General features: G+C 33.1%; 3 protein-coding genes across 4 annotated transcripts; 2 read left to right on the plus strand and 1 right to left on the minus strand.

Moving 5' to 3' along the window:
• Positions 1-31,321: 31,321 nt before the first annotated feature.
• On the minus strand, positions 31,322-35,005 carry LOC134256376 (kelch-like protein 3). Its single transcript, XM_062739020.1, has 7 exons — positions 34,981-35,005; positions 34,759-34,833; positions 34,551-34,667; positions 33,580-33,678; positions 32,430-33,240; positions 31,774-31,876; positions 31,322-31,363 (listed from the first exon to the last, which is right to left on the minus strand). Exons 1-7 carry the CDS (start codon positions 35,003-35,005, stop codon positions 31,322-31,324), a joined length of 1,272 nt encoding a protein of 423 aa, XP_062595004.1.
• A 7,590-nt stretch (positions 35,006-42,595) lies between these two features.
• LOC134256374 (uncharacterized) lies at positions 42,596-78,164 on the plus strand. 2 transcript variants are annotated; one of them, XM_062739019.1, is made up of 4 exons: positions 42,816-43,032; positions 54,407-54,499; positions 72,482-72,578; positions 76,183-78,164. In XM_062739019.1, the coding sequence occupies exons 1-4, from the start codon at positions 42,954-42,956 to the stop codon at positions 76,529-76,531; spliced, it is 618 nt and encodes a 205-aa protein (XP_062595003.1). In that variant the 5' UTR covers positions 42,816-42,953; the 3' UTR covers positions 76,532-78,164. The 2 variants fall into 2 exon arrangements, 1 of the variants encoding a protein (XP_062595003.1); XR_009989713.1 differs by lacking the exons at positions 54,407-54,499; positions 72,482-72,578; positions 76,183-78,164 and adding an exon at positions 44,794-45,049 and having other exon boundaries at positions 42,596-43,032.
• A 32,223-nt stretch (positions 78,165-110,387) lies between these two features.
• LOC134256377 (uncharacterized) lies at positions 110,388-113,528 on the plus strand. The gene is made up of 5 exons (XM_062739021.1): positions 110,388-110,447; positions 110,794-110,899; positions 111,346-111,558; positions 112,195-112,340; positions 112,599-113,528. Exons 1-5 carry the CDS (start codon positions 110,388-110,390, stop codon positions 113,526-113,528), a joined length of 1,455 nt encoding a protein of 484 aa, XP_062595005.1.
• The last annotated feature ends 10,056 nt before the right edge of the window (positions 113,529-123,584 follow it).

Here is a 123,584-nt window from a genome sequence, read left to right on the forward strand (position 1 = left end):
ATGAAGATGTTTTTCAAGCTCTTTTTCCCCTTAAGTTTTCTCTTTGAATCCATATAGAAATTATTACATATGCATTAAAGGTAAAAGAATTATTTGATGTTACATGTAACTGTGAAGTTAATTTTACTAGTTTTTATTTGTTTGAATAAGTGTTCATCATTGTCTTTGATGTGTTGTGTTCACGATTTAACATACACATATCGCTTACATATGTAACACAGTGAACTTAACAAGTTCAGATACTGTAAATCACTTTTTATTCGCGAGAACTGTATTTTCGCGTAATTACGCGAGACAGTATGCTCGCGAAAATTTTATTCTCGAGTATTATAGTATTCCATCAGATTATATACTGCAATAACCACAATTCGTGAAAATTTTGTCTCGCTAATCAAGAGTTAATGACTATCTCGCAAAAATAAGGTGTCGCGAAAATTAAGTGATCTACAGTTGAGCACCATGATAATATTAAGCGTAATCAGAATATTTTAGCATGAATTGAATTAAGTTGTATTAATTCTGAAAAAAAAAATGTACATAATCAAACTGTATGAATCATGAATTTATGTTTAATTTGAAGGAATGATTTCGCCTAGAATAAGGGTTATGTTAGTCTAGTATGAAAAATACTTTAAGAATTATTAATTATTCGTCTGAAATTTTTGTCGCTATAACTAGCACTGTGTCGTTCATATCAGGTGGCACTTTTTAAACAACTGAAATATAAAATCTGCATCAGGACCTCATTTTTCTGACTATTTTTTTTTATCTTTAATAAATAGGAAAAACTGTGGTAATTTACTCTAAATGATACAAGTTCAAAAATATCAAATACACCGTGTTTCTTCAAATTCTATGGTGGTTGTAATACCATTATTACGATGTATATCCTTGCTTAACTCTTTACAAGCTACTAAACTGTGAAGCAACATACCGTTAATGTCACGTCATAGAAATTCCCCGCAATCAATTTATAGCGCAGTACTTATTTTCTAAAATTTAGCATAAATAATTATTATAATAAGATTATAACATTCTTTATTTTATAAGATTTTTGCAAGTATGAAATAGAGGGGAATTGGCATTGAATTGAAAATTTAAGAGTTTACTTTTGAAAGTGCGTTAAAAATACCTGATGGCGGGGAAATGGTATATGCGTGATTTTGCGTTAGAAATAGGGAAAGGTATATGCGTTAAAAAACCTGATTACGGGAGGGGTGGGTGACTGACATATTTCATGCCCATTGTTAGGAATCTGTTTATTTTTTTTAATATTAATTTTGTCTACGGTTTATTTCGTCTTCCTGATCAAAACACGATATGTTATCGGTCGAATGGGATTGTTTACTCCTTCTAGGCAGGGCCCAGCACTAGAATCTCCTGATGTCCATGTTTGTTTTTCTCTTCGCTGATTATTCCCCCCGCTTGAAAAGGGTATGTCCGTCCGTCTGTCTGTTATGTTTGGGGTACCCATCTCTTATCCGCAACTCCTCTTCTACCACTGAATGAAAGAATGGAGGCGTACAAGATGAGGACAATACCTGCTCTGAGAAAAGACATTTTCTCAATTCTAAAAGTTATATTTTTCAAAATTATATTGTTTATATCATCTTTTACACATTTAATTCTGTACTTTATTGTTTTAATATTTTATTAATAATTTATTTTTCACTCATGTTTTTAAGATATGTGAAAACAAAAAAGAAAAAGCTTCACGTATGATTCGAACTCTCTCCATAGCGAAAAGTTTGGTCCAAGACCGACCGCTTTAACCACTACGCTCCAAAATATATGTATTATCGACGTCTGTCACTGTTATTTAAATGAACAGGTTTGTTGAAGCTTGCATTTTATTTCAGAAATTTTCGATTTTCATATAGAATGGGTTCAGATTCCATTTTTTGGATGGATGAAATAGATTTCACATTTACGTTTCCATCATTTACGCGTTAACGAAGAATGGAGACTTGACTCATTCATGTTCAAAATTCATTTTTTTATAACTCTAGTTAACCCATTTTCCACTAAATATGCTAAACTGTCAACTATGAAATAAAGATTATCAAATAATAAGTCGTTCAGTAAAATAAAATGATAAAATCTTTTGAAGATGACATTACTGAGAACATTATTTTAGAAAAAATATAACTTTTCTGTGAATTTTGACAATGAGACAATCAGAGAAGGGGATTTTCCACGCGTTATACGCCCTCTTTCTTTGACGAGACTTTCACAAAATCTTTATTACATACATGTAATGCCATTGTGCACCTCATATTTTACTTTTTGATCCGACACATACGTACGAGTATTTTGGGTTTCCAATAGCAAAACATGGACGCTGTTATTATCTTCATATGGGAGGCGGGGGGATATCGTTTAGTTAGCTCGTTTCTCACAGTGCCTCTAGTTTGTATTGTTTTAAGACTTTTTCAGATCGAATGATGTCCCTTACCGTCATATTTTTGTCACAGGGGCAATCGTTGGAGAGAAAACGCTGGAATCGGTTTTATGATCTTTATTATGGATAAAAAAAGAAACCTAGAAACATGAAAACACACTTACAATACACACACATTAACAAGAGACAAATACAGCACATAAAAATGTTACAAATTACACTGCATGTAAATTCACATCGCTGCCAATGAGATATTTTACGTATTCTTATGTTCCCCAAACGAAGTTGGGGAACATATTGTTTTTACTCTGTTTCTTCTTCTTCTTCTTATTAGGGTCTTCCGTCTTCAGCGGAAGACCCTTCTATTATTCTTCGGTTTCTTTTTCACTTTTATTATTATTAGGGTCTGAAGACCCTTCTATTATTCTTATGTTTCTTTTTCACTTTTATTATTATTATTATTTTTTTTTTCTGCACAAATTTTGTGCAGAAGATTTCTCAGAGATGGTTGGATGGATTTGCTTCAAATTTTCAGGGATGTTGCAGGATAATCTGAAGTTTATACCGGCTGAAGGATTTTGTGAAAATCACTTCCGGTCTAGAGTTATCGCCCTTTTATCAAAATTCAGAGGACCTCCTTGTCCGTTCATTTTCTCGAAAACGGCTTGAGCTAGAGCGCTGAAATTTTCAGTGATGATAGAGGACATGTCCCCATGTTACTGGGAGTTTGGATAGTTTCCGGAAGTACCTAGTATGGAAGCTCGGTAGGGGTCAAAATTTAGGACACGAATCACGAGTGATTTTTGGAGACATTTTGCATCATATCTTTTATAGTATAAATATTTTGTAAGAACATACTGAACATCATTTGTGCAGAACAACGAGATCTTTTGAATGATATCAAGAAAAAAACGCTGACTCATCACATTAGGGGCAGGAAGGGGCCAAAAGTCTTTAATCGATAACTCTTTATCAGTTTATATTTTGTAATATAATACTGATGCAAAAATGTTTATCCAAACAATCTACAGCTATATATCATAATTTTTATGACGTATGGTACACAATTAGGGTCCACAAGGGGCCAGAATGCCAAATCTTTGACGCTTTATATCTCGAGAGTGAGAAATATTTTGATAAGTAATATTGAACAAAAGATGTTCAAAATCATGTTCTAAACATTATGCAACCTTTCATTTTTCGCTAAACGTCCCCATTAGGGAGTTGAAGGGTTGGCCCCTAAATATTTCTTTTGCGAATCACTCGAAAAAGAAACAGAATCTCTAAATAGTTTTTGAACAAAAAGTGCGCAAAATCCTAAGAGCTTTAAGATGAAATCCAGAAAAAGGGGCTGGACACTCAAATTAGGGGCTAAAAGGGGCTAAAAGTCTTTTTTCGATAACTCTTTAACAGTCAATATTTTGTTATACATTACTGAAGCAAAAATGTTTATCTCAACAATCTACAACTGTATATTATTATTTTTATGTCGTATATTTTATAATTAGGGGCTACAAGGGGCCAGAATGCTAAATCGTTGATGTTTTATATCTCGAAAGTGAGAAATATTTTGACATGTAATATTGAACAAAAGATGTTCAAAATCATGTTCTGAACAATATGCAACCTTTCATTTTTCGCTAAACGTCCCCATTAGGGAGTTGAAGGGTTGGCCCCTAAATATTTCTTTTGCAAATAACTCGAAAACAAAAAAGAATCTCTGAAAAGTTGTTGAACATAAAGTGCTCAAAATCCTAAGAGCTTCAAAATGAAATCCAGGAAAAGGGGCTGGGCACTCTAATTAGGGGCCAAAAGGGGCCAATAGTCTTTTTTCGATAACTCTTTAACAGTCAATAATTTGTAATACATTACTGAAGCAAAAATGTTTATTTAAACAATCTACAACTGTATATTATGATTTTAAAGTCGTACATTACATAATTAGGGGCCACAAGGGGCCAGAAGGCAAAATCTTTGACGCTTTGTATCTCAAAAGTGATAAATAATTTGATAAGTAATATTGAACAAAAGATGTTCAAAATGATGTTCTGAACAATATGCAACCTTTCATTTTTCGCTAAACGTCCCCATTAGGGAGTTGAAGGGCTGGTCCCTAAATATTTCATTTGCGAATAACTTGAAAATGAAAAAGAATCTCTGAATAGTTGTTGAACAAAAAGTGTTCATAATCCTGAGAGCTTTAAAATGTTATGAAGAAAAAAGGGCTGATCCCTAATATTAGGAGCCGTGAGGGGACAAAAGTCGATTTTAGAAGTCTTTATTGTTCAATGTCTTTTTACAGAATTTGGAAAATCATTACGTAAGAATGAAAATCTCAATCAAATTCTGATCTCATCTCATCAAGAATCGAACGGAAGACCCACTCGTTGCTCGCAACGAGATCGTATCTAGTTATTATTCTTTTTTCTCCTTTCAAAATTTGTGCAGAAGATTTCTCGGAGATGGCTCGATCGATTTGATTCAAATTTTCGGTATTGATGTGGTTCTATCTGAAGTTTGTACCGGCGCTTCGATTTTGAAAAATTTACTTCCGGTCGGAAATTATCGCCCTTTCATCAAAATTTAGATGACCTTCATGTCTGTGATGGAACTCAAAAACGGCTCAAGCTAGAAAGCTGAAATTTTCAGGGATGATAGAGGACATGTTGCCATATTGCACCTGGGTCAGGATATTTTCCGGAAGTGCCTAGTATGGAAGCTCGGTAGGGGTCAAAATTTAGGACACGAATCATGACCGATTTTTTGAGACATTTCGCATCATATCTTTTAAAGTATAATTATTTTGTTAAGACATACTGAACATCATTTGTGCAGAACATCAAGATCTTTCATATTATACCAAGAAAAAAGTGCTGACTCATCACAATAAGGGCAAAAAGGGGCCAAAAGTCTTTAATCGATAACTCTAAAACAATCAATATTTTGGTATATATTATTGAACCAAAAATGTTAATCTCAACAATCTACGACAATATATAATGATTTTTATGCCGTATGATACATAATTAGGGGCCACAAGGGGCCAGAAAGATAAATCTTTGACGCTTTATATCTCGAAAGGGAGAAATATTTTGATAAGCAATATTGAACAAAAGCTGTTCAAAATAATGTTCTGAACATTATGCAACCTTTCATTTTTTGCTAAACGTCCCCATTAAGGAGTTGAAGGGTTGGCCCCTAAATATTTCTTTTGCTAATAGCTCAAAAACGAAAAAGAATTTCTGAACAGTTGTTGAACAAAAAATGTTCAAAATCTTAAGAGCTTTAAGATGAGATCCCGAAAAAGGGGCTGGGCACTCGAATTAGGGGCTAAGAGGGGCCAAAAGTCTTCAATCGATAACTCTTTATCAGTTAATATTTTGTAATACATTACTGAAGCAAAAATGTTAATCTCAACCATCTACAACTATATATTATGTTTTGAATGTTGTATGGTACATAATTAGGGGCCACAAGGGGCCAGAATGATAAATCTTTGACGCTTTATATCTCGAAAGGGAGAAATATTTTGATAAGCAATATTGAACAAAAGATGTTCAAAATAATGTTTTAAACAATATGCAACCTTTCATCTTTTGCTAAACGTCCCCATTAAGGAGTTGAAGGGTTGGCCCCTAAATATTTCTTTTGCTAATAGTTTCAAAACGAAAAAGAATTTCTGAACAGTTGTTGAACAAAAAGTTATCAAAATCCTTAGAGCTTTAAGATGATATGAATAAAAAGGGCCGATTCCTAAAATTAGGGGTCATTAGGGGCCACAAGCCGATTTTTTAAGTCTTTAATGTTTAATGTCTTTTTACAGATTGTGGAAAATCATTATTTTAGAATGAAAATCTCAATCAAAATCTTATCTCATCTCATCAAGAATTGGACGGAAGACCCACTCGTTGCTCGCAACGAGATCGTATCTAGTTAAGGTCTTCCGTCTTCAGCGGAAGACCGTCTTGTTATTCTTAGGTTTCTTTTCCACTATTTTTATTATTGTTTTTTTTTCTTACCGATTTTGTGCGCGCGATTTCTCGCAAACGGCTCGATCGATTTTCATGAAACTTTCAGGTCTGATAGAACATCAAAAAATCTAGATATATATTTTTTCATTTTGATGACGTCACTTCCGGTTCGGAGTTTTCTGCGATTTAGTAATTTTTAGAGGGTCACTTTGTCCGGCAGTTTTGTCGAAAAGCACTTAACACAGAAGCTTGAAATTTTCAGTGATGCTAGAGCAACTTTTGGAAAAGTGCACTAAGTTTATCACAACTACCGGAAGTACGAAGCGCCGACGCTAGCTATGGCCCGAAAATAGTCCTATCAAGAATTTCAAAATTTTAAGCACCTTTTCAACGATAACTTTTTACCTAGAAATATTTTGTTAAAGCATGTAGAACAAAAATGGTGTAGAATTTTAAGATCTTTCAAATTACATCTCGAAAAAAGGGCTGGCCCCTAAAATCAGGGGCCTGGAGGGGCCGGAAGTTTTTCCTTTATATCTCAAAAAGTATTGAGAATTTGTGATACGTCAAAGAAGCAAAGTTGTTCAAAATGTCAAGCTTAATCTATTAAAGTCGTCAAAATACATCCAGCGTCGTCACTTCCGGCCAAACCGGAAGTAGTGGGAAAACGCGCATTTTTGCCGTTCTTGACAAGTTTTTTGGTAACACATGTCTCTGGGAGCATTAAAATTAATTTTTCGTCCGTCGTCATCACTTCCGGTCAAACCGGAAGTAACAGAAAATGGCTTATTTTTGCAATAATTTACATGGATTTAGAGGAATCAAACCATTTTTGGACGTTATTTCTCATTTTTGTTAAAAATCCGGTCAAACATGACGGAAGACCTACTCGTTGCTTTGCAACGAGCTTTGCTCTAGTTATTATTATTTTTCTTCTTCCTGGGAAAATCTTTTCCGCGAGTGATCTTGTAAACTACACATCCGACTAAGGTGAAACCTTTTTAAGGTCAGTAGGCATGTTATGTAGATTTGCGGAATGAAGGTCATTTAGCGCGCACGTGCTTGCAAGAGCCTGCACGTGCAACACGTGAAATGACCAATATAATGAATATTGCCATAACTTTTTAAATTTTAGATGAAATGTTTTGAAACTCATAATATAAGGATATAATAGTAGCAAAGACCAGATGACATGGTCAAAATAGCAAGATCTCACGCGCATGCACGTGCGCTTCGCTCTGATTGGCTGAAACTAAACTCTCAATATCTTTCTTGTTTTTCGACAAAATCCTTTGAAATTTTGAACATGGTTATATATTATAAAGATCTACAGCATGGTATATAAGAATTTTCATGAAAAGCATGCGCATGCACATGTGCTGCAATCTCATTGGCTGATAATTTAAATGGCTATAAGTTTCTTAGTTTTCAAGGAAAAGGGATACAATTTAGAATATGAATAGGTATAATGAATTCCTACATAATGGTACTATAAAAATTGAATGCACGAACGTTCATTCATGCACGTGCGCGCGCGAAATACGCAAAATGACCAATTTATTTGAAAAACGTGAAAATGTAAATTGTAAAGATTTTTTTTAATTTATTCTCACGATATATAGATATGTTAATTGTTTAGACAACATGCTATGATCATCTTGCATGTACATGCACGTGCGTGTACGTACAATGCGTTAAATTACATATATTTGATACCATTGTAGCTTTTAAAATTCTTTGATGAAATCCTTGGATACAGATCATATTTTTTTTAAAATGGCTTACAGGGTTTAGCACAAAAAGAGATTTGGGGAGCGTTTGGGAACATCTGTAACGGTACCCGTTACAATTAGCACTAGTTGAAATTGATTTGAGTTTTCACATCATTAGAATCAAATCTTACCAGGTATCCAGTATCCTAAAATAATGAATACTTATTTATCAAGACATCGCATAACTCGATGACTTAAACATTGCATAAATGGTTGGACCTCATACACCGTGAAGGTAGAAGCTAATGAATATTTTATTTAGCGGGTTAAGCGCTTATGTAGTGCACGAAGTTAGCATACATGCATATTAATTTTCAGATAGTGGTGTGTCATTGGTCCACTGGTCGTACTCGTATACCTGGTCGGTTGGTAAGGTAAAAATAGAAACATTAGGTGACAAAACAAAACATTCACATATGGTCCTCATTCATACAAACAGCGCTATGTTTGATGACGCGCTAATAAAATATGAATTATTAACAAAGTATCCAATTAAATATCAACTGTGACATCTTATTAATCATCTTTTCATTTTCACTGCATAAGCTCATAATAATAATGACTAATTTGCCAAAATGAGGAGAGGAAAAAAAAAATCAAGGTATATGACGTTATATTAATAATTTAACTTAAAATAAATTATTGTGATTTGGGTTTCCTTCTCTACAGTAAAATTAAACTATGTCTTGATACAAACAATCTTCATAAATTGGCGTAGAATTTATATCCTTCAAAACATAACGATTCTTTGCAATAATTGAACCAATCAATATCATTTGGTCCTTTCACTCCATCAGCTAGCTAATTACGAGGAAAAATAGAATGTATCATTTTTCTTAAAGAGAATATATCAATTATACGTTTACTATTCATGAAGGGAGCAGTATTTCAAAAATACACCTTATCTTTTAAATATCAAAGGAAAGGAAGCTAATCATGTATCATACCCTGACTGAGAATTTTTGAATACATATTTCATATACACAAGGAATTATGAGTTTGGGAAGAAAGAATCGCCACGGAAATTTTAGAATCAATAACCAAATGTGAATGTTTAAGTTTCTAAAACAGAATGTGCCATTCTTCACAAACGGTTAGATTTGCAGGGGTGTAAATCTTAAGCCACATCAGTTAAGAACATACATTGTATATAAAATATTTACCTTGTTTATGCTATTTGTAAAAAAAGTGCCTTTTTGTGGATATTTAATATAATTTTAGTCCCAAACTTCTTTCATCCAATGATAAATAAGACAAATTGAAGACGAAAAACTATAAACGAAATGCCTGTAGTCACTTATTTTAAAAGTGTCAACATTTAGAGAATCCTGATCTTTCAATTTAAGTACCAGTCCGCGTAAAAATCAGAAAAAAGTGATATTAGGTGATTCACTAGGGTTCTCAGAATACCTGTGAACGGATATCCTATTTACTCAAGGATGCTTTGTGATGATCGGTGATAAAATTCTGCGTAGACATCGGGTAAACACCAACAAAGACCAATAAATGCTGTAAACAGTCGGGAAAATATAGAAAAGGAAGCCTTTCTTAAGTATTTAAGTGGATATAAAATTTTTGGACGGAAAAAACAGTTTACAGGATGACATGAGTGAAGGAAGACCATCACTCCGAGATTGCAGTGTTGTAAAAATGAATTTTGTAACATTATTTTACGGTATTTACTTAGATAAAGTCGTTTATACGCGGACAAAGGTTTGATGATTTGCAGGATCTTAGACAGGAAGTGTTAAATATTTTTTTACATTAAAATCTGATCAGTTTGTAGATTTTTGATAACTACGTAAAGCGATATGTGATATGTATTGACTTAAACGGTGACTGTGGTGAGAAAAGTTACATGTACTTAGCTTTTGATATCGGGTAACATCAAGGGTTTTCGTTTTAGTGCTCCGGGTATGAATGTGTGTCTATTTTCGTATCTGATAAAAATATATCTATTTGTGCTTTGCTTTTGTTTAAAATTTTCATGTATAAATTATGTCGACAAAATAGATTAAGAATGATTGGCAGTTTTTGTCATGGCTTTATTGATTAATAATCAAATTAATCATCAATACAATCAATAGTCAAAATCAATCATCAATACAATCAATAGTCAAATCAATCATCAATACAATGAATACAATGATGTACACAAGGTATCTCTACAATGATGTACATAAAGTATCAATTCAATGATGTACACAAAGTGTATATTGAATAATTAATACACAGTGGGTACAATGATATTCAATGATAAACAATGATATTCAATCAATGATGTACACAAAGTGTATACATGTATTTACACAGTGGGTACAATGATATTCAATGATATGCATTGATATGCAATGTTATGCAATGATATTCAATGATATACAATGATATTCAATGATAAATGAATTGTAATGAGCAGGTAGCAATGTATTACAAAGACAATGGTCTACGTCGACTTTATCAATAGTATATGACGTAGAATCAATAGCAATGGCACAATGACGGAAGCTCAATTATTGGCCACTGGCCCTGGAAGATAACAGGATCAGCAGCGAACTTCTAGCAAAATTCGATTCAGCATTAAAAAACAGCCTGTAAGAAGACCATATACTTTGCATTTCAATGAGACGTAAAAAAGCCATGACGCTAACGGGTTCTTTTGGTAGCCAAGGGAACGGAAGTCATGGGTCCTATCGTTCATATCCAAGGACTGCGGAAATGGATTCTTTTGCTTCAGGACAAGGGAATGGACGTAATGGATTCTTCTGCTGGTAGCCAAAGGAATGGATGTAATGGATCCTTCTGTTGGTGGCCAAAGGAATGGATGTAATAGATTCTTCTGCTGGTAGCCAAGAGAATGGATGTTAACTGAAAAAGGAAATCAAAGACAGCAGCAACATTTTGTTGACACAAGAGAACGATTCATCAAAATCTTGTAAATTGGGAGAGGTGGGTGGGATGCTGAGCTTCAATGGATGACGGAAGATGGAAAGGAAGAGCAAACGCACATGCGTAATGGATGTGGCTAAATAAAGTCAGTGCATTTGAGTGAGAGTTATCTCCCCTGAACTTTTTATCTCTATTTGTCTCCATAACGGGACTTAACTCATATTGAGTTAAGTCGGATTATGTCGACAAAATAGATTAAGAATGATTGGCAGTTTTTGTCATGGCTTTATTGATTAATAATCAAATTAATCATCAATACAATCAATAGTCAAAATCAATCATCAATACAATCAATAGTCAAATCAATCATCAATACAATGAATACAATGATGTACACAAGGTATCTCTACAATGATATACATAAAGTATCAATTCAATGATGTACACAAAGTGTATATTGAATAATTAATACACAGTGGGTACAATGATATTCAATGATAAACAATGATATTCAATCAATGATGTACACAAAGTGTATACATGTATTTACACAGTGGGTACAATGATATTCAATGATATGCATTGATATGCAATGTTATGCAATGCCGTGTTTGCTCTGCTCTTATTTTGTATATTTGTTTAATGGACGTTGAGATTGAATACTGTTCGTTATTTCCATATCCTTCATTCAATGATATACAATGATATTCAATGATAAATGAATTGTAATGAGCAGGTAGCAATGTATTACAAAGACAATGGTCTACGTCGACTTTATCAATAGTATATGACGTAGAATCAATAGCAATGGCACAATGACGGAAGCTCAATTATTGGCCACTGGCCCTGGAAGATAACAGAATCAGCAGCGAACTTCTAGCAAAATTCGGCCATATGTCTTCACATGGGAGCTAATAAAGCGCTGCATGTGAAGACATCCGCCACATGCGGCAAATTTTGCCCATGCCATGACAAAACTGCTATTATTACAATTATGTAAAATTAATTACTGCTTGATATATATGCAGTATACTGTAGAACTAGGGAAATGTTTTATGAAGATCAATAATATATGTAATGATCAATAACTTTTCAATAGGTCAATAGTTGCGAAGATCAATAATATATGTATGATCAATAACTGTTCAATAGTTCAATAGTTGCAAAGATCAATAATATATGTAATGATCAATAACGAAATGGAAATGGTAGGTAGCACTGCAAATTTTGACAAATTATTTTGATTATGTCACACTGAATGGTATAGAGAATAATGGTAGAATGTGCTATATAGGAAAGGTGAACACCCTCTGGATACAATTTTGATGAGCCCTGTTGAATATTGGGGTAGTGACTATACCCCCACCCCTTGTGGCAATGAACCAATATAATGAGCTATTTATCCTAATGTAAGCCTTGTGTGACAACATGGGCCTGAAATAATTTCTTGGCAGTATTTGTGACCCAAAAATTTTAACCTTGGTATTAAACATAATGAAAACAAGACAGACAATTTCATGAACTTTTGTAGATGGCAAAGGGACATGGAACCAATACTATTACCCACAATGAATCATTATGACATGTGGGTTGTTGTATTATGACACCAGAGTTCGAATATTTGAATGGTGGGACCTTTTTCCAGGTCATTCCTTGTTGACCAAACCATCTGATAAGGATGTGTATTGTTCTAAGTCCAATTCGCATTATCTAAATTGATGAATGTATGATTTTTTGCTTAATACTATGAAAGATGATCCAATAACCCATACCATGACAGAAGTGCCTGCATACTTAGGATAAATTAAAAAAGAGTAAAAAGGTGTTGTCAAGTGTCTGACTGACTAAAATTGAATGTAAGTCTGATTTGCATGGACTTACCCTTAAATGTTTTAGTGTCAAAGCCAAGAAATGAAATAAATTTCTGTAGCATTAAAGTAATGGAATGACGAGGAGGCTTCACGCCAAATTAAGCAAAAAACTGAACGTGGAATGATGGGTCTAATTGACAAGTAGCTGTGAAGTATTTTAAATAATGAAGATGTTTCTTGAATGAAGATGTTCTTGGTTTGACAAAATGTGGAAGATATATATACATGTATAACTATGCTTTTGCATTTTAATTAATTAATTAACTTAATTATATTTATTTGTCTATCTATTTATTTATTTATATTTATTTATTTACCTATTTATCTTTTTTTTTTTTTAATATCTATTTATTAAATCTATTAATTAATTAACTTATTTTTTTTTTATTTATATTTAATTGTCTATTTATTTATGATTATATTATTAACATAATTTTTAAAATTATGGGCTAAAGCTGAATTGTGAAATCTTCGGCTACATGCCACACTTCCTGATAAAACTTTACTGTTTAACGAAAATTGAATGACAAAAGCCACAGCATTGAACAATGCTGCATTTGAAGGTGGGCTTATTGAAATTGACAATAATCAGCCAAACAAATTTTAACTCTTTACAAATGTGCTCTGGGATGAATATGTTTTGGCATAATTATGTTTGTTACTTCATATGAAAATTACTTCCGCCATTTCACGTGTATCTTGTATATCATTTTTTGTATATATTGTACATATATTGTTGAACTTCATGTACCATTTATACGGTTTGAGTGAATAACTTGAACTTGAACTTCAACTTGGCTTGTGGATTTTTTAACTAGAACAAGAAATATTAAATTAGTGGTTGGGCCTTCAATTTTAACCTGAATTAATTGAAATTTCTATTTCCTGACAAGTTTGTTAGTGTTTAGGTACATGTAGTTTCTAACACACTAAGGAATCCTTGAAACTTATTTATTTATTTATTTTATGTTAAATACAATGTGTGGCCTACAATTTTAAACTAATTTAATTGGAATTTTTTATTCCCTGAATTTATTTTTGTTTCTGTCCTGGTTAAATGTATTATAATATATTATTATTTTTGTTTATCTGCAGTTGTTATTTACTATTTAGAAAAATATTAAAATGTATTGTGACACCTGAACAATGACAAAATAGAGAAGTTTTGTAAACAATGCAATACGATCCCTTTATCCCATTATGGCGCCTGCGTCAGTCCCGTGCATCTAAATCCTCCCTATTTGTTTCCATTTGTATGTGTATCAAATTATTGGTAATCTAAATCAAGGGATTGAAAACTGGATTACTTGAAATTTCTATTTCCTGACAAGTTTATTAGTGTTTAGGTATATGTAGTTTCTAACACACTAAGGAATCCTTGAAACTAATTTGTTTATATATTTTATGTTATTATAATACGATGTGTGGCCTACAATTTTAAACTGATTTAATTGGATTTTTTTTTCTTTTTTTTTGACAAATTTGTTGAAATGTTTAGGTAGTTTCTAAGACTCTAAGGAATCCTTGGAATTTATTTATTTATTTTATTTTAAATAAGTGGTTGGGCTTTCAATCTTAATCTGCATTAATTGGAATTCCTATTTCCTGACAAGTTTATTGAAATGTTGTAGTTTCCCACACTATTTATTTCTTATTTTTTTATTATTATTAATTCATTTATTTTATTTTATTTTTTTTTTAAATTTATTATTTTATCTATTTTTTTATTTTTGTTACCTACTGACTGACAATCCAATGGAGTTTAGATGAAAAATTTTCCTAAAGTAAGATATCGTCATTGAACACCCAAGGAGCATGCACTTAGTCTTACAAACGTTGGACACTGAATATTTTGCTAAAGGAAATCATTCCATTTTCCTCGTAACTTTTAAGTATTGAAAAATTAATATTTCATGCATTATATTATGCAAATTCATCATCATAAAATACCTTACATTTCACTATAAAGATTTCAATTCATAGTTTCCAAATGAAATTCTATTTACAACACAAATAGACATCACAATATACACAAACTTCACTAAACACAAATCTTACCAAATCTATGGTATATGAACCTGATCTGTAGATGGTTCCCTTCTCAATCAGTCATAGCTTACCCTCAACTCTCACACTCCCTCTCAGATCTGAGACTCTTTCTTCAAAGATATTTCTCAACCAGTGTAAAACATGGAGGCACAAACAATGGTGGTGATGATCGAGGTGATTTCAATGCAAAAATAAATAAATAAACATTGAATATATAGCATATATCAAGACAAGCACAAGTGTTACAACAAGACTGTCAAGAGATCAGCTGATTGATGCCCAAAATAATTCAATCAAGTAAATATTAACAGTTATTGAGTTAAATTAACAAAGTGATAAATGCCACTATGGTTGAATTCGCAGAAAATGTCTTTCTTTTAAAGGTTCATTCACAGACAAGATCCTCGCTGCACTTAAACATTAAAACAATTTTACCGACATATGTTTACACGGAAGCCATGATGGATGGAATGTTTTGCAGTCCGAACCCGATGATATTTGACCCCGATCTATGTCGTGGCGGATCCAAGAGGCACGTGGTCACTACATGGTGGCTATTGGTAATGTCCAATGTATGTGGGCACCATTTGTAAACGTAGGTTTTAATAACAACGAAAAATTGGTTTCGATTTCACCAATCGATAAATAAACTGAGGTCATGCTCGCAAACAAGAGTTCGTCTACTGCGGTGGTTGCAGTCGTTGGGGGATGTTGATACTTTAGATATGCTATGATAATATTCTCACATCGGGTAATATGGATGGGCCCTCAGTCCAGGATCTATTTGCCCTGATTATGTTCATATTTCCGACGTTGGATAGTCAAAGGAACACCAGATGAAGATGAATATTGTTGAGACAAAACTCGATGCTGAGCTTCAATGGATGACGGAAGATGGAAAGGAAGAGCAAACGCACATGCGTAATGGATGTGGCTAAATAAAGTCAGTGCATTTGAGTGAGAGTTATCTCCCCTGAACTTTTTATCTCTATTTGTCTCCATAACGGGACTTAACTCATATTGAGTTAAGTCGGAATAAAACATCAATTTAATGAAAATAATAGTTTCATATGTTTTGTTGATGCTTTCAGTAATTATCAATGTTCTCCACGAACTTTACGGACAACCCTCGTATATCTTAAGGTATTAAGCGGTTCATATTAAGGAAATCATTTCCTGTATATTTCCATAAATCTTTGATCGTACAATAAGGCCTTATCCTACCCTTACCCCCTCTCTTTGGTCGTTTTTAAACAGTTTTATTTGAATCTACACAACCAAATGATATCAATAAAGAAATTCAAAAATATGAATAAAAACCATTTTAGACAACATGTCTCAATAATTTGATCATTGGCGTCATGTAATATAAAAACCATAAGAATAAGGGCAACAATCGTAAGCTGGGACTATAGATAATTTAAAGTTCTTATCATTCAGTTTTTTAGTTATATTCGCTTAAAAATTGGGCAAATTCGGACTGTAATAATTACTAAGTTTATGACCCAGGGTTTTCCATCATTTCAAGTTTAACTGTCGCGCAGAAATTGCCCGAAGTTCTAATATTCGTGGTCATTTTGCGATTAAATTCGTTAAGGAACCCCGAAATGAATTGAATAAAATAGCACATAGGAATCAATATTTTGTTCAAATACAAATAACATTTATCATTTGGCAAAATAGTTTATAAATTTGATAATATTAATAACATTGTGTAAAACAAATATTAAAACATGTCCTCAATTTACATATATACATGTAATGTGAAAAAGACCCCTCCCCCTCCCAAACACTCAAACACTCATACTAAATAAATAGAAAGGCGCATAAGGTATCACTCAAAACAGGTTTTGAGTATTTTTTTAGTATTTACCCCTTATTTTAAAAAAAGTTAACAAAAGGTAAATATGTACATTCAGTGTTCATTAAAGAACATAGGAAATTCTGGTAGGTCACATAAGACACATACGATGTTTTGACTTACAGTGCAGGTGCAATGTTAGGGACATGGTTAACTGTAGAACTATTTATGTATGAATAAATTGATATTGAAAATTTTCTTTGTAATTATCGTGAAGTGTGAAAAAGCTCCAAGTGTCCATCGAGCTTTAGAAGATTATATCTTGTAATATCAATTACAGTGTAAAGGTTGCAAGTATTTTTAAACATGTGTGTTAAAGCTCCTGAATTATTTCCAGTAATTAAATGCTAATAAATAAAAAAAATTCAAAAATATGAACAAAAACATTCCAGGCGACATATCTCAATAATTTGATCATTGATCTCATGTAACATAAAAACGAAAAGAATAAGGGCAACAATAGTAAGCTGGGACTGTAAATAATTTAGAGTTCTTATCATTCATTTTTTTAGTAATATTCGCTTAAAAAAGGGGCAAATTCGGACTGTAATAATTACTAAGTTTACGACGGTTAGCCCAAAACTCTAATCGTTTATTTATATGAAGTGAGGCTGCTGCGCTCCTATAATTTTTCATTATATTTTGTTGCTTGTAATATTTTGTTAGTAAAGAAAAAAAATAGTCATAATGTAAAAAGCGGAGGTATTTTCCGAGAAAAACTCAGGGGCCACTATCATGAAAAGTAAGTAATTTACTTAGTAATTTGAAATTGAAGTTTAACACAAGAACCATAGTAGTACAATGTGAAACAGGTGGTTTTTGTTCTTATCAGTGGATTTTTTTATATCTGAGTAAAGGTATATATACCTTTAACTTAAATCAATTTATTGAATATATTTTAATAAAGGTAATTTAGTCTCTTTTTTATATAAGAATTTTTTTTATCTCCTTGCTAAAACTTCGAAACTGCAATTATTACAACTGATAGAATCAAAGACTGTAACTCAATCAAATTAAATTGTCCATTTAAAGAACATACATGAAACAATTAAATCTTTTGCCCATGTCTAACCAAAGTCTTAGCTCCTGATAAGGTTCCCGACTCGGTTTGTTTTGTTTAATGATATTAGAACGAAAATGAAGAAAATCTTTACATTTAAAAAAATATGATGGAAACAATTAAACTTAAAAAAAAAAGATAACTCTATAAGGAAAAATCAGAATTGCCTATTGTAAAGAACTATTTTAAAGAAGAAACCAGTTCAGAATAATTAAGGAAAACTATGTTTGATATACTACTTACATATAGTTGTATTTAGAAATTCGTCTCTTTCATGCATATGATTTGTTCCTATTTGCCCTTATCTTATCATTTGCCTCTAATAAAGCCGGCAAGAATATAAAATAAGTAAAACCAAATGTCTGAATATGCAGTACGTGGGTTAAAAGAAAGATTTTTTTTTTCGGAACATATTTTGATATCTGAGCATAACTACCGAAGACTTTGCTCAACAATCAACAATCAGAGAAGTTATAAATTGATTAAACACTGACTACTATGTATTTTGTCGATAACAGATCAATAAATTCGGAAAAGAGATCACACAATTTTAGAAAATTTGGACGATTGCACTTAAAAAAACTTGTTATCAGCCTTCAAATTTCATGCAAGGAAGTATCATTCACGTTGTAAAATAGGACATAAAACCCTGATAATTTATAGTTAAAGGAGATAAATGTCAAACTTACAATCTGAATAGAATCAGGATGACAAAAATTTAAGAGAAGTATAAAAAAGCAAATATTAAGAAATATTATTGATTAACATATCCACATTAACTTGCCAGTTTTGTTAATATTCCGCACACTGAATATCTTGAAATTTTGTGTACACAGGACTATGTATATTTATCACAATTATATAATTTATTTGTTAAAAAGCATTCTGATTGTAGACACAAGTACTCTGAAGTTACTATTAAAAAGAAGCTCGAGTTTCTGATTTACAATATCTAAACATGTGGCTTTTGTAGACCAGGTCTTCCAACATTCTATGTTGGAATTCCTGTGGATATACCAATTGCACCCAGTATTAAGCAGTCCTATTTTTGTATTCAAATGCAGCAGAGTGTGATCAAAATCTTCAATCCAACATTAAGATTATTGATGACGTATTGTCAATTAAAAATAAATATTTCTATTGTTATGTCCAGTCGATATATCCCAGTGAGCTTGCCCTAAAAGAAATAACAGAGTCTGACACATCTGTTTCATATTTGGATCTTTTGCCAGAAAAAAGACGTTAACGTTTATCTTACAAGAAAGCTTTTTGATAAACGTGATGGCTTTAACTTTTCAATTATGCAACAGTATGCCTTCATCGCCTGCATACAGAGTTAATATTTCTCAGTTGATAGGATACTGAAGACCATGTTCTACGTATGAACTAGATATCATTGAGATGATAACCATTTCAGAGGACCCTGCTTTCAGCAACGAACATAAGCACAAAAATCATGAGTGTTCTAGTTCCCTGCTCCAAAAACAGACCATGGGGAGAGAAAATATGCTCAGAACAAGGTTTTTGCATATAATGCTGCTTTGACCTTCACCTTAGACCCAGAAACCTGGTTCAAGATCACTGCGCGGCCTTTACAGAGACGCACTCTTTGAGTAAAGTACGAGTCAGATTTGGCCAAGGAAAGAGAAAATATACACATCCATAAATTAGTGAAACTCTGTGAATAAAGTATGTCACACTGGACCAAGAGGTGAGAAGATATGCCCTAGACAAGGATTTTTCATTTAATTCTGATATGACCTCAGACTTAGACCTACATTGTAGTAACATTGTTCAAGGTCACTGCAAACCATTTACCCAAGACTTTTTGTAGGTAATGTGGTAAAGTATGAGCCAGATCGGGCCAAGGAGAGAGAAGATATGTTTCGGACGGACGGACAGACGGATCATTATAAGGCGCCCACGGTGGGGCGTCTTTACAATTTCTTACGATTAATATAGAAACAACTAGAACTCGTATTACTTGCAACAATTTTAATAATGACAGTCATTCATTTATACTTATCTACAATGAACGTATTAAACTAATTAACAGAAAACATTGAATTTGGATTAAAAAAAATAAACACCGAAGGAAAAATAAATTAAAACACCAAAGATAAAAAACACATAAAACACCAAAGAAAAAAAAACATTCAAAAATTGAGACAAAAACATGAAAGAGAACATAGTATCCAGTACATTGAAAGACCTTTAGAATCTCATTGACTGAAGTTACCAAATTGGGGAGTTCTCAGGGATTTTTCTACCCTTTTTCCTGGGTGACCTGCAAACAAAAAAGGAGACCAACATATAAAGGGTTGAAAAGACAACTTGAATTAGGCCAAAAATGTAATCAATTCATTTGATGGTTTTATGACAACATATCGGTTAACACCATCTGTTTTAAATTATGTTTCATGTCACTTGAATTCATAAATATGTACACATTGACTTGATGAAATGCTGATAAATGTATAATAAATTTGTAAGCTGTAAAAAAACACAAAATCAAAATAAAATAGTTACTAAAAATAATGATAAGAGCAAATGATAGACAAAATACTATTAAAAGCACTTGAATTCAATTTATGCCCACAAGTTGTTATCCTATCAACACTCCTGCCCCCTTAACTATTTTAACATGCCTACCAAATTAGGTAGGCCATGGCACTATAATTTTGTTAATTCAAGTTTAATTTAAGGGGGCCGACTATAGTTTTATTGTGTGAAAACTACAATAGTGAAACTCTTCATTTTTATACCATATATAACTTACATTAACTTCAGTGTACATGCAAAGTCTGGGGGAAATCTACCGCCCAGGTATTTTTTAGGGACCGTCTCAAAGTACAGGTACATTTTCTATAGGATTATATAGGAAAATGCAAATTTTTAGCACTTAAAAGCAAATACAAATACTACAATAGACTTTTTGTTCAAACTATAATATTTGATGAGTACATGTACACTATATTATACAACATATGTAAGAAAAACAAAATTCTACCGTCTTGTTACCAGAGGGGGATCTCAAAATGCAAAAAATTAGCAAATTTTACTATTTTTATAGAGTTACAAAATGTGACGTACACAATGGATTCACATGAAAACATAATAAAAATAATGGAGATATTTTCAAATTTCTGTTTTAAATTTCAAGAGCGTATGTTTATTACTTTTTCTTTAACAATATTTTTATTACCCCTTTCTTTAAGAGCTACAGATTATCATAACGTCAAAAACACACTGCAACGACGTCAATCTACCTATCAATTGAAAAATCGGTTAAAAAATCAGTTATATCAAATTGTAATTACATTTTTATATCTATATTTTTTCCTCAATTTTGTTTAATTTCAATAATTAAGCGAAAAAAGTTGCATTAAAACAGTAAATACGTTTCATTTTACTATGATGCGCGAAATGTTGCGCAATGGAAACTATAGTCGGCCCCCTTAAGAAAAGAATAACACAAATATAGTAATATTAAATAAAAAAAGCACTCTAAACTACAACTGTTGATTCCTTAATAAAAAGGGGGTGTTCATTATTTTATTATTAACACCATTCAAAAAGCATTATTATATGGCCAAATCTTTAATATGTGATAGATGCAGAAATTAAAAGAGTGAATTAATGTGAGAACACGGTAATATAATTACATGTAATCGACATGTTATTTTGGTTTAAATTATATTTTATTTATATCAAGGAAATGAATTAATTGAGCTGCTGGTTATGATGTTCAAAGGTCAAAGTATAAGATGAAAGGCATGTTTAAGTACATGTATTAGAAAGAAATCTACAACAATATGTCAACTTGTGAATCGTTCAAGAAGATTATGTATAAATCATATAATATATACAATAAGTTAGCCCTCCCTGTTTTTTTTTTATTGACCCCCCTCCTCCGAAAAGAAAACAGAGGGCTATATAATTGCAGCTTTTGCAGCTTATACATGCAACTGAGTTGAAATAAATTTTCATACAAAATTTGTCATTAATTTGACATTTCCTGATGTAGATATCATCAAAAATGAGATAAACATGCAAAATTATGTAAAAATAATTGAAAACCTTTGAATGAAAAAAATATATAGAAATTTTAAATAAATTAATACACCTAGTTCAACATGATATTGTGAAAGAACATATACATACCTCATCCAAATATCTCGAGAAAAAGCAAATTGAAGGATAAAAAATGAACAATATGAACAATAAATTATGATTATATCAAATTTAAAAAAGAGCTATGGGTGAACCTGTGTTTTGAATTAGGCAGTATACATGTATAAAGAGACATAAAGATGCTTCCATGTAAAATAAGACCAAACATACTTTTCTGTCCTTGAGAAGAGCATTTTTCCTATGTAAAACTTGCGGTCCCATCCTACCCCCCGGGGATCATGATTTGAAAAGAAAACTTGAATACACCCCCCCCCCCACACACACACACACACAAACACACCTGCAGAAGCTTTCATATTAATATGACTTATCATGGCTTTACTGTTCTTGTGATAATTTTTGAAAAATGTTCCTATGTATTTATGTTAAAACTTTGATCGACCATTGTGGCCCCAACCTACCCCTGGGAGTCATAAGTTAAACAAATTTAAATCTTCCCTATCTTGTCGCCCGCATGCATATGGCGCAATGGTAAGAGCGTCTGCTCTAGAGTCCGAAGTAAGGAGTAGATCCTCACTTCGCGGGTCCGAATACCACTGTGGGACGTGGAGACCGGTCCTTCAGGTGAGACCATATAAACCGAGGTCCCACCTGGAAGTAGGTGCTGGCGTGAAAAAGATCCCTCACTGCTCAATGGCAATAAGTGCCGAGTATAGGACAAAATTTGCAGCTCTCCACCTGCAAGTAATGACGTCTCCATAGGAGTTAAAAATTCTCGAGATGGACGTTAAACAATAAAAACATGAAAACTACACTAACTTAGGATACTTTCATATAAATATTACCAATCCCAACTTCGCGGTTCTTGTGAAGAAAAAAATTCAAAGAATTTCCATACACATTCTTACGTAAAACTTTGACCGTCCACTGTGGCACCACCCTATCCAAAGAGGTCATGATTTGAACAAAGTTGGATCTTCAGTACATATATAAGGATACTTCCATCTGAGTTTCATCTTTCCTGGCCCAGAGTTTCATGAGAATTTATTTAAAAAAATGCCATTAAATTTTTAATACATAAAATTAATTATCTTTCCTTTGAAGACGGGGTGGACCTTTATCTGAAGAAAATTTAATCTCCTTCATGGAAGGGTACTTTGTTGCAAGTTTAGTTAAAATTGGCCCAGTGATTCCTGAGAAGAAGATGCAAATGTGAAAAGTTTATGAGAGCGACGACAACGCCAACAACGACGACGCCAATCTCAACGACAGACAAATTTGATCAGAAAAGCTCAACTGAGCCTTTGGCTCATGAAAGCTAAAAACAAATGCAACTAGTTCTAATTGTAACGGGGACCGTTACAGATGTTCCCCAAACGCTCCCCAACTACCTTTTCGTGCCATATTCCCTGTAAGCTTCATAAAATAAGGCAAACTCTATGCATTTTAGACTTTAACAACGTTTTCTCAGAAGTATACCAAATATCTTTAAATTTTAGCTTTGCATGCATGCGCATGTGAATGCATGTGTATAATGACCATATCAACTTGTCTACACTATCTATATATTTTAATATACTAAATATTACAGTATTTTATTCAAAAGTTAAAAAAACACGCTAATTCAAGTGTATTTTTAAATTTACTCATTTCACGTGCACGCACGTGCATGCATGTGCATGATGACCATACCTTCTTGTAAGGATGCGTTATGTCTATCTATGTTCTAAATCCCATTCTGTTTGGTTGATAACCAAAGGAGTTATAGCCATTTAAAGTTTCAGCCAATCAGATTGCAGCACATGTGCATGCGCATGCTTTTATGATAATTCTTTTATATAAGCTGTAGATCTTCATAGTGTATGACTATGTTGAAAATTTCAAAGGATTTTGTCAAAAAACAAGAAAGATATTGAGACTTTAGTTTCAGCCAATCAGAGCAAAGCGCACGTGCATGCGCGCGAGATCTTGCTATTTTGACCATGTCAGCATGTCTATACAACTAATATATCTTCTTATTATAAGTTTCAAATCATTTCATCAAAAAATAGTAAAGTTACGGCTATATATATTGGTCATTTCACGTGTTGCACGTGCACGCTCTTGCAAGCACGTGCGCGCAAAATGAGCTTGATTCCCTCAAATCTACATAACATGTCTACTGACCCTAAAAAGGTTTTACCTACATCGGATGAACAGTTTACAAGATCACTCCCGGACAAAAAAGTACCCAGGAAGAAGAAGAAAAATAATAATAACTAGAGCAAAGCTCGTTGCAAAGCAACGAGAGGTCTTCCGTCCGGTTTTGACCGGAAGTGCCGGAAGTGACATCAAAACAGAAAGCAATGAGCTAAGTCGTCTCCAGTGACTTTATAATTTCAATTTTGCATCTAAAACCTTCAAAGTAAGCTATTTTTGGCTACTTCCGGTTTGACCGGAAGTGACGCCGACGGACGGAAAATTAATTTTTATGCTCCCAGAGACATATGTTATCCAAAAACTTGTCAAGAACGGCAAAAATACGCGTTTTCTGACTACTTCCGGTTTGGCCGGAAGTGACGACGCCGGACGTATTTTGACGACTCCAATAGATTGAGCTGGACATTTTGAACAAATTTGCTTCTTTGACGTATTACAAATTCTCAATATTTTTTGAGATATAAAGAAAAAACTTTTGGCCCCTCTAGGCCCCTCATTTTAGGGGCCAGCCCCTTTTACAAGATATCATTCGAAAGAACTTAGAATTTTACACTTCTTTTGTTCTATATGTTTTAACAAAATATTTCCAGGTAAAAAGATATCGTAGAAAAGGTGTTCAAAATTTTGAAATTCGCGATACGACAATTTTCGGGCCATAGCGAGCGCCGACGTGCGGTACTTCCGAAAAAAATTAAATACTTTATACATATCTATAGACTTTGGTCTATCATACCTCAAAGTTTCATGATTCTATCTTGAGCCATTATTGAGAAAGTCTGGAGACAACCTGACCCTTCAAAAATCATAAAATCGACAATATCTCCAAACCGGAAGTGATGTCATCAAAAAATGCATAAGGTTCAAGTTATGTTACATAAGTTCTGAAAGTTTCATGGAAATCCATCTAGCCGTTTTTGAGAAATCGCGTGCACAAAATCGGTAAGAAAAAAAAGAATAATAATAATAATAAAAGTGAAAAAGAAACCTAAGAATAACAAGAAGGTCTTCCGCTGAAGACGGAAGACCTTAACTAGAGCAAAGCTCGTTGCAAAGCAACGAGTAGGTCTTCCGTCCTGTTTGACCGGAAGTGCCGGAAGTGACATTAACAAAAGAAAGCAATGAGCTAAGTAGTCTCCAGTGACTTTATAATTTCAATTTTCGTCAAAACCTTAAAAAATAAGCTATTTTGGATTCTTCCGGTTTGACCGGAAATGATGTCGACAGACGGAAAATTACGTTTTAATGCTTCCAGTGACATGTGTTACCAAAAAACTTGTCAAGAACGGCAAAAATAGGCGTTTTTAGACTACTTCCGGTTTGACCGGAAGTGACGACAGCGGACGTATTTTGACGACTCCAATAGATTAAACTTGACATTTTGAACAACTTTGATTCTTTGATGTATTACAAATTCTCAATACTTTTTGAGATATAAAGAAAAAACTTTCGGCCCCTTTAGGCCCTTAATTTTAGGGGCCAGCCCCTTTTGCAATATATCATTTGAAAGATCCTGAAATTCTACACTTCTTTTGTTCTAAATATTTTTACAAAATATTTCCAGGTAAAAAGATATCGTAGAAAATGTGTTTAAAATTTTGAAATTCGCGATAGGAGTATTTTCGGACCATATCGAGCGCCGGCGCTTCGTACTTCCGTTAGTTATGATATACCTTATACCCTTTTCCAAAGGCTGCTCTAGCATCACTGAAAATTTCATGCGTCTGTGTTAAGCGCTTTTTGAGAAAACTGCCGGACAAAATGACCCTCTAAAAATCACTTAATCGCAGAAAACTCCGAACCGGAAGTGACGTCATCAAAACGAAAAAAAATGAATCGAGTTAAAGTAATGCTTCACTAGTCCTGAAAGTTTCATAGAAATCCATTGAGCCGTTTTCGAGAAATCGCGTGCACAAAATCGGTACGAAAAAAACAATAATAACTAGTGCTAATTGTAACGGGAACCGTTACAGATGTTCCCCAAACGCTCCCCAACTCCCTTCTCGTGCCATATTCCCTGTAAGTTTCGTTAAAGAAGGCAAAATCTATGCATTTAAGACGTAAACAACGTTTTCCCAGAAGTATACCAAGTATTTCAAATTTAAGCAATGCAGGCGTGCGCATGTGATTGCATGAGCGTAATGACGATATCATCTTGTCTACACTATTTTACTCATATGCACGTGCACGCACGTGCATGATGACCATACCTTCTTGTAGGAGTCCATTATGTCTGTCTATGTTCTTAATCCCATCCTGTTTGGTTGAAAAACAAGGGAGTTATAGCCATTAAAGTTTAAGCCAATCAGATTGCAGCGCACGTGCATGCGCATGTTTCCATGACAATTATTATATATCATATTGTAGGACATCTTAAAGTATGCCTATGTTTTAAATTTCAAAGCATTTTGTAAAAAAACAGAAAAGATATTGAGATTTTTGTTTCAGCCAATCAGAGCAAAGCGCACGTGCACGCACGTGCATAGATGTAAATGGTGACCACACCATCTTGTAGGTGGCTTTTCGTTCTAAGAATGTCCTAAATCCCACGCTGTTTGGTTGAAAACCAAGGGAGTTATAGTCATTTAAAGTTTCAGCCAATCAGATTGCAGCGCACGTGCATGCGCGTGATTTCATGAAAACTTTTATATATCAAATTGTAGTACATCCTAATACATGTCTATTTCGTAAGTTTCAAAGCATTTCATCATAAAACAAAAAAGATATTAAGATTTCTGTTTCAGCCAATCAGAGCAAAGCGCAGGTGCATGCGCGTGAGTTCATGCAAATTTGTCCATGTCATCTTATGTACACATCTTATATATCTTTATATAATGAGTTTCAAAACATTTTATCAAAAGATATAAAAGTTACAACCATATTAAATAAATCAGTCAGTTTACTCATTGCACGCGCCCGCACATGCATGCGAATGCGAGCAAAATGACCTTCGTTCGGCACATCTACACAACATGCCTACTAACCCTAAAAAGGTTTTAACTTAGTTTGGTGAACAGTTTCTGAGAACACTTCCGGACAAAAAAGTACCGGAGAAGAAATAAGAAGAAAAAAGAATAATAATAATAATAATAATAATAATAAGAAACAGAGTAAAAACAATATGTTCCCCAACTTCGTTTGGGGAACATAATAACTAGTGCTAATTGTAACGGGAACCGTTACAGATGTTCCCCAAACGCTCCCCAACTCCCTTTTGGTGCCATATTCCCTGTAAGCTTCATTAAATAAGACAAACTCGGTGCATTTTTGACTTTAACAACGTTTTCCCAAAAGGATACCAATTATATTCAAATTTTTGCATTGCACCCCAGCGCATGTGAATGCATGTGAGTTATGACCATATCATCTTGTCTACACTATCTATATATTTTAATATACTATATATTAAAGCATTCCGTCCAAAAGTAATAAAAATCACTCATTCAAGTGTATTTTTAATTATACTCGTTCTAAATGCACGCACGTGCGTGCACGTGCATGATGACCATACCTTCTTGTAGGAGTCCCTAACATCGATCTATGTTCTAAATCCCATCCGGTTCGGTTGAAAAACAAGGGAATTATAGCCAATTCAAGTTTCAGCCAATCAGATTGCAGCACACGTGCATGTGCGTGATTTCATGATTTTTTTCTATACCATATTGTAGGGTATCCTAATGCATGACTATATTTTGAATTTCAAAAAATTTCGTCAAAAAACAAAGGATATATAGCCATTTAAAGTTTCAGCCAATCAGATTGCAGCACGCGCACATGCGCATGCTTTCATGAAAATTCTTTTATATCATGCTGTAGACCTTCATAATGTAGGACTATGTTCAAAATTTCAAAGGATTATGACAAGAAACAAGAAAGATATTGAGACTTTAGTTTCAGCCAATCAGAGCGAAGCGCACGTGCATGCGCGTGATATCTTGCTATTTTGACCATGCTATCTTGTCTATACTTCTAATGTATCCTTACATTATGAGTTTCAAAAAATTTCATCAAAAAATAGAAAAGTTACGGCTATATCCATTATATTGGTCATTTCACGTGTTGCACGTGCACGCTCTTCCAAGCATGTGCGCGCAAAATGACCTTGATTCCGCAAATCTACATAACATGTCTACTGACCCTAAAAAGGTTTTACCTACATCGGACGAACAGTTTACAAGATCACTCCCGGACAAAAAAGTACCCAGGAAGAAGAAGAAGAAGAAGAAGAAGAAGAAAAATAAAAATCTATGCATTTAAGACGTAAACAACGTTTTCCCAAAAGTATACCAAGTATTTCAAATTCAAGCAATGCAGGCGTGTGCATGTGATTGCATGAGCGTTATGACGATATCATCTTGTCTACACTATTTTACTCATATGCACGTGCACGCACGTGCATGACGACCATACCTTCTTGTAGGAGTCCATTATGTCTGTCTATGTTCTTAATCCCATCCTGTTTGGTTGAAAAACAAGGGAGTTATAGCCATTTAAAGTTTAAGCCAATCAGATTGCAGCGCACGTGCATGCGCGTATTTTCATGACAATTATTATATATCAAATTGTAGGACATCTTAAAGTATGCTTATGTTTTTAATTTCGAAGCATTTTGTAAAAAAACAGAAAAGATATTGAGATTTTTGTTTCAGCCAATCAGAGCAAAGCGCACGTGCACGCACGTGCATGCATGTGAATGGTGACTATACCGTCTTGTAGGAGTCCTTTACGTTTATCTATGTTATAAATCCCATGCTGTTTGGTTGAAAACCAAGGGAGTTATACTCATTTAAAGTTTCAGCCAATCAGATTGCAGCGCACGTGCATGCGCGTAATTTCATGAAAATTTTTATATATCATATTGTAGTACATCCTAATGCCGTCTATGTTATGAATTTCAAAGCATTTCATCATAAAACAAAAAAGATATTGAGATTTCTGTTTCAGCCAATCAGAGCAAAGCGCACGTGCATGCGCGTGAGTTCATGCAAATTTGACCATGTCATCTTATCTACACATCTTATATATCTTTATATAATGAGTTTCAAAACATTTTATCAAAAAATATAAAAGTTACAACCATATTAAATATATCAGTCATTTTACTCATTGCACGCGCCCGCACGTGCATGCGAATGCGCGCAAAATGACCTTCGTTCGGCACATCTACACAACATGCCTACTAACCCTAAAAAGGTTTTAACTTAGTTTGGTGAACAGTTTCTGAGAACACTTCCGGACAAAAAAAGTACCGGAGAAGAAATAAGAAGAAAAAAGAATAATAACTAGAGCAAAGCTTGTTGCAAAGCAACGAGTAGGTCTTCCATCCTGTTTGACCGGAAGTAGCATTAATTTTTAACAAAAATGAGAAATAACGCCTAAAAATGGTTTGAATCCTTTAACACTATGTTAATTAATGCAAAAATAAGCAATTTTTGCTACTTCCGGTTTGACCGGAAGTGACGACAACGGACGAAAAAATTATTTTTTTGCTTCTAGAGACATTTGTTACCAAAAAACTTGTCAAGAACGGCAAAAATACGCTTTTTTCGACTACTTCCGGTTTGGCCGGAAGTGACGACGCCGGACGTTTTCTGACGACTTCAATAGATTAAGCTTGTCATTTTGAACAACTTTGTTTCTTTGACGTATTACAAATTCTCAATACGTTTTGAGATATAAAGAAAAAACTGTTGGCCCCTCTAGGCCCTTAAATTTAGGGGCCAGCCCTTTTTTCGAGATATCATTTGAAAGATCTTTAAATTCTGCACTTCTTTTGTTCTATACGTTTTCACAAAATATTTTCAGGTAAAAAGATATCGAAGAAAAGGTGTGAGAAATTTTGAAATTTGTGATAGGTCTATTTTCGGGCCATAGCGAGCGCCGACGAGCGTCACTTCCGGTAAATTTGATATACCTGATGCACCTCTCCAGACATAGCTCTACCTAGCCTCAATTTTTGATGTTTCTATCTAGAGCCGTTTTTCGGTAAATTTGTGGAAAAATTGACCCTTAAAAATCAGAAACTCGACGATATCTCTAGACCGGAAGTGACGTCATCGAAACGGAAAAAAACGCATAAGGTTCAAGTGATGTTCCATACGTCCTGAAAGTTTCATAAGATTTTGTTGAGCCGTTTTGGAGAAATCGCGTGCACAAAATCGGTAAGAAAAAAAAAATAATAAAAGTGAAAAAGAAACCGAAGAAAAACAATAAGGTCTTCCGCTGAAGACGGAAGACCTTAATAATAAGAAACAGAGTAAAAACAATATGTTCCCCAACTTCGTTTGGGGAGCATAAAAATTTATAGCCTTCATAGGGTTTAGCATGTCTACAAGCACATACCTGTTGTTTCCACTCTCTGAAACCTTCCTCTGTTCTGTTGCTTCACCTACAAGTTAACATATCAGAATAGCTGTAACTAATAATTTCTAGTCCAGAAAATGTTCCTCTAAAAATGACCCTTGGACTCCCTTTGGACTGAGAGCCATATTAGAATTAATTTTTCACATTTTTAAAATTGACCTTTCTCCAAAGGAAAACTTCATACTAGCAAGTTTATATGAAAGTCACCCTGTATTTGTAGAAAGGTTTAAAATGTAAATTTTAGGGATTGGGACGTTTCTACCCTTGATGAGTATCAATTATGATTTTTTTATGCTAATTTCAAAGTAAGATCAAATGTCTAAATTTGCAAATAAATATATACTTAAAACTTACATTTAGAAGTTCTATATTGTTCAATCTTAGGATGTTGTTTAGGCAGCATGCATACAGAGTCTACGCTCTTTATGTAGGCATGGCTGTTAAAGTCTTCCGCCATTTCCTGGGACACACGAGTTATTCTTACTTCAACATCCTCGTTTTCATTGGTGCTGGATTTGGACTTTTATGATAGAATGAAGGGAAAAAATATTGATATGCAAAAACGTAAACTTAACATAGAGATATTAATATACTGATGGGAAGTACATCATAGCGAAGTGATTTAAAAGAAGGAAATACTTCTAAATCTAACATGATACTTAATCTTGTTAATGAAAATGTACTATATTTGGCGGTGTATTCTACATGTATTTAGGTAATTTGGCAGAAAACAGAATATGCTATTTCCAGTTCATCACTACTTGTGTCTTGAGGTTACATCTAGCACATTCAGACAGCACTTATTCAAATAAAGTAACTTAATGAAAAATTAATTTCTGCCAAATATTGTACACGCCAAATATAATACATTTACCACATATGCCTAGATTATGACATGAAAATTTATTTATTGACTTTTTTTTCATCAAGAATTTCTACATGTATAATTGCCAAAAATATAAAATATCTATAAATATAAAAATAAATAAATAAATAAATATGAGCATTTTTTTTTCTAAATGTTTAATTCATATTACTATGCAAACATAAAACACATATATAACATTCATTTTTATAAATGATTAGGCTAAAAGCCACATTCCTTGAAAATAATCTTTAAAAGCTATAAAAATATATGTTCAAGTTATAGAATTAAAAAAAGGATATTTAAAGAAATTGAAGATATTTTTTAAAAAAAAGATGACCTACCTCTGCGTACTTACTGACACTTTGTTGAGTATTGAACCAGTCTCTCTTGTTGACAGGGAGGTCTAACGGGTCCTCCTCATTGAGCTCCATGGAGGTCTTCGCCCTTATTAAGTAAAACAATAACATTTGTGGCAACTTGTACATTCTTAGTGTTGAAATTGTGTTAATAGTTAAAGAATTGTCTCTTAAAATTGGAATAGCAGGGGACATTAAAAAGTATAAGGTGGGCCATGGGCTTCTCCCCTACATGTACATGTTACTTGAAAGGGGGTGTTACCAAATTGAAAGGAGGTTTCCTTGAAACTGGAAAGGCAACGAAAAGCCCTTGTCCCTTGTTGTAAGGGACAGCTCTGTTATGTAGTGATTTTCAATGAATAAACATATATCTTAAATAATTATACTGTATGTGTTTTTATAATTACTGGAAAATTTACTATTAATATTATACTATACGTCGAAATAATTTCTTAACGAGATTCCGGTTAAAAAAAAACTAACGGTAAGAAGTTCAATGAAATTAACAAGATTAAGGAACTCTTATAAAATCACGTGGAATTAACTTCTAGTACATTGTGTAAGTCATATGTGTTATGAAACCTTTTTATTACTGATTCAAAATTGACATGATGAAAATTAATTAAAAAAAATATATATACCAATTGGCCATAGCTATCATGTTGACGCAGGTCGGGTTCTGTTTCAGCATGGGAAATTTTCGAAAACAAAGGAACAGCTCTTGACTGGTCATTAGGGTAAACCTCACACAGGTCATTACTTTTTCGATGTGATGGATTCTTTGTTGGAAATCATGGTGATGGATCCATGATACTGCTGCCGCAAAAATTTCAAACTCCGACCTGACTATGATATTATCAGCAGACAATATCGTACAAAGAGTTTCAAGGTCAAGGTTGAAAAATGCCGGATCCTCCTTAACTTCCAGGAAGTTATATGTAATTTTCCTGATTATCAGGTCGCATATACCGTGTTCCTGTAGTTTTGCCATTGTTGGCAAGAGCTGAAGCAAATCCTGACAATTCAGCTTTTCGATTTTCCTTAGACATAAACGTCGTATCTGGTCAACTTTAAAGACCGCAGCTAATTTTATAACATCGCTTAAACACACGGAGTTGATATCCATCTTTCCAGAATATAAGAAATCTAAAAAGGAAACCAAGGCTTCTTCTGACACTCCCTTGACTTTTATCACTTTGGGGGCCACCGGTTCATTTGAGAAGGCTTCTCGCTCAAACACCTCGGCAAACAAAGGGCTCTGTGAGGCTAAGACTAATTTGTGAGCAGGAAATAAATCATCGCCCAATTTAAAACAGATATCACAGACCTCATGTCGTTGGTATTTCTGTGATATGTACTCCCCCAGGATGGTAAAGTGAGAGACTTCGTTTTGGATCTGCTCTATAGCAGGGTCACTGTTCTCTCTCTTAGTGTTCTCATTGAGATCCTTATCTGGAATGGCAAATTTATAAGATGATGGACAAAACATGTCTAATTCGTTCTCTGCTGACTCTAAAAATTTGGCAAAATATTCTGGATTAGGCAACATTAAAAAAATTAACATTTCTTTGTGTCTTAATTTTTTTTAGTTACTAGTACCTAAAATTAACTCTATTAACTTTAAAAGAAATAATTCATAAACAGGCATAAAACATTAAAAGAAATATGATTATATAATGTCTTAACAGCGATAACAAGGTTTATATCATTGCTTAACATTGATAACAAGTATTATATAATATCTTTAAAATGATATCAAGGATTATATGATAGAACAGGAACTACCCTCACCACTTTTGCGCTTGAAAGACGGGCTGTTGGTTTTTGATGCTGTAAATGTGAATATGTATAATAGTTTAACAGTGATTACGAGGATAATATGATAACTTACTGGTGATAACAAAGATTATATAACTTAAACGTGATAACAAGTATTATATCATAACTTAACAGTGATTACAATGATTATGTAATTACTTTACAATTTCCAATGATTAAATAATATTATATAAGTTATATAATTATACATATAGTTATTTTACATGTGTAACTTGTAAGAGATAACAAAGATTATTGATAGTAAGGATTACAAGGATTTTATGATGACTTATAAATGGTAACAAGGATTATAAAATAACTTACCAGTGATTACAAGGATTTTATAATGATTTATCAATGGTAACAAGGATAATAAAATAACTTACCAGTGATTACAAGGATTTTATAATGATTTATCAATGGTAACAAGGATAATAAAATAACTTACCAGTGATTACAAGGATTTTATAATGATTTATCAATGATAACAAGGATAATAAAATAACTTACCAGTGATTACAAGGATTTTATAATAATTTATCAATGGTAACAAGGATAATAAAATAACTTTCCAGTGATTACAAGGATTTTATAATGATTTATCAATGATAACAAGGATAATAAAATAACTTACCAGTGATTACAAGGATTTTATAATGATTTATCAATGATAACAAGGATAATAAAATAACTTACCAGTGATTACAAGGATTTTATAATGATTTATCAATGATAACAAGGATAATAAAATAACTTTCCAGTGATTACAAGGATTTTATAATGATTTATCAATGATAACAAGGATAATAAAATAACTTACCAGTGATTACAAGGATTTTATAATGATTTATCAATGATAACAAGGATAATAAAATAACTTACCAGTGATTACAAGGATTTTATAATGATTTATCAATGGTAACAAGGATAATAAAATAACTTACCACTGTCATCTATCGAGCAGTTACTGCTCTTACTAGTCACGCTGATTGGTGACGACCTGTTGGATCCCGTAAATATGAAAATATCTGTGTAGTTAACATTTATATTTGTAAGTGATTCTGATAACAAAGATTATATATTAACTTGTCAGTGATAACAATGATTTTATAATAACTTACCAGTGATTACAAGGATAATATAAAAACTTACCACTGGAGTAATTTATGGAACAGTCACTTCCCTTAGTAGTCACGTTTCTTGGTGACGGCCTAGAGGTGTTCGATGCTATAAATGTGAAAAAGTCCGTGTAGTTAAAATTTATATTATACATGAATGAGGAGATACTGAGTATATCAGTCAATTCACTATTCGAAATAGATTTATAAAAGCAACAACCTAAAATCTCAAATGAAAACTTTTTTTCATCCTTACTTGAATGACGTACAAATGTTTGCATGATAATAAGTATAAATCAATTACAATGTAACCTTATTATTCTCAAGAAGATATCATTGAAATTGTTTTAGTTAAGTATAAATTTATCCAATTCTAAACCAAGTTGAATTAATTTATTCAAGAGTATTAATTGAAGAACGCTGTATGGCTAAAAAAATATTAGTACAAATATAATATTATTTTATTCTTATATATTCCTATTTAAAAAAATTGATATTCTTCATTAAATGCTGCATAATTTCTAGATGACTTTAAAGACAAAAAATGAAATTGAATTAATGGATAAGTAAAAAATTCTCTTAATATCAGAATATAAAAGGGCTCTCAAAGGTTTCAATTAATGCAAGAGGGATATTAACAAAATTTAAAATTTAAGGTAATTTCTTCCTCCTGTGATGTTATTTTTTTTCGCAAAAAATAGTATTAATCTCAAATTATATCCAATAGATTAACATCTGTGGGAAGAAATCATTTTGATGGGTGTAATACAGACTCATTGTTAAAAAAAGGGGAAAAACTTACCAGTGATAACAATGACTATATATTAACTTAACAGTGATTTCAAAGATTATATAAAAACTTACCAGTAATTACCAGGATTAAATTATAACTTACCAGTGTTTACAAGGAGTATATAATAACTTTACAGTGACAACATGGATTACATGTATATAACTTTACAGTTATTACACATATAATATAATAATTAATTAGTATTTACAAGGGTTATATAACTAGTGATAAATAGGATTATATAATAACTTAACACTGATAACAATGATTAAATAATAACTTACTAGGGGCTAAAAAGATTATATAATATCTTAACAGTAATAACAAGGTTTATATAATAATTTAACAGTCATTACAAGGAGTATAATACTCATCAGTGACAACATGGAATATATGATAACTTTAAAGTTATTACACAGATTATATAATAACTAATTAGTGATTACTAGGATTATATAATAACAGTGATAAAAAAGATTATATTATAACTTTACAATTAAACAAAGATTATCTAATAAGTGAACAGTGAAAACAAGGATTAAATAATAACTTAACAGTGATGACTAGGCTTGAATAATAACTAAACAGTGATAACAAGGATTATATAATATGGATAACAGGGAAAATATATAATAATTTACCAGTAATAGCATGGATAATATAATAACTAACTAGTGATTATAAGGTTTATTTAATAACTTACAGTAATGTACAAGTGATTACAAAGAACATATAATAACAGTTATTTAAAGCCTTATAAAACAATAAGTTTGAGAATCAATGCTCACTAGTAATAACTCAGTTTTGATCTGAATATACACTTTCGTGTTAATATACACAAGTTCAGATGCACAGACAAAAAGGAAGTTTACGTCATATAAGAATAAAAATAAATCCCACTATATGACATGCCTGAGCAGAGAATGTGATAAAATTTTAAGCATCTGCTATGAATAGTTCCTGTGAAAACTGTGACAAAAATAAATTATGTATGGTAGGGACAGACACACGGATAACATTGACATAGGATTTAAACAATTTATAAATCTCATGCCTTAGAAAAGAATATGCTTAAATTTCAACCATCTGCAATGAGTAGTTCCTGAGAAACTTGAAACCAAAAATTTGTTATTGTAGAGTTAGGCTGATAGATCTTCTACCCGTCGTCTCCCCTTCTCGACGGGAGTAAAACAGTTCATAAGTTTTTTGCCAGATAAATAACACTGAAAAAGATAAGAATCGTTCCATAACTAAAAACTATATTCTGTATTTTTTTGTTTACATTTTTTGTTAAAGTGCGTTAATTGTCTCCATGGTAAAATATATTGATGTAAACTTTTAACGCACTTTGAAAAAAAATTTCAAAGTGCGTTGAGTATGTCCAAAATTTAACGCACTTTGAAAAAGTGCGTTGATTTTGTCCGAATTTTAACGCACTTTGAATTTTTTTTTCAAAGTGCGTAATTTTTTCAAGGTGCGTTGCCGCAGTGGACTCTATTAGCTATATTCCTTGATTGGCTGCTAAAAATTTGTCCATTGTTAATGACTATTGAAGTATTTCATGCACGCACATACTTATATTCCTGTTATCATCAAATGTAAATATAAATTTAAGTATCGATGAGTTTCATTTAGCCAGAAAGTTTATTTTTTTCAATTTGTTAATATGTTTATCATTAATCTTGTAGTCATGGTAATGTGGGCTACATCAGGCACGTAACATCATTTTTTAAGTGGGGGGGGGGGGTGCAGCCAGAGAAATTTTTTTTATTTTTTTACTAATTTGTAAAATTTGACAAGGAAAAAAAGAAACTAATTGCCCTAACTCGAAAATCGTAGTAGTGGCCACTAGTACTACTAGTACTACATTTAGTTCATATCACTATACTGTGGTAAGGAATGGGGGTTGGGGGGCAACCTACCTTTCAATGGACATTTTCAATAGTTAAGGTATTGCTGGTAAAAAAGTGGGGGGGGGGGCAGCAACCCCCCCCCCGTTGCTACGTGCCTGTACATGTATGTCTCAGTTTCAATTGAAAAAATACATTCACTTCCGCGCGAGCGTATTACTCGTAACAGAAAACATTCTTTACATACAAGCGAGTTGCCAGGCGTACATTTGTAGGGGAAAAAAGGAGAGAAGGAGAGGCAGGCGAAAGTTTTATGCTCTAAAATCATTTTGCAATAAATAAATACTTTTAAAAATAAAAGAAATGATTAGAAACAATTTAATAAACGATGAATAATAACTGAAAATCAACAGAATCAGTTTTAGGGGAAAATATGATAATAGACATCTGTATTTCTGAGATCATTAGATTATCCTTGAATCTGGATTACGTATTGCTGATTTTTTTTAAATGTATTACATTTTTATATACATGTACTACTCTAACCAATTAATTTATCATAAGTATTTTGTCTTAAGTGGGCTCTTCATATTACATAAACGCTGATACAATTAATTGGGCATATCCTTTCTCATTTTATCGTTTTCCTCCACTGCCAACAACACCCAGGCACATTCAATCCAGCACACCGCTGTTAAGTGAGAGAAGAGAAAACTCAAGCTCGTCTGACCTTGTCAGAGACGATAAGGATCCACAACGGTGTTTGTCCATATTTTGTACCAAACAAAACAGACCTTGAAAACATGGGTGCATAACAAACTTAAAATTGTTAGAAAAATAGAGATCAGGAGGGTCGAATATGCTCATCGAAATTCAATAGCTGTCAGGGGGCATCGCCCCCTGGATCCTCACCAGGCTAAACCACGGACCCATTGGGCATATTAAGCCCCCCCCCCCCTGTCTACTCTTGCGTCCAAATCAAAAGTGACCTGGAGTACATGTATATGCCACTGACATAGATTAGTATTTATGTTTTCAAAAATCCTTTCAGTGTAAGCACTTAATTTAATAAGTTTTTCTTTATTTCAATAGGTTATTGTTTTTTTTTGTCAAGTGTGTAAAAAAATATCATGAATGAGAGAGAGAGAGACCCTTGTTACATAATCTTTAAAGAAAATCTTGTATTTATTTTAATTCTTCGTTTTGTCTACATCGCAAAAGTAACAATTAATCAGTCTATGATGCTATTTAGCAATTTCCACAAATTTGGTTCATAATCAACCCATTTAAAACTATTGAGCAATCAATTCGTTCTCTGTACATGTTGTATGCACGAAATCCTCGTGCACCACATGTCAATCAAAATTGCATGACGCTAGGTGACCCTGAAATAACACCCAGCGCATCTTCTATCACTACACTGATTACAAATTTACTTCAGACACAAATAAATAAGCATGTTTTCCTTTATTATCATTTTTCTATAAAATAAAATGTAAAAATAACCTTATATACATTAACAGACTTTTAATGAGTTTTTATCTAGCTAATAACATGTAGTATCGCCTTCTCAAAAAAGGGGGGTTAACAAACATAATGTAGCTTGAAAGATAATTGAAATTGTTTTTTTTTATTTTCATTTAATTTTGCAAAGAAACCTTTTTCAGACACAAATAAGCATGTATCCTCTAGTCCTCTAGATTATTTTTTTCAGACTTCTATAGAACCTTTTACCAGCTAATTCGTATTGCTTTCTATAGAAATGTGATGGGGGTAACAAACCTTAATATCTATATTTTTTTGGCAAACTGTTTTTTTTTCTTGTGACTTTTCATAAGATGTATCTCGGAATGAGGTAATATTTTTACTGAAGTTTGGACATTCTATTTGCTAGAAATTCGTTAGGCAATTTTTTTATGGAGAGATTTTTTAAAGAGGGATGTTTTTTGCTGGGCACACAAGCACGATTATATTAAATTTTAGGGCATCTTATAAGTTTACACGTAAACATCTGTATCGTTAAATTACGCAAATTTAATAACATCAAATATTTCAAAAGGAAATTGATCTAATTTGCTAAAATAAAGAAAATGAAAATATTTATGATCAGATCCGTAAAGGGGAACTGTGATACACCGTGTTACGCGGTGCACAGAATCACTGACTTCAATGACACCGACATGGTCCGAGGTCCACGGTGCCCCATTTGTGGTCTGTACTGTACTTTTGATCCAAATCACAACCAGTTAATTTATAGCAAATAAGGAATCGTCTCACATTCTGTCTAGTTGTTTTGAAGTTGTGGTTTGTTTCGAGGATTTTCTTTATTTTTGCAGTTGAAAGCCCGGATGCATGATACTTGATAATGCTGTTTCGTATAGCCAGGAGTAGCCTCCATCCTCATTTCTCTGACGCTATTGCGAGAAATAAACCAAAACGATTTATTTGGTCATTGGACGGTTCGAAAATCATGGGGGGCGTGGTCTTTTCTGTCGTCGAGTGGGTCGTCTGAAAGGGGGACCACCATAATGATCAGTCGCCACTAGGTAAACCTCATTAAATCTTAATAATCTTTTTTTTTTTTTTATATTTCCATGAAAATTTCTAATGGTGATAAGAAATCCTTTTTTTTAAGAAATAACATGCTCTTATTTCTTTAAAACATTGATTGAATCCTAATCTTTATTAAAAGATGAAAGACCAACCATCAATCAGGTAGACAGTTAATAATAAAGAGACGATTTAAAAAAAATCTTTATCATGGTGTTCATTTTTAGATAATGTTTGACATCAAGTGCGAAGATTTGTAAATATGTTTATTTAACTTAGTTCTCCTGCCAAACAACTGAGCTTCTCTTTCGTAAAAAGCAGGCAAAAACAAATAACATCAAGTAGAAGTGAAATATATAATTTATTAAAGTAAATGACGGAAAAGTAAAACACATGTACAGTTAAGAAAATTGGGGTGGGAAAAAGGACTCAAATATAGAGTATTACACATCCCAGGCAACATATATCACAAAATCGGAATCCAAGCATCATAATGACATTGTGACATGATGTACATAGACAAAAGGGGGTCAACTGGACTAGAATAAGAATTTAAATCCTGTAATCTATCACAAGGTATAATATACATGTATTTCAAATTGATACCCTGATAAACATCATAGGATTTGAAGACATATACATATAGGTGGGAAAACAAAATAACAAACAGCCACAACCCAATCAGAGATTGGATCCACCCATCAAAAGGCGTCCTGGCAGGAGACGCAAAATTTCTTGATAGGATGATTCATACAAAAGTATTTAAACATCTCAATATTTTTCGTATACTCAGTTTAAAAGACAATACACTAGTCATTGTAAACAGGAACAAGAAACATACAATGAGACTGAGTGAAAACAATATTTTCTTACAAAAACCAGATGACATTACAAAGGACAAAACCTGAAATAGTTTTAAAAAGTATACAAAACAGTGTCTGTAGTCAAATACTAACCAGACAGCAAAATGGGAATTTATAATCATGAACATTGACCTTCTTAACTGCAGACAACTTCTGACCAGTTAAAAAAGATGTCAAACATATGCCATGCTGCACAAAAATGTGACTCTTGACTGCAGACAATTTCTGATCAGTCAACAAAGGTGTCAATATACACCATGCTGTATAAAAGTGCCTCTAAACTGCAGCCAACTTCTTATTAGGCCTAGTCAACAAAGTTGTTAAACATATACCATGCTGCACAAAAATCTGCCTCTTCACTGCAGACAACATCTGACCTGTCAACAAAGGTGTCAAAAATACATCATGATGCATCAAAGGGAGTTTTATAAGGAACCGAGATTCTATCCTGACTTTCAAACAAACCGTCCACTCTTAAGGGATTTGAATCAAGTTATGTTTTAGGAACTAAGTGGAAAGCATAGGTGTATACTCCTGTATTTGATCAGTGGACAACCATTTTATTCTTGGGTGAAGGGGTGGGGTGGCATTTCTTGGTAAATAAACAGTCCTCAAAAATGTTGAAATTAATATTTACTCGACTGGATAAGAAATATACCGGTAAATAATCTGTCTCAGACTAGTGCCACCCCCCCCCCCCCTGCTTGTCAGACATTTTTCAATAAGAGGAAAATAAATAATATGTACTTCATCTTATTGGATATAGACATTAATCTTTCCTTGACATGAAAATAAAAATAAATTGACTTGGAACATTTTGCCAACCATCCCCCTCCCTTCAGATCGAATGGTGTTCCTCCTTTCCTGTTTTGAATCAATTAGAGGGGATCTTTTGTCTTCTTTTTAGTTTCTAATATTGAGAAAGAAATAAACACAATGTACATGCTGGAAATATGAACACGATGGACATTGGCAATCACAACAGAAAATATAGCAAGTTAAGATTTTCAAATCTTTATAGCCTTTTCAACGGCAATATAATAAGTGTAGGTATATGGCAAAGTTCAAGTATTATTTATCTAGAAAATTTATTTTATAAACAGCTTTTCAAATTCAAAGATGGACAGTAGAAGGAATACTTGGCAGGAGCAAATTATTTCCATCACTTCATGTTCATGTGGATGAAATCAATTCTGAAATACATGTATGAGAAAATCAGGAAAAACATGTATACACACCATTCTTGAGAGTAAATTTGTTTTTTTTTTTTAAACTTGATATTCGGAGCAATGCATGAAAACATGGATCATAGAATGCATACATGTTTTTCAATTCTACTGTTATATTTTTATTATCAAAACAATGCAATAATCTTGCCTGGAATATTGTATGGTTGAGGAGTGTGTATTTAGAGGCAAACACCTATGTGCGGATATTACTGTCTCGTGACAGTATCTGGTTTAAATTTACATGTATTTTACGATATTAATGAACAATTGTTTGCGTGGAAACAATTTAGAACCCTGCGTAGCAAATGTACCTCGTTTATGAAAAAACATGGAAAAACTCCAAAAATTACTAGTTTTTTCTATAGCACAAGATATATAAATGTTTTTGCAAGTGATAGAAGACAATATGGATTTATATTTTTCTTAAAATTGACAGACATTTAAAAATTTCAATCGTTAAAGCTAAAGGATGCGACTACAATGCTTAATGATAAATACAAAATGTGTATCATCAACCGTCGATTATGTTGATATTTGCTTGTTTCTTTAAGCGTAGGTGTTTCTCTGCATTTGTGACGACGCTTAATGATATGATTCTATCATTAAGCAGCGATTTGGCACTATCAGTTGAGGTTGTCAAATATTAAATAAATGCAATTACATATGGCATTAATTGTTGCAATTGTAACGCTTTATGATATTTGTATCATTTTACGACATTTTATCATTAGAGTTTTGTTACAAAGCTTTCGGTGTTTTCCTTATTAATTTCTTCCTGTGACAAAGAGAACCCTCATCCTATCACGAAATATACGGATGTTGATAATCGTAAGCGTTAGTGCAAAGCACTTTTATGCATTGCACTCTACCAAAGAGAAGATAGTGATTTTTTATAAGATGAGATAAAATATCTCATTTGAGTTCCTCAATTTGTAGAAGGAAAAATGTTTTTTCCTAGCCGCTGCATCAAAATATTTTTTATTCTGGGGAATTTATATGAATTATCACATGCTACAGTAGAAGGTATGTTTTTATACATTATTTAAATATCTTCTTTTTTTAAAGTTCGCTTTTTATCATAATAGCAATGTTACATCCTTTTAAATGTAAAAAATGTAACATCAATTTTAAATTAAAATGATTTGGGCTATATATAGGTCCTAGTACACGACGATATTGTAAAAATGACATCGAATCTACCGAATGTATTATTAATATAGCATATTATCAGCCTGGGTGAACAGAAAAGTGCAAAAATCCAGGAAACAAGATAAAAGATGTTGCTATTAATTTAACTGAATGAGATAACAAATTCAGGAAGGACAGTTCTATGTTATCTATTGATAAATCCAATTGAAATTAATTCAGGATGACATGACTGATATTTGATTTATATCTTTAGGATATTTGATCTCCTGACCCTTGATTTCGACTCTCTTTTGCAAAGTTTTACCAAATTTTGATTTAACCTTGAACACATAAAGATTTGGTCTATGGCTTTCAAATTTCATACATGTATTTTCTTGACAAGACCTTTATTTCAGTACGAACGGTTCTTTTTTATCTCTTGACATTGAACTTTAACTTGATTCCAAGAATTATTTCACCTTTGCCATGTGTTAAGTAAGGGAGCAGCAACATTTCACGAACGCATCTTGTTTTTTTTATTATTTAATTAATAAAAAAATATCATTTTAAGATTGTCATTGGGATATGACATGAAGTCGGTCACGTGATCAAATTCTATAATACCCGAAGAGCGTTATAGTAGATTTGATCACGTACCGCCTTCATGTCATATCCCATTGACACTCTAAAAAAGATTTTTCTTATATTTATATTTTTTATTTCTATTCACATTACAAAGACAAAATGCTCTATAATTTAGACTTTGTTATTGAATGCAACATAACGTATAAATACGACGTCATATGACGTCATATGACGTCACAGTCAAGCCTTTCCAAATGTCTCGCGCAGTTTGCTTTTCATATGCAAGAAAGTGAGATCATCTGACCGACTGCATGTCATCGAAAATTGAATTTCATTTTTTTAGTATCATCATATAAGGAAAGACATTGGCAAATGTAAATATTTCATTTTGAGTTTTACTTTATAAGGAACATTTGTATGAAGAACGTGCAACATCCCAGCAGAGACTGATTCTGTGTTGTTTTACGTCTTATTCGATAATTTTTTTAACTTATACATGCACACAGACGACGCCATATAACGGTGGAGGGCTTCAAAATCTGACCATTACTCGGCACTCATAGCCATTGAGCAGAGCGGAATCTTTATCGTACCACTTCCTACCTTGACACGGGACCTCCGTTTCAAATGCCTCATCCGAAGGACCCGTAACTTTCACTTCAAGAGCCGAGTGCATGGCAAAGGAACAGTTGCTACCCATGTTTTCTCATCTGAGATCTTAGATCTCTTTCTCTCTCATTCTCTCTCTGAGAGAGAGAGAGAATAATGCATACCCTGTTCTATTTCACATCCTTAATTAGACCAAGACATCTCGCAATATCAGCCAGAGGGCCAAGGTCAGATATTGGTCGAGGACAACATTCAGAATTAATTCAATGACGTTTTGACAGCCAAAGATCATTAGACAGTCAATCATCTGAAAACACTTACAGACATACATACGCTTTACCGCATAGCCCTGATACATTGTATATGTATCTTGTTGTCCCAGGGCATTGCTTTTGGTGTTTCGATGGGGTGTTCAAGTTGCGATAGGATTCCCCATATGAATGCTTTACATGTTTGTTGCAGTCTCAATCAGCAGAACATGGCCAGAAGCCGCCAGTCAATGCCTTCTCATTGGATCAAACAACACGGGCGAAGTACAGGAAGATAATATTGCGATTCCCAATACATTGCCAGACGATTTGTCCTGGATTGGAGCGACAGTGAAACAGACTGCTTGGTTCGAGTTTTGGGGTATTGTTTATTTGTGTATCAAGATGAATCAATTTTATTTGCTTGATATGAATTAAGTCTGCACTTATCATTGAATAAATGTACATGAGTAAAAAGATTGCCATTTCATTTTCTACTTAAAATGTTTAATAATTGAATTCGAAGTCATTTTCTGTCTAATTATATGTACTCAACAAAAAAAGAAACGCATATTCAGAATAATATAAAAATCTAAGTTTTCAGTTTAAACCTTATTTTATCTAAGTGATTTTAGAGTGTGTAGTGATAAAAATCAAACATGTCCTATGTTGCAAATTGAAATGTCGAATTGATGTCATTTTCATCGCCCCTAAATTCAAGGGGCATGACAATATGTACTGTGCGACGTCTCAACGCTAGTTGGTTTTCAATGTACGGATGTCGTGGAGGAATACCATCTCCTCTGTCTCTTGCGAACAATTCATGCACTTTTATGCTGATTTTTTTAATCCAGCAATTGTAACATCAGTTTTTACAGCAAGTTCTGAATCGCACGAGGTGCTGAAAGGGGGGGGGGGGGGGTTAGGACGTCCTGCCTGGGTGTGGTTACCTGCGGACGGCCAATTCATGGTCTTCCGACGTTAGTTTAACGGTTACAAAGCCCATTGATGTATTCCAAATGCAGTTGCAAATTTTTGTTGCGTAGCTCCGTTTAGTATCATCGTTAGCCTGGTTGTGTTCATCTTTGTTTTGGCGTGGCATTGCAGTATCAACACTGCAATCAAATCTTAAATATGGGTTTAATAGGAGTGTTAATAGTTTCTCTAAATCCAAAATATCAACGAAAATATACATCCGATTTAGAAGAAATCAGGAAAAACACTACTTTCATAAACACGTTTAATCAAGGGAGATAATTCAACACTTGGGTTTTAAAACCCCATGTTGTCCTTTAAATAGGTCACAGGTATCCAATGATATAAAAGATAGTTGTTCCAAGTACATTTTTAAAATTTCTTTGACGAGTAAAACAATATGCGTTTCTTTTTTTTTTGAGTATATATAAATTCTGTAAGTAAACACATTCCTACGTGATTCAAAACACATGACAATTTGTGTATTTTACAACCCAATTTAAAATAAAGGTACTTCTATTTCACAGGTAGCTATTCGTTGGATACGGCGGGTATAAATGGAATATATTTAAATAATTCTGATAATAGTATCTACGATTGTTACTTTATATGCAAAGAATCTGAAAACACAACAGCTTTTGCAATAATGGTGAGCAGTCTATTGTTATTTAGTCTGATGATTCAGTTATTTTTCTATTCAGTTTATTAACAATGTTTACATATTCACCATAATTTCTGATTTTCAGGAAGAAATGTGTTATTGTTTTCCGGGGTTATTGAAGTTTGACAAGAACACAAGTTTTCCACAGGTCTTTTTAGTAAATAATAGAAATCCATTAAAAATAAAGGGTAAGCATAATCTAACAATTAAATAAACTCTACAATTGTAAACAGATGATCAACGTTTCAAGTTTGACGATTTCTGCTTTGACACTGTGGAACAACGCCCGACTTGTCCTGTACGTCCTATATAGAATTCAGCGTAATCAACATAATCAAATTTTTTTGCTAAGAAATTATCGTTTGCGATTAAGTTTGGGTTTAAAGAGGTTGATAAAATAGTCTTCTTTTGCCAAACGTAAATTTTCGTTGTCATTTGGAAGTTTATAAAAAGGGAAAATCTTAAATATTCCTTTGCCACATTTTGTGAAATGTTCACAACACGGTGTATTACGCACACTAGGGTCTTTAATTTGTTGCTTGTGCACACGAACCCTGGCATTTATTTTTCTCGTTTGTCCAATATATATATATATATATATATATATATATATATATATATATATATATATATATATATATATATATATATATATATATATATATATATATATATATATGTACGAAGAAATGGATCTGAAATTGAAGAATAACGCCATTGGAGTAATTCTAGAATTCTAGAAATGCTTCGAAAACTATGGAAATCTGATTGTCAAAAGGAAGAGGACAAATCATTTAACAGATGGAGATTCACGGAAACCTGGCTATTAGACTACGCAAAAACATATGGCAAGGAGTCTACTAAACAGCCGAAAGGAAAACAGTTGATAAGAAAACCAGTACCAAAAAACTCCGGTAAGAATGATACAACAAGAGCTACCTATGCATCTGTTGTGAGCAATGATACCATGCGGACTGGATCGAATCCCAACGTCACAAGAAATCAAAAAGCAAATCAAGCATTGCCCCCAGAACAAAGTCTACGTCGCCATTACACTCGATGGACAACGTTCAATAACGCGAATCGAAATTCACCCCACTCCTATCCGAAAAACCATAAATTTAAGAGGAAATACCAACAAGGAATTAACCACCTACAAAATAATAACCACCATCACCAACGGATTATTAGACGGTACAAACCCTCAAACATTTATAGAAATGAAAAAAACAACTTTCATCGGATGTGGTGTGCGGCACTATTTTTTAGGAGGCGGTAAACCCAACCAAGGACAGAGGCACATACCACAATTATATCAACAAACAACGCAAATTTAGTTGATGTTGAGGAAACAAATAAAACCAAGGAATCAATAGAAGTTGATCCTAAAGTGTTTAATCTTTCAGATAGGATATTAACTAAAGAAGAGATAAAATTATTATCTAGAGGCTTGAAATATACACCCACCCCACGTATGAATAACCAAGAACTTAAAACGGACGTAAAGGAATATACAGGGCGACTACGACTAAAGGAATACTTTTACGAAGATAACGATTAATCAACAGAAGATAGTGAAAATGAGGAACCAGAGGACCTGGTTAGAAATAAATCCCACTTTATTCCAAAACGAGGTAGAAATCGAACTCTAGATACGGTATGTGAAACCCTAGATAATATAAACCTACCTAATATTAAGAAGAATATTAGATCTAATCTCACAAAAGAAGAGCAAAAAGCTTTAAATGACTTACATAATGACGAAAGTATCGTTCTCAAAGAAGCCGACAAAGGAGGCGGAGTAGTCATCATGAATAAAACATATTACGAACGTAAGATTTTGAATATGCTACAGGACCCTAATTATTATGGGAGTATTAATGCAAATCACGAGACAAAAACTTTATCAAAGATAAAACAACTTGTCAGTGGTCGATCCTCGGGAGATTTAACTGCTAAGGAGAAAGACTATCTCACAGACTTTGAAACAAAAGAGAGTCAATTTTACGGATTACCAAAAGTACACAAGTCATCAGAAATCAAAAACGCCACACAGGCTCAGAGAGGAGAATATATTTGCTGTCTAAATTGGCCAATCGTAGGGGGGCCTAATTGTTCAACTCAAAGACTGAGTCACTTGTTAGACATTTTATTAAAGCCTTATTGTGAAAAGGTTCCCAGTTTTATAAGAGATGATATAGATTTTACCAACCACTAGAACATATTCAACCTAATACGAAACTCGTGTCATTCGACGTCGCGAATTTATACACAAATATACCCGTGGACTTGGGTATAAAAGCGGTTAAATACTGGATTGATAGATACCCAAACTTACTACAGGATCGTTTTGAGCAAGAATTCATCTTAGAAGGATTAAGAATTATACTTCAAAACAATACATTTGCCTTCGGAATAGACCATTTTATTCAAACCAAAGGAACAGCGATGGGAACAAAAGTGGCTCCCACGTATGCCACCTTAACTTTGGGATACCTCGAGCAAAAACTCCATCAACGACTTGTCACTCTATGGGGAGAAGAGGACGCTAAAGCTATAACATTAAAGTGTAAACGATTTTAAGATGACTGTTTCAATCTTTGGAATGACAACATTGAGAGATTATCAATTTTCCACCAATTATTAAATGACTTAGATTCCAACATTAAATTTACCATGGAAAGTAGCGATATGGAATTACCTTTCCTTGACGTTCTTGTCATTAAAGAAGATACCAAACTTTCAACGGATAGCTTCTACAAATCAACTGACACCCACCAGTATTTACATTTTGGATCCTGTCACCCTCATCACACAAAAACAGCAATTCCATACTATCTGGCTTGACGTTTATGTGCTATCGTTAGTGACGAAAACACCAGAGATATCCGACTGAAAGAACTCAAGTTATACCTTTTAAAACAGGGATATCCTCAGAACCTGATAGATAACGGGATATTGAAAGACAAAGGATATGAACGGTCAGAATTACTGTCTACAAAAACCCAGGAAAATAAAACGGATATACAATGTAATTCCATTTGTGCATACCCACAATTCAAGGAATCATAATTTGACCTCCGTAGTACACCAGCTTAACAACGTCCTGAAAACGGACCGGTCAACACAACAAATATATATAGATGTAAAATTTATTAACAGCAGAAGACATCCCAAAAATCTTAGAAGAATTCTGTGTTCATCCCATTTTAAGAATAGTTACAAAGTGACTAAGTGTGAAGACGCGCGTTGCGGGACGTGTACACATATAATGGAAGGATCAACTTATGACTTTAATGGAAGACAATTCACAGTCAATGCAAACATGTCTTGTGCCACTAAAAATGTAATATATGTAATAACGTGTGCTGGATGCCAAGAATTTTATATCGGGGAAACGGGGCGTGCCCGGATGCGTGTCCACCGACAACATATTAATTCTCCGGAATATCGGCAAATCCCTCCGAGTGAACATTTGGATACTTGTGGAAATAAACAATTCACTATATTTCCTTTTTACAAACTTTCAAGTGAAAGTGATATTCGGAGACGTGAGAAAGAAAAACATTTTATACATGTGTTCAAACCTTGACTGAACAATTGAGCATAATTATTGTAAAAATTGTACTTATTATTTTCATTCTACGGTTTTCCCGCAAAGTTTGAATATGACGTAACAATAAACGTTTGTATGTAATGTTCCGCTTATTATGACGTTATGACGTTATGTTGCTATGTTACGTATTATAAAGCTTCTGAAGATTTGAAATGAAATCGCTTAAGCTAAACTAAAGGTTTTCGTGTTTCTTTTTTAAAAAGATTTACCTGTAAACTACCGAGCACTGTGGATTTTTTTCTGTTTCAATATATATATATATATATATATATATATATATATATATATATATATATATATATATATATATATATATATATATATATATATATTATATAAATCCACACACGTATTGTTATAATAAAAAATCACAACACCGAAATAAACTCAACCGGTTTCATTTCCAATCTTCAGGAGTTTGACAATACAATGCTTAGTTACACAAAATCAACATTCATATTGTGACGTCATAAAGCGCCAATACTTAGTCGCGCTTTAGCAAAGTTCATTATGACGTCATGATAATATGTAAGTAAGTTATTACGGGAAATTAGATTTTTTATACAAATAGCACAGTTATATTATGCGGGTAAAAGTATATTTCTTAAATGAAATATAATTATGCTGCATTTAAAACAGGTTTATGTCTGTTTATAAAATGTTTTTCTTTAGTTTCACGTTCTTTTTCTGTAGTATCCCTTCGGAATTTATAGAAAGGAAAAACAGTAAAATTGGGGGTTTTATTTTTGGCACAGTTTCTGATGTGTTCGCTTACGGCGGTACACTGGTATCTTGGTTCCCTAATTTGTTGTCGGTGTACGGTCATTCTGTGTCTCAGGGTGTCTCCTGTCTGGCCGATATAATTTTCACCACAACCGGCGCAGGTTATTACATAAATAAGATTCGAGCTGGTGCATGACATTGATGTTTTAATGGTAAATTCGCTTCCAGTTTTAAATTGAAATTTGGATCCCTCTGTCAGGTATGGGCAAGTACTGCATCTGGGCTTGTTGCATCTATTGATGATTGCTGGTTCATTGTTGTTAGTAGAAAAGGATGCTTTTGTAAGGATGGATTTGAGAGACGGACTTTGTCGTTTACTCTTAATGATCTGTGAAGTTTCTAATATTTTCTTCATGTCTGGATCTTCCTCTAAAATGGGCAGATTGTTCCTAATAATGCTGAAAATTTCCGGATTTCTTGGGTTATGTGTTGACACGTATGGTATGACATTTTTTGCCTGTTTATTTTTCACTGTAAGTAGATCTTTTCTTTCTTGAGATTTGGCTTTGTTTATACCGTTTTCAATCAACTGTTTAGGAAAGTGCCTTTGAAGGAGTAGTTCTTGTAGTTCTGTGAGACGAGATTCCAAGATTTCTGAATCGGAAATTATTGTACAAAGACGTCTGGCTAAATTGTATGGGATATTATTCCTGGTGTGTCTAGGGTGACAAGAGTCAAATATTAGGTATTGTTTGGTATCTGTTATTTTGTAGAAAACATCCGTTATTAAACGGTTTTCTTTTTTAATAACCATTACATCGAGAAAGAATAACTTATTTCTATTCGATTCCATGGTGAATTTCAAAGTCGGGCTCAGGGTATTGAGAATATTAAAAAATTCCATTAGTTGATCCTCACTTTTGTCCCATATGACGAAACAGTCATCTAAGTAGCGTATCCACGACTTCCTTATAAAATTTTCAAAGTCCTCCCCGAATTTTTCTTTCACGGTTACAGTTTTTCTTCTAAGAATCCTAGGACAAGTGTAGCATAAGTTGGCGCAACTTTGGTTCCCATTGCCGTGCCTAATTTTTGTCTGTAGACTATGTCATTAAAATGCATGACAAAAGTGAGGATCAACTAATGGAATTTTTTAATATTCTCAATACCCTGAGCCCGACTTTGAAATTCACCATGGAATCGGATAGAAATAAGTTATCCTTTCTCGATGTAATGGTTATTAAAAAAGAAAACCGTTTAATAACGGATGTTTTCTACAAAATAACAGATACCAAACAATACCTAATATTTGACTCTTGTCACCCTAGACACACCAGGAATAATATCCCATACAATTTAGCCAGACGTCTTTGTACAATAATTTCCGATTCAGAAATCTTGGAATCTCGTCTCTCTTGGAATCTCGTCTCACAGAACTACAAGAACTACTCCTTCAAAGGCACTATCCTAAACAGTTGATTGAAAACGGTATAAACAAAGCCAAATCTCAAGAAAGAAAAGATCTACTTACAGTGAAAAATAAACAGGCAAAAAATGTCATACCATACGTGTCAACACATAACCCAAGAAATCCGGAAATTTTCAGCATTATTAGGAACAATCTGCCCATTTTAGAGGAAGATCCAGACATGAAGAAAATATTAGAAACTTCACAGATCATTAAGAGTAAACGACAAAGTCCGTCTCTCAAATCCATCCTTACAAAAGCATCCTTTTCTACTAACAACAATGAACCAGCAATCATCAATAGATGCAACAAGCCCAGATGCAGTACTTGCCCATACCTGACAGAGGGATCCAAATTTCAATTTAAAACTGGAAGCGAATTTACCATTAAAACATCAATGTCATGCACCAGCTCGAATCTTATTTATGTAATAACCTGCGCCGGTTGTGGTGAAAATTATATCGGCCAGACAGGAGACACCCTGAGATACAGAATGACCGTACACCGACAACAAATTAGGGAACCAAGATACCAGTGTACCGCCGTAAGCGAACACATCAGAAAATTTGCCAAAAATAAAACCCCCAATTTTACTGTTTTTCCTTTCTATAAATTCCGAAGGGATACTACAGAAAAAGAACGTGAAACTAAAGAAAAACATTTTATAAACAGACATAAACCTGTTTTAAATGCAGCATAATTATATTTCATTTAAGAAATATACTTTTACCCGCATAATATAACTGTGCTATTTGTATAAAAAATCTAATTTCCCGTAATAACTTACTTACGTATTATCATGACGTCATAATGAACTTTGCTAAAGCGCGACTAAGTATTGGCGCTTTATGACGTCACAATATGAATGTTGATTTTGTGTAACTAAGCATTATATTGTCAAACTCCTGAAGATTGGAAATGAAACCGGTTGAGTTTATTTCGGTGTTGTGATTTTTTATATATATATATATATATATATATATATATATATATATATATATATATATATATATATATATATAAATGAAATGTGTAATTGAGTTCTTAACGCTTACTTTCTTTAAGAATGATAAAATAGCAAACAGTTTTTCTCAATCACTAATTAGATCCATATCATTTATAATTAAGTACTACATGTACTCCCTTGGGCATAAATAAAAAAAAAATCAAAATACAACGTTAGTTACAGCGTAGGTTTACCCAAACTTCTGTAATGCTACTTATAAAAGAGATGCACAAGCATCGAGTCAAGAGTCAAGAAGTTTGAACACTATAAATTAATATGACCTATACTCTCTTCTCCACTATAACAGGAATGACAAGACTCTCAGTGTTTCTTACTTTTATACCAGTAGGACAGTCTATTAGACTGATTGATTGCATATTGTGTAACGTCGCTCTTAAGAATTTTTCACTAATATGAAGACGTCACCGTATGCCGGTGAAAGGCTTCAAATTTTGACCTTTACTAGGCACTCAGGACCATTGAGCATTAAGGAATCTTTATCGTTCCATCGCCTGACGCTTACACGGGGCCTCGGTTTTTAAGGTCTTATCCGAAGGACCCGCAACTATCACTTCAAAGTGCCGAGCGCATGGTGAAGGAACAGTTGCTACCCATTTTAACGACTAGGTCAGTCGAGGCCGAGATACGAACTCGCGACCTCCCGATCTCGGAGCGAGCGCTCTACCGACTGAGCTACCGTGAACGGTGACAGTCTATTAGAAATGGGTGTCATCTTATTCCATTATATTTACATTCCATGTTTTTTTCCTTATGAAAATCATTAGAAATCCACGACATTCAAATTTCTATAACACACGCGAAACCTTGTCACCGCGCCTTAGAATACACAGTAGGAACTACTAGTATATGCATTTTCTATAATCTGGGAACACCAAAATGTACAATGTTTGGACTCAATTTAATTAAAAACTATAATCCTGTTAAATTAACTTAAAATACTACAAATGTGCGTTTAAAATTATTTTGTCACTTTTTTTCTTTGCAATGTTTGTTTGCATTATATAACTTTGCAACGTCATCTGACGTCACAAACGGCTCTTACGTCTACTAACAGCGTCAGCCTTGAAAGGCGTTAAATTCACATTAAAGATTAACGAAATAAGCAATCATGAAGAAGGAAAATTAGAGAATGTAAATATAAGCATTGAATTCATATTTTTGGCTGTCTTCGGTCCTATAACACACCTTGCCGTGCCGACAAATTGAATACCGCACTAATTCACAAGCATATTTTTTCATGGCAAACTGTACAACATGAATGGAAAACTCTCAAAAAATTGTAAATCATTAAAAATTCGAAATTAAATATATTAACAATGTTTTTAAAAAAAGTTGTGAAAATATTGCTTTTTTCTAGGAAGTATAAGAGGTGACTGTTTGGCCTTCACTAAAACAAAGACAGAAGAATATCATGAAGTATTGGATTGTGAAACAAGTCTCCCTCCTCTTTGTAAGTAGTGCATGCTTTATGAAATTTCCAAAAAAAACAAGACAGATAAATTGATGATACGTCGATATCAACAGTATCGTTTAAAATAAAACTTTCGAAAATTCTATTGTGGATACAATGAAATTGTTTCAAATACAATCTATTATTCAGTCGGAAGTTCACTGTTCTTTTTTTATACAAATAGTTAAGCCATTATTTACACACTGGCCTCTCTGGTATCTTTAATCTCAGTGATGAATATAGTGGCATTGCTTCAAACTAATCTTCCTCCACTTTGAAAGCAATTACTAATATCCACAATCGTAATACTGTAAACCAACTTTTATTCGCGTGCGAGAAATTTTCGCGAATTTCACGACAGCATTGTCATCGCGAATATTTCTCGTCGCGAACCAGTCCTTAAAGTGTATGTGTCTATTAACTACAGATCCAAAAAGGCTTCATCGCGAAAATAAATCGTCGCGAACCAGTTTATCCCTTTTAAATCGCGAAATAAAGTCGTCGCGAATAAAAGTTGGTTTACAGTATATTAATTAAAGAGAAGAAGTATCAACCTCTACGAAGTAGGGGGGAGCTTATGTGAATACCTTGGTGTCCGTGTCCCAATTTAAAGTTTTTGGGGCAGTTTTCTCTTTAAGTACTTATATGTTCTACCTAGATCAGATATGCCTGCAAAATTCTTCTAGTGTGTTTCATTATACCTTGCAAGGTTACAGATGCTGCAATTTCAGCTAAGGAATGTCCAGATTTATGTTTCAGAGTCTAGGTTAACATATTTGGTGCAGTTTATAGCGTAGGTCTTATTTCAAAGAAATTAAGAGCCCTGAGGTGATCAAACGTAAATGGGTGATACATCTAAGGATGTATACTTCCAGCTGTGCTTCAGATGCTGGATCTGACCTTCAATTTCTGGATAAGTAAACAGGTTCAAGATTTTGTGTTGGTCTCTTTTATAGTAACTATTAGCACTATAACTAACAATAAGAACTTTAACCAAGATGCTTCTGACCTACATTTCCGAATGAGGGAACAGTATAAGCTTTTGATGCTGTGTCATTTAAAAGTAAATATATACTCTATCATGACCATATTTCCGTGGTTGATACATCTAAGGATGCACACTATCAGGCTATCAGGCATGCTTAAGATGCAGGACCCTACCTATATGTCCAGTATGAATTATAAAATTAAAGTTTTTGAGAAGCAGATCCATTCTAAAGTATATTCAAAGCCCTTTTTTGCATGGATAAGACACCTAAGGATGCACATTTTCAGGATTACATCTAAATTTCCAAGATAATTCGGCATGTACACTTGTAAACTTCTAGATTGTAAGTTTAATGTGGGACTTTGCCTTACATATCGTTGAGGCGAGCTCTGTAATATTTAAATAACTATTGGGAGATATGGATACGGGTTGGTAACGGGATCAAATACTCTAAAGCCCGAAGTTCGGGATTTATTGTAAAGAAACATCAATATCTGCCTTTAGTTTTAGACAAAATTTAAGTTTAAAATCAAAAAGCCTATCATATGTTATTTTGTAGAGCACAATGTCATGGTATGCTACATATAATTTTTTGGCACACAGGCCACCGTCTTTAGCACATGCGCAGAGACAAATATGCCAATGAAGTTAAAAACTGCCTAAAACGCCGATTTTACGGCAGTTATTTCGAAATTAGTATGTGGCCACACTCAAGTACCATTTCCAAAATGTGCATGCATGAAAATATTACATATATGCACCTTCATGAAAAATATTTTAGAGGTACTCGCGTGTGGTCAATATGAATTTTACATTTTATGAATGTTAAGCTTTCGTAAATATTTTATGAATGTTAAGCTTTCTTAATTATGAAGCAAGATCCCCCATTTCAATAGTAATTATAAGTTCATCATATGCGTAAATACCCTAAATTAGTTATAAGTACATCAGATTTATTCTTCATAATTACCTGGTAACTATATAGTCCCCAATTTGTCAATAATTTTGTGATAGAATATCTTAAGGTAGGTCGCGGGTTTACTGCATAAAAATTCTTACGAGAAAACACATCCTGAAAATTTGATATAATGTTCCTTAGAATTCAAAGCGTATTATCTGCAATTTTTATTAAATTTGCCTACGTAGTTCTAATGCTATATTACTATAAACGCGGTATTGTTGTTAGTATCTTTTTTACGCTTTACTATTGAAACGTATGGAAAAATGACGTTTTAAAGCCAACTTCGTGAAAATAGTTTTTTTTTTAAAAGGTTGGATTACTTTTTAAAGACGTAGACGAATTAGTCAGGAATTTCAAAATGTCAAGATGAGGTAAAATCAAAACTATTAATATAAAAAAATCAATATGTCTTCTCGCTAGATTTTTTGCTAAATATTTTTCAAAGTTTTCTTTTATACTGCTAAAATGTTGCGTTTATGGCGTTATTTTTGTCTACAACGTCATTTGTTGAACATAGTCACGTTTACAGTACGAGTATAAATATTTTGACCTTTGGAATATGCAAGATTTAAAAAGTGACATAGATACAAAATTTAATTTTATTCATCATTTAATTTATTGCGAAGACATATATAAGGATGACCAGCAACTTATTTTGACTAGAATTGTGAAATCCATATTCTGATTACAAAGTCAGAATGAACGGTATAAACTTTCCTCGTGCATGAGAATTAACATAAACAGCGACAACAACGCGAGTGATAAAATATTAGTACCTCTATTTTTAGGAAATTCATGGTCAATAGGATTTCAGGCATAACACAAAAATTTGTTCACTTTATTCGAAAACGGTAAAAAAAAAAAAAACTCCCCGATACTGAGGAAATAAGCGTCTGTGTGGTTGATGGAGGGGGGGGGGGGGGGGTACCAGCAATGTTCTTTCTATATTAGTCGCAAGCTACAGTATGTGGCCCTAAATCTCATTTTTAAATTTCGGATTCTCTGAATCAAAATTTCCATACGCAAAATGTAAAACGCTTGCATTTAGCTTTTACACTTAGAGCTTTTGTTATAAAAATAAAGAAAAAATAATACTTGTAAATTGTTTACAGTGTCTTATAGGTCTTGCAGTTCAGGTGTTTGTATAATATTGATTTTTAAATGAATTTTACAATTTATTAGCCAGCAAAACAAGGCTCGTACACGAGATTTAAGTACGTAACAACGAAACAATGATAATAAATGATGATAATAATAATAAAACCAGAAGTCTCTGTCGAGACTGTAGCTCTACTGGTTTGTACTTATAACAAAGGATGAGAAAAGAAGCCATTGCCATCAGACCAAAACTGTGAATGACTAGCGTTTTAAAGAAATTTCAAAGAAAATTCTATTTTTAGTAACCATGGTAATACCGTTCACCGAAATCAAAAACCGATGCACTGTTTTATGTATCTTAGTGTAGTCTACTTGTGTGCCAAGTAATATTGAAATCAAATCAAAACTGTAGGAGGAGTAGCGTTTTAAAGGAATTTCAAAGAAAATTCTATTTATAGTAACCATGGCAATACCGTTCATCGAAATCAAAAACCGATGCACTATTTTATGTATCTTAGTGTAGTCTACTTGTGTGCCAAGTAATACTGAAATCAGACCAAAACTGTAGAAGGAGTAGCATTTTAAAGGAATTTCATAGAAAATTCTATTTTTAGTAATCATGGCAACACCGTTCATCGAAATCAAAAAGCGATGCATTATTTTATGTATCTTAGTGTAGTCTACTTGTGTGCCAAGTAATATTGAAATCAAATCAAAACTGTAGGAGGAGTAGCGTTTTAAAGGAATTTCACAGAAAATTCTATTTTTAGTAACCATGGCAACATCGTTCATCGAAATCAAAAACCGATGCACTATTTTATGTATCTTAATGTAGTCTACTTGTGTGCCAAGTAATATTGAAATCAGACCAAAACAGTAGGAGGAGTAGTGTTTTAAAGGAATTTCAAAGAAAATTCTATTTTTGATAACCATGGCAACATCGTTCATCGAAATCAAAAACCGATGCGCTATTTTATGTATCTTAATGTAGTCTACTTGTGTGTTATGTAATATTGAAATCAGACCAAAACTGTAGAAGGAGTAGCATTTTTAAGGAATTTCACAGAAAATTCTATTTTTAGTAACCACGGCAACACCGTTCATCGAAATCAAAAACCGATGCACTATTTTATGTATCTTAGTGTAGTCTACTTGTGTGCCAAGTAATATTGAAATCAAATCAAAACTGTAGGAGGAGTAGCGTTTTAAAGGAATTTCAAAGAATATTCTATTTTTAGTAACCTGGCAAAACACCGTTCATCGAAATCAAAATAGTCTACTTGTGTGCCAAGTTATATTGAAATCAGACCAAAACTGTAGGAGGAGTAGCGTTTTGAAAAATTGTTTACAGACAGACAGACAGACAGACAGACAGACGGACGGACGACGGACACCTTACTATCGCATAAGCTCTTCTGGTCTCTGACCAGTAGAGCTAAAAAAAACAGGAAAATACATATAATTAAAAATCCGTTTTTAGTGATGAGGATTGATTCTATCCTGAAAAGTATACGCAAATTTTGGCCCCGGCTTTGATTGGCAGTCACGATGCAATACGCATGTACCCCTGAGTTTCAAATAACCCCTCAAGTTTTCCGCCAAGCAATTTTTATTCATGATAACTTTCTTTCTGCATTCCATAACTTTTACTCTGATTTATTCTGATTGACATTTAGAAGTTTAGTTACACTTACAATATGAATTATTCCTTTCATTTGGTATTGTATTCAATTTGTCCTAATTCAGACATTACATATAATCACATCACAATTCAGACTAAACTTTAATTATAATAAAACATGTACGAGGTATTCGTACAATAGCATGCACTTTGTATTTATATACTTGATTCGTACAGACTTGAAGTCATTTGCAGAGAATTAAACGGGAAACAACGTAACGTTGCCTTTGTGACGTAAATGACGTCATAATCAAATGTGCACAAAACAACAGCACGAATCGTCGAAATTGTGTACCAAATTTGATGACAAAAGCAAACCCGCGACCTACCTTAAATTGTCATTTAATATGTCTTCTTTCATATAAAATTTAAAATTACGCTCTTTTCTTTCATGCTTACGTACATGATGCAATGATGACGTCATAATTAGATCGTGAGGTCTACTGCATCTGAGCTGAAATAATTTGAAGAAGTTTGTCAAAATAATTTTATAATTAGAAAAAACTGTTGAAAATTGGTTTGTGACGTGTTTCCAATTTGTTGCCAGCACTAGATGCTGATTGAATGATTGTATGTTGTTTAACGTCCCTCTCGAGATTTTTTCACTCATATGGAGACGCCACCACTTGCCGGTGGAGGGCTACAAATTTTGACCTATGCTCGGCACTCAGGGCCTTTGAGCAGTGGGGGATCTTTTTCGTGCCAACACCTACTGCGACACGGGGCCTCGGTTTCCGAAGGACCGGTCTCCACGTCCCGCAGTGGGATTCGAACCTGCGACTTAAGGATTGACTCCTTACATCGCGACTCTAGAGCAGACGCTCTAACCACTGCGCCACGCGGGCGACTACTAGATGTTGAACGTAACAGCTTGTTTCAAATGAACATTAAAAAAAAATGCCTAATCCGAACTGATATCTAAAATTCATACATCTCTATGTGTTTTCTAGGATACATAAAAAGTTAAAAGTTTTATTATAGTTTACACACTGATATTTCAATTGAAGAAATATATGGCATTTATGAATATTATGCATTTAAGATTACAGTAAATGTTAGTTAGCTAACATTAATTTAGAATTCTTAGCTCTAAAACGCTTGCACTCTCTCTCTCTCTCTCCCTTTCATGCCATCTCTCTCTCCGTAGCTTTTCCCTTCTTTATTAACCTTTTACGATGTCTCAGAACCTTTTCTTTAGACTTCCTAATTTACAGGATCACCTTACATATTTGACGATGTCCTATGTCCTTTATGAAGTGTAAGAAACATTTCATGAACTTAAATTATTATACAATTTTGAAAAGAGCTTATTCATAGAGGCAGTTTTTACGTTTTTTTAAGTTTGTGCAGAAGGGGGAGTGGGAGGGCATACCTTTAAAAAATAATACGACGCAGATTTTTTTCTCGAACGAAAAAAAGAAAGAAAAATCTATTGGTAATCTAATAACTTTGAAATTGAATAACTTAGGATAATTTATCCGCACACGTACATGTATACATTACAGAAGAAGTATCTCTCGTAACTACTATAGAAACTGGTCAAATGTGTCCGAAATTCTGTAACTTCTGAATGCATTTTGAGGTAAATACCTAGGTTACCCGATTAAAATAAAACGGTGTCAAATGTGTCCGAAATTCTGTAACATCTGAATGCATTTTCAGGGGAATACCGAGCTGGTTATCCAGTGGCGTAGCCAGGCCACTAATGATGTGGACGCAAGAGTAGGCAGGGTGTTTGGGGGCCTAATATACCCTATGGATCCGTGGTTAAAGCCTGGTGAGGATCCACAGGCCGATCCCTCGACGGCTATTGAATTTAAATGAGCATATTCGACCCTTCTGATCGCAATTTTCTTAAACTTTTAAGTTTGCTATGCACCCATGTTTTCGAGGTCTGTTTTTTTGTAGGAAATATGGACAAACACTCTAAAATGAGAAAGGATATGCCCAATACATTGTATCGTTGTTTATGTAATATGAAGAGCCCACTTAAAACAATTTTAGAATTTTGAAGAGACAAAATACTTATGTTAAATTATTCAGTTGGAGTGGTACATGTATATGAGAATGTGATGCACTTAGAGAAAAAAAACAGCAATACGTAAACCAGATTCAAGGAAAATCTAATGATTTCAGAAATAAAGATGCTGACTACATGTACATGTACAGTATCATATTATCCTCTAAAACTGATTCTGTCAGTTTCAGTTATTATTAATCATTTATTAAATTGTTCTAAACATCTCTTTTATTTTTAAAAGTATTTAATTATTGCAAAATGATTTAAGAGCATAAAAATTTCGCCTGCCTCTCCCTATCTCCTTTTTTCCCTAAAATGATGTGGACGTTTTTGCGTACAAACGTACTCCTGGCTACGCGCCTGATTATCCGATTTAAATAAATAGGTGTCAGACTTACGATTTGCACACATTTAATGAATAAAAATAAACATGGATTTTGAACCCTAATTTACTTTTAGTAGTAATTGGTTTACCTTGCGGCTTTCTCAATCACATCTAGTGATATTGTGTAATATGTGTTTTTCTATGTGTGCCTGAATACTCTCAATAAAATAAAACTAAAAATTCGCCGAAATTAGCAAGTTTTAAAAAATGTCATATTTACTGTATATAAAAAGAGTAAAGGAGCGTCACTCGCCATCTTGAAAATCAGGGGGTGCCTGTAGAAAAAGGAAAACAGTTATGAAAAGCTACAAGTCTACACTATCTTTATTGAAATTATCCTTGATTTTTTAGTTAAGGCGTATTTCGATGGTTCGTTGCTTTAGCTCTTTGATGAATTCTAGTCAAATCTGCACCTGGTAAATTCGGCAACTGGTGAATTTGGCAACTGGTGAATTCGGCACGAAGTAAAATGAATTCGGAACCTGGTATATTCGGTACCTAGTGAACTCAGCACCTGGTATATTCGGCATCTGTAATATATGTTTCGTTAAAATTCATCATTTCGTAAGTTCTATAGCCAATACCATTACTTTGTCAGCAAATACAATTTTTCATTGAGGCAAATGCTGACTGACATTTTTCATACTAATTGTTAGTACATTATTTATACTGAATTGACGACACATTTTTCCATTTTTCCCCGATCATGACAAGGAGCACACGGCTGTTGTGACCGGTCGGCAGGGTATGTTCACTTCTCCATGGTACCTGATCCCACCTCTGATGATTTGGAGGTCTGTGTTAGCTCTGCTCCTATTTTGTAATGATTTATGGACTCTTGATCTTCAATACTGGTTGTTATTTCCATGTTTTTTAATGTATTTATTGTCAATTTATTTATTTTTTCTGATTATGACACTTGAATTGATATCATCAGAAAAGAGCAAGTATTACGCACTATATAATTTTCAATTTATCTATATATAAAATTTGTGTATACGAGGGCTGTTCGGAAATTATTGAGACAATTACATTTTCTCAATAAAGGACGGAGATATTTTTCATGAAAATTCATCAACATCTTATAAAGAACGACTAAAACACTTAAGAACATTTTCTAATTCTTACGATAATTAAGGTCTTCCGTTTCCAACCGAAGACCTTCAACTGATTCTGTTGGTAAAGATTATTATTCTTTTTTTCTTCTGCTTCCTAGACCGCAACTTTGAGGCCTCATATCTCACTCAAACTCAACGGATTTCGCTCAAATTTTTAGAGGTTATAGACGATTATAAACTCTATCAGAATGCTGACTAGAATTTCAAAAAGTCACTTCCGGTTTTGAGTTATTTCCCTTTAAACGAAAATTTATAGGCTTTCGTTTCCTTCCAAAGGCTCAGAGACGGCTTAAGCTGGAGCAGAAATTCTAGTGATTTTAGATAAAATAAGGATTGAAATTGTGCACATTGGTTTTTTCGATTTCTCTATTCAAAATGGCGCTATATAGGGGTCAAAAATTAGAACGCTTAAAAGAACCAAAAATTACTTATATTTTGCTTTTTATCTTCTAAACTAAAATTATTTTGTTAAAATATATAGAATATAATTTGTGCAGAATTAGAAGATCTTTCAAATGAAATGTCTGAAAAGGGTTGACCCCTAAGTTAAGGGATCTAGAGGGCCAAAAGTTTTTTCCAGATATCTCAAAAAGTATTGAGAATTTGTTATACATCAAAGAAGCAAAGTTGTTGAAAATTTCTGGTAAAATCTACTGACGTCATCAAAATACGTCCTGTGACGTCACTTCCGGTCAAACTGGAAGTAGTCCTTAACTGCATATTTTTTCCGCTTTTGACATGTTTTGGGGAATATTTGTCACTCGAAGCATGAAATTTAATTTTCCATTCGTCGATGTCACTTCCCGTCAAACAGGAAGAAGAAATTGGCTTACTTTTATAATTTTCAACATAGATTTGGAAGATTTAAATTATTAGAGACGTCATTTCTCTTTTTTTTCAAATAAAAGTTACTTCCGGCCAAACAGGACGGAAGACCTACTCGTTGCATTGCTCTAGTTTCATAAGTTTCTGTAAAGTAATAAATGTGCATATGTCTATAATAACTCATGGTTGTCCAGATCTTTAAATTTTACTCTAGTTAAATTAATTGCTAAAAAATGTATACCAATGAAATAACAAACCCTAACATATCATTTTTTCTCGTTGTTGTTGTTTTAGCAGGTCGCTCAGTCTTGGAAAGACTTCTACATTGCGCTACATAAAATTTAAGGTATGCTGGCTGCTCTGCTCTTGACGTCAAAATCCATTTTTTCGTTGTTAGCAGATTTCTCTACCGCGCTTAATGTTTTGATGATCTCCGTATTTCTAATCAAAATTCTATCAAAGTTGCACAACATGAATTTGAACCAAAGCTAAAAAATTATACACTTAAATTAAATTTTTTTCGCCCTCATAATGGATCCACGAAGAGTTAGAATTTAGGGGTTACATATTTTCAATATCTGATTCCGCGACTGCTCCGGGTACCCCTACTATTGACATATTTATATACCATTGTAAAGAAAATATTCAATATTTGTAAAATATTTCTTGCTGTTTATAATTTTTAGTGTATGTCAAACGTATATGCCAATTTTCACTGAAAGCCGTTCATTAGAAAACAAAATATACACAATGTCTCAATAATTTTCGAACAACCCTCATATGTATATATTTAAAAAATCGAAAAATTAAAATGTGACATAAATCCGAAAAAGCTATTTTCTTGAAACACTCATAAAAGTTATGTAAATTAATAAGTATAACATAAATTAAGAAATGTAAATATCTTTTTGATGCTATAAGTTTGACAAAACTTCGAAGATTCAGACCTCAAAAGAGGTAGCATTGCGTGCATTGTTTTACGCATAGATTTACGAAGATGTATATTACTTAAATATGTCCTGAAATGACCACTGTAATAATTAATCTCAAATAAAAACTGCAATGAAGTAGATCATGTGTCAAACACAGAAGATGTTGACATTGTTTAATCCAGATCTAAAACTTGTTCTACCTTTCGTTAAATAAACTGGATTCCCCGCGATTACTTTTCCTTACTTCGCGACTCTTGTTTGTATTACTGGGGTATTCCGAACAACTGTAACGCATTTGAATTAACGTATCTATATTGGATTCCTAAAGATCATAAAAATCTTTACAAAAAATACATATTGGGTTCCAATTAATGTTAGCCAAGCCTCTTTCTGAAACCAATGAAAGTCAAAGTATTGAAAGAACTGAAAGCCGGGTTTAAATTGCTTGAGTATATTGTCTTATCCGAAATTAGTAGTACATTTTTAATTTTTACCCTTTGCCATTGATTTTCAACAGGTAAAGTTTATATTATTATGATTTGAAACAACATCTCATATACCAGTAATTAAAATTAACAGTCCATACCCAAAGATATGTTACGATTTTAAAATTTACTAAATAATAGTTCCAGGAAATTCTCGCATATTTTTATTCAGTAAGCATTTTTTCTTATATTTTCTTTTAGTTAGGCCACACCAATTTAATTTCTTGTTCGTCGGAGATTTGATGAAAAAAAGTACGAGTGGGCAAGCGGTTAAATAATAATATTATTAATTTTTGTAGGCGAAATTTTTAGGCGGATCGTGAAAAAATTGAGTGGACTATTGATTTTTTCCTGATTTTCAGAGTAAGCAGATTAAAAATACGATAAACAAAGCGGAAATAAAACAGAAAATAGCACAGAATCTCCATGGTGCGGGAAATTATTAAATTAATATTATTTTAATAGTTTTGTTTAGTACGAGCGCGCAGGTCCAACGAACAAAAGATGTAATTGGTTTGGCCTTACAAACAAACAGTACTTTTATCGCAAAATACATAAAGAAACACCGATACATGCATGGTCATGCGACTCCAAGCATGTTAATTCTTCAAATTCAAATTCACTATACCATTAATTTGCTAAATATCAAAACAGAATATAGCCACTAACATACATTGTAACATAACATCGACGAAAACGATATGAAACATGAAACTTTTCAAAATTTCAACATTTCGAAAAGACTGCTCTATTTTAAATAGTTGGCTTGCAATATGCATTCTGCAGCGTAAGTTTCCAAATTGTTACATCAAGGTTATTCCAAAATAGCAAATATCTAATTTCTCTGTCAGTTTAATGATCAAGTAAAAAGATTGATCATTAACTTTTCATACGATTGGGATGTTAAAAATATTTGTTTCAATATCGTCTTGCAATGGGACTATTTTGTTTATCAGTAGCGAGTGCTTTGACGCTGTTTTGTGTTTTTTTTTACAGTGCTATTTATAGTAAGACAGTCGATCTTGATGCGAATAGCCTGGACTTTGCTATCAGCAATGCCCGACTAGAAATCAATGAATGCAATAACTAAGATTCTGTAAAAGACATCATTCTTAGGTGAGACTCAGAGAGAGTCATTAACGTTTTACAGAGGCAAAACCTGAAGCTAGACAACTATTGAGGCTAGACCAACCAGAAGTCTCTGTCGATACTGAAGTTTTACTGCTTTGTACTTATAGCAAAGGGAGAGAAAAGTACTTAAGCAGTTGGGAATTGAAACTTTACAACAGCAATAAATAGAATAATGATCCTTGATTAAGTCCCTATATGTTCTCAGTGTAGTCTACTTATATGCCACATTATATTATAACCAGACTAAAACTGAATTTGTAGCATTTTGAGAGTATTTCTATTTTTGGTAACCAAGTCAACACCGTTCATCGAAATCAAAAACCGTAAGCAAGATTGTGTATATTATTGTAGTCTCCTTTTGTGCCAAGTTATATTGAAATCAGATCAAAACTGTAGGAGGAGTAGCATTATGAAAGAATTTCACAGAAAGTTTCCTTTTTAGTAACCACGGCTACACCGTTCATCAAAATTTAAAACCTATACACAGAATAATGTTACTTAGTGTAGTTTACGGGTGTACCAAGTTATATTGAAATCAGATCAAAACTGTAGGAGGAGTAGCATTTAGAAAGAATTTCATAAAAAATTCTATTTTTAGTAACCACTGCAACACCGTTCATCGAAATCAAAAACTGATAAAGAGAATTGTGTATCTTAGTGTAGTATACTTGTGTGCTAAGTTATATTGAAATCAGACCAATAGTGTAGGAATAGTAGCATTTTGAAAAATTGTTTACAGACGGACAGATAGATGGACGGACGCTGGACACGTTACTATTGCATAAGCTCTTCTGGTCTCTGATTAATGGCCAAATTAGAGGCCAGGCCAAAGGGGACAGACCAGGTTTTATAGCATGCCATATGAAAGAGTACCAATTCAATTTCAGAAATGGGCACATACCATATTTCACCAGGAAAAAATGATCAAAGACAATGAAGGATTGACTGTTAGCTCAATTTAAAATAAAACAAATGCCTAAAAATTGCTATGAAATGTGTAATTCAAAATACATGAAAAATTCTGCTAACAAAGTCATCAGATCGACCAGAGAATAAGATGTTCATAATGTATTTAATGATATGTAACTACATGAAGTACTCATTGACAGTAGAATTCCCCTTTTCTGTTTTACATCTCCAAGATGATCATTCAAACTGCATAAAACTACACATCAATTAGAATACTTTAATGTGTGTTGTGTAAGAGGCTTTTTTTATCTTTTATTTCACAATTCGCATCAATACCCATTTACAATTGCCAGTCACCCGGGTATTTAGGATAACCAGCATAAAAACAACAAAGAAAAAGAAAACTACAAAATAAGTCGTTATACATGTAACAAATTTGTTAAAAGTTTAACTGGGTTTTTAAACATGCATGTACATGTATTTGACAAATTTAACATGAAATCTATATCTTTTTCTAATGAACCTCTAATGCTTTTTTCTATATGGATTTTTCTCGTATGATATTTTCTATTCTGCTTTTCATTTTAAATTTATATAATTTATATGCCAAATACGATATAATAGTACTCAGTATTATAAAAAAGAATTCTTGAATTTGTTTCCAAGTAGAATCCTATAAAAATATGTTTCGAAGTTCATAACAATATTTACAATTAAAAATAAGATGTTTATATCTTCATTTTCATTTCCACAAAATTCACATTTTGCATTTGCTCTTAACATTTTTGTAGAACAGAATTACAACATAGAATATTATTCAATTTATGATTAAATTTACTCAAACGTTAATCATAGATGAGTTTGATTTTATTTGTATAAATATTGAACCAGTGTTCTTTACTCACACAAAAATTTTGACCTAATATTGATTTAAAACATGGATATTTAAACTTTTTAGACACCATGTTCTCATAGAAAAACTTGCATCTTTTATCTGTAATACAATGAAAACCACTGTTAAAATTAAATGAATTTACAGAACTTGTCTTGGTAAAAACACAGCACTTCATATCAAACCTATTACAAAGAGATCTTTCGTATGTAAAACATTACTTGCAATCCAATTTTTGAAGCATATTGTTTTACCTTTAAATTGATATGAAATTTTATTCCAAAGCGGCTCTCGTGCAAATTTGACATTAGATAAATTTGATACGTCTATTCCCTTTTTGGACTCATTGAAATAACAGAATATTTCTTTATAAAAAGTAAGCAAGTTAGATATAAGTGAACAGTTTTCGAGTTTTCTTTCAGACAATGTTAATAAATAACTAATGTCTATATTCATTTCGCTAAGGTATCCGTTTATGACTTTATTTAATATACAAGAGTCGTCACTTAGTCTTGTTTCCCAAGATGCCTTTGAGGCCTTTAATTTCAGTTCGATATCAACTAATCCTATTCCCCCATCTTCTTTTTTGCCTATAACAGTGTCTCGCTTAATATTATCTCGTTTATTTCATATAAAATTGAATACGCTACTTTTTAATTTTTTTTATCAACTCATGGCCTGGAATGGGCAATATTGAACCAACATATATTAACTTTGATAGCGAGCACAGCGAGCGTCGCGAAGGGAGCTCAATAGACGAACGTGTAAGAACAGAGAAAATTCGGAATGAAATCTGTACATATGTCATATGTCAGGCAATTTTTTCTGTGAAACATTCCCAGAATTCTATTCCTACCCAATGTCCTTTGCGCGAATAAATAAATAAATAAATACTAACGTAAAGCATAAAAGGCTTTCAGTATGTAGAAATCTTTGAAAGAATAAAAAAATAACTGCTATTTTTTTCCAGTCAAATATTACTAGGCCTATAGTTTCAAACAGACGTTCTGCTGTCTCTGTATGCTCCGACGAGCTCCGTGACGTCATGTGACGTCACAGCTAGTCAAGATGTCTCGCTCGGCTTGATGTTTGAAGTGACTGATCAATATTTCAAGTGTTTTAGATGGTACAACTGCGCTCGGTCACACCGTAAAACATATACTGTAAATCACTTTTTATTCGCTAGAACTTTATTTTTGCGTTATTACGCGAGACGGTATGCTCGCGAAAATTTCATTCTCGCATATAATAGAATTCCTTAAGATTATATAGAGCAATGGCCACAATTCGTGAAAATTTTATCTCGCTAATAAAGAGTCAATGACCATCTCGCGAAAATAAGGTGTCGCGAAAATCAAGTGATCTACAGTAGCTGAAGAATTAACTGCACAAGACTCTTCCCATGATTCAAACAGTTTTTCAATATCTTCATAAATTTTAATCCAATTTGTCCAAGTTGTAGCATTGTTCTTTGTTACAATGTATGTCCAGTAAAAATACCTAAGCAGCGAACAGCATCATTGATTACATTTATACATATCTGGGAGTGCCTATCTTTTAGACAATCTAAAATGTACATTGTGTTTTATTCAGATTAATTTTTGATCCAGCATGGTTGCAAAAAGTTTGACATGTAATGATGTTTGTAGTCTTCTTGCAAATATAAAAGCTATAATTTTATAGTCAGTATTTGTTACACTTAAAGGTCGATAATTCTTTAAATCATTCTTATCTCCTTTTTAAAATAAAACATACATGTATATACGTTGTGAAAAAGTCAGCACTTTATTGTCAAAAACAGTACTTCGTAAAAATAAAGAACCTTTAAGGTTCCAAAAACATTTATAAAATTCTCACGGTAAACCAACTAAGCCAGGAAATTTATTGTTTTTCATATTAAAAACTGCTTCTTTACATTCATCTATTGTAGGCATTGCATCACATTTTTCTTTTTCTTGATTTTCTAAGAAACACGCACGCTAACTCTCGATTCCCGCCTACATTTTGGAACCATTTAATTCAATATAAATAGCAATTTGGCCATAAAATCTTTGTTTAATACAAAGAACAGTTCAATGGTAATTGATAAGTCGTCTTAATACCAGTGCAAAACAGTAAATTATCTATAATTCCAGCTCTTGAAAAAAGAAGGGTAGACGATATTTTCCATTGAAATCGGAGTTTCAAGCATCACCGTATTTTGAAATAGTCTTGGATATGATTAAATGTTCCTTAAATCTTTTCTTATGTTTTAGGCAATAAAAAAAACATAAATATTTTAATAAAATGTAATGTTGCAGTTGTATATCGCTTTGAAATTGGTGGAAAATAAGCATTTTTATCGTTTTTTGTAAATAAACATATGTTCCCCCCGTGTCACACAAAAAGCTTTGGTATGAATTTATGTAAAAACCATTCCATATAACCTGTGAAAAGGAATTTTTGTGACACGGGCGGGAAGATGTTGATTTCTATAGTGAAAAACACAAGTTTTACCAAAATTTTAGAGTTATCTCTCTTTGTTTTCCCAAATAAGTAATGTTTATGAAAATCCATATAACTAATCTATAAAAAATATTAAAAATTCATCGAATATGTTAACTTTTGAAAATTGACTTGGAGGTAGGCAGAAGAACAATACTATCGTTCGCAGTTCTTCTGGACAATTAACATTTTGTAGATACTGGGATATTTCAGTATTATCAATTAATTCACTGCTGTAAAGGTTTTCGTAAAAATTGCACATTTCATGCAATATTTCAGAATTTGAAGAAAATGTCTTAGTTTCATATTGTACTTCAAAATTTGTATTATAAGCTTGATTTTTCTTTTCAAATATTGAGTAAGATTTTTAAATTGTTTCTAACAAATACGAAGCGCGTAATGTAAAATGAATGAAATCAATCCGCAGTATTAATACATATCTATATATATCAAAAGGTCAAACAGGAGTGGGTCGAGTCAATTCCTCTTGGTTCTCAGCCATACATGGTTGTCCATTTGGGGTTCAGGCAAGCTATCTTGCGCTATATCAGAATGTAGCTGTAGGGGGACCTTGGTGGACTGGAATTGCAAGAAAAAGCAAAAGAAAATGGACTAGCGGTAACACACATAGAAACTCCTCTCAGCTCGATTCTTTATTTAAGAAAAAGTTTGGATATGGTTTGTGCAAAAACGTTTTTTTTTATCATTTTTATACCAGGTTCAAAAGATATGCCGTTGTTTGGATGTCTTGCTGTGAATAAATCAGAAAGTGAGATTTCCTTACAGGAGATTCTCTGTGATACAAAACTGCCTTCGCTCTGCATGAAGGGTATACATATAATTATATAATTTTTTAGATTAAAGAAAAATAGTTAGAAATCGGTCCCTCCTGTAGTGTGGTAAAAAGGATTCTTTTCTTTTTTTTCCAGAAACAGCCCAAACAGAAGATTTGAATCATTGTACGTTATAAAACGGTATACCAGGAATTCGGTTTCATACTTGGATAATGGATATAGTTTTTTTTTCAAATTCAAAATTTCTAATTCCAAACATTTTTGGAAGAGCATCACTGATGACATATAATTTATGATGCATCAAAATTGGTACCGTAATTAAGATTTTAAATTTTGACCCCTTGGTCGAGGCCTCTGCTGGCGGACTGTGAGGTTCTCCTCAGCCAGTAAGCTAAGTACTTTGGTTCTTACATGAAAAATAAGGGCATGTATTTGATTGCTGTTTTAAAATTTTAAAGAAAAAAATCCAAATTACTTTAATATTTTCATTTCATAAAACGTTTTGTTAATTTAACTTTAACTTTTATTTCGAAAAGAAAAAAAATTATGCGTCAGCTTCTTGAAATAGTGTAGTTTTATGCTTACTTAAATTGTTTAAATCTAGGGGTGGGGTAAGATAGGGTGGAACCGTAATATACAATGTTTTTACATATATTTACATACAACATCTCAAGAAATTAAAGCCTGGGATTACATGTAGTGAAATAAAAATGAAAAATTCTCAGCTAGATTCAAATTTATTCAAAGCATTGTCTCAAGAGGATAAAGTTGGGTTGAAATTAGAAATCAAAGTTTTATATGGAAGTATATCGGAGAAGTACAAAAAACCGTCTTTAGAACAGCATAATCATAATAAGTGATTAAAATATTACGCAGATTCATTTGATGCATGCAGATTAAATTTGTTTAACATATTGCCCCATGATACTAAGTAAGGATCACGATATTGAACTACAATTTTACTTAGGAATACTTGGGGAAAATCTTCACAACTGTTTCCGTGAAATGCAAATTATTGATGAGAAAATGGCTATAATGGAATCAAAATGAATATTTAAGATAATAAAAAAGCAATACAATGTCAATTGCTTAAACATCTGTGGTAAGTATGATAAGCATAATCGAAACATTGATCGATATTTTATTATTATCATGATACGCTTAGGATCAACCGTCTTAATTAACCGTCAAAAAAAAAACTTTCAGTTTTGAAAGAAAACTTGCAATTCAGCGACATTATTGTTGATGTAAAAAAAATATTTTACATTTTCTGTTTTAGTACCAAATGAAGGAATTCTTATTGGATTGGTTATATCAGGGATATTGGTCATATTAACTGGCATTGGTGCCTTCTCCATTGTTAGGATTCGTAAAAGGTACCGCATGTCTAAATATAAATGCATAGATTTTAAAAATGTAAAATACTTGGCTTATAGGATTTAATAATGCTCAATCATTCAGAAATTGAATTTCATTTTCTTCCAAATGTATATAATAATAAAACTCTGTGAAAACTGTTTAGTTTTCATCGTAATTTAATATTTGTCGACTCATATGAAAACATACTGTTCTGAAAAAACTTGGTATTTTATAGGGGTCGAGTTTTGGGGGGACATATTTTTAAATGTGTTTTTGTTTGTTTGTTGTTTAACGCCCCTCTCGAAAATTTTTCATTCATATGGAGACGACACCACTTCCCTATGAGAGGATACAATTTGTGACCTACAGTATGCTTGGTACTCATGGCCATTCAACTTTCTAAAAAATGAGATAATTCTTCAATTTTTTAAATGCAAAAGTCGTCAAAAAATGTGTATATCACACCATAGGCGTCGGAACCGGGGGGAGGGGTGCTAGAGGGGAGATTAGCTCACCCCCTTTTCTTACCTTTTTTGCAATTTGCTAATATATATATATATATATATATATATATATATATATATATAGAGAGAGAGAGAGAGAGAGAGAGAGAGAGAGAGAGAGAGAGAGAGAGAGAGAGAGAGAGAGAGAGAGAGAATAATACATACCCTTTTCCATATCACATCCTGTATCAGCCCGAGACACCAATATCAGCCAGAAGGCCGAAGGCCGTCGGCCCGCTGGCTGATATTGGTGTCTCGGGCTGATACAGGATGTGATATGAAAAAGGATATGTTTTATTATATTTATTACATACTTAGTAATAAAATACAGAATGCATTAAGTTGAGAAGAAAATAAGTAAATAACCATGCATGGACTTCTTACATACATATACATGGTCTATTGTCTCATACGATTTGGGTTTGTTTCTGCTTCTATTTCAATGCACTCGATCCGTAATTTGAAAATAATCTATTACATGTATTTGTAAATTTAGATTAACCTTATTTTCAAAAAGTTAAAATTAATTACAAAGGATGTGATATTGACGTCACAATAGCCGTATCAGCCCTGCAGGGCTGATATAGGTTATCAGCCCCGCAAATCCATATAGGTTATCAGCCCCGCAAATCCATATCAGCCCTGCAGGGCTGATACGGCTATTGTTACGTCAGCCATATCGCATATGCAAAAAACCTGTATTTATTACTATTACGATGCAGTACTTGCCCATACATGACAGAGGGATCCAAATTTCAATTAAAAATTGGAAGCTAATTTACCATTAAAACATCAGTGTCATGCACCAGCTCGAATCTTATTTATTGTATGTTATTTATTTAACTGCGCCGGTTGTGGTAAAAAATTATATCGGCCAGACAGGAGACACCCTGAGACACAGAATGACCGTACACCGACAACAAATTAGGGAACCAAGATACCAGTGTACCGCCGTAAGCGAACACATCAGAAACTGTGCCAAAAATAAAACCCCCAGTTTTACTGTTTTTCCTTTCTACAAATTACTACAGAAAAAGAACGTGAAACAAAAGAAAAAACATTTTATAAACAGACATAAACCTGTTTTAAATGCAGCATAATTATATTTCATTAAAGAAATATACTTTTACCCGCATAATATAATTGTGCTATTTGTATAAATAATCTAATTTCCCGTAATAACTTACTTACGTATTATCATGACGTCATAATGAACTTTGCTAAAGCGCGACTAAGTATTGGCGCTTTATGACGTCACAATATGAATGTTGATTTTGTGTAACTAAGCATTGTATTGTCAAACTCCTGAAGATTGGAAATGAAACCGGTTAAGTTTATTTCGGTGTTTTGATTTTTTTATTATAACAATACGTGTGTGGATTTATATTATATATATGCCTGCGGCATCGGGCGACATAACACTCCAGGGCTTTTCTGTCACCTTGGGGCAAATATTCTGGTATTGCTGCCCGAGAATTAAGCCATGTAATATATGGTATATAACATTTTTAAGCATTGAACCCAAATCGATCATCGAACATATTTATTGAACACATTGAACACATATGTACGTTGAGAATAATTCCGAAATATCCCGTCCTGTTTCATGGCAGAATGTTTTCAGTATGCTGACACTTGTGTTGATAACCTTTGTTGTATTTAAAGAATTTTTCTCCTCAATTAAATTATCTAATTCCTCTGAATTCAAATAAACAAATCGCAGACGTTGTCTCGACTTTTTAATTTTCGCGGAACTGTTTACATTTGCTTGGCAACTGCCTTTGTGAATTTCGAACCCGACGTAATTAATATGCATAGAATGATTGCACGCGAGGGAACATAACTGGTTCGGGAGGGCAACATAACTGTATCCGGCGTGATTCGGCAGTTTTTCAGGGCATATAGATAAAAATATTATATTTGTGATATAATGGGAAAACTAATTCAAAAATGTTATATTTAAGAAATAAACAACGTTATTCAGTGAACATGGCGTTATGAATAGCAATTGCTCTGCTGGCATATTCCATGATGCGCGCTAGCGCATCATGGAAAATATGCCAGCAGAGCAGTTGCTATTCATAATGCCATGTTCACTGAATAATCGTTGTTTATTACTTATATTTGCATTCTTTGATTTTTTAAAAGAATATCAGAGGAACTCCTGACTTACATGAGGACGCGGCTTCTTGTCTTCAGTAATGAAAAACATACGGCTTTAAAATCAGTACACCTGATCAATAATCGTTTACTCTAATAAATCACAAACAATTTATAAAGTATTCCCCTCTCAAACAGTTATCTGGATACAAGCAGCGCCGTCATCACATTCTCTTAATTTTTGTTTTGATGCAGTTGTGACGTCATCGATCAACGTTATTGAAACCCTCTGACAAAAATCAATAATTTAACACTGTGATGAAAAATGAAGATGCTTTTATAATGATTATTATTCCAGAATGCTTTTCTATGTTTTTTTTTTTTTTAGCTTTTCATATTTATTTTTAATAGCTGAAATCATTCTTGAAGTAGAAAATTTCCTCTTTCTGGGTGTTATTACCCAAGTGTGAAGAGTTATCTTTCTTTGTACAAATATATATGATATGAAAAAATAAAAATATGGCAGTTATCTATAATTTTAAAAAGTTTTATTATACAATTAAATACAATGACCAAAATTGAATTTTTAAAGGTATAAATCAGCAATTTTAAATATTCTGAATTTCTTTTTTTTTAAAAGAATATTATTAAAAACTTATTTTTATTCGTTTTATGAAATATTTCATATATATACTTCTCAGGACGTTATATAATTGTAGTAGAATTTGTTCTACACGAAAGTAACAGCGCAATTGCACTCATATCAGATGCAATTGCGTCTATGGTCCTATAAACGATGACTACATGTTCATAGTGGGAGAGAGCAGTGGATATGCAAATATATGTATATATAATATAGGCATCAAAAGTTGGGGTTTACCTTATTTTTTTGTTTTTTAAGCCCCCCTTTTAATAAGCCTACCCCCCAGTTTTGAATATGCTTCCTACGCCTAGGCACAATTCAATAATAGTATCTCATACCTTTACATGTAAACATTTAATGTAAACTGTTGTACAGGATGCACAATCATGGCAAACATAACGGAAGCTTAACGGACTCAGAACCTGTGGTTACAACTGGTCGACCGAATTCAAATTATACCAATGCAACTTCAGAGCAAGTTGATAGTCTACCTGAAAACGACTACAATGAAGTAGCCACTGCTGATCGCCCACATTCAGCGTATGATATCCTGAATCCAGAGCAAGTTAATAATCTACCAGAAAACCACTACAATGAACTAGCCATAGCTGATCGCCCGCAATCAGCGTATGATATCCTGAATCCAGAGGAAGTTAATAATCTACCAGAAAACCATTACAAAGAACTAAACACTGTGCATGACTACATGGAGATTATTGAATAACACATGTACATTAATACATGTTTTATGCCCCCGTTAACGAAGTTTTGGGGGTATATAGTTTTTGTTGTGTCTGTCCGTCTGTCTAGCTGTCTGTCTGTATGTCTCTCTGTTTGTCCGCGAAAACTTTACCCTTGTCCATAACCTTCGATGCAGTGGAGCTATAACCTTTATATTTCACATGCGTATTCCTTGTGATAAGCCCTTTCTTTGGGTACCACAAAATTGACCTTTTGACCTTGACCTTGGAGTTTGGCCCACTTTTACACAAAAATTCTACACATTTACTTTGGCCATATCTTTTAACAGTAGACACCGATATATTTATACTTCATATTTGTATTTTTTATCTAAAGATCTTTCATTGGATACCAACAATCTTTACCTTGGCCTAAGAGATTTCCGTACTTATAAAAAAACTTTAACCTAGACCATCACCTTTGAACGCTAAGAGATAGGGCTTTCATACTTCAAATATGTAAGTCATGTGAGAAGACCCTTCATTGGATACCAAGAACCTTGACCTTGGTGTTTGACCTATTTAAAAAAAAGCAATGTCCTTAAAAACCTTAATGATAATAAACTTAACCACAACTTTTAATGGGTATAGCTAGTGCTTTCATTCTTCACATACGTAATCCTTGTGACGAGACTTTCATTTGATAGCAAGACCTTTGAACTTGAACTAAGAGTTAGACCTTCATTTTAAAATTTTTAACCTTGGTCATAACTTTTGAACGCTTAAGGCTAGGGCTTCCATACTTTGCATACGTATTATTTGTGGCAAGAACTTTCATTGTATACCAATAACATTGACCTTGGAGATTTTTGTATTAAAAATATATTAGATTTGTATTTAAGAAAAGATTAATCTTCGCTATGTTGCCATACAGGGTCATTAGTGTTTCACAAACTTTTTAAAGTCGCTCATTCACATTGAGATTTACTGAGAGGCCTGTCATTTAATATAAGTGCATGCTGACAATTTTCATGTTAATCTAAATATCCTGCAATTGATGTATTAATTTTTAATTTTCATCTTATAAGGTTTTCCTTAGCTTTCTTCTTCTTGTTGTCTAAAAAATGACATTGCAATTTATTACCTTTTATTATTTGTCATCAATAGTCAAATGTCCTTGAAATAAACCATATCTTTCCATGCAGAAAATGTATGAAGTATTTTCTTTAAGGTTTCTTTAGTCCTGAATTCCCTTTTGAGGCCATGAAGATGTTTTTCAAGCTCCTTTTCCCCTTTAGTTTTCACTTTGAATCCACAAAAAAATATTACAAATGCAATAAAGGTAAAAGAATTATTTGATGTTAGTTATGAAGTTAATTTTACTAGTTTTTATTTGTTCGAGTAAGTGTACATTATTGTCTTTGATGTGTTGTGTTCACGATTAATATATACATATCGCTTATATATGTAACACATTGAACCTAAGAAGTTCAGATATAGCACCATGATAATATTAAGCGTAATCAGAATATTTTAGCATAAATTGAATTAAGTTGCATTAATTCTGAAAAAAAATGTTCATAATCGACCAGTATGAATCATGAATTTCATGGCCCTCGTGTCAGGGGTTTACCCATTTTGTGTAGGTGGGGTCATTTGATTATATAGTGGAAATACTTTATAGAGGCTCATTACACCACTTTTTGATGACGTACTACATAAAAAAAATAAACCTCCATTGCGCGACCGGTTTCCTCTGGGGACGAATTGTACAGGTACCTCTATAATATGAAATTCGAGTTAAAATCCATAACCTTGTTGAAATTAAAAAGTTATTTACTTGCTCTATTTACTGTGTTGGTGTTTATTTATATAAAATTGCTTTATTGATTTAAATGTATACTCTGATAATTTAAAGCTTTGTTCTAAATTTTAGATGTAATGTCAAACGTTCCCTGGTATTTTGAGTCTTGGGTAATTAGGAAAGATAACTCTTGAAAGTGGACTTTTTACACCAAATATTTTTTCGTTTAAACATTCTTCATTCAATTAGACACATTTAATTCATTGAAATACATTCCTTGTCTCTTCAGAACTCATTTTATTAATGTTTTAAGCATAGATTAAGAAGATAATGACATAAATTGTTTTTAGGAGAAAATTATTTTTTCTAATAAAATTATTATTAGGTATTATGAGGTTTTTTTCACTCTGTGTACTTGTCTTAAGAAGATGCCCATCATTTGACACTGAAAGTTCTGAAATTCTGTTAATAATAATTCTGTTGAAATAAAACATTTCACTAAAATTAGACAAAAACTAAAGAATTCTATAAAAAATATTTATGATATCAATTCCACCATCTGGATAAATGACATCTACATTATAAGCTGTGATGTATTGAAATCGAAAATAAACTTTGGATGTAGTGAGCCACCTTAATTCTTTGAAAATCTTTTACTTTGCACCTGGGTATTATGCCAATGATCTAAGTATATATATTTATGATGAAAAAAGGTGCTTCAATAAAAATGGTTAAATCCATGCCCCTTGGGTCAGGTGTATGGGGGGAAGGGGTGTAACATAGTCTAAAAATTTTGAAATAAGTGGCTCCAGGGTCAGTGGTTCCTTTGGGGTGGGGTGCACAACTGGTTATAAGTTGGAAGTGCATTTTTTTCTTTATTCTGATCTACCTCTTGGTATTAAGTAACTAGAGTAAGCAAGCTAAGAGTATAATTATGATAAGCAATGGTGTCTCTTTCATAATTGTGAATTTCATGGCCTCTGGTTTAAAACATGAACCAAATTCAATAGTGTGAAAGTTGTAACATGATAATCAGGTGACCTATAAGGCCCCTTGGGCCTCTTGTTTTTGTATCTGATAAAAATATATCTATTTGTGCTTTGCTTTTGTTTAAAATTTGCATGTATGTAATATGAAACACTAATTTAATGAAAATAATAGTTTCATATGTTTTTTTTAATACTTTCAGTAATTATCAATGTTCTCCGCGAACTTTACGGACAACCCTCGTATATCTTAAGATAGTAAGCGGTTCATATTAAGGAAATAATTTTCTGTATATTTCCATAAATCTTTGATCGTACAATAAGGCCTTAACCTACCCCTACCCCCTCTCTCTGGTGGTTTTCAAACAATTTTATGGTGAATCTACACAACCCAAGGATGCTTCTATGTAAGTTTTGCATATTTTAGCTAATGGTTTTAAAAAAAACATTTAAGGACCCTCTTAACACTGATGAGAATTGTTTTTGGACTTGAGAAAATTATTCAGGGTAAAGAAGGATATTTGAATTCAACTATTAATTTTTGATATAGGAAGTGTGCGTTTTTTTAAATCTAGGAATGATTGATTAATTGTATATTGCTTAACGTCCCTCTCGAGAATTTTTCACACACATGTAGACGCCACCACGTCCTGGCGGAGAGCTGCAAATTTCGTCCTATACTCGACACTCAGCTTTGAAGTTTGAACAATTCTTAATCTTCAACATATCCACGTCCTTTATGTAAGGTTGGTGATAATCTGCCTATAATCTCCCCTTGTTTAAGGGTCACAACCCTAGATTTATATTAAATGAAAGCTCATTGGCCAAGGATACCTTGTGCCAAATATATAAAGGGTTGATTTCAATCATTAACCACCCCCCCCCCATTTATTGAACCTGCTTTTCCTGATTTTATTTCCGAAAACTGTTTTAAACTGATTAAAAAAGCAGCTATATATTAATATAGGCCTAACAGCCTTCACATCAAATATGGAATTCATCGTCCACGCCAACATGCTGAACTTGCACGCGTACTAAGAACTATAACTCCAACATACAAAGTACACACAGAGTTAGCTCCCTTCGACGGATTATATTATTTTTTGTTCATTTCAGTCAGTATAATATATTTTCGATATAATCTAAGAAAGATTAGTTTTCAATATGAAAAATTGATATTCCCCAGTTATTCATTTATTACCATTTGAGGTCGGCAGCTGATTTATTTTCAAGGACAGATTATTTAGACTGAGAAGGTCTTCATCCTGGACTTAACTGAATACTGCACATTAAAAGTCAAGAAAATTATTCATATCCATACTCATGTAAAACTCTAGAAAATTAATCAACCAAAAGGGTTTGGGGTCGAGGCACTTAATGAGGGCCTTCTGGGGCTGGGGGATGGGTAGGGAGTACATGTACAATGCTGTATAATTTCTTGAGATATCGCTCGGAAATAAAAGTTTTACACACAAACAAAATGTATCAATTTAAGAAATTGACCTTTGACCTTAACTTTTAACCTCAAAGTCAATAATGGGGTCATCCTTAGTGTATCTGATCATGAGAATAACAAAACCACGCTCATGTTTATTTCTTTATTTGAAACAGCAAGTAAACGGCAATGATATTTGTGTCTAGAAAATACACATATTACTCCATCCATCAGACAAAAATACGACGTTATAATAAATAGATTGAAAATACTGTAAACCAACTTTTATTTGCGTGTGAGAAATTGTTCGCGAGTTGCATTAATTCGAAAAAAATAATCGCCGCGAACCGTTCGTTTTGCTTTGCATTTATAGAGAATATTTTCTTAATCGTGTAAATTAATCTTAATTCGCGGATTGATTAATAATTCAAATTGACGATATATAAAAGATGACGCGAATAATTGTTGGTCTAGAGTAAATAAAAACATAATAGGATTATATTGTGATTACAGAAACAACTACATACATGTACACTATGGACAAAACGACCAACTGTGCAGGTGGTGTTTCCTTCTTGACTGCCGGAACAAGTAATTTCGTTCGAACTGCACATGCGTTACAACGCACTATGAAAAGTGCATGATTCACTTTGTATTTTTTTTTTTTTTAAAGTTATTTAAAGAACGAGGGCGCTTTTGATGGGCATTCGGCAGGAATCTGGGCGTACTTGAAAAGTGAAAATTTTATCGACATGTCACATGAAATTTTAACATTTTTTTTTAATTTATCGGGTTCCTGTGCAACAGGAAAGGAAAATATTTTCCCGAAATTGAGCCTAGTTTACATAAAAAAAAAATAACTTGAAAATTGTCAAGATCAGACATTTGGTACAAAAGGTACTTTTTTAAACACGTTTTTATAATATATTTCTATCTCTGGGTCTTCTCTCCATGATTTTGAAACGTTATTCCTGTGTATTTAAATTGAACGAAACGAATTAACTTTTTTAAAAAATGGAGAGAAGACCCAGAGACCACGAAAAATTAACTTTTCCCCAAAAAATCCAAATGTGTGAATGTGGTGCTTCTTTGTCCTTTTAAAATTATGAGTAAATGTGTAGCGATGATAGCTTAGTAAGTTGGGCTACATGTACCTGTTCAGTGCACTCGAAGCGAAAAGTTTTTGGTTCGAGCCTTCCATGGGGCATTATTTTTTTTTTCATGTTTTGTCAGTTTCATTTTATGTACTTCAGTATTAAAATTTTGAATTAGATAAATTTTGGTTCAGTTTGGTTCTCGAGCGAAATCAATTCTAATCTTCTATTCTATAATGTACATGTATCATGCATCTATGCATTAAATATTTTAGGTGTTTATTTTTTGTGAAACATTAATATGTTAAGTACCCCAGGGAAAAAACGGACATAAATGTTACAATTTCCCACGCACGGTGTATTACCTAAACGGTTGCTATCGGAACAAAATAGCGTTCAGTGTTGCTATTCGAAATTTAAACGGCTGCTATCAGAAATAAATATGTTGGATTCTCTTGGAACAAGTTTTAAAACTATGAAATCGTGACCCCGAATCAATATAATCATTGAAAAAAACAGGTGCACGGAACAAGTAAGGTATTTCTATAAATGTTGCCATGTGCAATTTGCAGAATAGTCCTGTAATAATTTAGATTTAGTAAAATCTCCGAAGCCTGTATCAAATATAAAGTCAATACACACACAGTTTTCATGCTTTTTTAAATCATCTATTATTCAGATTGTGTTAATTGTGGTATGTGAAGATGCGTCAATCTTAAATAATACTTACATATGATTAAAAATATTTAAAAGTGTATTTTGAAAGAGATATTTGGATGAAATATGATTTTTAAGCGCTAAGCGCAGCGCAAAGCGCTTTCTGTCGCCGTAAATCTACTTCCGTTCGCGATCCAGCGCCACTATAAGCAAGTTAGATAACTCCACTGGTTTTTCTAAAAATATGCAACTGGAAATCCCCGAATCTCTTTCAACTATATTTGTGTAATACTGAGTTACGTGCAGTTCTAATAATAGGAGTCAATTAGTAGGTAAAGATATGCATGCACATTGTACGAAAATCCACTGTTAGTAGATAAGGGCGGTTCATGTCAGGCTTATCTCTATACATTGTAGTTCATTTTAAATCGTATCGGCACTCATCACATGTGTACCATGTAGTTAAAGGTACTTGGACACAGATTTGAAGTTATTATTTTCTCTATAATATTACGACTTATATATTTTAATAGCATTTCACACAAAAATTAATCAAAAATCTTATTTCGTTTAAAAGATATTGAAATTTCAAATTTTTCGGCGGGTTTGATTGACATATCCTTGCACTCTCACAAATTTAATTTTATTCTTAATCCTTAGGAAAAGTGGCAATCTCGTTTTGTATAAATGAAAAATATTAATACTATAATCCAGAAAATTCAGAGTAGACACGTTCAAAAGCAAAACAAACGCAATATATTGTCAGTCCGTGCAGTTGTGGTAAGCAGACTGTGACGATTGAACGCACCCGGTGAATTCTAAATATAAACAATAACAGAACTCGAGCCCTGTTTACAAAAACTGTGTACATAACACGAGTGTGCTCGATTTGCTAAACTCTGTACGCATCTCTTTGTTCGGAATGACGATACTTGTGAAGGTGTGTTGCTTTCTAACATTTCTACTCTGAATAAAATTATTTTTCTTGATAAAAGTTTTAATATTTCTCGTTAAAACACATCAGAATTGCCACTTTTCCTAAGGATTAAGAATAAAGTTAAAATTTGTGAAAAGGCAAGGATGTGTCAATCAAACCCGCCAAAAAATTTAAAGTTTTAATAACTTTTAAATGAAATAAGATTTTTAATTAATTTTTGTGTGAAATGCTATTAAAATATATAATTCGTGATATTATACAGAAAAAATGAGAAAATATTAACTTCAAATCTGTGTCCAAGTACCTTTAACAGTTGCTGCATTTATGGCACAAATATTGAATTGAAACGGTATATTGTATGTCATGCGCATTTATGTAGTGATCAAATAAGTATACATATTTTTAAATCTAAGATGAGATTTTGACAAGTATTTAAATCTTCGAACTGGAATTGAATTATTTAGTAGCAATCATAAAACTGATTTACAAGGTGCATATGTACGTTCTATAAACATATATCCATGTAAACTATTGTTTCTTTTTCTACGCGTAGACCCTAATTTCAGGCAATGCAACTAAAAATAACTTTCTGTTTTCACCCTTGCACCATGCAGAGAGCTATTAATGAAGTTGATTTTCGCATCCCAGCATCAATTAATAACAGACTGGAACATGTGGAATGCATTCAAGGACTGTCTACTTTGTGTTGTACTCTATACTTGTATATGAAGTAAATAATTCGCAATGAAAGGCAGTTTGAGGCTGTGGGTACATGTAGGGAACGTGGTGGCTGTGTTTTCAAGGAATCAAAAAGAAAAACTAATTTCTCTGAATAATTTGCTTTAAAATTGTGTGTGCAGTGCGCAAGATATTGAGAAAATGCAAAAACCGTAATTAAACTTTCTTAACAATGGACCAGAATAGCGCCGATAAAATTGTAAGCAAATAGTGTACCCGGTAATACTTGTATTAGGAAACTAGGAATAAATAGTTATGTAAAGATATGCGCGTGCGCGTACATAAAAACAGAATAAAACAATGTTATATACCTTCCTAAAAATTATAGCTGCTTGAGATTAATATACCGTATTTTCTTTCTTGGTCTGCTGAATTATTTATCATGGAAGTAGTAGAAATATTACGGGCAATTGTTTTCGGTATTCCTTTTCAATTTACACAAGCTTAAGAGTGCTATGGATATTTTTTTTCATCTATACACGCTTTATGTCGTAGTCACAAGCATACATAAATAAATAAATTAAGAACTGTGTAAACGTCGGTAAAAAAATACTGAAGCATCGTAAAGGGTTTCAACAATAGTCCAAGAATACTTTGGGGGGTTTAATAACATTTTTATAATCCAAAGAAGAAAAGTACGAAATTTTTAATTTAAAAAGGTATTATATACAAATCAGATACGCACATATTGTGAGATCAACAGAGAAGACAAGTGCATGTTTGGTTATAAATCATGTATATAAAAATCGGAGATAAGGGGATAACAGCAAATGTTTTATCATCAAACGAAAAAGACAAATATAATATCGTAATTTATACTCAAAAATGACGTTAACTCTACGGATGCTCGTTTCATTGACTTAGTTTAGTCACATGACATTGTTACAAACATGATGCCAATAATAAGTATGCTGCACAGCGCCATGAATATGAGGTGTTAAAAATGTATAATTCACAGCTGTAGCTTATTTAAAACAAAATGTAATATACCCCGGTATAGTCTAAGTTTTATTTATCATTGATAAATACTGGGCGCTCGTGGCGATTGTGTAAATATATTACACAATCCATTGATGTATTTCTTGTTAAATCCTTTCTATAAAATCGAAAATTTATAAATCGCTTATGAATATGTAAAAAAAAAAAAAAAAAAAAAAAGGGAGAGAGAGAGAGAGAGAGAGAATTACTAAAAACAATTTAGTGAGAATAGTGGTATTCGCTATTTTTTAGTTGTTTTATCCACAACTCTAATAAATAACAAGCTAATTCAGAGAATTTGTGTCCCCCGCTTAGGGAAAAAGTAAACCATGCGCAGTTCGGGGAGGGGGTTTGTCGGATCCCCCTGACTTAAGTTGAAAAATTATTAAATGTATAGATGTACACATACTGAAGCAAATAAAATATGCCAGTATTGGTTACAATGGATATAAAAATTTGATTGCTTATTCATTATTATGAGTATAGAAGATTCTTTTTTATATGAAATATTTATCACTCTGTGATGATGATTTTATGAGTTTGTAGAAGCCACACCTTATAACTTTTTCATTTCACATGCTGAATACTATCATTTAGTTAAAAAAAATTTCAGAAAAAAAAGAAGATACATCGTCCCGGACTCGAACCCGGATCTCCCGCTCAGAGAGCGAGAGACATACCACTACGCCACGAAGCCACGTTAATCCCGCTGCGTTATTTAAACTACTAGTATATACAAAGATGAAGTCACATACATTTATATATTTTCAAAATTTAACACAATGCATTGCGTCTAATTTAACCTTTATTAAACAGTTCTAATAGATGTAATAAGAATATAGAGTCCGCCGAGAACCTGTTTTATACGTAATAACTCTCCTCATGTCCCTGTGCTAAAAATAGCGACATGTAATACAATAAATACTTCTAAAACAAACGGGGCGGGACACTTTAAGAGGGGTGAGAGAGGTCTTAGAGACTTTTGGTATAAAATTACATTGCAAAAGCTCAAAATCTTCTTGAAATATCGCCCGGAGAAGAAAGTGTTACACACAGACAGAATGTATATATTTACGACCTTGAACTTTGACCTTTTGACCTCAAAATCAATAGGGGTCTTCCTTAGGCCATAGGAAGTTGTTATGTAAAATTTCATGGCAAAAGCTCAAAGGTTTCTCGAGATATCGTGTGGAAACGAAAGTGTTATAACAGACAGAATTTGCGAATTTGTGACCTTGAACTTTGACCCTTTGACCTCAAAATCAATAGGGGTCTTCTTTAGTCCATAGGGAGTTGCTATGCAAAATTTCATTGCGAAAGCTCAAAGGGTTCTCGAGATATCGTGTGGAAACGAAAGCGTTACAGACAGACAGAAAGACGGACGGACGGACGGACAGACGGACGGACAAACCCAAATTAATATCCCCCACTTTTCAAGCGGGGGACAATAATGTTAATTTTTCATCGATACAATAAACAAACAAGCTAATTCAGAGAATTCGTGTCCCCCGCTTAGGGAAAAAGTCGGATCCCCCTGACTGAATTTGTAGAGTTATTAAATGTATACATGTATACTGAGGCAAATAAAATACATGTATGTCAATATGCACATACAGATTTGATTGCTTATTCTTTATTATGTGTATAGAAGATTCTTTTTATATGGAATATTTATCACACTGTAATGATGATTTTATAACCTCATAAATTTTTCATTTCACATGCTGAATACTATCATTTAGTAAAAAAAAAAAAGAAAAGTACATGTATTTAAAAAAAAAAAAAAAAAAAAAAAAAGAAAGGATCGACCGGGATTCGATCCCGGGACCTGTCGCATGCGAAGCGAGAGACATAACTACTCGACCACGGAATCGCTTTACACAGCGGGAAGTATATGCAGAACCGAAGTCACATACATGCATATATTCATGTTCGGTATTCTCAAAATTTTACACAATCCATGGTGTTTGATTTATTTAGCCTTTATTAAATAGTTCTAATAGATGTAACAAGAACATAAAGTCCGCCGAGAACCTGTTTCATACGCAATAACTCGCCTCATGCCCCTGCGCTAAAAATAGCGACATGTAATACTATAAATACTAATAAAACAAACGGGGCGGGGCACTTTGAGAGGGGCGAGAGAGGTCCTAGGGAGTTTTGGTATAAAATTACATTGCATAAGCTCAAAATCTTCCTGAAATATCGCCCGGAAATGATAGTGTTACACAGAGACAGAATGTATAAATTTTCGACCTTGAACTTTGACCGTTTGACCTCAAAATCAATAGGGGTCTTCACTAGGCCACAGGGAGTTGTTATGTAAAATTTCATTGCAATAGCTCAAATGGTTCTAGAGATATCGTGTGGAAACGAAAGTGTTTTAACAGACAGAATTTGCTTATTTATGACCTTGACCTTTGACTTTTTGACCTCAAAATCAATAGGGGTCTTCTTTATTCCATAGGGAGTTGCTATGCTAAATTTCATTGCAAAAGCTCAAAGGGTTCTCGAGATATCGTGTGGAAACGAAAGCGTTACAGACAGACAGAAAGACGGACGGACGGACGGACGGACAAACCCAAATTAATATCCCCCACTTTTCAAGCGGGGGACAATAACATCTTTATTTTTCAAATGTAGTTTTTAAAATTGAAGTAGTTAGTAACAGCCAATCTTCAATTTGTAACACTCGTAAACACGGAATGAATTTATTTTTAAAAATTATCACCATAGCATTTTAGCTAGCGCTGTTGCATATAAATGAGAGGAATTTCAGCAACATTTTAAGTGTTCAAAATTATTTTGACATATACAGTCATGCACATTTTCCAGCAAATGCATGGCTATATTTATAATCTTAATTTGGTCGGAAAACTCGTCGACCATCCCGCTTCCAATAAATTGCAATTTATACGAAAATGGACCTTTTATAGACTCCTATAAGGCGATGGAAAAAAAGAAATATTTTTACATGTTTTTTTTTTTTATTTTTGTCCCCCGCTTGAAAAGTGGGGGATATTAATTTGGGTTTGTCCGTCCGTCCGTCCGTCCGTCTTTCTGTCTGTCTGTAACGCTTTCGTTTCCACACGATATCTCGAGAACCCTTTGAGCTTTTGCAATGAAATTTAGCATAGCAACTCCCTATGGACTAAAGAAGTCCCCTATTGATTTTGAGGTCAAAAGGTCAAAGGTCAAGGTCATAAATAAGCAAATTCTGTCTGTTAAAACACTTTCGTTTCCACACGATATCTCTAGAACCATTTGAGCTATCGCAATGAAATTTTACATAACAACTCCCTGTGGCCTAAAGAAGACCCCTATTGATTTTGAGGTCAAAAGGTCAAAGTTCAAGGTCGTAAATTTATACATTCTGTCTGTGTGTAACACTATCATTTCCGGGCGATATTTCAAGAAGATTTTGAGCTTATGCAATGTAATTTTATACCAAAACTCCCTAGGACGTCTCTCGCCCCTCTCAAAGTGCCCCGCCCCGTTTGTTTTATTAGTATTTATAGTATTACATGTCGCTATTTTTAGCGCAGGGGCATGAGGAGAGTTATTGCGTATAAAACAGGTTCTCGGCGGACTTTATGTTCTTATTACATCTATTAGAACTGTTTAATAAAGGCTAAATAAATCAAACACCATGGATTGTGTAAAAGTTTGAGAATTCCGAACATGAAAACATGAATATATACATGTATGTGACTTCAGTTCTGCATATACTTCCCTCCCGGTAAAGCGACTCCGTGGTCTAGTGGTTATGTCTCTCGCTTCAAGTGTGAGAGGTCCCGGGATCGAATTTCGGTCGAACCTTTTTTTTTTTTTTTTTTTTAATACTTTTTTTTTTAACTAAATGATAGTATTCAGCATGTGAAATGAAAAATTTATGAGGTTATAAAATCATCATTACAGTGTGATAAATATTCCATATAAAAAAATCTTCTATAGACATAATAAAGAATAAGCAATCAAATCTTTATATGCATATTGACATACATGTATTTTATTTCCTTCAGTATACATGTATACATTTAATAATTCTACAAATTCAGTCAGGGGGAGCCGACTTTTTCCCTAAGCGGGGAACACGAATTCTCTGAATTAGCTTGTTAGAAATACATTGCAGTTTGAATTAATATTTGTCATTTAATTTGTATATATTTGTTTTTTTTTTTTTTTAAAGAAACGGAGAAATATTTTCTTGCATTTTTCATGTATGTAAAATTTATTGTCCCCCGCTTGAAAAGTGGGGGATATTAATTTGGGTTTGTCCGGCCGTCCGTCTGTCCGTCCGTCCGTCCGTCTTTCTGTCTGTCTGTAACGCTTTCGTTTCCACACGATATCTCGAGAACCCTTTGAGCTTTTGCAATGAAATTTAGCATAGCAACTCCCTATGGACTAAAGAAGACCCCTATTGATTTTGAGGTCAAAAGGTCAAAGGTCAAGGTCATAAATAAGCAAATTCTGTCTGTTAAAACACTTTCGTTTCCACACGATATCTCTAGAACCATTTGAGCTATAGCAAAGAAATTTTACATAACAACTCCCTGTGGCCTAAAGAAGACCCCTATTGATTTTGAGGTCAAAAGGTCAAAGTTCAAGGTCGTAAATTTATACATTCTGTCTCTGTGTAACACTGTCATTTCCGGGCGATATTTCAAGAAGATTTTGAGGTTATGCAATGTAATTTTATACCAAAATTCCCTAGGACGTCTCTCGCCCCTCTCAAAGTGCCCCGCCCCGTTTGTTTTAATTACATGTCGCTATTTTTAGCGCAGGGGCATGAGGAGAGTTATTGCGTATAAAACAGGTTCTCGGCGGACTTTATGTTCTTATTACATCTATTAGAACTGTTTAATAAAGGCTAAATAAATCAAACACCATGTATTGTGTAAAATTTTGAGAATACCGAACATGAAAACATGAATATATACATGTATGTGACTTCAGTTCTGCATATACTTCACATCGACTAAAGCGACTCCGTGGTCTAGTGGTTATGTCTCTCGCTTCAAATGTAAGACGACCCGGGATCGAATCTCGGTCGAAGCTTTCTTTTTTTTTTTTTTAAATACTTTTTTTTTTTACTAAATGATAGTATTCAACATGTGAAATGAAAAATTTATGAGGTTATAAAATCATCATTACAGTGTGATAAATATTCCATATAAAAAATCTTCTATACACATAATAAAGAATAAGCAATCAAATCTTTATATGCATATTGACATACATATGTACATGTATTTTATTTGCTTCAGAATACATGTATACATTTAATAATTGTACAAATTCAGTCAGGGGGAGTCGACTTTTTCCCTAAGCGGGGGACACGAATTCTCTGAATTAGCTTGTTGATCTTTTGACAGAAGATGAAAATGTAAAATGCTTAATATAAAAACGGCATAAGACAATGTTAAAGAATGACTGCACTTAAGCTATGAAAGTTGGATCCCGATGTTTTGCGCAAAATAAAATTCCAAAATTCATTAGATTTATGTTTTATAAGTATTAAACAATATCTTAAGAGCAGGTTTTGGTATATTATATTACATGAAAGTATTAAATAATGCCGAGCGACACTAGCTTTTGAAACGGGGGTCTAACAGTTTGTCTCATTTCTATTGTTATTCATATGCATACCAGTTTTCAACGATATTGTTTACATCTAGTCGCAACTTGGCCATTTTTCTCATTTGCACAGAATGTGTATTTTGACTAAAACTCACACATATCCAAAGGACAATGTTGGCCAAGTTGCGGCTCATATCTAATTTTTTAAAAAATGTACCCAAACTTCGCTCGAGTTAGCTACTAAATTAGCAGGTTACGAGTGTCAGCCCATGTGACCCCTTTGATATTATAATCACTTTTCTCACGTGACATTCAAGTGTTCGATACGCTTTCATTGTGTCAGTCGTTGGAAAATTCTTTTTATATCTACAAGTACTTCCATTTTCAAAACATTGAAGATCATTGCGTACAATTTATTTGCGTTTTAAAGTTTACGTTGACTTCTTTCACTATAGTGTTTTTGTTCGGGGTATTTAAAAGGAAAGAGGTATTATTTTGCCGATTACATGCTGTACGTATAGCAGTGGAGGATCCAGAAATTTTAAAAACGGGAGCCCGACCAGTTTTAGGTCAGGATAGGAGCCCACAGTCACACAAAAAACGAAACTTTTTATTTTATTTTTCCGTTACTAATTAAATTAGTCCACAATTATTATTCAAGGTGATTAAGATAAAGTGAAAATGTCATTTTTTTTAATACAGTGTAGGTTCGAACACATATAATTATTTTAAGATTTAGTTAATTCGCTGCTTGACAGCAAAGACAGCAAATAATACATGAGCAGTGCGATTTGAAGCATTCAAATTAAACTTTAAAAGAACATTAGGTAGAGAAAATCATATGCAGTGATTGATAATGTAGAAACCGAAATTTATGTTTTTCAATGCATTGTCCTTTGTACTCTGAATACCGAACAAAACGGTTTGAAATTAACTCTGCCAATAATCAAATGGCATGTCATATATGGATTTACTGTGTGTACTTATTTCAGATTATCCTATAGACAGGTTGCAAATTATTTTTCATTTATGCTAAGACAGTCCATTATGTTCAGAAAATAAAAATGTATTTCAGTGTCATTTTCATCTACCAATAATTTTTAAAACAGACACTACCAACCTAAGCGTACAAAATGCAGACATATATTTATCACAATTTTGTTTATTTTTATGAACTTTTTGTTTTTCTCTTAATGTTCTGCTCTTTACTTACTTTACTTACTTACGTGGATACAAATTAATGAAATTATATGCATGGTTATAAATCATTTATTTTTTGTACACAATAACACAAAACCCTCCTCTTCGCCTTTTACATATATAATGTAGATTTTTTAAAATACGGAAAACCATGGCTTATGATCCATTTCCACGCGATTTAAATGTCTCCGCCCCTTTGCTGCGACCTTAAAATCGAAAGCGGTCCAGTTCAATTTTCGGGAATTTATGGCTTAAACATGTTCTTTTCAATAGCGTTGTATGTAATTATAGAAATATGCATGACGAAAAATTCTAGAAATAAATATCAAAAGCATATGCTTGCACATTAATCATAGATTAATTTAGCGATATATTGTAATGTTAAGCTTAAAATGGGTAGCCGAAAAAGTTCCAAATAATGTCCTTAAGTGCAGTCATTCTTTCATATCCTAACATGTTTGTTTATGTATCAAACAATTGTTCTCGGCCTAGTGCAGCAGCACTCTCAAGATACTGTATAAATTCTAATACAACAGGCAATTCAAATTAAATAAAATCTGATGAATTTCAAATAGCAAATTGCTTAGCGCTTCCCAGTACTTTCAGTACTTTGATTTAAAGTTACGGTTGCTATCAGAGTCTTAGCATATATTGCACCGGCTATAAACTGAAAACATCTCATCGGTTGCTATTTGAAAATATCTCTTATTTCCATCAATTAAATATTAAATTAAATGGTAGCAAATGCATAAAATATAAATGTTAAATATCCCAAATTGCATGTAAAATACGATTCCTATTATATATGCAATGGACTTTTACCAACTTAACTCAGGGACGTAACTTCGATTTTAAAAGGCGGGGGCGGGGAGGGGGGGGGGGGCAGAAAAGTTCTAATCTATAAAAGAACTGACATGGAAAAATCAAAGTACTGAAAGTACTGAAAAGCGGTTAGCATGCTTTTATCTAATATGTACCGAAAAAGTGCATAAAATGATGGTATTTAAGTATGCATATCTTTGTCCAATGTCATCAGAGAAAAAAACCCAGACATTCTGTTTTTGTAATACTTTACTTAATAGTAAAACCAATAACATTCCAAACTGATGTCACAGATGGATGCAATCTAATTAAAATTAGATGTTCCGAATCCGCTACTGCTTCTCAAACATCTAACAACATCCTATTTGGGGTCATGTAAGAGTGAATCTTCGATTAGCCAAAGAAAATGGTTCCTCCGAAATCCTGGCTTATAGTTCAGATGGGTTTCTTGTTTTCACCACCAAACCAAAACACCCGAGGAGTTTTGTAGTAAAAAAAATATGCATTGCACAAGCTGTTTTATGTATGATGTGTGGGGTATCTTGTGTAGTTTGTGCTCTTCCGTTTGCATTATTCACGTTCAGATGCCAGACTGCAGAATATACATGAAATTTATTCCAAAATTACTTTAATTCAACGTAAGACAGTATCAATAATGATGATATGTAGCCGTGGAATTAATTTGAGAATTGTTTACCGAGACTTGAATTTACATGGCCAAAGTGTTTGTGTTTACTTGTACATGTATTCATAATCGAAAGGTCGCTCTGATGTGACCCCGAATGGGATGTTAGATGTTTCAGAAGTGGTAGCGGATTTGGAACATTTAAATAAATTTTAATTAGATTGAAATGCATGTTTCAAAATTTAAACATGAGATTTCTTCAGTTTGAAAGACAGGGAGTGCATTTTTAAAAGTTCTCTCTTGATGGCATCCAATTGTTCTCTGGATGAAAACAATTATGTTGATGTTGAAAATTTAATTGTCTTTTATGCTCTATTGAATCTGAAATTAGGTAATTGTAAAGCCTACTATAGCAAACAACTAAAAAAATGACAAGTTAAATTCGTTAGATTAATGGATTTGGAGTAGTGTAGATCTACAGCTGGCTAGTCAGAGAAAAAAGGATGGCTGAGCAGAGACTTTGTAAATGAATTGATATCAGAGAGCTTCAGTTGTGTAGGCTCATCGCAGCTATATAATTAACCTGTCAACGAGGGATGCTTACTTCTTCTAGGCAACGGATCCCACCTCTTGAACTTTCAGGAGTCAGCTTTTCTTCTTAAATCGATCATTGATCATTCTGTATTTTGATACAGATACTGAATACTTCCGTTTAGTAATATTATAAACTACTACTGCTACGGGAAGACTGGCGAGTAAACAAGATTATCAAGCTTTATGAAATGTACTTTATTGACTTTTCAAACAAGTAAATGTTCAAATAAAGTAAATGGTATATGAGAATAATTTAAAAGAAGTCTTGCACAATATGTCTAGATAAGTACATATAATGTGTATTTGCCATATACTCTTCATGCAATATTGTTCTCAAATAAAACGTGAAAAGGAAAGTTGTCTAATCAATCAATACTAGTATTTAAACATTCAAATGTACACTAAAAATCAGTGTAACTTAAGAAGTTATCAGTGTCACTTTCTTCAATATGTCGGTTAAACAATATACACTGATTTCTTTTCTATCAATGTGCCTCTAAACACCTGTATTTTAATTTAATTCTTCTCAAACGCTAAAAACAATAATCGACAAATTGGACAAATTCAAATTTTAAAAGTATTTTCACAGCTAATAATACGTTCCCTAGGAATTGATCAAATTTTCAAAACTTATAAATAAGCATTAAGAATATATTTTAAATTTTTGCTAATTTCCAAAATTTTTCATACCTCATTCTTCTGTGAAAATAATATCGGTTGATTTTTAGAGATCAAAATGCTGATTAAAATTAATATATATTTCTCCATTTTATTTTTCAAAATTAATTTTACTACTTTAAGTGCCCCATTATTATTTTCAAAACTAAAAGTAAGTGATCCCTTATGATCGTTTGTAATAAATTATCAAAGACGGAGTAGAGAATTTACCCCTGGGAGCAGAGCTTTTATAATCTGTTTATTAGACAGAGAAGAAAAGAGAAGAAAAACAAACGTTTCATTGTGGAGGTAATCCTATTGTTTCCATAAAAACGTTACAAAAAGTGTAAAACTTACAGATGCATTCGGTGTTTTTATAAAAGCGTTTTTCAGGTATTACTTAACTTAATAAATGGTGTTTCTTAATACTTTGGCAAGGAAAATCAAACTCGATCGAGAGATTTGCTGATATGTTTTTGCAGTCTGTAATAACCTTCAACCTGCTGTATAATAAACCGTAGCGTTCAACTTTCAAAAATAAACTAACATTTGCTATAAATCGCGATCGCACGATGTACATGTAATAAGGACCTAATTCTCAGTTCTTTGAAGTAAGTGTTCTAAGTATTGTCAATGCTTTGGTAAATACTAATAAGAATTCGATATAATCGTTATAATAGCCACTCTTCATACACAGCATATTGTCAATCTCTCACCAGGGGGCGTATTACGCCAACGGTATACAAATCATAGGAAGCGCTTTGCTGAAGTTACCGTTGTCGATAGGTAGCGCCTTGTGGAAGTGTCCGTTTTTGGTTGCAGAAGGATAAGGTTACGTGCGATAAAGCGATGTCGATAGGTAGCGCTTTATGGAAGTTTCCGGTTTTTTTGAGCCCATGCCATAAAGCGGTTAGCGAGCTAACCGCTTAAAAAGGAAAATTGTCGAACTTCTTTCAGTAACATTTTTTTTCACGCGCTAGCGACTACCCTTCTTTGATTATACTGAAATAAAAAGGGTGTGTTTGTGTAAGGGAGAGGGGGGGGGGGTGTTTTGCTTGGAAGAAAGTCAACAGGCCTTTCAATAAACATTTTAAAAAGTAAAGGTTATGCTTAGAACAAAATGGAGGGGGGCGGACATGCCTGTTACTCGCATGTATACACGCAATATTCAAAACATCGACCCCCTCGTCCTATTAATATTTTGGCAAGTTCTTTAATTTATCTAGGTAAAAAAAAGACAAGCCCCAGTCCCTCACCCCCACCCCGCCCAAAAAGAAAGAAGGATTTTTAAGATAGACGGCTTCCAATTCTTTGTGAAGTCAAATTTCTTGTAAATTGACTTAACATATTTTCATTATTTCAATAAATTCATAATTTTTGGATTTGAAGAGTTGAACAGTACTACAACATTTTTTTTATTTACAGAAAATTTTCTTAACAAAAAAGGTGAAAGAAGGGCAGAACCCCCCCCCCCCCCTTTGTTCTTAAACGAACATGTACATCATATAAACATCCTACTTACACAAAATGTGGACTATAATGTAAGCTCATATGTAAATCATACATATTATTTTGTTTATGCTTTGCTCTTAGGTGCACTTTGCTGGATTAATTATCGACGTTGGACACTGGTCAAAACTTTATGTGAGGTTTATTCATTTTTCAATTCAGATTTTTTTTATCAGATAGAGATTTAAAATCTGTAAGTTTATGTTTGGATATGTAGGCTAAGTAAACATTTCAGAAAAAAGAATCTCCCGTGGTTTGCGGAACGATAATTCTGATTTTTTGAATTCCAAAACTTTGTGTTTTTTTTTTTTTTTTTTTTTAATCAATTTGACTATCACTTACTATTCGTGAATAACAAAATGTTATCAATCTACAAACCTTAAAAAGCCGTTCATTTTACCAATCTGGCATAATTACACAGTTGGAATACAATAAATTCAATGGTCACATGAATTAATGCTAACAGTTTTGTATGCGCATGTATCATGGGCGTCGGAAGCAAATTGAAAGGGGGCGGGCTAAACAAATAAACCATAGATTTGCCCCAGTTTTCAATGCCTATTAGGCTATATTATGTATACATTTATCTTTGCAAAAAAGGGTAAGGCTTAGACCCCCCTCCCCGTTCCGACGCATATATGTGTACAGTGTACATAGAAACTCCACTTTTCAAGTCATACAAATAAACAAAGATCGAAAGTAACACACACGGCAAGTCAATCATTTAGAAATAATATAGAAGGAACATTTAGAATATAGTTTCCTTAACTATAATTGCATAACAGATGTTAATTGAGGATGTGATTTCATAAAATTTGAAAACTTAAACCTTTTCCAATAGTAACCGGTGCTGTTGTCTAATAGTAGCCGTAACAGAAGTTTCTTCGAATAAAAGCGCTATAGATTTTAAGAAACCAATCAAAGCTGGCAATGTTATAAAATAACCAATAATATTAACAAATACACAAAGAACTGTCGATTCACTTTTATCAAATATCTAAAAATTTTGACGCAATTTCAATATATTTCTTACGTGCATGTAAATTTGTCCAACGCTTTCGACAGTTTTCGTCTTTTATATCAGCAATCCTTTAATTCATTGAAATTTTAAATATACACGTTAGTTTTAAAAGTTATGTAGCGTTCCGTAAAGGTGAAATACTAAGCAGCTAAACTTTAATAATTGAATTATTAACCATTTTGTTGAGCCAGCGAAGAAAAACACTTACAATTTCGTCCATTTTTTCCACTAGCAACCGCTCAACTTTCGGATAGCAGTAAAGAACGCGCAATTTTTGCTGATAGCAACCGTTTAGGTACTACACCGTACCACGGTCTTTCAAACTAAATGAGAAAAAAACCTATTGACGTGCTTGAAAAATCTGATCAGCTATGTTCAGCCAACCAAATCATGGACATTTAAACCATAAATGTTTCTTACAAATGATTCCTGCAGATCACTCGCCAAATGCACCCATCTTCTTTGGGACAGTTATATGTAACACATTTTAGAAAAAGTATTTCTTTTCAAAGTGCATAAATATTGACCATTTTAACGCATGCACTTTGAAAAAAAAAATGCCTGGGTTGATCAATGCATGTATTCTAGCTAGTACCTATCTTTGCAAAAAGTGTATGTGTGTGTGTGGAGTGGGGTAAGGGGTGGGGTTTGAAGTTAACCGCCTAAACCCCTCCCCTAACCCTGCCAGTTCCGACATCTAACTAACGTAGATATGATGACAATGAATATTTATGGACATTTAGTTTCAAAAGACCTAAAACTCAACGCACTGTGTATACTTCATTACACATTATACTTTATTGATATTTTTCTATTTTTTTCCCCCAAACATGACCTTTTGGGCTACATGTACTAGAAATGCGATGTGTTTGCTCATACCACATAATGCTAACTATGATGGTATTTCTAAATCTATTTGACAAGTACGGTAGGAAAAAATTGCTTATCCCCACAAAGTATGATGGATTTAAAATAAAATTATTTGAGGTATGAAAAAAGTATTATTTATGCATTTTATGTAATTTACTGTTTGTCTGGGGCTCTGGCCTCTAATTTATTAACCATAGCGCCTGAAACTTTTGATTGGCACCTAAAAACTCTGCAAATCGGCGACCAGTTAAAATTTAGTTGACGATCATTAAATTCCAAAACTATAATTTTTTAGCTCACCTGAGCTGAAAGCTCAAATAAGCTTTTCTGATTACCAATTGTCCGTCCGTGCGACCGTCTGTTAACTTTTCACATTTTCAACTTCTTCTCAAGAACCACGGGGTCAATTTTAACCAAACTTGGTACAAAGCATTCTTGGGTGAAGGGAAGATTTTATTGTTAAAATATAGGGCCAGGCCCCCTTTCAAGGGGAGATAATCAAGAAAATACAAAAACAGGTGGGGTCATTAAAAAATCTTCTTCTTAAGAACCACTGGGCGAGAACAGCTGAAACTTATGTGGAAGCATTCTGGGGTAGTGTAGATTCTAAATTGTAAAATTAATGACCCCCGGGTGGAGGGCGGGGCCACAATAGGGAATCCAAGTTGTACGTAGAAATATATAGAAACAATCTTTAAAATCTTCTTCTGAAGAACCAGTGGGCCAGGAGTGCTGAAACGTATATGGAAACATCCTTGGGGAGTGTTAATTTTAAATTGTTAAAATTATGACCCCCGTGTGTAGGGCGGGGCCACAATCGGGAATCCAAGTTTTACATAGAAATACATGTATATAGGAACAATTTTTAAAAATTTATTCTCAAGAACAAGTGAGCCAGAAAAACTGAAACTTATGTGGAAGAATTCTGGGGTAGTGTACATTCTAAATTGTTAAAATAATGACCCCTGGGGATAGGGTGGTGTCTCAAGAGGGAATACTAGTTTTACATAGAAATACATGTATATTGGAAAAAATCTTCTTCTCAAGCACAAGTGAGCCAGGAAAGCTGAAACCTATGTTAAAGCATCCTGGGGTAGTGTAGATTCTAAATTATTAAAATCAAGATGGGGGACCGGTGGGGTGGGATGGGGTGGGGGGTAGGTACCACAATAGATGTAAGAAGGAGGGAAATCTGTGAAAGAACTGTATCACCAAAGTTACTCAGGTGAGCGATGTGGCCCATGGTCCTTTTGTTCGACATGTTTTGCTTTCCGAAGAGGAGAAAAGAATCCTTACGATAACAATACCCCCTCCCCCCTTTCCTGGGACTAACACATTGAGTCCGTATGTCTAAACTGTCACATAAGAAAAAAATCGCGACTAAATTTTTTTAAGTAGCCAGCCGACGCCTAAATTCTAGAGGTCACTTACAGGTTTCAAGGTTTGAAAACATTTTCATTAATTTATGTAGTACTTCCGGTCCGCGATTCCTGTTTTCCGTATCCTTTTTGGGAACTGTAAGTACTTGTTGTTGTCGTGACCTTTGAACTAAATGATTGCCGTGATGTCTTTACATTTTTAAAACATCGAGAAAATTCGGTACGGAAAGAATCACTTAAACAAGCATAAATCACAAGATCGAGAGGCTTTCCGATGACAAATGAAATAGTCATTATGGTGTTATACATTCCCTGTGCCTTGAAAATTGCGTGCATATCGGAAGATGTTAACATAATAGTAGCATATATAAATAATGGTACTTCTTGCATGATGAATGAAATGCCCAGAATTATGTTTAACTTAATTAAAATAAGATATTTCGTTCTATTTCTTTTTCCAGTTGTTGGTGCTAAAACTGATAAAATCTTGATATGTTCATGCATTAATAAGGTTAGGAGAATGATTAGAATAACATCTAAAACTGTTGGTAGAACTAAGTAGTAAATATAGAAAAAATACGTGCTAAAGTTCTGAAAAATGAAGAAGAAGACACTCCTGTAATATCCAGATTCATTATCCATCGAGTAAGCCTGGATAATTTTGGGTATGTAATATTTGTCAGAAACTTGAAAAGTCCACACACCTTTTAATGGCATGCTAGAAGTCGAAATGAAAGACAGGGACATTAAAATCCCATGTATCGCAGCAAAAAGCAAATAACATCTCTTGAGTCTCCAGACCTTGCATTTTAAAGGAAACGCCACGAATATGTACTGAGTTAATGACATAAGACACTTCATCCAGATCGAGGTTCCATGAAGATTAGTTTGCATGTTAAACGAAGTGAGAAGAACCCGACAGAATCTATATTCTATGAAACCATGATCCATTTTGAGCCACGTAAGAATTCCATCTCGAACACCAGTTAAAAGCGTGAACAAAAGATCAATTAGCATGATAGTCACGAGGTACTTCTGGGTGTATCCGAATAGCTTAGCTTGCTTGAAGACCACCAACACAATGGTTGTTACTATCAATGGAATCAGCCACAGGAACGGAGTGAGCTGCATGTAGAATGTATTTTCCCCATACCAGTCCCTGAATAAAATAACATCTTTTAGATCATCCTGATGTTGGAACATTTTCAAATATATGTCTTCCAATTTCTTCTTTGTGAAAGATGAATTCATTTTTTTTTTTGGTAAAATAAGTCTTCGATAAATGGTCTGCTTTGCAAAAATAGATAGACAGCAAAGGAAACACCGGCTATAAATGAAGAGAAATTGTTAATGTCTTTCTTAAATGAATAAGATTATATTATTGATATGTACTTATATGTATGACGGTTTTGGCGAGAGTCTCACGACTAAAAAAATTATAAGAAATTGATAAATCTAGAATCGGAATATTTTTTCTTTCAATAAGCCGATCATCAGAAGAGAAATATAAATGTTTTTTAAAAGGATCATGATATTTTTTTATGTTCATAATTTGAAGTAGTCCGAAATATCTGACGTTTTCCAGGCTTTTTTTTTACGATTTTTGATATTTTAGGTGCCAGGAAAACGTCAGAACCGGCGCAATTACGAAAACTGGGAAATCGCCGCCTCCAACCGGAGGCGGTATTCTCAAGCTGATTTTAGATACTTGCGAATCGAATTAAATTTCAGAGTCACATGTTATCAATAGTAATATCTTTGGTACTTACTAATATCCTTTTCATGGTTCAGTTATAAAATATACAATCTGTTGAAAACATTTTATCAGAGTGTCGAGATTTGTCTTCATTTCATGCATTTTAAAATCTTGCAAGTACTGGAACGAAATATGGAGTGATATTTTCTTTTCATTGATATTGGTGAGTACTAGAGGCATTGTGCTATTGATAAATTTTGATTTCGCCATTTAGTTCGGTTCGCAAGTATAAAAATGAACTCCGTTTGGAAACGGCGAAATTTCCAATTTTCGTAATGGCGCCGGTTCTGACGTTTTCCTGGCATGTAAAGTATCAAAATCGTAAAAAGGCCTGGAAAATTTCAGATATTTCGAACTAAATTTGAAGGAGAGTTGTTGCTCTTAAAGCCGCTTAGTCCGATTCTAATTGCGAAAAACTTCTGCTCGTTTTTCTTCTTGAAAAATTATTGTCCATAAATTGTTTCAACATATTTTTAATGTAACGTCAAGCGGGTTTATTGCAGCCCGGAAGACCGGGCTGCTCTATACATATAAGTGTTGGTGTATGGGGGTGGGGTGGGAGAAGTTTTTCAGAATTTAAGGTTTTCTAGACATTGAAAAGATTGTTAATCAGAATGTTCTTTCCGTTTATAAATTACGAGATACATAATATATTTACTTCCATAAAGTGAATCTTTAAAAATAGTCATGTATATGTTTTTCATATCTAATAAATAAAGTTGCTTATCATTTACTATCGAAAAACGACAGGTCGCTTCTTTTATAACATCGAATTTTACTTTTCGAATAAAATCGTACGCTGCACAGTTTGTGTTTTATATTCTAAAATTGAAAAAAAATACATTTTAAATATAGGTTATGCGTGTGTCTAACTTCAATTTATATTTTATGCAGCCAACATCAACTCGAGGAATTGATCAAGTTTTAAATGGTATCGTTTTTGATTGATTTTTATCCGACTACAAGTTTTCAAAATATTCATGACTATCGTCTCCATCAATTAGACGCATGCCTTTTCACACATACTGAAGGGTTTGATTATCAAAAACTCATTTTTATTGTTTACTTTACATATTTCCCGGGCGACAATTGATGGTTACATAAATGTTTTCTTGTACGTTTTTAAAGTAAGTCACTGTGACGTAAGCAACACAGGTCAGGGGTGAATGAAACATAATTCAATTAATGTTTTTATTTGTTTAGGCTATTTATTTATCTATTTATTTATTTATCTATTTAACTTATTTTTTGCCAGAGGGGGTCTTACCAAGTAGCGTACTTTGAGAAGTAATATAATAGCATTTGTTATACCCTTAGACATATCATATATTTATTACAAATAAAAAGTCCAACAAAAGAAATGTTTATTACATCGGTCTAACAATTTCACTGTTGACTGTTTGTTTGTTATTACTGGAATTAACGGAAGAAGCTGTTGCATAAAAAATACATAACCCGTGTAAAATCAATCAAAAAAGTAAGTTTGCAACGTTTTAATTGGCGGAATCTAAGTAGGTCGCGCAGTGTTTTTTTTCAGTATGTGTGATTTGTCTCCTGCATGCACAACGTGGTGATGGAAATGAAATTCACAACTGATTTGTTGCATGTTCAACGCAAGGTTGTTGAAAGATTGCGTTGCGAGACCGGTAACAGCAGGTACTACAGTTCCATGAGTTGCAAATGGCTGATCAGGTCGAGGAAATTCGGATTCTGAGGTAGGCCTACCCACTTGTTCATTTATTGTAGGATTCGTTATTTTGGACAAAGTGCAGCTAAGATTTTTTTCTGGGTCGATGATATATTTCTACCGACCTCAAGGACCCCTCATTTTTATGGTCCGACATATACATTATATGTCTAGCTCATCGTTCTCAGGTTGTATGGCAGTGGCTCTTAGACAATGCCCTGTATATATGCGTGAAAGACCTGCCGCCTTGCTGTTTTCTTTTATGAAGTTTGAAAATGTTCGTTTGGAAAGCGGGGCATCTAAGTACCATTTTGATGTACTTTTTGGTAGGGAAACGTATTCTGAGTTGTATTTATTAAAAGGGATGAAGCTGATCCATCTGTTTTTTAAATTAATAGTTGGAGCATTTTTACATGGCACGAATCGGTATCTGTAGAATACATGCGTTTATCAGTGTTCATTTCCTCATTTCCTAAACCACCATGGTGATTCTTTTGCTGTATTTCGTAGCTAAGTGTAACATATGAACCAGTGTCATCGGTATGAAAAGAGAATGAATCCAACTTCAGTTGGTGATGAAATTCTTGACCCCTAGAAATGAAGTGGATTGCAATATTGAAGTAGACGCATTGTCGGAGAATGATTGGGTTAAGTTGCGCATCCTTGAAGTAAGTAGATATTTTCTCCATTTCACATTTTTCGATCAGGTCTTTGTGCTGTGTTGATTTTGAGGTGCCCTCCCTAACACGCTCTTTCAACAATCCATGTAAGACTCCATTAGATGTTTTAAAATCTTTGTCTTTAACAATGTCTATATTTCTCTTTAGGCCTGCCAATTTTCGGTTAGTAGCCACTTTCAAATTGTTCAATGTATTTTTATGATAATGTTCCCAATCTTTTAAGGGCCTTGCCTCACAGTAAAATTTCTCAAGGAGACTATTTAAGTTGAGTTGGTGATATTGCTTCTAAATCTACAGGCTCCCCTCTTCTCTCAATGCTCCAGTCCAATATTAAAGACAAGAAATATCCTAAATTAATTATGCATTACATTTTTTCATAATTTGCTTTTTTTAATTTAAAATTTTGCATGGAATGTTTTTGTTAGACTTCTACTGCATATGAGATGTATTTTGGACAGAAATATTGACATTGCATATTCATTTCACATTTAAATGCTGACATGGTGTATTGGCGCACACTTTCCTTTGCAAAAAGGAATGAGGAACAGGTGCAATCCCTGTTTTTGGATTTTTTTAAAAATTAGAAATGAAAAGTAATGCCAATTTTCCATATATATATATATATATATATATATATATATATATAAATAGAATTTACTTTTTTGTGTATTGCTTTAAACATTTTTACATTTCCCATCTTACCTGTATTTACCTTGAAACATTTTACATCCCCAGGTAGTGTTTTTCTTGGTCCCGGGAGTTTGGCGAGCTTCAAACAACCTGTTCACATCGTCGTCTGTACTTACTCTAAATCTATTGCCTGTTTTGAGCAGGTTGAGAGGGGTGGCGGGGGTCTCAGGATTGGGGAGGTCAGATCAGACTGAGGTTTTCTGTGATATCTTCTAATTGACTACTGCACAACATGTCTTAAGTGTTGAAAATCAATTGTCTCAAAATAGAATTCGTCAAACTCCATTTCTATTTCACCAAAACCAAAGTGACCAAACTGATGCTGGCTCTGAGGAGAACTATCCATTGTATGGAAATATACATCACATTTGCAGACGATTGTGTATACAGTTATATTGGAAATGAAATGAAACCAAAAATGGCAACAAAATGAAGATTTATTTTTTATAATTTATTAAAATTTCGACTGAGAAGATAATAAGCACCGTCAAAATACGTTTGTTTACATTTAGATGTACTTTTAAAAAGTAGTCCAAAGAATGTGTATATTCATACGCGGGCAGATTACTTTGAGAAATCCCGGATATCTATGTTAGAAATAGTGACTGGTTTATGGAGAGATTAAATCGGTGGGTTTTTTTTTTATAAGAAATAAAGGAAGAAAACTTTAGTGGATGTTAATATAAAGGTAAAATTAATTTGGTTCTTTCTCATGCAGCTATTGTTTTATATTTACTGATTAAGCCATAATTTTCTATATAAAGTAACTGATAATATAGTGTGTATTGATTAAATCTTAAGTAAGCACTGAAGGGTAAAGCAAAACAGTTATTGATTGGGTATGAGGGCAACATGTGATTGTTGGACCTGAAGGTGAAAATGTTGCCCTTGGCCTGCTCATACCCAGTGAATAACTGTATAATGTTATCACACGGCAGGTGAGACCGGTCGGCAGGGGATGCTCCCTCTTTCATGGCACCTGATCCAACCTCTGATGTTTTAGAGGTCTGGCAAGTGTTTGCTCCGCTACTATTTTTTTAATGTTTAATGGACTTCAAGCTACAAAGAAATATTCCTTAGATCATTTTTTTTCGGACACCATAAGAAGTAAGAAAGTCTTAAATGAAATCTGATGTGTAAAATCTAAAATAATTTGACTTGAGATAATTCCGTACTTTTTAATTTACTTTTGTCTTCCTATAACGTTTATTCTAAATAAAATCACATGGATTTTGTTATCTTTTATAGATGTGTGAATCATAAATGCTTCTAAAAAATTCTAAATAAAATCTCATGGATTTTGTTATCTTTGATAGATGTGTGAATCATAAATGCTTCTAAAAAATTCTAAATATAGGTGTGTTATTTAGAAGACTTATTGAAACATCTACTAAATGTGCGAAATTTTACTCATGTGTCACTGAAAAAGAACCAATTAATTCAGATATAATCTATAAAACATTTTGTATGTGAAAAAAAGATGAGAACTGCAAAACAAAAATACTTTCGAAACATTGATTTTCAGATGAAATGTTGTGTCAAATATAAAACAAGCGCGTACTTAAGAACAATATCACGAAACTTTTAAATTGTTATATTCCTCTTTACTTATCTTTTTTTTATCATTGTGACATTGATTTTCACAAGATGTGTTAAAAAACTATTTTTGTTTGTTTAGAGCCCCTTTTAAGGTAGTCCGATCCTCAGGTTTATAAAATTAGCGTATAAGTAATCAAAAATACTCATAAAGGTATCTCTGAGTCCACGAAGTTATGTAAATTTGTCCACAGAATTTCTTTAAAGTTAGAGATTAAAGTTAACAATATTATATAGGGAAAATTGCCAAACTCCAATATTTTTGCAGAAAAAAACCAATTGGAATATCTGCAATGCATTTTCTAATTGCAAATTGATCAACAATTATATTTTAGGTTGAAAAACAATAGGTATCCAGGCATTCAGAGAAATTGTCAAGATTTTTATACTTATTCAGATATTTTTTGTCTTCTATTTCCGTCATGTACTGTTTTTTTAAAGATAAATAAATGCGTTCTTTAATTAATGGAAAACTGTTTAAAATTAGAAAAAGAGAACAGAACTACATGTGTATTATTTACACTATTAATGTGATGACTGTACACCATAAGGTGACCTACTAGCATACCTGGGCCATTCATTTGATCATAAATGACATTTCTTTATTAGTGATGCGCTGACCGATCGAATTTGACAGTGGTACCTAGGTTCACAATGCTTTTCAACAGATGTATATAGTGTATCACGTATTTTATGCAAAACACAAGTACGCTTCATTATAGAAAACGCTTTGAAAAATCTTTTATTATGACGTCGATGTTTTATTTCATTTGTTTCTATTTGGTACTGAAGTACAGTTATGGATATGGCCCTGAGGGACTCTTTACAGACGATGACCCCCCTGACATGCGTGAATAAGGTACAAATTTTATTTCAGTAAAAAAGGGTAAAAAGAGGTTACATATCTTTTTTTTTTTTTACTTTTTCTTTTGTATGAAAATATTGATTGCTTGATTTTTTTTATTATTTAACATCTCTCTGGAGAATTTTTCACTCGCACATGGAGACGCGATGAAAATATTAAAATCATTTTTTAAACGTGCATAATATCAAATATTTGCATTTCACTTGTAATTTGTTTATAGAGTAGGAAGAAAGTCATGTCATTAAAAAAACACCAAAAATGGAAAAGCGGTAGAATAGATTAAAGTGTGCATTTTATTTTGACTTCAAAAACCTTTGAATGCCGTGGAGGTGCAAGGGCATGTGCAAACAATTTTGTTCATACTAAACATTTTAATAAAAATAATTCAGTGATGATTATAGGGGCCTATCTATGATTTATTACAGTCTAGTCAACTTTGAGGTGCAAAAATATAACACTTTATGAAAAAAGCTACGAAAAACAGATCTAACTTCCTCCACTATTTTTTAAGTTAAAAAGTAACCCTCGAAATTACGGCGCCGCTGGAGGGCCAGGTAAAAAAAATATTTTTATTTGTTCGGACAAATTAGAAATTCGTTCGGACGAATTAGTTATTTGTTCGGACGAATTAGATATTCGTTCGGACAAATTAGAAATTCGTTCGGACGAATTAGATATTTGTTCGGACAAATTAGAAATTCGTTCGGACAAATTAGTTATTTGTACGGACGAATTAGAAATTCGTTCGGACGATTTAGTTATTTTTTCGGACGAATTAGAAATTCGTTCGGACGAATTAGTTATTTGTTCGGACGAATTAGATATTCGTTCGGACAAATTAGAAATTCGTTCGGACGAATTAGATATTTGTTCGGACAAATTAGAAATTCGTTCGGACAAATTAGTTATTTGTACGGACGAATTAGTTATTTGTTCGGACGAATTAGATATTCGTTCGGACAAATGAGAAATTCGTTCGGACGAATTAGAAATTTGTTCGGACAAATAAGTTATTTGTTCGGACAAATAAGTTTTTTGTTCGGACAAATTAGAAATTCGTTCGGACAAATAAGTTATTTGTACGGACGAATTAGAAATTTGTTCGGACGAATTAGTTATTTGTTCGGACGAATTAGATATTCGTTCGGACGAATTAGAAATTCGTTCGTACGAATTAGTTATTTGTTCGGACAAATTAGAGAAATTGTGAACAACTATCAGGACACAGCGATTAATGTGCGATTTGCACCAAGACGTTTCATTTTATTTTGATTCTTTGCAAGATAACTTTAATGAACAACATTATCAATAAATATTTTGAAGATAAGTCGTTTTAATGTTGATCTCTTTCTTATAATTTTTTGTACATATTCACTACCGTACAGTTATTAATCATGACATGTGAATGATTTTTGAAATACATTTCTGATATACATATGTCGCAGATTTGTAGATGAAATATTCCCGATTCGGCGTAAAACATTCAATCAATCAATCAATCAATCTGGTACATATGCAGTGTATAAAATGATTAAAAGGTCCTCATTGAGTTTTTAATTAAATATTCCTGTTTGTGTATTTAAAAAACTTCACAAAAATGAACCTGTTCATATTGATCCCAGGTTGTTCCTATGACTCGCGAGCCGGTGAATTAAATGTCAATCTGGTATATTCCCTAGTCCGTTGATTTTCATAGCATAACTACGGCCCCTCCCGTTATTGGAGAGGTACATGTAGTCGAACAAACTATTTAATTTCACTTTCAGCATTTCTTAATTTTGTTTATACGCTTTTATAGTTGAGTACCAGTTCGAAGGTTTGATAGGCCAATGACTCACATTGAAAGGGAAATTATGAAAGTAACCCCTTTTATGGGGAAAATAAATCATGAATGAATGAATGTCAAAATATTTTCAAGTAACAACCCCCACCCTCCTCTATTTAAAAAACGATCGATTGTCTTAATCATTGCGAAGCTTAACTTGCATTTAATTATGATGTGTTTTTAAATTTTACTGCACTTTCTAGGAACGTACATGCATTCATCTATTTTTTATCCTTTTCCCGGAAATGGGCGTGTGTTTAATTTGGTCAATATTATACCTGCATGTTTTAATTCATGCGCTTATCTGATATTTAAATATAAGATAAAATTTATAAAGATACTTAATAGTTTTTAACGATCTTAGAAAGAATCCATTGGAGATGGACTTGTGAGATTCCCTCTTTTTGTTCCTTTATCACAAAATACTTAAATGTGGGAACAGCGGTATAGAAGCAAATCTACAAATGTCCTAGCTAGTAACCCACCTTAAAAAAATTAAGACCCATCGAATAAGAGGCTCGATATTTTGAGTCCGAAGTTTATTTAATATAATACAATACAGCCACGTAGCATCGTTCTTGAAAGTGGGGGGGGGGGGGGGGCTGAGAAAAAAAATAATGACCTGAAAAGTTGACAAGCCAAAAAAAAATATAGGGGGGGGGGGGGGGGCTCAGGAAAAGTTGCCCAAAGTTGACAGTCCTATTTCGTGGGGGGGGGGGGGGGGCTTACTTTTTCAATGCCATTTTTTTCCCGTACCAATTGCCTGCAGTAGGAGTAAAACTTTAAGGAGTGGATCTCATCTTTTCAAAGAAGCGGTAACTGACCACTGGCACCCCAGTGTTACCAATTTAACACCACCAGCAAAAGTGGGTCTGGTAGAACCAGATGATGTTTTTTTTTATGAGAAATCTTATGAGTGTGTCAGGGATGAGAGTGAAAAGATGCTTGATAAGAAGTAACTGACCCTTTGGATTTACTAGTGGACTCTCAGAAAATATACTTTCAGAATGGCAGACTTTAGGCCTAAAATATATACCGGTATAGATCCATAATTATTTCCGAATATTTACAATCAACATACCCGACTTTAATAACACATGTCTAGTTGCTACGTGTGTATGTCATGGTCCAAAGAGCTATTTATGTATTAAAAAAGCATGAATCCTCCTGAATAGACAAAGTGTATATCTCTCTATACAAGATAATTTGTGCAAACATCTGATTTGTCCGAACAAATATCTAATTTGTCCGAACGAATTTCTAATTTGTCCGAACAAATATCTAATTTGTCCGAACAAATAACTTATTTGTCCGAACAAATTTCTAATTCGTCCGAACAAATAACTTATTTGTCCGAACGAATATCTAATTCGTCCGAACAAATAACTAATTCGTCCGAACGAATTTCTAATTTGTCCGAACAAATAACTTATTTGTCCGAACAAATTTCTAATTTGTCCGAACGAATATCTAATTTGTCCGAACGAATATCTAATTCGTCCGAACAAATATCTAATTCGTCCGAACAAATAACTAATTCGTTCGAACGAATATCTAATTCGTCCGAACAAATAACTAATTCGTCCGAACGAATTTCTAATTTGTCCGAACAAATAACTTATTTGTCCGAACAAATTTCTAATTCGTCCGAACGAATTTCTAATTTGTCCGAACGAATATCTATTCGATATCTATAACAAATAAAAATATTTTTTTACCTGGCCCTCCAGCGGCGCCGTACGAAATACATGTAAGTACCTATATTTTAAAAGTAATTTCCATTGTGATTCATTTATAATAAATCGTGAAACAGATGTGCATGAAGACATACCGTGGACGAACTTTCATTTCAGTGCGATACTTCGATAACTTTAATCTTTGGCGTGGGAAGCCAAAATAACCTAACAAGAAAAAAATGGGGGAAATTTATTCCTTTGTCACATCTCTAAAATCTTATTCCATGGTGGTGGTGGCGGTGGGTGGGGGGGGGTTACAGTGCCAATTTTTTTTCCAAACACTATCACTTTCCCCATTTCTAACCTAAACTGCAACCTGTGAGTGTTAAGTGGGGTGGGGTTAAACCTACGCCGCAATTTACGTTGTCTATACTAAATCTATGTTTGCAAAAAAAAGTGTGTGGCGGGGGGGGGGGGGGGGGGGGGGGCTAATCCCCCCCTGCCCCCGGTTCCGACGCCTAAATTAACTGTGCCTATTTGCTTAATTAAGGGTAAGGAAAAGCTTTTTTCACCATAATTGCAATAAATATAATACATATGGAAAAAATATATTTATGTTTTGACCCTACTACTATTTATTTGCAGGAATTCCTCCGGGGATATCCTAGAATAAGGGGCCCACGATCCGTGACAGATCGGATTGCTATTGTAGGGGCAGGCCCTGCAGGATTACATATGGCATTTGAACTCCAGATAAGAACCCAAATCTAATTAAAATTAGATGTGAGATCCGCTCGCATATTCGCTACACTAGGTTTGGTGTAAGAATATACGAGCGGATCTAACATCTAACATCTAATTCTAATTAGATCTGTAGGAGCATCAATCGAGATAGGCCTTAAGAAATTGTTTTCAGTTGATTAACAACTATTGTTGAAAAAGTCAGATAAGATGTACCTACTGTAATTTCTTTACAGTAGGAGAAAATTACAACGAACATGTTTAAAGAAGTTAAGCTTTTTGTGAAATAATTTTATTGTCTATCTGTCTATATTACACATGCAGAGCATATTTGAGAATGGAAAGTTTTTATCGATTTCAATTTGCTAGAAGCATCACATTTAATATCAAGTAAAATAATACATTTTTAAATCGTACTTTCTATTATTTTACAATTTAGCTTTTACGATTTTAAATAGAAACAAGGTTTCCAGAACATTGTGATATTTGAAAGTCGAAGCGAGGTTGGTGGGAAAACTGCATCCCGATTTTATCGGAACGTTTGGCATAATCTTGGGACTGTTGGACTAGCTGAAAGCTATGATAAAACTGTGGAATTACTCGAAAAATTTAATACCGGGTTTGAAATACGACCAGAAATCCCTAGCTACACTTGGCTGAATAGAAAAGGTAATTTGAAATCTAGAATGATTTTCAGTTTGTTCCGTTTGTTTGTTTGCTTGTTTATCATCATTACGAAACTTGTACACCAATTCCACTTGTCGCTTAGACTAAAAACATTAAAAAATCAACTCCTAACACCTCCAATCAAAAGAAAACGCCCTATCTAATGTATCCCTATGACGACCAGTTTGTTGAGGAATGAATTTTTCGTCGAAAGAGTAGAATATTATGTATATAATTCATATTAATTATTTTAATCGCCGGAATACTATATTGCTGGATATTATAGTTTCTTTTGGACATTCTTATTTCCAGACTTTTGTTTGAAAAATTTAAATGTTTTTAAAAAAGATTACTGAAGCAGAGAAAACGTTATTCCTCTAAAAACATAAGAGCTCGAGATGGGATCAGGTGCCATTGAAAATTAAGCATTCCCCAGCTGACGTACTAGTCACACTTGCTGTGTGCTCCTTGTCATGATATGACAAACGAATAAAATCCGTGGCCAATTCATTGTACAATTAGTAACGTATATATATTATATAAAACATTTCTGAAATAAAGAAACCTATAATGACCATCTAATGACAAAAAGAAGCAATGTCATTTACTTTTTTTTCATATTCATTCTGCGTTTTGTAGAATTGATATCCAGCCTCCAAACCGCTGGGGTTTCCATTCAGAGATTATTTCAGGCGTCAAGGCGTTACAATGCTCTATATAGATGTTTCTTCGGAACGTTCGAAGGAGAAATAATGCCAAGACCATCCTCGGAAGTTCTCTATAGGGTTGGTAAATTTCAATATTTATGCTATAAATCCAGAAGAAAGAGTTACATGTAGGAACAGATTTTTGTAGAATGCAATCAATGTTTTTTTCATTTTGATTGTAAACGTTTGAATTCGTTTAAGTTTTTTTGTTCAAAGTTATTTTCCAGTATTGTTACATGTATCTAATCGAACACGCAACTGGAACAAACACTCTAACCACTCGCAGACAACGTAAATCCAATTGAGAAATAATTGGTTTGTCCTTTTTTTTTTTAGATTCGAGGGACAGTGGACGATTTTCTTCTGAGATATAACCTTACAGATCTACAGCCATTGTTTTTCGCAGCTTTAACCTTAAACGGATATGGGTTTCTGAATGAGACGGCAGCGTTTTATGGTCTCACGTTTTTATCCCCAGTGGTGATGGATTCTTTCTTCAAACCTGAAAGGGGAGCTTACCGCCTAATCGGGGGCTGGCAAAACTTATGCATTAACATTGCTAAACGAATTGGTGTTGAAATTCGTTTAAATGTCGTCATAAAGCAAATTCGAAGAGGAAAAACTGTTCGAATATCTTATAAAAATAAAAATTCTCGTGCTGTTGTTATGGAGAAATTTGACTTTCTAATTCTCACGCCTTCGATGAATTCCTTATTTCCCATTGTTGATTTTAATCAGCACGAGTTGAGAATTTTCAAACATCTCCGGCATTTATATATTTTAAAAACAATTGTTAACTCCATCTCCCCTGGTAGAAGGGCCCTTTCTCCACTTGAAATTTTCCCCTATGATTTTCAAGACGTGGAATATACGGTTTTTCGAACGATTAACCCGCATCAAGCTGTAAATAACGTGACCGGAAGGGACTATCAGATGGGAAGCAGAGAAAATAGAGACCCAGATGGCAGCGTTTACGAAACAAGCGTGTACGTACAACTAGGTAAGGCAAATCCATGGAACAAATACGTGGACGTTGATATTCAAAGAAAACTTTTTCAACACCTCAGAGATTTTAACAAAGCCAGTCCTGAAGTTGTTCAACAGGTTAAATGGGGGTATTATTTTCCCAATTTTCCATCGGAAGCTATAACCGGTGGTGGAGTCTGGGATATATTGGACATGCAAGGCATGTATAACACGTGGTATATCGGAGCCTCGGTTTCGTTTGATGCAATAGAAAGTGTTCTTGAATTGTTCATTTATTGATAAGACTTTTCTTTAATAAGCAACGTAATTTTTAGGAATATTGTCACCGCTGTATATGGATGAAATATTCCTTTACAATTCGTAAAATACTATAATTTAATGATAATTTTCTGTTCTGGCAATAGGACTTAAGGTGGTATTGTTGTAAGACAGAAAATATATATTATCAAAATCATGTTTTAAAGTGGACTTAACGTAGTAATCTTCTAGTCGAGTTTATTAAAGGTTGAGTTTCTACTGTTTGTGTAATTTACTATTTGTTTTTAACATGCTGTAGTATCCGGTACCGGTGAATTCATTGTACATGTAAGCAGATTGAAATAAAACATGGTTTCTGATTCAAAAATAAAGAATTAATTTTCAAACAGAATAAAATGAAATTTGATTCATCCGAATATAATATTTAAAGTTACTTCGCCTGAATTACATTTATACATGTATATGTATTAAATGTAAGTAAACATTTCCTTTCATTTCATTTCCGTTCTGTTTACTAACTTACAGACAGATATCTAAGCTCGTACATGTATTTAGCCACATTTCAATAAATAGATGTTTGTGTCTTATTAATTGAATAACATTGATATATTTTAAATATAATGAAACAAATAAGAAATGTTCAAAAAACATTGCCTGATCGAAGAAATTCAATATTTTCATTATATAAAAAATATTGAGATAATGAACAGTATTCAAGATCAAAAATCCATAAAACAACACAAAGTAGGATCAAACAATCACGGACCTCCAAAACATCAGAAGTGGGATCAGGTGCCAGGGAGGAGTGAGCTTCCCATGCCGACCGGTCACACCCGCCGTGTGATCCTTTACCTGATAAATTTAGCATAAATTTGTGGCAAGTCATCAGAAAAATAATGTAAATACACTTTTTAAGAAATAAGTTAAAGTTTGTGAAAGCGTAAGGATGTGTCAATAAAACACGTCTTAAAATTCGATGTCTCAATAACTTCCAGACAAAAATAGGATTTTATTATATTTTCGTATGAAATGTTATAGCAATATAAAAGTCATGAATTATATAGAACATTTGAGAAAATATAAAAAAAACCCCATCAAATCGGTTTCTATTCACCTTTAATCCTGTATCATGTAATTTAACCCTCTCCCCTGCAATCACGCATTTTAACGCATATAATTATACCACTTCCTATTTCTTACGCAAAATCACACATAGACCGTTTCCCCGCAATCAATTAATTTCACTCACTTTCAAAAGTAAATTCAATACATTGTATTGAATTTTATACCATTTTCCACCTGGGTCATTTTCAAAAAAATTCTACTTTTTTGTCTTTTGATCAGAATAATATGAAAACATTTTTTAAGAGTGAAATTTTTTTTCCCGTTGGTTAATATACATGGTCATACAGCTTATAAGTTATTTTATGATCATTTGCCAGGTGTTTTATAAAAAAATATTCTCTGCATTCCGAGTAAAATTTAACAGTAAAACCATGTCACATTAACAAAAATTTTATAACGCGCTTATTTAAATGATAGGGAAAATATTACCATGTGAAGATATGTACAAATTTTGCACCTCATATTAATTGAATTCATTTACAGATTAATTTAATATGATTGTTTTACTTATGCCGCCCACTAAAGACTAGTATTGTGCATTTAACATTCAGGAAGTGACATGTCCTTCCAATTTATGTCATTCCTGTTACCAACAAGAAAATGTTAAAGTAAAAGTTATCTCACTTTCCTAGGAACTGTTTTCATGATCCACAATGTATCATCATTTTCTGTTGTCTCAAGTTTATGAGCGCCATGATTTGAAAGTGAGTAAAGAAAGGGTTCAAAGGTCGATAAGTTTGTCTTATTGGTAGAGTATAATGAAAATATGTCCCATCTGTTACCTTCATAATATGCAAGTTCTCTTTAAATTGTTTATTCTGCTAAAACAATCAGATTTACTAAGTTACAAAGAAACTGTTTCAATGTCTTGATGATGCAAAAAGAGTACGTTATACTAAATAACTGGTGATTTATATGAGAAATGTCCATTCTGTTACTGTCATTACTGTTACCATTGATATGGTAACAGTAAGGAAAACTGGACTTCATATCTTGAGTTTTAACAATAAAAACAATTACTTTTATTTTTCTAAGTAAAATAAGTTTAATAACACATGTTAAAAAACTTCGTAAATCATATTGAAATAAGTTAGTGCTTCAAATAGTGCCATTATAACTTAAACATGCACTCTTGTAACAGAATGGACAAAAATTGTAACAGGAGGGACAAATTATCCTGGTATTTATATACCTATTTAAGTTTCATCATTTGTTTTTCTTAAAATTATGAAAAATTCTTAGTTTTGCAACAGCATAGAGTACCTTTAATAAACAAAAATTGAACTGATAAATATTTTAATAGCACTTTAGAATTAAATTTCGTAACAGGATGGACATAAATGTCTTTTATTGTCTCAAATTTGCCAGATTTGACAAAATCATTTTTTTATTCTACAGTTATTACTCTTTTCCTAACCAATAAAGTTTTAAAAAAGTCAATTTTTATTTAAAATGTAGATTTCATTGTCCATCCTGTTACACTGTTTTGTCCATCCTGTTACTGTTTTGTCCTTCCTGTTACCTGAGTCCTTACTGTTACCAGTATATTTTCCTAGTTTAAATTGCTTTGGCAGAGCACCTGTTAAATAACTTTCTGTAACTGTTTATTCTAATCACAAAAATAATGTACAAGAATGTTTTTTTTTTTTCAACTATAGCATATAAACATTCCGCAATAAGGCTTTTCATGAAGAAAAACCCGTAGATTTTGCTTCTGTTTGGTATATGGTACTTTGACATGCTTTTAAACGCTCATATATTAGATGAATGTCAAACATCTTGGCATTCAATGATAATTTTTTCATTTATTAACGGTATACAAAAGATAATTTGATGAAAATTTTGAAATAGAGTTTTACAGCTCTTTTTATGAAAGTAACAGGAAGGACATTAAAGTTTAAATGACTAAGATAAAATGTCAATATTTTTTACAAGAAATATTTTCTTTTATGCAATGCAGTGGATTTTAATAGTTTATTACTATATTATTCAAATAAAGTTGAAAAAAATCATAGTAAAACCACTTTCATTTTTCAAAATATGTCATTCAAAAAATAGACTTTTTTTTGAAAATGACCCACCTATTTTCTTCTTGCAAAAATCTTATAAATCAGAAAATGTTATCATCTTTAAGAATATTACACCATATTATTTGCACTCAAATTTAGAGAAACTTGTACTTAAATAAATAACTAAAGGTATTTGCGGGGAAAAGGTTAATTCATATTTCTATGAAGTAAACATTAACGATATGTTGCGTCACCGCTCAGTAAGTTGTGAAGAGATAAGGAGGTATATAACTGATAATAGATAAGAAAACCTTTCTAATGGTCATAGGTATGGTGTGAGGGGCACTAAAATTTGAAAGCTGAAATTGAGGGTAAGGTGGTTGTCGTTTTTTTTTTAGGACAACTTATTTTTGCTTTGAAATAACCCTATATTTTCGTTGAATTAAATGTTGAGACAAATATTTCTATTGTAAAAGAACTTCCTTCCAAGTGTAAAAGTAATCTGTCAATTGTAAAAATCAGCGCTCCTCGAAAAAGTCCAGTTATCATCCTCGCCATGTGCTCAACATAGTATGGCCAACAGGCATTCATAATAAAACCAAGGCTGTAGGAATAAGCATAAATTTTATTTCATTTGGAAAACACGAAAAAGACATTTTTTAAAAAAAAAATCTTTCAATTGACAAAAAATGTAACCAACATAAAGCTACAAAATGTATAATCTTTACTCAATTTATTTCTTTTTGATTCGGCTTAATTAAAAAAGGTATCTGCATATACAAAAATACGGAAAATTAATTACCTAGGTCTTGTACGAAATATAAACTCAGTATAATATATGTGTTACAATGTATTTCATAAAATAAAAATCTCTTCCAAACAGAATTAAACGTCTTCAAACATTTTTTCAATTACAAAATATTTTCGCAATCGGCACGTTCATACTTTGAAATATATAATGTATTAGGAGTTGTAGCCAAACGTAAAACTGATCTCTCTCTCTCTCTCTCTCTCTCTCTCTCTCTCTCTGGAGCTTGGTATCTTCATTCAGTGTTATTTTTCTCTACTGTACTTCTGATGTAAAATATTTTCCCTTTTAATCACAATATAAACTTTTTTGTACAGAAATAATTATTTTACAAGTAAATTATCTGAAGAAATATTGCAATCTATACAATTTTAGCAATAAACAGTTTCACTAAAAGCAGTAATTTTAGTAAAAAAAAAAAACAAACTGTATTCAACATCCATTGAAAGAGTTTTGAGTTGGCTTACAATTCATTCCAAAATTAATGATTTGTCAATCGTTCCAGAGGCCAAGGGAATGTAAATAAAGTGAAAATAAATGCATTTTTTTAAATTCTCTTTTGAACTTTTAAATTTTTTTTATTTTTAGGATGGAAATACTTGTAGCTATATATAGACTTTTTCAAAATTTCTCTTAAATATACCTTAGCTTCTACTGTAAAATCAATAATTTTCGTGGGGGTTAATTTTCGTTCTTTTCGAGGTATTGAGAGACCCACGAATTGGTGACCACCACAAAATATAACATTTCATATGTTTTACTTACTAAACATTCTCCAACCAGCAAATCAAATTTCAAGAAATCAATATTATTCCTCAAACATTTGACCCCACAAAAATACATGTATGTGAATTTACAGTATATGTTTATAGATATTAACATTTTGTTTTCTTTATAGTTTTTGATATATCCGTTACCGATTCACTAACAGCAGTAATCTTAGTATTTGTAAAACTTTCAGAGTTAAGAAATAATTTAAAATTCCCAAATAACTTGAAAAATTCATTGCGAAAAGATTTACTAAAACATGCATAAATTACAAGATCGAGAGGTTTTCCAATAACAAAGGAAAGTGTCAGTATTGTGTGGTACATACCTTGGGCCGCCATAACGACCGGTGTAACGACGAAAAGTGACCCCCGTAGAATATTGACCGGGGGTCAATTTTCTACGTAGAAATTTGACCCCCTGGTCAATATTCTACGTAGAAAAATGACCCACTTTTCTGTAGAAATTATGGCCTTGGGGTCGTTTTTCTCCGTGTGCATTGTACAAAATGACCCCGTAGAATAACGACCCCTTATCATTTTGAGATGCAAAAATACTCGTTTTTGTAGGAATATTCTTGTTAGGCGAATGAATACGAGTAATATTAAGCTGCATTATGCTATGAGGTGTTAATTTCTGAAAGCTTTTAAGTTTAAATAACGGTTTAGCTTAAATAACGGTTTAGCTTAAATAACGAAATCAAAGCTAAACAATACCTAACGTTAATAATACAAACCGTTTTATCCCCATTAAAGAAAAACAGTTATTAGAGCAAAGATACGCACATTCATTGTATCGTTTATTACATTTTATACAGTAAGTTTCCACAGTTGTCAATTTAATCTTTAAAAAAAGGTCATTTTCTCGCTGGTGTCTGAAAAAAAGTTTGAAAATTTTCTATAATTAATTAATTATAAATCTTTTTGATTTTACCCTGAATAAATAATTTGCAAAACTCAAAATAATTTTTTTTTCAAAAGTTTAAAGCTTTTGTTTCCTATACTTTAAAAATTGTAGTCTTGTCCCATGACTTCGTTATTGTGCAAGGGATCATGGGACAAGACTATTAAAACTGGCGCGAAAAAGGGCGCTAGCTTATAAAATTAGATCTTATAAAAAAAATCGTTTTCTATGATTGGATTTAAGGATTCTTATAGAAAATAGGGATGATTTAATTTGTAAAAATAAGTAAGAAATTATAAATTGCCTCTGACCTATGATACAAACGAAATAAAAAATGGTTAGCTCAAAACCTGTAAAATGTCTTGTCGTTTGTAAGTGTCAACAAAACCATAGCAAAATGGGGGTTGTAGCATAAAACATGATTAACTGAAAAAAGAGGTGCTCGTTTTTCCAAAAAATTGGCACATGTAGTTTCGTTTCCCCGTTCTACATGTACTTAAATGCGATGATTTTAAGAGTTTTTTACCAATAGAAATAAAAAACAACAAATGTTGGATTATGAAAAAGTTGTTACTTAACATATTACACGGTTTCGAGGGTATATGGGTTTTTTTACCTGCCCGTCCGTCTGTCTGTTTGTCTATTTTTCCGCAAATACTTGAACCTTGCCCATAACTTTAAACTAGATGGGACTATGACTTTCATATTTCAGTTGTATTTTTGTGACAAGACCTTTTTTGTGTACAACCAATTTTGACCTTTTGACCATGACCTTGGAGTTTGACACACTTTTACACAAATCTTTTACTTTGACATTAACTTTTGGACGGTTTATATGCAAAGTTAGTGTCTATAAAATCTAAGAAGAAAGGGTGTGTTACAGCAACCATTTGACACGTGTCTGTGGGCTAAAAAGTGTTGAAAAGGTAAGGTATTTTTTTGAATTTATAGATATCTCTGAACGTTGAACTATTATTCATTCAGATGTAAATTTTTGCCAGTTTTAGAGGATCTTTAAAAATGTCATTATAATATATAAAATAATTATATATAACGATATAATTATATATCATTATATATTCCTATATACAGGAAAAAGTATAGTGCCTTATATTAGGTAGTTAAAAAGTATTATTTTAAAGTAGAATGCATACAGATTTATATCTAAGTTGAAAGGTAAAAGCTAAGGGAATTGAATTTATATAGTTTAATTACGTTTCTTTTCTGGCTTATATGCAGTGCTTTTAGATTTGAAAAAAGTTTATAGTTATCAGAAACATATCATGCCATTTTCGGAACAAAACCTTTAAATGATAAAAAAAATCACCAAAAAATATCATCATAAATGTATGCTTCTCAATGAAGAAGGGATATGGAGATCACGAACAATATTCAATATCAAAGTCCATTACACACTACAAAATAGGAGCAGAGCAAACACGGACCTCCAAAACATCAGAGGTGGGATCAGGTACAAAGGAGGAGTGAGCCTCCCCTACTGACCGTTCACACCCGCCGTGTGCTCCTTGTCATGATCGGGAAATAACGGAAAAATCCGTCGTCAATTCAGTGTATAAATATTGAACTAACAATAAGTATGAAAAACGTCAGTCAGCATTTGATTCAATGATAAATTGTATTTGCTGACAAGGTCATTGTATCAGCCATAGATCTTACTAATTGGTTACTTTAAACGAGACTATTAATATTCTTGTTTCATCAACTCGCTTGTCAATAATTTACCTCGTTTAAGAAATTGTTAATACGTAGAGCATGTTCTTGTGAATCGAAAAAACTGAGATATATAAACTCGGTATGCAGGTGATGAATCTATATTGCTGCATAAGTAAGGGAAGTTGACGATAGAAAAGTTCAAGTCATCACGTTTATCATATAGTTTGGTTGTTAGATTACAATTAACGTCTTTTTTCAAGTAAATATCCAAGTATGAAACAGATATGTCAGAATCTGTGGTATATTTTATCTCTAGCATACCATGATATATCTTATCGACGTAGGAATGTATATAACCACTGTTAATTGACAATACTTCGTCGGTATATCTAAATGTCGATTTGAAGGCCACAGGAAGTGTTTTCTTCTTTCCACGCATACGATTTTGCACAAATTTTGCTACAAACGAATACAAAATTAGTTCTGTATGATACGGAGCGCAATTGGTACCCATGGGAATTCCAATTGATTGTTGGAAGACCTGGTCTCAAAAACCCTCGTAGATATTGTCAATCAGAAACTCAAGCATCTTTGATATCAACTTTAGAGTACTAGTGTGTGCAATCAGAATGTGTTTTAACAAAATAATTTTGCAAATGACCAATGACCTGGTAAGTAAATTTTCGAGTTCCATTTTTATTGAAAAAGCAGCTGTCTTTGATATCAAAAAGCTTGAACTTTAATTTGTTGTGGGGAATGGTTGTGTATAAACTTGAAAAGTCTTAAGTTTTAAAGCTGCTGATTTTGTAAAAACTTAACTTAACCCTATTTGTCGAAGAATATTGACCGGGGGTCATTTTTCTACGTAGAAAAATGACCCCAGGTCAATATTCTACGGGGATCACTTTTCGTCGTTACATCGGCAAATCATTAGATCTAAGAATAACTGTGGCATACACGAACAAAGGTACTTCTTGAAGGATAAACGATATACAAAGAATTATATTCAACTTAATTAAAATTAGATATTTGACCTTACTCTTTTTCCTGCTCGTAGGTGCTAAGACAGACAATAACTTGAAATGCTTTTGTAAAAATATGGTTAGTAAGAAAATAAAAATGATATCTAAAAACGTTGGCAAAACCATGTAGTAAATGCTCCAAAAGTACATTCCGTAGTTTTGAAGGAAAATAAGGATAAAACTTTCGTAAAAAGCGGACTCAAAATCCATTGAGCAAGCTTGAATAATTTAGGACTTGGAATTCGTTCCAGGAATTTGAAATGTCCAAACTCCTTTCAGCGGAATTATAGAGTTATTTATGAACACCAATGACAGCATGGCCAAATTAATTGCAGCAAAAACTCCAAAAATTCTCTTTAGACTCCACATTTTGCATTTCATAGGAAATGCGATGAAAATAAATTGAGTAAACGTCATCAAGCACTTCATCCATATCGAGGCTCAATGAATGATAGCTTGTAAGTTAAAAGATGTTATCATCCACCGGCAGATTTTATATTCCATGAATCCGTAATCCATTCCCAGTAATGTCAGAGTGAGATCCCTGGCGCCAGTTAGAAGGGTGAAAAGAACATCCAGCAGCATAATGGCGACTAAATACTTCTGAGTGTAACCGAATAGCTTAGCTTGCTTGAAGACGACCAAGAGAATTGCCATGACTATTAATGGAATCAGCCACAGGTACGGAGTTTGCTTCATAAAGAGCGTTGTTTCGCCATACCAATGCCTAATGGTGATCACGTGACCCAGCTCATATTCATGGCTGACCATATTTTCAAATATTTTAAAATATTTTTGCAGCTGCGTTTTGTTCATTTTGTAAAAGTAAATAGTAAATTATAATTGTTTAGCCTAAAATTTGAAGAAACGACCTTTGTCCCGTTTTATGTAAGTTTTTCTCTGATGCAAGTAAAGAAATTACTAAGGCTAGAATGATTTTTCTTCATTCGATTGAAAAAAAGAGAATAATACGCTTTATATTTATAACAATCTTGCGTCAAAATCCGGGAAAAAATAAAAGAAAAGGAATTACATTGAGGAACAAATAAAATAGCAAAAACTCAATTTCTAGACAAAAAAAAATGGGGGAATTCCATAAAACTAAAGGTAATATTTTTGATAGAGGATTCATAAAGTAGATTTGGATTTAGGGGATGAGTGATAAAAATTCATTTCTTTTCGATTGAAATCATGAACTGTTTATTATTTTCGTGTGTGTTTTTAGACTTTGTTTTTGCGATTTCAGGCTTAAATAGAATATTTTTTTAGACGATTTCTTTTTTGATAAATGTGTGAATCATGATTTGATGGTCATCCACTTGTGAATAAATAAGTGTGATATCACAATTAATGAAATATTGATGCCTCCAGAAAATGTGTGAAATGTATCAATTCTATAATCTGCCCCTTTGTGTTGTGTAAATCCAAATGGTATATTGAGTTAGGGTTTTTTTTTACTTTATGCTTCTTTTGTTAAAGTTACCTAAAAGCAAACAATATGTATCGCAATAACTTTCTGTGGCATTTTCAAATGGAAATATAAATTTGAAATAAAAGTCATAAAAATAAGAAATTAAGATTTAAGTTTGTTAGCTACTTAGTAGAATTTAACTGAATTTCTACATTTCTTTCAAATACAATGGAGTTAAAAAACAACCATAACGCAGGACTCTGTTTATAAAGGGTCACGTGCATCAAGTATTATTGTTTGCAGCTAAGTGTAAAGTTTAACGTTACGTCACGATCTTTTACGTCAGATGCATCCAGC

Source organism: Saccostrea cucullata, unplaced genomic scaffold (assembly GCF_032062105.1).
Source record: "Saccostrea cucullata isolate Sc308-1 unplaced genomic scaffold, CSIRO_AGI_Scuc_v1 ctg1663, whole genome shotgun sequence".
Classification (NCBI taxonomy): Eukaryota; Metazoa; Mollusca; class Bivalvia; order Ostreida; family Ostreidae; genus Saccostrea; species Saccostrea cuccullata.

Bases quoted from the DNA above. Each gene is read 5' to 3' on its own strand.
- LOC134256376 (XM_062739020.1), bottom strand. From the start codon at position 35,005: ATGCAAACATTTGTACGTCATTCAA. The intron at 34,668-34,758 runs GTAAGTTTTTAT...CTTTGTTATCAG, and splicing joins TTCCATAAATTACTCCAGTG to AATCACTTACAAATATAAAT. The intron at 31,364-31,773 runs GTAGGTCATCTT...TATTTGAATAAG, and splicing joins GTGTCAGTAAGTACGCAGAG to TGCTGTCTGAATGTGCTAGA.
- LOC134256374 (XM_062739019.1), top strand. From the start codon at position 42,954: ATGTTTTTTCCTAGCCGCTGCATCAAAATATTTTTTATTCTGGGGAAT. The intron at 43,033-54,406 runs GTATGTTTTTAT...GCTTTTTTCTAG, and splicing joins ATCACATGCTACAGTAGAAG to GAAGTATAAGAGGTGACTGT. The intron at 72,579-76,182 runs GTACCGCATGTC...ACTGTTGTACAG, and splicing joins ATTGTTAGGATTCGTAAAAG to GATGCACAATCATGGCAAAC.
- LOC134256377 (XM_062739021.1), top strand. From the start codon at position 110,388: ATGGGGGAAATTTATTCCTTTGTCACATCTCTAAAATCTTATTCCATG. The intron at 110,900-111,345 runs AGATAAGAACCC...ACGATTTTAAAT, and splicing joins ACATATGGCATTTGAACTCC to AGAAACAAGGTTTCCAGAAC. The intron at 111,559-112,194 runs GTAATTTGAAAT...TGCGTTTTGTAG, and splicing joins CACTTGGCTGAATAGAAAAG to AATTGATATCCAGCCTCCAA.